The following is a 121,010-nucleotide window of genomic DNA, read 5'->3' as shown; positions in this document are numbered from 1 at the left end:
CCCCCGCTCACCGGCCCAGCCCCGGCTTCCCCTCCTACGCTTCCTCCTTCCAGTCCCTTTCACTTTCCCTCCCTCTTCTTTCCTCCCTCACTTCCTCTTGCCCGACACCCTTCTTTCCTTTATTTATTGATTCGCCGCGCACTTAGAAGGCCGCTCAGGCACTCGGAAAGAAGCCGTAAATCAAACAGGATCCCCGGTGTCATGGAAAACTCCTTCGTTCAGTACAAGCGAGTGCTGGGCAGCCTCTGTGTGCCTGGCCCTGTGCTCCGTGGGGAGCGGCGCACACGCGGCGCCTGCGTGGCCAGGAGTCAGGAGTCAGGGGTGCCCAGGGAATCTCAGGTGTAAATGCACCGTCACCTGGCCCGCAGAGTAGTAGGAGAGAAACTACAGGAAGGACAAGCATGTGGAGCTAAAGGGCAATGTCATGGGGGGGGAGGGGGAGGCCCCTGAGGCCCCCCACGGAGGCCGCTGTGAGGAAGTGGTGTTTGAGCTCAGGCCTGTGGGAGACTGATAAGCCAACAGTGCCATGGGTCACGTTCAGGGCTCCAGAGAAACTATGCATGTAGGTTCTGGGAACTCGGGAGTGGGATGGCCAGCCCACAATCCATCTGTTCGGATCCAGAATCGCCTTGTGGCTGTCCCAGCATCCACTTAGTTCCTGTCCCAGAATCCACCTCTCACACCTGTCCTACAAACCCACCCGATCCCTGACCTAAGAACTCCCCGCTACCACATCCCAGAACCCACCCTTGGTTGGGATGTCCCAAACCAACATCTACCATGCCCCGGAATCCACCTGGTCCCTGACCTAACAACTCACCTCTTCCATGTCCCAGAATCCATCTGGTCTCTTCCCCAGAGCCCACCTCTACTGTGGCTCATAATCCGCATCTACTGTGGCCCCGAACCCACCTCTACCGCGTCTTAGAATCCACTTTATCCCTGTCCTCTCTTCCCTTGTCTTTACTCCAGAGGAAGAAGAACCTTTCCCCCCTTCTCTTATTCAACTAAAATAACCAAAATGCATACATTGGAAAACCATAAAATACATCCAGATTTGTTCAACGTGTGGGTAATCAACACAGTCATCCGATTTAGAAACATTAAACAAGATGTCTCTTTTCACTGTCAGCCTCAGAGGAGTTGAACCTGGTTAGGGTAGAGAAGGCGGGAGGGCCTTTGGTTCATCTCCCCTTCAGGAAGTGGCTCGAATAGAGACTTCTCCAAAGGCGCTTACACATTCAGTCAGAGCATTCCCCTGACGGGGTTGAAAAGGAAAGCATTCTTCATAGAACCGTGTGGTCCGTTCCTGGATCAAACCATCAACAGTGCATTATGAATTAATATCGTCTGTGAATCCTGTAATTATCTTTGACCAGCACGATTACATTGCTCTGTATTTGTTAAGAGTCTTTATTTGTTCAATGACACTATTACCATTTATACATTTTGCTAACCCTGCTTGCCACTTCTGCCTGCGGGAGACACTGGGATGGGGGGGGAGTTCCCCCAGAGGAAAAGGGTATCCAGGCCTTCCAGAGGGGGCTTTTGGATGAGGACTCCGGATAAATTGTCATTGTTCTAATGAAGGAGCCACGGTAAGGGCCAAGTGAGTGTAAATTGCCTGCCTTCAGCTTGGCTGCCGCCCCGCCCTCCCCCCCCCCCCCCACCCACTCAGAGGCTGCACGAGCTATCATGATGCCGTCTCACACACTCATGGAGTCCACCCAACTCCCTCCTCTTGCAGATGGAGTCACAGGGGGTCCAGAGATCAAACATGCCTTGCTCAATGAGGTCACGGCTAGTCAGTAAGGCCATCTGTGTGTTAAATGCATGCTTGGTGCATTAAAGAAACAAGTATAGTCCCTTTAGAGAGAAATTGAGTAGTGTTTGTTAAAACAACAACAACAAGGAATGTGTACACCCTAAAACCCAACACTTTCACTACTCTATATCCATCCTGGAGAGGCTCTAGAATAGAGTACAAAATTGGGATGGTCTTCTATTATATAACCCTGTACGACTGTCTAAAAGGAGGCGCTAGATGCATATGTAATATTATAAAGCTCCTAGGGGTGCCTGACTGGCTCAGTCGGTAGAGCACTTTTTTTAAAGTTTATTAATTTATTTTTTGAGAGAGAGAGCACGAGTGGGGGGAGGGGAGAGTGAATCCTAAGCAGGCTCCACACTGTCAGCATAGAGCCCCATGTGGGGCTCGAACTCATGAACTGGGAGATCATGACCTGAGTGGAAATCGAGTTGGTGGCTTAACCGACTGAGCCACGAAGGCACCCCATAGAGCATGTGACTCTTGGTCTTCGGGCTGTGGGTTTGAGCCCCATGTTGGGTGTAGAGATTACTTAAAAAAATAAAACCTTAAAAAACATATATGTACATATATATACATACACATACACATATATACATATACGCATACATATATACACATATATATATAAATGTGTGTGTATATATATGTAGTGCTTCTAAACAACAGAGCAAAAAAAAATCCGAATTATGCTAGCAGTGTGATTTTATCTACATAATACACACACAACGTAAAACATTACTCTGTAGTTTCTGTGGACATATACATATATATATCTATATGTATATATATATACACACATATACATATTAAAAAGGCAGAAGAAAAGCACTAGAGGAACACACTAGTATGTTTTCCTTTTTAAAAGTTAAAATATTAACAATGTTGGCAAATGCGAAGATTATCCCTCAGAGGAAGCACACCAAATTCATGAGTTGTAACTTCAAGAGGAGGTCAAGGAGGAAAAAGCGTTAGGCACAGTGGACAAAAGGAACTCCAGCATCTTCTGGAATGTTGTAATTTGATTCAGTGTTTTCAAGAGGAGTTCAATGCCCCCGGAACAAAATGCAAAGAGGATAAATGAGCCACCAGGAGTACCTCTCTCCCTGATCCCACAGCCACCCGGGTGCCTTTCCTGGAAACCATCCTTAAGAGCAATTTTTCAGGCATCCTCCAGGGAAATGCTGTGCGTTTTCAAATACTACACAGAAACACTTTAATTTTTGAAAAGGAAATATTAGTATGTTATTAGTGATATAAAAATGGGCTTTTAAAAGATATTTCAAAATTACATTACAAGCTATTTTTCAGGAATGAAATAGCGCTCAACACCAGAAATATCTTTTGATGGAATTCTTCATATTAACAAGTTAAAGTAAAAGTACTGCATACAAAAACCTCTCAGTAGATGCAGAAAAAGCACTTGACAAAATTCATCATCCATTCATGATGAGAGACCCTCAGCAAAGTAGGAAGAGAAGGGAACTCTGTCAGTCTGATAAAAAGCATTCATGAGGAGCACCTGGGTGGCTCAGGTGGTTAAGCATCCCACTCTTTTTTTTTTTTTTAAAGTTTTTTTTTTTAATGTTTTTTATTTATTTCTAGGAGAGAGAGAGAGAGACAGCGTGAGCAGGGGAGGGCCAGAGAGAGAGGGAGTCACAGACTGAAACAGGCTCCAGGCTCTGAGGCAGCAGCCAGCACAGAGCCCGACGCGGGGCCCGAACCCACGAACCGCGAGATCATGACCTAAGCGAAAGTCGGACACTTAACCGACTAAGCCACCCAGGCGCCCCAAGCATCCCACTCTTGATTTCAGCTCCAGTTACTAGCTCATGGTTTGTGAGTTCGAGCCCCGCATCGGGCTCTGTGCTGTGTCAGCGTGGATCCTACTTGGGATTCTCTTTCCATCCCTCTCTGCCCCTCCCCCACTCATCCTTGCTCTCTCCCAAAGTAAATAAATAAAGTTTAAAAATATATTTTTAGGGGTGCCTGGGTGGCTCAGTCGGTTGAGCATCCGACTTCGGCTCAGGTCATGATCTCACGGTTCATGGGTTCATGCCCCATGTTGGGCTCTGTGCTGACAGCTATCTTGGAGCCTGGAGCCTGTTTTGGATTCTGTGTCGCCCTCTCTCTCTGACCCTCCCCTGCTCACACTGTCTCTCAGAAATAAATAAAAAACATTAAAAAAATAAAAAAATGTAAAATAATATTTAAAAATTTTTTAATTTCTTTAAATTTATTTCTGAGAGAGAGAGAGGAAGACACAGAATCTGAAACAGTCTCCAGGCTCCGAGCTGTCAGCACAGAGCCCAATGTGGGTCTCGAACCCACGAACCATGAGATCATGACCTGAGCTGAAGCTGGTTGCTTAACCGACTGAGCCACCCAGTCACCCCTTAAAAAATATTTTTAAAGAGCATTTGTGAAAAACTTGCAACCAATCTTATACTTGATGGTTAGAGATTATACTTGATGGTTAGAGATGGTTAGATGGTTAACGATTTCCCTCAAAGATCAGAACGAAGAAAAGGGTGTTCACTCTGGCCACTCCTATCCAACATTGCATTGGATTTTCTGCCAAGGCAATAAAGCAAGAAAAAGAAATAGGAGGCATTTGAAAGAGTTACAGAAAGAACTCTTCGTAGTTGCAACAAAGCTGTAAAGGACTCAGGAAAGAGTTTAACTAAAATGGGGAAGAGAGAACAAAAGGGAAATAAAAATATTGAGGGATACAGAATAAATCGTGAATAATGACAACGTATGCAAAGTCCATGGATGTGAAGAGACAACATCAGAGAGATGATAGACTCCCCTAATAACCTATAAAACTTAAACAATTTTTATGAAAATCCCAGTGTTCTTAGTGCAACAAGATAACGTGGTCACAAAGTGTGTATAGAAAAGCGAAGGGCCAAGAAAGCGAAAGACAAAATGAAGCTACCCAATAAAAACTGAGCAAAGAGTATAAGCAGACAAGGCACACAAGACGAAACACTAATGGCCAGTGGACCGAGGGCAAGGTGCTGTACCACCTGTCCAAGGGAATACAAAGCAAAACTCCAGAGGCTCCGTTTTGCATTCATCATGTTGCAAAACTTAAAAAGCCAATTGATGCCAGGAACTGGAGAGCCTGTTGGGCAGTAGGTGCTTTTGCACACGCTGGGGAAGTGTAAATCAGCACAACTCTGGCCAACTTTAACAAAGAGGAAGGTGCACACACACGTACACATCCATCTATGCCACTCTGCTTCCCGATATTTGTTCTAGGGCACGGATTTTCAGACTGGTGGGCTCACTGATGGTTCTAAAACAAATAAAGTAAGTCATGACCACGATTTAAGACAATGAAATAGGATGAATTACAATGGAAATTATGAGATTATTTCTTTTTTTAAAGTTTGTTTCATTTTTTAAAAATGTTTATTTTTGAAAGAAAGAGAGAGAGAGAGTGCACACTCATGCATGCATGAGCTGGGGAGGGACAGAGAAAGAGGGAGAGAGAATCCCAAGCAGGCTCTGCACTATCAGTGTGGAGCCCAATGTGGGGCTCAAACAATGAACTGTGAGATCATGACCTGAGCTGAAATCAAGAGTCAGTTACTTAACTGATTGTGCCACCCAGGTGTCCCTTAAGTTTATTTCTTATGTGTTTTTTCTCCCAGTAAACTCTATGCTCAATGTGGGGCTCGAACTCATGGCCCTGCGATCAAGAGGGTCACATGCCTCACCAAACTCACTCACTGAGCAAAATGAGACAGCAGTTGTTAGCATGAGCCAGAGCTAAACGTATCAACGTGGATGAATTTTCAAACTACAATATTGAGCTGGAAAAGCAAACTGCAGCTTGGTGCGTGAAACATACTATAAAGTGTGAACTCATGCATATAATACAGTATACTGTTGAGGGAATATTATATATGTGTATATATAATACAGAACTATATTCCATATGCAAGCTTATATACATATATATACTGGGGAAATAGATACATTAATGTGTGTTAATAATGTATTGATACTAAAATCTTGTGTGGCGATCATTAATACAAATTCAGGGTAGTGGTTATTTTGGGGGAGGGAGAGGGGAGGGGAGGAGAATGGAATTAGGGAGGGACACATCGTGATATTTTACTCCTTTATAAAAGCGAAAGGAATAAAGCAAAATGTTAAGATTTGAGAAAGGTGAGTGGCAGGGACATAAATGTGTGTCCTGTTATTCTCTATGTATGTTTGAAATATGACACATTTATACATTATAAAAGACAACTTGATGAGGTAAGATGAACTTTGGCTTTGAAAGTTTGGGTTGTGGGTTTCCAACATGACCTGAGGTATTTGAAGGTTTCCAAGAACACAGCTGTTTCCACTGTGTTCCAGCTCATTCTGAGGCTCCCAGTAGCCCCTGTAGGGCAAGTAAGAGTTGGGAAGCTTTGCTCTGGGAAACATCAGGATAAGCCTGAGTCAGGGATTGTAGGGAATAAGTTTATAGATTTAAATAGATTTATCACGTTGGATGGTGCACTTTGGCGGTTAGCATATACAATGAGAGATTCTATCTGTCCAGAAAGCAGAACCACACTTGCATGTTATCAAATGCTGAATGTGTTCCAGAACAAATCTAAATCACCTTGAGCTGACCCAATAAAGGGCCAGTAACACCTATTAGGCTTTGAACTTTAGGTCAACTTCCTGCTTACCGTGCAAATAGAAGTGAGCCCACTGCTTGTGAAGCCTGGGGAGAGCTTGCTCTGTTGGGTGGAGTAAGTGAATTAATTAAAACTTCTTCCCCAAACCGTCACTTTTTTTCTGCCACTGCCTTCCATGGGGTCACCTTGCACTTCATCTGGGTCATTGCCTATCTCTGGGGTGCTCCATTCATTCCACATTCTCTGGAAGTTTTGGAATAGCTTTGTTTGGACACAGAAGGTAGGGGTGAGAACCAAGAATCTCTGAGATGGGAAAACAGACATGAGAAGCATGGCCAGGTTCACGAGATCTTTGAGAATCAGCTCTCTACAAAACCTGGAATAGAATTCAACCCCAAAATGAATTAGATCATGTCGTGACAACATGCTTCCTGTCCCACCTCTAAGAGCCTTTCTTGGTGGTAAGAGACCACGATTATTATGTTTCCATTTTTATTTTATTTGAGAGAGAGAGAGAGAGAGAGCGCAGGGGAGAGGGACAGAGAGAGAGAAATAATCTCAAGTGGGCTCCAGGCTCAGTGCAGAGCCTGATGTGGGGCCTGATGACCATGAGCTGAAACCAAGAGTTGGGCATTCAACCAACTGAGCCACCCAGGCACCCCTAGGTTTCTATTTTTGCACCTGGGTGCAACCAGCACACCATGGTCAGGATCATCAGAATGGAAGTGGACTACAAGATAGACTTGACCATAACAATGAACGCTAACCCACATCAGCCCCAGACCAAGTGGTACAGAAATGCAATCTTCATGAAATTTCATGTGAGCTGCATTTTAGCCCAGGATCAGTCATATCATGAAGCTCCAAGGTAGAATGGAGAAACTTCCTCCCATTCTGAACCCACCTTTTCTACATTCCCCATGGAGGGGAGTTGCACTGCTTGCCCACTAGTTCTAAACTCTGTGAAGTCAACTGGGAAGGCTATTCATTTACTGAACACATAATTGTTGAACCTGTACTATGTGCTATGCTCACTGTGTATATGGAAATGATTGAGAATGGGCAGCCCATGCATTATCTTTTGTTTACTTTTGGGTTTTGTTTAATATATCTTATTGTCAAATTGGGCTTCCATACAACACCCAGTGCTCATCCCAACAGGTGCCCTCCTCAGTGCCCATCACCCATTTCCCCCTCTCCCCACCATCCACCCTCAGTTTGTTCTCTGTATTTAAGAGTCTCTTATGGTTTGCCTCCCTCCATCTCTGTTTGTAACTGTTTCTCCCCCCCACCCCCCCGCATTTCCCTTCCCTTCCCTCATGGTCTTCTGTTCAGTTTCTCAAGATCCACATATGAGTGAAAACATATGGTATGTGCACTTCTCGGACTGACTTATTTCACTCAGCATAATACCCTCCAGTTCCATCCACGTTGCTGCAAAAGGCAGCCCATACAATGAATCCAGCACAAAAAAATGTGTTCAGTGTCGCCTCCATGGGGCTTTTAAAATTGCCCACATTTAAAAAGTAGGAGACACCACCCAAAATTCTTGCTTCCCGGCTTCTCTTGAAAAATGGCAACATCTGGTCACCATGGGGCCAGATTTCTGCAAAACAGCAAATTGGCTAGTGGGTGGTTTGCTGTAGTCTCTACTCCCTATCATTCACCAACACCAGGGACAATTGTCATTCTGCATCCTGTGTGTGTGTGTGTGTGTGTGTATAAAAAAGTGAAGAAATCTTTCTCTGCTTCTGTGTGTGTGTGTGTGTGTGTGTGTATAAAAAAGTGAAGAAATCTTTCTCTGCTTCCGTGTCTCTGTCCAAAGTGGGAAAACAAAAGCCAGACCAAGAGGGCTGAATGATTTTTATTAGCCTTGGCCCCTTGCCTTGTTTATGTTACCTGACATGTTCTGTAGGCTCTCCCAGAACCCAATGATGCCAAAAAATAAAATAAATAAAAAATAAAAGGAAAATGAATGTCCGCCTCAGGGAACGTGTGGGAGTTAGATGAAACTGACAACCATGAGAATCCACCCGTACCCTGCGTGCCCCCCACCCCCGCCCCCAAGACCTGGCAGCAGGTGGAGGGAACGAAGGAAGAGTGAGTGCAAGGGGGAGGAACAAGCTTGGCAGATTTAGAAAGTGGTGAGCAGCCCGTGTGTCTGGGGCAGAGAAGGGCGAGCGTGGAGGGTGGGGGATGAGTTTGGAGAGCAGGCTCCGGCCTCTTCAGCCATGGGAAGGAGCTTGAGGTTTGTTCTAAGTGGCCTGACATGGGCTCCGCTTGACACCTAGAAGGCTCTAGAACAAGGCTTTGCTGTCAAGGAGCCTGTGTGAGTTGGGGTAGGTGAGGATGGCGGGAGCAACAGGGGAGGAGCCAGGAAGCAAGGTTAGCTTTTGCCTAAATGATTAGTATCACTCAGGTGTTCCTAAGGCAGGCAGGGGATCATTTGAGAGGGTTTTTTAATAAAGAGGGCGGGCCCAGTTTAAGGCCATCTCAAGGATGGTGCAGTACCCAGGGCTACTGAAAGGGGGCGCTGTTACCCAGTTAGGCCTGAAGGGACCAGGGAGAGAGGGGTTACCAGATTCAGGAGGTAGAGGTATTGTTTAGAGTGGTCTCTTTTCTCCTCATAAGGGACACAGTCAGCCTAGGGGGCCCCACAAAAGACAAAGCTGCGATCTCACCCCCTGCCTTTTGATCTGCTGAGCCCATACCCATGGGCCATACCCAAATGGACGACAAAGGGGAAGGAGCCCATCTGGGGGGACCACACAGGTCAGCCTCGCTAGAGGCAGGAACTGGGAGGAGAAAGCCAGGAAGCAGAACCGGAAGAGCAAAAGGAAGATACCTGGTTCACCCTCCAGGACTCGGAATAAGAAAATCGCATCCCTGCTTGGACCGGGGACCACACTCAGATGTAGTGTCTACTAACAATGGATATCATCTGACTCTTCCACCTTCCCGGCAGCATCACCTCCTGGCTTCAGGAAGCCCAGAGATCAAAGCAAGGAAAACCTTTAGGATCTGGTTTTGAAGATCAGCCATTCAGATGCAGGCTCAGAACTGGCAAGCTGAAGCAGGAGGCACCTTCGATCAGCCCGGAGTCCCTCGAGAGATGTCCCTGATCTGCTATTACCGGAATTTGCAACTCTTGTAAAAAAGCTGCTGGGGGCATGACTCACCGGGTGGATGTCCAAACCACTGCCTCCACAGCTCACCATCCTGTCCCCCGAGTCTCCTCCCTCTTTCTGCAGCTGCAACCCGAGAGGCATTTGTTCCCTCCAGGGAGAGGCCCCAGGACCTGGTGTCAGCATCCTTGGCGGGCCGGCTGCCTCCACGCACTGCAGGTAGCCAGAATTTCCTGGATTCCAGGGAGAAAGGATTATGTCTGGAAGAGACCAGATGGTCTCAGCCTCCCTGTGGTAGGTCACATTCCTAGAGGGAGGGAAGGTGAGCACCACCAAGCCACACCTGGAAGTCGCCTGGATCACTGTGACAAGCCCAGACGCAGCAAATGAATTTGGGACAGCTCCATGGCGCTAAGTCTTGTCTGCATTTCTCATTAATTAATTTGGTCCTCATGCATCTGGGAATTTGCAACAGCCTGAACCGGATGCGTTAGGATTTTGTTTATTTTTATTTTTATTTTGCAAGCTTCCTTTTGGCTTGTCTTTTTGTGTGCATTTCCCTCCCTTGCGTATACCTGTCTAAGTTGGTAATTTATCAGCCCTGCCAGATTCTATCTAGCTGATGTGGCAGTGGCGTGGGACGGTGGTCAGGTCATGATGTGATTCTTATAAACTCAACTCTCTGGTTGACACATACGCCCTACCTAGAACTGAAAGGCTGTGCACTCAAAATTCCTCTGAGTCTTTTTTTTTTTTAAATTTTTTTTATAATGTTTTATTTATTTCTAGGAGAGAGAGAGAGACAGTGTGAGCAGGGGAGGGTCAGAGAGAGAGGGAGTCACAGACTNATAGAATCAGTGGTTTAAGCCCCTTTACTCACCAGCTTGGTGCCTGAGGCAAGCTCCTAGACGTCTTTTATATGGACCATTTGTAAAATGGTTGCTTATATTAACAACCTTGGTTTATTTTGCAGTTTATTTTTTTTTAATATTTTTATTTATTTCTAGGAGAGAGAGAGAGAGACAGCGTGAGCAGGGGAGGGTCAGAGAGAGAGGGAGTCACAGACTGAAACAGGCTCCAGGCTCTGAGCTGGCAGTCAGCACAGAGCCCGACGCGGGGCTCGAACCCACGAACCGCGAGATCATGACCTAAGCGAAAGTCGGAAGCTCAACCGACTAAGCCACCCAGGTGCCCCTAAAATTCCTCTGAGTCTTTAGCTAGCAAAATTGTCATGATTTCTGTTAACCGGAGATGCACCGTCTGGAATTTTTTTTCCCTTTACAAACTCCTACCTCACTCGGTGGAAGAAAACAGGGAGCTTTAGGCTGGGATCTAGGGTTCGAATCCCAGCTCCATCCATCACTAGCCAGGTGGTCTTAGGCGTGGGTCACCCTCTGAATCTCAGTTGTCTGTCTGTTAAAATGAGCTCAATACCTCCCTCACAATATTGTAAGGATTAATGGGATAGCATAGGCAAATCACTAATACGCTGTCTGGTTTAGAGGTGCTCGCATATATTCATTTCTTCCTATCCCCGGCCTCCTTCCTCACCAAGGCATACACATTTTAACCCTTGGTATCCTAGTTCCCAACTTGAGGACCTTGCTTAACCACAAGAGGAGTTAGCACGATCATGAAGTTCACTGGGTAGCTCCCTTCCCTCAGCCATCATGCAGCCCTTATAGGTTGTCAGACAGACTGGGATGTTGGGAGTGCCATGTGGATTTGGGAGGTCGAAAATCCAGAGCAAAAAAACCTGGAAGCGCAAGGCATGGAGGGATGGAGGGTCATTGGATAGGGGGGTGCGAGAGAGCCTTGGCAGGCTAGGAGGGGATGTGAAAAGTTGTGAAAAATTGCTGAGAATGGCTGAGAAACAGCCCTAATGAGGCTGAGCATGGGGTGTTGGAGAGATCTGCCTGGCACGCAGAGGGCCTGGGTAGGTATTGGTGAAGGAATAAATTCAGAAGATAAGGAAGGAGGACTGGGCAATGGGCAAAGCAGTGGGGAGTCTCAGGGAACTTGGAAGGATTGAGTTTCTGCTGAGATGTCACTTATCAGAGAGGTCTCCCTTGACCTTGGGTGTGCAACAGCACTCTGTTGGTCCTCTTGAGACCCTCCCCCGCCTTCCCCTCCCAATGGTGCCTGGCACCAGATTACACATTTATTGTATATTGTATATTTATTCATTGTTAGTCTCCTTCACTAGGGCTATAAACTCCAGAAAGGCAGGGACTTTGTCTCTTGTTGTCTCCTGCATCTCCTAGAATGGAGCTTGGCAGGCAGCAAGACTCAGTACATATATTTGAATAAATAATTGAATATGAGAGAGTGATTCCTGGGATTGGTGGTAATGGAAGGGCTCAGGAGAAAGACTTGCGAGGGTTCTCAAACTTAGGACGCCTCATCACCACCAGGGGCAGATTCTCTGTCCCTGGTCCTGACCGGCTGAATCAGTCTTGGGGTGGAATGCGGGGGACCTGCCTTTACCAGCAGCTTGGGTGGTTCTGGTGTAGAGGTTCTGAATTCCACACTGAGAGACTCTGGCCTTGCCTTATAGAAACTGATGGATCCTTTCAACCATTCTCACTTCTGGAATGGACTTCTCCTCTTCACTTACGTCAGGATCACTTGGTAATATCCAAGTACTCGGTATGCCAGCTCATATGCAAGCACTCGATATACCAGCTCTTCACATCTCTATATATCACCTCAGTGAAGCCCGCTGAGAACGAAATGATGAAAAGTAGGAGAGAATGTTCTCCAAACTGTTCCATCCCAAGATGGCGCCCCTGTGCTCCCCAAACACTTTTGCTTGCTTGCTTGCACGCTATGAAGACGCTGAATTTTTACCTTTAGGCTTTGCTGTACTGAATAGTCTCTAGCCTCTTAATTCTAAGTGATCCTGTGGGTTTGGAGCACCAAACTGTAGAGAATAAGCTCGGGAGACAGGGGCTGCAACTTGGACTTCCCATCTTCCTTAAGGTCAGCTGTCCAAGTGATGCTTTATGAACAGTCTTAACTTACTGACCAATTAACAGCCAAGGCTGGGCACTGAGTGTGTGCTTGAAATGTGAATATGGTGATGACTGCAGTAATAGTAACAGCCTGTTGGATATGCAACCTCCATTTCCTCCTTTCAAGAAGCTCGCTGAGTTGATGTAAGGAAAGAGGAATTTTCCTATTGTTACGTAACTTCCCTTTCTCATCCCCCCCACCCTTCGGCTTGCTTTTCTGCCCCACAAACGTTAATTACCTGTCCCTAAAGGAATACATTATTGAGTCTCAAGGGCACATGCCCTCAGTATGAATGTTTAGTTGGACTTTTCAGGGAGAGCAAAGGCAGGAGGGCTGACACTTTTGCCTTTGCTGACTCACCTTACTTTTAAAGCATAAACTGGCCAGACAGATGGCTCTTGCCCTCTGAATTTGTGGAAATGTTATTTTACTCCTAGGCTCATCACTGATAATAAGGCAGTGGCAAAAAGCAAAAGTTAGAACCACCCACCCTGGCTGTTGCTGCTGCTGCTGCTGCTGGTGTGTGTATTACAGCAAAAAGTCTTATCTTTTATGAAAAAGCTTCTGACACCGCCCCCCCCCCCCCCCCCCCCCCCCAAACCAAAAACTCTTCCTGTCTTTCCGGTTTCTGTAGCTGGCCCCTGCCTCCTCTCAGAGCCTTATTCTCAATACTAGAAGCCAACATTGATTCCTTCCACCCTTGAGGGCTTGTAACATCCAGTAGACCCTACCTCCCCTGTCTCTTTCCCACTGTGTTTGCTGTCATAGCAATTCCGAGCCACACCATTCCCTAGTCCACAACCCTCACTCCCATTCATGCTACACATCACCAACAATTTGAGTTTTCTAAAGCAACTCCCCAGTTTCAAGGGCTCCCAATTTACTCATCAAAAAGATATGTAGAGTCATCAGTTTGTTGTCCATACCTTCCAAAAGCGGGCCCCAACCTACCTGGCCTAGCCTATCCCTTATACAGTGGCATTTTCCTGTGAATGGGTATTTGCTCAGGCTGCCTCTATGTCCAGGGATGCCTTCCTTCGGTGTCTTATGTCTGTAGAAACCCCATTCACTATTTTTGGCCTCATAAAGAAATCATAAATGGGGTCTTTCAGTTTAGCAAATTGTTACTGAGTGTTCCAGGCACGGTGCTGGGCATTGGAGATTACAGAAATGAGTTCAATGTCTATTAGGAGAGAGTCATGGGGGCTGTATCATTCAGTAAAGCTGATGGTTTCAACAGTGCAGATTTCTGTGGTAGGGAAGGGGGGTATCTATCTTGGGCCTGTTTTGGGGGCAGGGATGGTGGCGAGGCAGGGAAGTTGACACAGAGGACACGATATTTGGGTGGACAGGAGGGTGGGGATAAGCCAAAGGAGGAGGCTAAATGAATATCAAGGGACCTCGTCAAGAGGCCCAGCCAGTTGCTCAGTCACATGGGATATCTCTGGACAGGCAGCAGAGGAACACTGTGCCTCAGGCCAGCTCACTGAAGAAAGGAAGAGAGAGGCTCTAGATGCTTACTGGATCCAAATGTATCCCATGGGGCAAGAAATTCACACACTCTTCTAGCCCTTTTGGGAGGCTGCTAGGGAGGCCAGATCCAGGCCCTGTCATATGAGGCTCAGTCCAAGTCTAGACATGATGAGAGGAGCAGAGTCTTCAGGAGTCTGGTGCGGTCATGGACCTGGGTGGTAGACCCACAGCTCCTGCCATGGCAAGTTGAAGGGGGGTCATGCCTGACCTCAACCTCACTCCAAAAGAGGCAAGGAAGCCAGCACTGGGGCGGTGGAGGCTTTGGCTGTGGTAGTGGTGGCTGGTCTCTCCAAGATGTAGAGCTTCCATTGTGACTGATATAACCCACCCTCTATACGTATATCTTCCCATGATGGCTGGCCTCCCATACTACCCTATCAGGCTTCAATTTTTGGAAACCAAGGCTAATATACATAGGGTGGATTTGAAGAGGGCAAGAGTAAGAGCAGAGGGATTAGCTAGTAGGCGACTGCGGTAGTCTTAGCAAGAGATGATAAACATCCTAACTAGGACAGTGGTAGTGGCAATGGAGAGGAGAAAAGGAACTTAGTAAGTATTTGGAAGATAAAATGAACAAGATTTGGTGACTGACGAATCTGGGGATGCTATTAACTGAATTGCGTCCCCCCGCACAATGCGTGTTGAAGCCTTAACTCCCAACATGATGGTGTTTGGGGATGGGGCCCTCGGGAAGCATTTAGGTTTAATAAGGTCACGAGTGGGACTCTCATGATGAGATTAGTGTCCTTCTAAGAAGAGGAAGAGACACCAGGGGAGAGCTCGCTGTTTCTCCCTTCCTCTTTTTCTTTTTCTCTCTGCCATGTGAGAAGAGAGCGAGAAGGCATCCGTCTGCAAGACAGGAAGAGGGGTGTCACCAGAACCCAACTGTGCTGGCACCCTGATCTCAGAATCTTCCGGATTCCAGAACCAACAGAAAACACGTTTCTGCTGTTTAAGGCAGAATGCCATCTATGGTATTTGGTCCTGGCAGCCTGAGCTGACTGATAAGGGTGGTTGAGGGAGAACGAGGAGTCGAGGTTGCTTCCAGGGTTCTACCTCGAGTATCTGGAAGGAAAAATGCTGATTCCCACAAGTGAAGTGGAGAAGTCAGGAGTTTTCCACTAATGATTTGAACCAGGAGTCAAACCAAGAAGATAAGGGGGTACCTGGCTGGCTCAGTCTGTAGAACATGCCACTCTTGATCTCGAGGTTGTGAGTTCAAGCCCCGCTTTGGGTGTAGAGATTAGTTAAAAAATAAAATCTTCAGGGGCGCCTGGGTGGCTCGGTCGGTTAAGCGTCTGACTTCGGCTCGGGTCACAATCTCACAGTTCGTGGGTTCGAGCCCCGTGTCAGGCTTTGTGCTGACAGCTAGCTCAGAGCCTGGAGCCTGCTTCAGATTCTGTATCTCCTTCTGCTCGCGCTGTCTCTCTCTTTCTCATAGAAATAAACAAAACATTTTTTAAAAATTAAAAACATAAATAAAATCTTCAAAACAAAACAAAACAAAAAACCAAGAGGGTAAAGCCACGCTTTTCCAATGGCGCAAACAAAATTCAGAAGTCAGACTCGGAAGATGTGTTTTTATCTCATAACAGAAAAGATTTTAAATTCCAGGTTGTCTAATTATTTCTTTGAACGCACTTCTTAAAAATAAATTGAGTATCTTCTCCAGGGGGTTAAGAGACAATTTCACCTTATGGTATGCCAACCTGACAGCTGTTAAAGGCAGACATTATCTTTTGTTTCACATTTACCACCTTACAGAGTGGATTGAAAAAAATAGATATATAATCATCCGAGTTGAGAAGCTCTTTTTTAGCTCTGAGAGTGGGAGGGAGATTGGCATGCAAGAGATTCTGGGTTCATTTAGCAAGTGTATTAAGAGCCCTATTGCTGTATTGTCCTGTCAAGATTTAGGGGAACCTGGGTGGCTCAGTCGGTTAAGCGTCCAACTTAGGCTTAGGTCATGAGCCCACGGTCAGTGGGTTCCAGCCCGGCGTCGGGCTCTGTGCTGACAGCTCAGAGCCTGGAGCCTGCTTCAGATTCTGTGTCTCCCTCTCTCTTTCTGTCCCTCCCCCGCTCAGGATCTATCTCTCTGTCTCAAAAATAAATAAACATTAAAAAAAATTTTTTTTAAAAAGATTTAAACTCTGTGAACACCAAGTAGGCTTGTGGCCATAACAAAATTGTGTCTGAAGTCAGGAGCGTGCAGAGCAGTGGATATGCCTCCCCCAATATCTCCCTTGAGCTTATTCTTAAGAGGACAGATTCCAGACAGGCTGCTGGGATCTACAAATGGTGTCAAGCCATTCTTATGATCACATATCTTCCTTTGTCTTCTTTGCAAAGTTGCGCTATTGTTTCTCTTCCAAAGCAGGTCGCAGAAAAAAATACACTGCAGGCATCGTTTTGGACATCTTGACTTGAAATTTCCAGCGGCTCTAAGTGCTTTTTTTGTTTCCATGGAAACCAGCAGTGTTTTGAAGAGGCGGTGACAGGTTCAGCACATACCCGCTACCATGGGGAGCGCCCGTCAGTCTATCGGTGGGAGTCAATGGCAAAATCATCACGTTTCGAGGCTCTCTCTGACCCGGTCAGCTTGACCTTCTAAAGAGAGAGAAGCAGAATGATGGAGATGAAGTCATTCCGCCCCTCCCCCCCCTCCCCCCCCATCCGGCATTCCAGGCCTGGGTACGGTTCCGCTCTACCTCACCAAGTCACTCCCACTCACACTTGTCTTCAGCCCTCCTACTTTGAAGCCACCAGCAGAACAGGTGCGGTGGCTGCTGCCTGTGAACGTGTGATCGCAGCGCTGGGACCGGCCAGCTCGGCAAGGGGAGGTTACGTGCCCATTGGCTGGCATTTCCTTCTGTGTGGAATTCATTCCCAGGGGCCCTAGCTTTGTCTTGCTAGGGAGCTTTGGGTTGCGTTAGTTCTTTAAGAATTCATGAGTTTCACGTAATGGTGTGTGAGGGCGTGAGAGGGGCATACATTTCTCACAACCCCTGAGGTCCCGCTAGATTTTGGGAGACATTCCCAGCAGGTGTACGGCCCATCTGCGAAAGTCCAACTACGGGTGGGCTGGAGACGGGGCTGTTACTCTCACAAATGCAAATGGAGACACTTATTTCTTTGGTCTGGATTTTACCAGCCATCTGGGCAGGGAAGAAAGACCTTTGTTTGTCTTGTCATACGCTCTCATCTTAGAATCTGCAGGAGATGTCGCATGTCCTCAACGGCCCTTACCATTTCTCTGCACCTGTGTTCCTTTCCCCAGGGATTGCTCCGGACAGCCCCGTCTGTTGGCACAGGTGATGGGCCAGCAGTGTCAGGGAATTAGCACCCTCTGAGAGCGTCCCTCCCCCAGTGACTGATGGGAAGTGAAGAGCGATTACCTCTCCTCTCTCCCTGTTTGGGATGCAGAGACTAAGGTGTGTGTCCACCCTGGCTCCCAGGGGCCCCAGGTGGAAAAGAACGCCATGAAGCAAGGTACACACTTGTTCACTGCACTTTTTGCTGACTGCCTCTCGTTTCCTGCCTCATTTCCCTACTTACCTGTGGATATGTCCTGTGCGGGCTTTTGATATATTTATTTTTATCTTATTTTCCCACTTGTTTTTTCCCATTTTTTGTATTGGTGTGAAATTCACACACTAACATAAACTTGGCCATTTGAAAGTGAGCAATTCGGTGGCATTTAATACATTCACAGTGTTGTGAAATGGCTGAAGTCCAAGCTATTTTCATCTCCCCAAAAGAAAACCTCATACCCGCTAAGCAGTTACTCTTCCTCTTCCTCCCTTGGCCTCTGGAAACCACCAGTCTGCTTCCTGTCTCCATGGATTTGCCAATTCTAGATATTTCCACTGTTGGAATAATATAACATGGCATCTTTTGTGCCCGGCTTCTTTCACTCAGGCTAATGTTTTCTAGCTTCATCCACACTGTAGCCTGTGTTAACACCTCATTCCTTTTTTATGGCTGGGTAATATTCCATTCTTTGGATGTAAAAATGTATGCAGTCATTTATCTATCGGTGGACATTTGGGTTGTTTCTACTTTTTGGCTATTGTAAATAGTACTGTTATGAACATTCACATACAAGTATCTGTTTAAGTTCCTGTATTTTTTTTCAATGTTTATTCACTGTTGACAGAGAGAGGTGGGGGAGGGCTAGAGAAAGGGAGACAGAATCCAAAGCGGGCTCTGAGCTGTCAGCACAGAGCCTGATGCAGGGCTCACACTCACAAACTGTGAGATCATGACCTGAACCGAAGCTGGACACTTAACCAACTGAGCCACCCAGGTGCCTGTAAGTTCCTGTTTTTAACTCATCTGGGTGTATACCTAGAACTTGAATTACTACATCACATACTTCATTATTTACTCATTCATAGAATTGCCCAGTTGTTTCCACATTGGTTAGACGAGGCTTCCAATGTCTCCACATCCTTCCCGACACTCACTATTCCCTGGGTTTTAAAAATTGTGTCTATCCTAGCAGGACTGAAGTAGCATCTCATTAAATATCTTTTTCATGTGCTTGTTCCCACCAGCTTTTGTATTTTGAAAAATTCCAAACACACTGAAAGAATGTAAAAAGAAAAAAACCCCACAGAACACCTGCATGCCGTCCGTTCAGATTCAACACCTTTCATTTGTCTGAGTAGCTCCTGGTGGTGTCATTGAACTTGCTCTTCTGTCTTGGGAATTTTCTGCAAACTAGAAGGTTTTGTTTGTTTATTATTTTTGAGAGAGAGAGAGAGAGAGAGCAAGTGGGGAAGGGGCAAAGAAGGTGGGAGAGAGAGGATCTGAAGTGGGTTCTGTGCTGACAGCAGAGAGCCCGACGCAGGGCTTGAACTCAGGAACTGTGAGATCATGACCTGAGCTGAAGTTGGACACTCAACCGACTGAGCCACCCAGGTGCTCCTGGAAGTTTTATCTAGAGGCCTGAATAGGGTCTGGCGAAATGTGTCAACTTGGCATCTTTAATAATAACACCAGATTAGGGTATGGGCACTTACTAGGGCCCGTGGGCTCACGCACATAGTCTCGCCCAATCTCACAATGACCCTGTGCAGCGTAGGCACCAATTGTTTCTGGCCGCCTGGAGTTCACAGAGTCCACAGCCTTTCCTCCTGATTTTCCTCCCAGAAAGCAGCCCTTCCACCTGCTTAGGTGACGCTGGCCCCAGTCCTTAACCCCAGAGAGGCACCTGAGGAAGGGACTGCACCCAGAGCTGCAGCAATTGGCCAGGGCGAGGCACTTGATCCAGGTCGGGCCAGTGAGCGCCAGCCCCTGGGCTCCCTTCGCTCCTGGGAGTAGAAAGCTCCACCTCAGATTGTAGGACTCGCTGTCCTTTGACGCGCCCTAAAGAAAAGACTGCCAAGTAATTACAAAAGGGCATCATTTGTAAGCTATGCCCTGATTTCAGACACGTTCAACTGCGGAAAGAGAAAACGTCTTAGATGGCTGGCCATCTTGCCCTCCCTGGAGGACAGCCTGTCTGAGGGGTTGGCTGGGCTTCCAGAAGAGAGTTGCGGACTCTCTACGCACGGTCGCCTCTTCTCTAGCGGCCCAGAACACTCTCCAGGAGGCCGCTGGCTGGAGCTCTGGGAGCTTGTGGGACAGACCCAGCCTCCCCCAAAGACGTGCTCTATACTCGCGTACCACTTTCCTGACAGCCAGGGTCTTCCGGGTTCCCTGACTCTGCAAGGGCCGTGTGGACACCATTCCGCAGAAGAGGCAGTGAGGCAGTTCTCAGAGGCCGGTCTGGGATGGATGAGACATTCCCTTGGGGACTGAGGTGGGCCTCAGCTTCCCTTTCTAGACTGGGTTGTTATTTTCAGGGTTGCTGGGAGGATTGGACCAGATTATCCCTGCAGCAGGCACAGCGTGACGGCTGGCACTCATTCTGCCCAAGGTTATCCAGCCCTTGCTTAGATGGATGGCCTTGAACCCTGCGATCTCTGGCTGCCTTGCTGTGTTCTTAACATCCCCCCAGGATCTTTTCACAACCTTGTCCTGTTTCCCCTCTGCGCCCCTCTTGTCACTCTCTCAAGCTCACAGCTAAATTGTGACAAGAGGGATTTGTGGCAAATGGCTCAGCGGGATTAAGAGGCCTCTGCTGGGCACATCTGCTGCACTTGTTGACTCCAGAAAACAAAATTGTCACCAGCTCTTCTCCCCTGGGGGGTTACAGTGGGAGGGGAACCTGTGGGGGACCCTGAGGTCTGCCCACACGCCACCAGGGCTGTGCTTTTCATTTGAAAACACAAAGCCTAGGAAGGAGGCTTTTGTTGCAGGGGCTGCCCGTTCCCGGGTGGTACTTAGTTCTTTTTACGGGAATCTCAAAGGTCAAAAGATTTTTCTAACCCAGGTGGACGGCAGAAAAATCCAGCCTCAAGAACATGCGCTGGCGGGTTTCAAGGCAGCTCACAGTGTGAGCAGCCTGACAGCTGAGTCCCTGGGAGCGGGAGCTGGGGTGGGAGTGCTCCCGTCAGGGGTGGAGCACAGACAGAGACCACAAGAGGGACAGAGAGAGAGAGACAGAGGCAGAGGGAAACAGAGACACAGGAACAGGGAGGAGAGAGAACAAGAAAGGAGACAGAGAAACACACAGCAAGAGGCAGGGAGAGACACAGAAAGAGATCGAGAGAGAGAGAGAATCAGAAGGAGGGAGAGAGAAGACAGAAAAGCAAGGCCAAGAAAGAATAAAAAACAGAACCCAAATGAACCGGAAAGAAATTTCAGGTGGTGAGGAGAGAGACACGTGGATAATTGTGCTTAACTCCACATTGAACACAGAGTTGGGATTAAAGTATTTGTTGATTTTAAAGGGCAAGACAAGAGGGGCGCCTGGGTGGCTCAGTCAGTTAAACATCCAACTCTTGGTTTCGGCTCAGGTCATGATCTCCAGGTTCATGGGTTCGAGCTCCCCAGCTGGCAGAGTAGAGACTCCTTGGGATTCTCTCTCTCACCCTCTCTCTCTGCCCCACCCCGCTTGCGCTGTCTCTGTTCTCTCTCAAAATGAATACATAAACTTAAAAAAAATAAAGGGAAAGAAAAGAGATCTGAGAAAACAGAGGAGGAAAAAGGTGGGGGAGAATGTGAGAAGAGGCGGGGAGCGGGGAGAAAAAGGCAAAAGGAAGAGAGAAAGGAGGCAGGGAGGAAGAGGGAGGGGTCTGATTCAGGCAGCCAGGCCTGGCACACCCTGTTTCTCTCTCCTCCATTTTTCTCCTTTGCAGGCTGAGGGCCAAGTCCATGACTATTCCATGCCTTTGCAAACCCAGGGCCCTAGCGTAGTATCCAGGCTGAGTTGGAAGTTTATAGATCTGGTTCTTGGCAGCTTTCCGCCCACCAGGTTCTGCCCCAAAGTAGACCCCTCTCCTAGGCCCTCAATGCTTTTTCATAGGACGTGATTTGGGGAAGACCCTGGGGGAAACCTACAGCTGGATTTGGGCACATCATTTGTGGGGCAAAACAAAAAAACAGGTGCCTTTGTTAAAAAATTATTAAAAATGTCAGGACGGCTAAGGCAGAGTATTAAACCAAATGTGGGGGGGTCTTCCAAGCACAAGGCACTGACCCCTCTTACTTAGATACTGCACAGTGAGCCAGAGAGGTGGGACCCTAGGTCCTCTGTGATGGTGAGAGGCACTGACCATAGGTGGCGCTTCTCTGTTGATTTCATTCATTGAGCAGACATAGTAGTTATACCAGCCCCATTTTACAGATGAAGAAACTGAGGCCACTGGCCAAAGTCCCAAGGCTATTAAGTGGTAGGGCCAGGTCTGCCTGCCTTGAGCCCTTGCTGTTTACCACCGAGGCCATTCCTGTTGCTGTCCCTCTTCTAAACGGGACAGGAGACAAAAAGCAAGGCTCAGTGGGTTGGGAAGAAGCTTCTGCTTCAGGACACCTTCTAGTGAGCAGGCAGAGCAGTTGAATTGAAATAGTAAGAAGGCAGTTTCCACATAAATATAGGAGGTTTTGCGCATTGAGGGGATGGGCAGAATTAGCAGGAAACGATAAATCATGGCCACCCAGAGCAAGCCCGCCTGTGCCCCAGGGACATGGGTGAATGTTCAGCATCCGATGAGCAATTAGAGCATCAGGTGCCAGGAGTCACAGGGCTTTATAAATTTGGTTTGCTTTTTTCGAAGCAGGGCGCTAACATACCACATCAGGCTGTTCATCAGTGAGCAACTCTTGATGGGCATGTGGAATCATCTAGAACAGGGGTTCTTAGTCTGGGGCTATAGATGGGCTCTGGTACTCCTGAACTGGGATGTAGTTTTCCCTGTTGGGGCTCTCCAGAAAGAGACCTTGGGCCAAGAATTGTCCTTCCCCAGGGCACCTGGGTGGCTCAGTCGGTTGAGCAACGAGCTCCGGCTCAGGTCATGATCTCACAGGTCATGGGTTCGAGTCCCGCATCAGCCTCTGTGCTGACAACTCAGAGCCTGGAGCCTGCTTCAGATTCTGCGTCTCCCTCTCTCTCTCTGGCCCTCCCCTGTGCTCTCTCTCTTCCTCTTTTTCAAAAATAAATAAACATTAAAAAAAAGAGTTGTCTTTCCCAAAGGAAGTGAAAGTTGGGGGAAATTTCCCCAGCATTGATCCCCAACACCAACCCTCATTGGCTGAGGGCTGCTTTCAGGAATATCTCTCTGACATAGAATATTGAATTCATACCCGTGGGTCTTGAACCCTTAGGAGTGTCAGAGTTATTGCTAGAAATGGAATTGTCTGTACATCACATAAATATTGGAATTTTTAGATTTATGTAAATGTGTTGTGACTATGAAGAGATTCTTTTTTTTTTTTTTTTTTTTAAAGTAGGCTTTATGCCCAGCGTGGAGCCAAAGGAGGAGCTTAAACTCATGACCTTGATTTCAAGAACGGAGCTGAGATCAAGACTCAGATGCTTAGGGGCGTCTCAGACGTCGGTTAGGCGTCCAACTTGGGCCCAGCTCATGATCTCACAGTCCATGGGTTCGGTTTTCTTACTCTTATTTCTCATTTATATTCTTAGTCTCAGCAGCAAGGTGGCTTCTGGGCACGTCCAGGCACCCTTCCTAGCCTCCTGGGAACTCCCGGAGAGTGGGCCATCTTCCCATTGGCCCAGCCTGGCTCACCTGACCATCCCTGAGCTAATCCTGGAATCTGATTGGCCAGACTGTGGCCAGGTAGTCATAGTGTCCGAAAGCAGGGTCTTCCATCCAAGCCCAGGGACTGAGAGAGAGCCCCTCCCTTGCTGGTGTCCCAAAAGAAAACTGGGACGCGGTCACCCAGAGAAGGGAGCCTGGATTTCCATCACAACCAGCCTGTGGAGCGGCTGACGTGAGCAAAGGGCCCTCATTTTGGAAAATGTTGGGGTCGAAGCCAAAACGGACCAGTCTTCCTGAAGAGACGTACAATCGCTTGGCTCTGATATCAGCATAAAAGTCCCAGGTCTTTCATCCTAACTTGGGGAAATCCTTTTATTTTTATTTATTTAAGTAGGCTCCACGCCCCAACGTGGGGCTTGAACTCACAACCCCGAGGCCAAGAGTCGCGTGCTCCACCGACTGAGCCAGCCAGGTGCCCTCCTCCCCGCCCCCCGGTGAAATCACTGTAATTACATAAACCTCTCCGAGAATTCGAGAATTCTCCAGTAGAAAGTAATTGAAAGTCAGGAAGGAGGGACCGTAGGAGGGAGAGGGGTGGAACTGGGGAGGCAGAGTGAGGCTTTAAATATCCATTGTAAAGATGTGCAGGTAGAAGAAGTCTCCCTCCCCGGGGCGGGGTGGCGGGAGGGGGCTGGGGACTGGAGTACCCCAGGTTAGAACTTGGCTACTAAGAAGAGAGGAATTCCAGAGCCCGTGGTAAATAAAGCCTTTTGAGATAAATAAGCATGAAGGTTTTCCTACCAATTGTCCTATATTCTTTTTAGCTTTTTGTCACAACAAACTCCACTGCGGTAAACAATCTTGCACAAAAATCCTTCCCGTGGTGCCTTGTATTTCCGTGGGATAAATGGATTAAAGTGTGATGCAGCGCACGGTGGGCCATTCAGCTTTAGAAAAGTGACTTGGAGCTTTGTGGAATGACCTTCGAGATGTCTGAAAGAGATATGTCCTCTCCCTCTCTCTCTAGATAGAGATACAGATATAAATAGGGATTGAGATATATGGAGATAGATATACATAGATACGGAGATAGAGATACAAATATAGGGAGGGAGGCAGAAATACAGATAGATATATTAAGTTGGGGGGGGAGGTGGGAAGCAAGGTGGGTAATGATTTTTTTTGAGGAAAACAAAATCTCCTTTGTGTGTTTTTATGAGCAAAGGGTATGGTGTGGAAGGCTACCCTCTAAATAGTAACCTCTAAATAGTAAACGTGAATGTTTCAAGGCTGTGGACCTCAGAGGGCTTGAGAAAGGTTATTAACTTGCTTACTAGCTCCTTGTGGGGTGGGAATTGTTACAGTCTGCAAGTCCGAGTATATACATGCATATTCTTCACCTGCAACAAGGCAACAATGTTACAAGGGAAATGTATATATAGCATCTGTGAGCAACCTAGAAGAAGGCTAAACCCTACCCTTCCCTCTAACCCTGTCTTCTAGAAAGGTTGAGGAGCAAGGAAGATCCAGCAGGTTGGGGAATTGGGGAGTGAAAAGGCACACATTGCTTTTATATAAGAAGGAGGTAGAGTTGGTAGCTGAAATGCCCAGTTAAATTTGGATTTTACATAAAGAAGGAACACATTTTATTTTTATTTTAGTTTTTAAAGTTTATTTTTTTTGAGAGGGGGGAGGGGCAGAGAGAGAAGGAGAGAGAGAATTCCAAGCAGGCTCTGTGCTGTCAGTGCAGAGCCTGATGCAGAGCTCAAACTCACAAATGTGAGCAGAAACCAAAAGACAGACGCTCAACCCACTGAGCCACCCAGGCGCCCCAGGAGGAATATGTTTTAGCATAAGTATGTCCCAAATATTGTACTTTCACAGTGGTCCAGCTTGGGTCGTGGGACCGTCTATGAACTAATTATGCAATCTTTGGCCCAATGATAAGGTGCCCATAGAGTCAGAACATAATTAGACCAGAGATTCGTGTGTTTTTTTAAACTCGGAGTTTCAGATGTAACGGGGTGCCCTGCCTTTTGTGTTCTAAATGCAGTAACCCTATGCGGAAGAAAGGAAGAAAGTCAGGATAGAGGGGGTGGGTAGGGGACAGGGGACCACAGCTCTGGTACTGGGAATGTCCTGAAGTTTAGGGAGGGAGCAGAGATGAACATGCCCCTAGCAACGTGGGACCATTGGGACAGAAATGGGCAGAGAGGATTTTAAGAGGTTTTCTTGGGCTATGCCTCCCAACCAGTCCCCTTGAGAGAACGTTAGTACAATTTAGAGTCTTTTAAAATCTTTTGGGGGCACCTGGGTGGCTCAAGTCAGTTAAGCATCCGACTCTTGAGTTTGGCTCAGGTCATGATCTCATGATTCGTGAGTTCCAGCCTGGCGTTGGGCTCTGCCACTATCTGCTTGGGATTCTCTCTCTCCCTTTCTCTCTCTCTCTGTCCCTCCCCACTCAAAATAAATAGATCTAAAAATAAAATCTTCAGGGCGCCTGGGTGGCTCAGTCGGTCAAGCATCCGACTTCGGCTCAGGTCATAATCTCATGGTTTGTGGGTTTGAACCCTGCGTCAGGCTCTGTGCTGACAGCCAGCTCAGAGCCTGGAGCCTGTTTTGGATTCTGTATCTCCCTCTCCCTCTGACCCTCCCCTGCTCACATTCTCTCTCTCTCTCTCTCTTTCTGAAATAAATAAAAAACATTTAAAAAATTAAAACTAAAATAAAACCTTCTGTGGGAGAAATAGGGAGATGCTATATGAGCCCTGGCTCCAAGGCAAGCCTGTAACATACTTGGCCTGTTTTTCTTTGTTTTTGTTTTTGTTTTCTTTTTATGGCCAAGTATGAGGTTAGCAGTGATGTTAGTTTCTCTTTCTCTGGCTGGGATGAAGGGCAGCCCACTCATTTTTGAAACTGAATTCTATTATATCAGAAACCATCCATTTCACCAGGTGATTCTGTCCAAAGAAAATAAACCTTTTGAGTGAGTCAAGTGTGACTGCATCTTTACGAAGCCAGAAACCGTCGAATAAGCCATGCTGAGGCTGCCATCTGGTGGTTTAAAGAGACCCAGCATGCCGTGCACACTCGCCACACACTGAGCTTCTCTGTTAGTTGAAGGTAGTTCCTTGGCAAATGCTTGGGCGCCTACTGCATACCAACAACACTATTGCAAGCAGTGGTAACAGCATCGTTTCAGAACGGGAATTTCTCAGTTTAGTGCAAATAAAAACTTATACTCCTGGAAATGTAAAGGAGATGAAAAGTAGGTCTTTAAAACTTTGAAGCCATGGAATTCATGTTGAAACCAGTTTTTCTGTCCAATGCTGTTTTTTAGTACAGAGGATTAGTAAGTCTTGGACACAGTCATAACATGGAGAGAAAGAGAGAGAGGGAGAGAGAGAGAGAGAGAGAGAGAGAGAGAGGAAGAGGACGAAGTGGAGGAGGAGGAGGTGGAGGAAGGGTGAGAAACTTGGGAAGGGAGATTGGTAGGGCACAAGATCTGAAAAACTGGTAGAACTTTCCAGAAAATGGCATTCATGCCTTCTCTTTGTTTTTAGGTTCCACTCTGATGAACTATCTTCTCTGTTTATGCTGTTGCAGAACGTGAACAACCATCACTTACATTTCACAATTTATGGAGCTGATTTCATGAGTTACGTTGTGTGCTCGGGTCCGGTAGGATGATGTTGGAAATCTGACAGAGGCCCAGGGCTCTCTAGCCCCCCCCCCCCCATTCTCACTGTGTTGCTTTCCTTCTCCTGTGGGGCACTTCCATTGGGGCACTAGCGTCATGACTGGGTTCAAGGTGTGAGGAACGGTGTGTGTGTGTGGGGGGGGGGTTGGTGCTGTAGCCAGTATGTCTGTCTCCTTCTACCAGGAAAGCGGTATCTTAGAGCCTTCCCGGCCTCACACACACACATACGCGCGTGCACACACGTGCACATGCATGCGTGCACACACATATGCCAAGCCAACTTCTGCCAAGGCTCATTGATCAAAAGGGACCAGAGGATCGATCCTAGCAGCAAAGAAGGATGGGAAAATGGGCAACAGAATGATCCTAATTGAAACCAGCCATGACCCATTGGTTGAGGATGGGTTCACTGTGGCTCTGAACAAAATTAGGGTTCTGTTAGCAAAGAGCAGTGGAGTAGATATTGGATGGGTACGTTTTAATGTCTGACCCAACATTCTGTCATATGTAGGACAGTCAGCAACATCTCTCCCTTTTTGGATGTAGGGGTCCCATCCTGGGGCGCTCCGCAGTAGCAAGTCTCCCTTCTATCTGGGCTCCTTATCCTGAGAAGCTGTTAATCGTGGATCGAACCATAATTCAAATAAACTCCTCCCAGGTCCCTGTTCTCAGAGCGTCCGTGGGGTAAGGGAGCTGCTGTGGTCCTGGGTGCCCTGGGAGGAGCTGGCCTCCCTTCCTTCCTACCCTGGACCTCGAGCAGGAGCCACACCTCCGGGGCCCCATCTCCTCGTGTACCAGTGGTGTGGACCCGGGCGAGGGACGACCTCTCTGAGCCTCAGATACCTCGTCTGTGAGAGGAGAGTAGTAATAGTATCTTTACTCACAGGAATGAGTGGCATACTACAGTGCATCGAGTATCTAGGACATTCTTCAACTATTCTAAAAGGAAACATGTATTTAAAATGTAGAAAACAAAACAAGAGCAACTAGGGAGCAGCCAGCAAAGGCCATATACTATTATTGCTGTTTACTATTAGTATTAATTATTATTACTGAATTATCCTTCAGGGATTCCCTTGGTCAGTTCTTTATGGCTCTGCCTGTTGGCCTGGGGCGGTCTGTCCTGCCGTGTGTCTGAAGTGTCCCTCCTAGTGAGGGTGGGTTCTGATCTCAAGGGAGGCTCTGTGTCCCCACTGTTGTTCTCAACTGATAGAGCAATCAGTCCTGGGAAACAGGACCTTGGTTCTGAAGTCGCGCTGGATGCACTCTGACCTTTCTTCACCTTGCCTTTCCTTCCTGGGAATCTCCATTCCAGAACTGATTGAGTGACAGCCCTGCCCCCACCCCCAACCCCCAAGGAGCTTTTCTCCAGGGGACCTTTCAGAAGCCCACCCTCTGTTTTATAATGGAAAATGGTAACCACCCGGATGCTTCCCCATGCGCCCCCTCTCCGATGTCCCTGGGATAAACGGCACCCCCAATCCTTGAGAATTACCCAAACCTTGGATTGGATTCCCTAGGTGGCCACCAGAGGGAGCACTAAACATGGAAGTCCAGCTGGGTCTCCCGGAGGCTGGCCTTGGAGGTCTGGCCCAGCCCCGCCCCTCCCTGCAACTGCACAGCTCCAGCCACAGAGCTCCCGTCGTCCTCGCTCCACGTGCTCCCTCCGGCCCACAACTTTCCCCAGCACGCTACCCACCCTTCAGACGCCAGTGGAAAATCCCCCGCTCGCCCGCTCGCCCCAGCCATGCCGCCACCTGGCGTATCCGTGTTCGTGTATTACTCTGTGCGTTTCGTAGATTCGGGCCTGCCTTCCCCCGAGATTAGAAGATGCAGGCGGGCGAGGGCCATGTCACAGCCCCCACGGCAGCCCCAGCCCCTGGCCCGGGACTGGCCGCAGCAAAGACTGAGCCCATCGGCCGCCACAAGCCCGTCACTAGGAGCAGACGCTTGCAGAGCGCTTCTGCGCAGGCGCCGATCCGAGCCCTTCGTCTGTGGCAACTCACTGGACGCAGCGCAGCAACCCCGTCGTCGTTCTCATTTCATGGACCGGGGGGTGGGCGGGGGCGGGCAGTCACTCGCTCAAGGTTACACGGTTAACAAGCATCCATCAGAGCCTTTCAGAAGCGGGGTACGGCCGGCCAGCCCACACTGCCTCCCGCAGACAGGGGGCGCTCTCTCCCCCTCTCATCACCCACGGTGTGTCCTTGGTATGTTAATACAGTTCTCCGCAAACAGGAAAGGTCTGGCAAGTTCCAAGGGTGTCTCTAGCGCATGCAAAATGGTGGACTGGTGAATCGACTCAAATGAGGACACTTGTACTGTGAGACTACGGTAGACGGGAGCACCGTATCCATCAGATTCTAATGGAGAGTCTCCCCTGCGTGTTAAATACGACCCCTATAGTCATACCTCTCTGGGGCTTCCGTTTGCACAAACCCTCTGCCTGGGAGGCATCGGCAGTTCAACTGAACGGACGACAGACAGGGTGACTTGAGAAGAGTGACAGGAGCATCTGGAGCGCGTTTGGATCCTTAGGAGGAAGTTCTTCTGAAGGCCATGTGGGATCGCGCAGATTTCAGCCTGCAGGGACTGCCTTCTTGGGCACAGAGGGATTGCCCGCAGCTCTCCTGCCCTGCTCCCCGCCTTCGGCCTGACCCCTGAGGTCCAGGAAGGTCCTAGGGGGGATTGGCGGATGGATGCCAACTGCCTTTGTGGCTGGAGCTTCTTGGAATTCTTTTATTATTTAATTTTTTATTAAAAATTTTTTTTTAAACATTTATTTATTGTTGAGAGACAGAGAGAGACAGGGGAGGGGCAGGGGGAGAGGAGACAGAATCTGAAGCAGGCTCCAGGCTCTGAGCTGTCAGCACACAGCCCCACGGGGTTCAGACCCAGGAACGAGAGATCATGACCTGAGCCGAAGTCCGACGCTCAACAACTGAGCCACCCAGGCGCCCCAAGCTTCTTGGGATTCTTATGTGTCACCCATGCCAAATGCAGCCTTATATTTTGTTTTTATTTATTTTTTATTTGAGAGAGAGAGAGAGAGAGAGCAACTGAGCAGGGGAGAGGGGCAGAGGGAGAGAGAGAGAGAGAATCCTGAGCCGGCTCCACACTCAGCATAGAGCCTGATGTGGGGCTCGATCCTATCATGGCCTGAGCCAAAATCAAGAGTCACTCAACCGACGAAGCCACCCAGGAGCCCCAAGAGCTGATTTTTTAAATAAATCAGCAGGATTCTGACCCACTCGTGGGAGTTTGTCATCACCAGGCTCTAGATGGAGATTTGAGCCTGTTTTTCCTGATCTCTATTTCACAACCAATATAGGTACAGAACAGTTGACTTTTCCACTCTTTTTTTTTTTTTTTTTTTTTTTTTTTTTTTTTTTTTTTTTTTTTTTTTTTTTTTTTTTGGTGTTTGGTATTTTGTGGCATTTTGGGTCAGAGGAAAGACTGTCAGTGGATAGAATCTTCTTCCTTCCCTTATTCCTCACCCCTTGAATCCTCTGCTCAGTCACTGGAGAGCAAATTGAACTTGAAGGATTCAGGGAAAGCAATTTTGGACTCAGATTTTGGTCAAATTGTCTTCTTTGGGTTCCTTTAGTTTATTTCCTGCCAGGACCTTTCTACTTTATGAGTAAATATGGAAAACAAATGTGGAAGTAGCTTTGGAACTGAGTAATGTGTAGGGGCTGGAGGGGTTTTGAGATGCAAGCTGGTGAAAGCCTACATTGCCGTGAATACAATATTAGTGGAAAAGAAATGGACAGCCAATGCCATTCTCATGAGGTCTCAGGTGGAATCGAGGAACATGGAAGAAAGGTAACCATTGGGATAAAGTGCGACAGAGCTTGGCTGAACTGTGTTCTAGCACTTTATCTGAAGGTAGACCTTGGAAGCAATGAGATTGATGTTTAGCTGGGGAGATTTCAAAGGAAAGCACTGGAGGAATGGCTTGATTCTTCCCGACGTCTTACAGCAAAACGCAAAAAGAGAGAGATGGATTGAAGACTTTGTTAAGCAAAAGGGTGCAGGATTCTCAGCCTCTCCATGTTGCAAAAAATGAGAAAGCTTGACCAGAAGAGAACGGTAAAGGTATGTTGAAGAGATTTTGGGTGGGACTCAATTTAACTGGTCATCTCTGCAGAAGCCAGGAATGCAGATGGGATCATATGTGTAAAGACATTGACCATTTGAACCAAAGGGGTGACAGAAAATTGGACGGAGTGAAGGAAGAGCTGTGTTATTTCTTGGGCTCTACAGGATCTGACCACACAGCTACTCAGCTGTTAAGGTGTGCTGTTCTTCAAGGAGAGGGGACAAAGACCCTCTCACCCCTGGTCCAGGGGACAAGGCCGTTTCCCCATTGGTTTTACAGGGTGAGGCTGTGTCTTTGGTTTTTCTGCCAGAATGACCCTACCCAGGGCCTCAGGAATGAGGCCACCGCTGTAGAGAGCTGAGTGGGATGGGACTGCCCCCACTCCCTGAAGGCTTGGGGGTAATGCTACCACCCCAATGGACCCATTATGCAGATCACTGGACCAAAGAAGATTATTCTCAAACCTTAAAATCGAATGGCATTTGCTTTGCTAGGCTTTGGATTTACTTGGGATCCGTCAGTCACCCCTTTCTTCCTTCTGAATCCTTCTTTTCAGAATGGTGATGTCAATCCTATGCCTGTCTCACCATTGTATGGAAGGACAGAATTTGTTTAGTTAAAATACTTTTTTAGTGCTTATTTATTTTTGAGAGAGAGAAGAGAGACATGGTGTGAGAGAGGGAGGGGCAGGGAGAGGGAGATTCTGAAGCAGGCTCCAGGCTCTGAGCTGTCAGCACAGATCCTGATGAGGGGCTCGAACCCACGGACCAGGAGATCATGACCTGAGCCGAAGTGGGATGGTTAACCAACTGAGCCACCCAGGCGGCCCATGATTTCTTTAGTTTTATAGCTTCACTGGTAGAGGGGAATTTGCCCCAGGGTGATCCATACCTGATTTCAATATTTAGGTGAGACTTTGGGCTCTAGATTTTACAGCTGATGCTGGAATGGGTTAAGACTTTGGGGGGTGTTAGGATGGAATGAATATATTTCGACTAAGAGGATGTGAATATTGGGGAGCCAGGGGTGGAATGATGGGCTGAATTGTGTCCCGCCCCCAATAAGTATGTTCAAGTCCTAATCCCCAACGTGACTGTATTTAGGTGGTAATGAAGGATAAATGGAGTCATAAGGGTGGAGCCCTAATCTCGCAGGAGTGTGGCTTTGTAAGGAGAAGACAAAGAGAAGGTTATCTGCAGGCAAGGAGGACTCACCAGGAGCTGGATCGGCCAGCACCAGGAACTTGGACTACCAGCTCAGAACGGTGAGACATGACCCCGTGTTGTTTAAGCCTCCTGTCCCTGCTGTTTCGTCGTGACAGAGCCCGAGCTGAATATGTGTGATGCTGGCACTGTCCTGTCTTGTTCTGAACATTCCCCCGATGTTTTCTGAACCATTCCCAAGTCGGCAGCCTGTCTTGTCAATCAAAGTGTCCACAGGTGATCCCCCAATCCAATCCCCAGACACCAGACCCCCCCCCCCCCACTGCCTTGATGCCATCCTGGAGTGTTTTCGTCACAAAAACCTCATCGATTTGCCTCTTTTTCGTTTGTTTTATTAGCATCAATATATACAAAGTGGAAAATGACTTGACTTCATTATTCTAGCTTAGAAAGTTGGTTTTGCTTTTTCTTCCGTTTGGGGATAAAATGAAAATGAAAATGTCCCAGGAGAAAGCCTACCTTGGAGGGCGCTGGACAACTCCATCATCTCTGACTTCGAATGACCCCCTCCCCCATGACGACTCAAGGGCATAGGAAAGTCATACCCTTTGGATTTGCTCCAAAGAAAGGTCATTTTTTTTGCCCGAGGCTCACACTCAGCCTAAATCTACCCGTACAATGACCAAGTCACTTCCATTCCAGATGATGTAGCCACTTGGCTTCCTGCTGGGCAGTTGGGCAGTTCTCAAAGCTATTAGCCTGAGGCTCCGAAGGCTTTCCAAGGAGCTGGCTTCAAAAGGCCATATTTAAAGCATGTCTATGGAACGAAGTAAGGATGGCCCTCAAGTAGTGACCAGAATACTTAACGCTGGCTAAATAATTCTACTCCTCCCCACCTACCCCCCCCAAAAAAGCAAAAAGATGAGCTCCAAGCCAAAGGGGGTCGAGAGTATGTGCGTGTTTAAAGCACAGGGCAGCAGCTGATAGTTACAGCTTATAGGAATTAGCATGTAATATACACACCATCACATGCGTTCTTTGAAGCTCGAATCTCTGTAAACGTATTTCCCCACTGCTTTGAAAACAAAGGGTGGCTTGTAGGAAGGTCCAGTAGGTTCTCAGGTTGCTCAAGATTGTATCCTGTTCAAAAATATTGAATCCCAATGGGTTTTAACATTGATCTTATAAAAACAGACATGTGTGAGCCGAAATGAAATGCACCGTACATTTTTTGGCACTATTGTCATTTTTTTTACCTTTACATATTACAAATACACATTCAGATATTCTAAAAAGAAAAACAGACACCAACCTGTCTTCTCAACCACACTGTACATTGTCAAGCTCACACAATCCATCTTTAGGTGAAAATAAATGTTTAAAACATGGGTCTATGTGCTCTACTACTAAGACAGAACTAAGACATCGATATCCTGGGAAAAAAAAATCCACACCTTTCCTATCCCTCCAACAGCCAACAAGGATCTCATAGTTTGTCAGTCTTGATGAAAGGCAAATGTTTAGTTTCCATGTAACCATAGTATGTTCTAAAATTAAATATCATTAATAGAGTTCTTCCTTCCAGATGACCCAGAGTTAGGGTTAGAATAAGCATCAGGTAGAAATAAAAGCGTAAGATTGGATTCTGCCCTTTAAAAAACGGTTGCATTACTTGCATCATTGAACTTTCTCCAAACAGGACGTGGCTCAACTGTGGATCTGGAAGGATTCCCCTCTTGGTTTTTGTTTTGCATAAAATGGGGTGGGTTTTGGGTGGCTGGAAGGCTGAAGATCTCTCTTCCGGAGTATCAGGAATGCATACCTTAAGGAGCTTCTAAGCAGGATTCTTTTCTGGAAGAAGGAGAAAGTATTGGGCCTCAGATTCCCCCCGAGACTGACCCCTAGGTTTCTGGCCAGGAGAAGGCCTCGTCAAAGCCAACTGCCCTAGCCTGTTCCAGAGCTGCCTAGAGAAGCTACCAAAATACGGACTCCAGCCATTCTCTCAATGGCATGGCGGCTAGAAAGCTCTTTTCTGTTTGAAAACCAGCTGACATAGAACAGTTCTGGAGACTGAGGAAGGGCGCCAAAGTGGGCTCCAAAAGTATGCAGGCTGTCTTCCCCTGAGCCACCGGCCATCACTAGGGAGGAAACGGTCCCAGGGAGGCAAACCTACCTTGCACTTACTGTCACTTCCATGTAGCCTCACCCCTTGCCTTTTCTTTACACCTGTATTCAGAGGAGAATCTTCCGGAAAGCCACACACTCACTAGTCCCACTGGGTTGGAGCGAAAGGACCCAGATAAAATCTGAGGATGTGCAGGTGACGAATGAGGCATTGGGGTTTCCCTTCCCACCTGAAACTCCTCCTGTCCTTCATGGGGATCGAATTCTATGACCAGGATCCCGTCGTGGTTTTAAATCCCCTGCTCCCGTTTCTCACCCCCTCCTTGGTCAGCACACACGCCGCCGTCTAACATCTGGGCAGAGCCTCGGAGAACAGAAAGGCAGTTTCTGCTCATAGGACCCTTCTGAAATATGTGATTCCAAGTATCTTCTGACACCTTTTAGAGAAACAAGGCACACAAGTCTCCCTTAGGTTGAGGGCTCAGGCGCTGGAGTATTCCAAGAAAACAGACAGAACTCATCCCTGGGTTTCGGGACGCGGTACCTGCCCCCCGGGACACAAGCCCTTGTAACTGTGTGGGTGAGGTTCCCCATGCCTCCAAAGCCTGCAGATCTACTATCCCTGCTTGGGGGTGGCCTGCAGAACAAGGTGATGGATGGACTCTGGCACTTGCAGCATAAATAACCTTCCCTTTCACCATTGAACGACTTGTCAAAGGAAAGAACATTTTATTGACTGGATCCCTCCCTCAACGTTCCCCGTCACCCCCACGCTTCAGCAGCTTTTTCAGATCTCTCATCTACCCTGAAACATTTTTTGATTCTGCCAGCATCCAGCGAGGCCGGGGTGGCAAATGAGAGTGTTCACGTTAACCCCTCTGCCGCCTTCTGGGGGAGGGGGAGGGGGAGGGGCCGTGGCCAGACCTTGGAGAAGCAGAGAACATTGGAAGAGCGAACCCAGGATTTGGTTGAGAGTAGACCTGTTCAAGCTTGAGTCCGACCCAAGTTAATCTGCCAAGAGATACCCTTTCCAATCTAATCTGGGGGCTTGGATTTGTCCTAAAAGCACCATGGGCATGGATCCCAAAGATGCGTGAGGTTGACGCCGCTGTCGCCTGGTGTGGCTGATGGAGAAGCCCAGCCTCTGCTTTTGTCTTTTTTCCCCTCTGCCTCCACGTTGGTCATTTTTGCCGGTCCTCTACCTGCCCTCAGGCTTGAGGCTGTCACATAAATCTGCCTGCCTCCAACCACACCTATTTCAAATTTAAATATAATAAATACAGTGAAGAAAAAAAACCCCAGTAAATCTTCAATAAAGAGTCTAAAGAAAAGACGGACAAGACATTCTGCGGTTTCAGTCAAATGCCACGTGGTCTCTGGATGAATCTCTTGAGGAGGTTGTAGCTGAGTCATTATCTGTGAGTTCCCTTCTCACGTGCAGCTCGCCTTAAATGGACACCTCATACTCCCTGGTTTCCTGCAAGAGACAGAAGCAACATATCACATAAACCCTTGTGTGATGGAGCCACGGGCAGAGCGTGCCTTGATAGTCTTTTGACCCAGCAAGGAGGTGAAGAATGTGGATGGCAGAGGTGAATCACCCCGGCCAACAACTGGCCGGTCCCAGATGTGAGAGTGAGCACGGCTGCACCAGGATTACCACTCAGCGGCAACAAGCTGAAAACACCGTCCCACAGACCGGTGAGCAAATTAGCATTTGTTGCTTTGAGCAACTGAGTTTTGGAATTATTTGTTACTTGGCATTATTATAGCACTGGGTGACTGATACACTATACTAATAAGTATTAATAAGATCTAGTTTCTGGGGCGCCTGGGTGGCTTAGTCGGTTAAGCGTCCGACTTTCGCTTAGGTCATGATCTCGCGGTTCGTGGGTTCGAGCCCCGCGTCGGGCTCTGTGCTGACTGCCAGCTCAGAGCCTGGAGCCTGTTTCAGTCTGTGACTCCCTCTCTCTCTGACCCTCCCCTGCTCACGCTGTCTCTCTCTCTCTCCTAGAAATAAAAATAAAAAATATAAAAAAAAAAAAAAAGATCTAGTTTCTAAAATGCTCATTTGCAGATGAGCATTTTAGATCCTTCTTTTAGGATTTGGAAACAAGGTATATAGGATATAAAATAACATATGACCTCCTCTTACCGGTGCCGCATCTAGAATGTCTAAAACATGTGGGTAGCAACCCATTCAATTTCTCCAATATTCGTGGAGTATGTGTAATATACCCCAGGCCTCCAGGGCAGAGGAGCAGGGAGATCTAAAAAGTCGTAGACTTCGCCTCAGAAGAGGTCCCTGTCTTGTGCTTTAATGGAGGTCTATAATTCCTTCTGGGTCAACACGGATAAGCCATCATGTCTATGCTTCACAGTAGATGGGAAGGGGGGTGAGGAGACTAGGTGACTGCCATGCTCCCCACCTCTGAGAGGTCACACTCTTGCATGATCCCTTTTCCTAAAGTGTGGGCAGGACCTGTGATTTGCTTCTCACCAACAGAACACAGCAAAGGTGTTAGCATGGCGGGGCCAGGTCTCATAGCACCTTGACCAATTTTTTTCATGGTCCCTAAAAATGATGATTTGTTGTAACCAAGACATCCATTGGCATATTTGTTTGTTTGAGGCTCAACGGGAGGCGGGATAATCCAATGGTTAACGGCATCACTTTGAATTTGTATCCTGGCTCTAGGCTGTGCTTTTGGCTGTATGCAAGCTTGGCCAAATCGTTTTCGCATCTTTCTGACCCTCAGTATCCTCATTGGTCAGAGATAAATGCAGAATGTATCACAAAGAGTTTCAGGGATTCTGGGAGATCGTATATTTAAGATGCCTGGCTCGTGGTACCTATTATTATTATTATTGATCTTACTGTTGATCTCTGTCTCCTTTGCAAGACCATAAGCTCATCAATGGTTAGACCATGTCTATTTGGTTCATGACTGTGTCCTTGTCCCTGATACCCCATGCAAAGGTCTGCCACCCAAATGTGCTGGAACATTGCATATTGCCATTCAATACAGAGTGGAGTTCTACCAGATGTGGGATGTGGCCCATTGCTACCAGGCCTCTGGTGGGCTCTGACCCATCTCCACTGTCTCTCCTTGGGTGTTTTTTTGGTGCAGCCAAAAGATGGTGATTTCTTTCTGTGATCATTATGTAAAGAGCGAGCCTTCCAGGCTGGTCATTAGCACACAAAGAGAGCTGGGTTCTCCCAGCGGGCATCCCCATAGCGGTCAACGGGGCCGGGGTGTGTGTGTGTGTGTGTGTGTGTGTGTGTGTGTGTACTGGGGTGGGACCAGCGGCTGTGCCTTTCTGGCAGAGGCATTGCGAGCGAAAGGAAATGAAACCTTCAGCTTTGATGTCAGTGTGTGCGGAGCAAAGAGGGAGGCACTGGGGTGGGCGGTGGAGAAGAGAGACCAACTCACCCCTGTCTCGTAAATGGGGTTGTCAAACTCGGTTTCCACGGTGATCTGGCTGTAGGGGTGGGAGTACATCAGGGGCAGGCGGAGGCTGGAGTAATAGCGACATCTGGAGAAGAGACCACGAAAGAGAGAAATTACTTGTCCTGGAGCAGGAGACAGTCATAATTGCCCTCAACTTCTAGTCCAGTCACTGATAACTAGAGCCTCACTACCTCCCCTCACTCGGGAGGGGTAAAGCTCAATTAGTTTTTACCTGTAAGGTGGTTCAAGCTCCTGTTTCATGCAGAGCGAAAAAAGTAATAATGAGCATTTATTGAGCACCTACTAGGTACTGTGTTGCCTCAGAGCAGCCTTCTCTGACTACCTATTTAAAAGGTGGTTCTTTGGGGCACCCAAGTGGCTCAGTCGGTTAAGCGCCCCACTCTTGGTTTCGGCTCAGGCCATGATCTCGCGGTTTGTGAGATCGAGCCCCGCATTGGGCCGTGTGCTGACAGCGTGGAACCTGCTTGGGAGTCTCTCTCTCCCTCTCTTCTGCCCCTTCCTGGCACCTCCCCCTCTCAAAATAAACAAACTGGAAAAAAAAAAAGGTGGTTCTTCTATTACCACACCTTATCTCTGTCCTTCATTGTATTTCTCACAGTGTGTTATAATTTGTGTATTTCCCCTGTCCCACTACTAAACTGTGGCCTCCACTAGGGCAGAAAAAATTTATATTGGGCAGACGCCTGCCTCAGGGCCTTTGCACATATTGTTCATCTGCGTGGAATCCCCCTCTTCCAGATATTTGCACAAGCGACTCATTACTGCTTTCAAGTCCTTACTCAAATGTCATCTCTCAGTGGGGACTCTTCTTTTAAAGTGCCACCACCTCCTCTACCCCAGATCTCTTTTGTTCCCTTCCCAGCTTTCTTTTCTCCCTGCATCTAATCACCTTCCAATGTACACAGTTGACCCTTGAACAACACAGGATTGAATGGCACAAGCCCACATATATGTGGATTTTTTTGCATAAATACAGTGTGGTACTTTAAGCATTTCCTCTTCCTTATGATTTCCTCAATAACACTGTCTTTTCTCTAGCTGACTCTATTGTAAGCATACAGTATATAATACGTGTAACATATAAAACACGTGTTAATTGACTGTTTATGTTATCAGTAAGGTTTCCAGTCAATAGCAGTGAAGTGTTCAGGGAGTGGAAAGTTATACGCAAAGTTTTGAGTCACCGGGTGTCGGCGCTCTAACCCTCATTTTGTTCAAGAGCCACCTGTATTTGCTTTTCTCATATACTTGTCTATCTTTCTCCCATTAGAACCTGGGCCCCACATATCAAAGATCGCCTTCTGCTTTGTTCACGAGGATGTTGTTCCTAGAACCCCCCAACACTGCCCCGCACACAGTAGGTGATCAATAATTGTGAATTTGGATGAATTAGTGACTATTCTAGCGATGGCTGAATATCTTCCTTCCTCACTTCGGGTAAGCTCAACGATCCCCAACACCCACGACAATGTCTGGGACGTGTTAGATTTGTCACGTTGCTGAGTGAGTGAATGAATGAATGAATGAGTGACAGAGCAGATGCCAGTGTGCCTGGCAGTGTGAAAAACGTGTGTCTCTCATTTAGCTGTAGCTTTTTGAGGTCAGGGATCGTGCCCTTACCTTGAGGGGCCAGGAGGGGCCCAGTGTGACTGTCTCTGCCAGACCTGAGTTGAGTCATGTCATCGACAAGCACACAAATACCCCTGCCCCCAAACTACAGGTGGAGACGCAGTCCCCCAGTGGGCCAGTCATGGAGTGGATGGCAGTGCCCCACCCCTGCCCCAGAGCACCCTACCTGGTGATATAAATGTAGGCTCCTCCCAGCAATAAGGAGATGATGAGAACGGGAATGAAGATCGCCAGCGCCATGTTTCCCCCTTCCAGCGACGTCTCTGCTGCCGCTTCTGCTACTAAACACACAAGCCGGTGAAGCCCTGGTGCCTCACGCCCCCCGCCCACGTGGGTACCTGGCTCCCAGGTGAGCACCTGCCCTCCCAGAGCATCGCAGAGTCTCAGCCTCTGGGGGGCCATCCCCGGAGGAGAGAAGAGCAGAGCCTGGAGGAAATGGGGCTGGTTCTTTGCAACGGAGCCCAGCCCCGTCCTTGGGTGGCGTGGTCATCAGGCTGCTGACAGTTACACGCTTCTAAACCTCAGTCACACCATGCCCGTGTTGGGGGAGGGGAGGCGGCTGCGTGCAGCTGAAATCTGGCTAAAATCCAGTTCAAGGAGAGACCTGGAGAACATCTTAGATGTGCTAACTGGGAAGGCAGATTCGCTTAACATTCATGGAAAAAGGGGCGCTCCTTGCACCCAGACCGACAGGTGCCTTCCAGAGGCGCTCTACGAGACCGTCCAGGAGAGGGCGCTGTGCCGCCGCGTCCATTCTCCGTACTGCACCCCGCGAAGACGCCCCAACTGGGGAGACCCAGCTTTGATTCTCGGAGGCCGTGGCTGCCCCCCTCTCTGCCTTTCCTGGAGCCTCCCACCACCTCCCACTGGTCTGTGGGAATTGTTGGGGGCCGGGGGCATTCCCCCAGCATAGCTTGACGGGACACCCCACGTCTCTTGTCCACGCTGGCGCTCCAGGTTCTCTCTGCCATTTCTCCGCGGCCACGGCCAATGGCGCTCGGCCGTGCCCCAATCTAAAATCCATTAACCGCCCCTCTCCGGAGTCTGAAAAATCGATCCTAACACCCACGACAAATGCATGAGCCCCAAACATGACAATGGCACTCATAATCGCTGAGCCACCCAGGCCTCTGAGACATTCCATGGTTCATTGGCTGCTGAAAGGCAGCAAAGAGATGGCCTGAGAAGACACGGACGCCACAAGGTGCCCTCTCTTTCCCTGCAGAGTGACTGACACACGCTCCTCTTACAAGTGGGCCCCGGCTCTGCCTCCTCGGATCGTCACACTGTCACTCGTTGCAAGGAGCAGCTAATGACTTCGTGTAATTCGCCCAGCCCCACATTCGACATGAATTGCTTATTGTCAGAAAGCTAAGTAGCTCAGAAAATAATAATAAAGACTGCTTAATTGGCTACAACTTAAAAAAAAAAAAAAAAAAAAAGAAAGAAAGAAACCAGAATGTTTTATGTATGGGAGGGGTTGCGAGGGAAGGAACCACAAAACAAAAGCCAAAACAAAATTCTGGGTAGTTTTTACAGATGTTGGCCATGATTAAACCTCACTTGGGAATTCCTAACGGGAGGAGAATCTACCACCTGGGCACAGGGACAGGTAATTTGGGGAAGAGAAAGATCAAGGGGAAAACAGACCACAGGGTACCTCCCAGGTAGACCTTTCCCTCCCAGAGCCGGGGTTGGGAGGTTGGGGTGGGGCTGAGGTTCTCAGCCTGGAGCCTGGGGCATCACCGGATTTAATTCCCCCAAACAGCACCACGTGGGTGAGAAGTTGCACAATAGGGTTGCGACTTTCTCAGGCCATTCGGCCCCTCAGATGTTCTGTCCCCATGAACTGGTGGCAAATCCCTTTTAGGTCAGAGTTGGGACCCTAGGTTGCAAATTCGATGGTCTGGTTCTTTTACAATATGTTTTATTCTGAAATTATTTTCGGCAGTGTGAAGATGAGATTTCTGCTTTTTTCTTTTTTATTTAAGCATTTGGAGGATATGCAAGGACCTGCCCTTGTTTTAGGTTATTAGCTTGATTTATTGGATTTTTTTTCATTATGGAACTCACCTTCTAATGCGTGTTCAAAGGTGTCTTGATTAACTGAAAGGGAAATTGGAAGCATTGGTTAATGTCGAGTGAATTCATGCTGCATGGAGTGAAGGCAAAACTTTAGGGGCAAAAGCCCACGCCATGCTTTGCTGAAGGTAGTGCTAGGCTCTTCTTGATCTCAGGCCGCTGGAATTGGTGGAAATGCCTGGACACCCTCCCTTCCTAGGGTCCTGAGACAGCGGGGGATAGATATGAAAGAAACCCAGACGACAGCGGTAACAGTGAACAACTACTGAACACTCACTGTACGTCAGACATTGTGCTAAGAGCTTAATACGTGTATTTGCTCATTTAACCCTTACAACAATCTCGTTAGGCAGATGCTATCATCGTCAACACCCCCATTTTACAGATTAACAAACCGAGGTTCAGAGCAGTAAAGCAACTTTTCTGACCTCACACAGCTTCTGCATGGATGGAGGCAGGCTTTATACTCAAGACTGCTCTTCTTTCTCCAGCCTCTGCTTTTAATGACATGGTTCTGCTCTTTCATTGTTCCTTACGTCAAAGATTGATGAACAATGAGGTTCAAGGCAAAGCCCGGGATCCAGAATCCTGCCAGAGGCCTAACAGTTTTCCTGCTTTGAGATACGTGTTGATTTGAACCTTTTTGCTTTTGCTTCTACTCCATATTTATTTGGCTATTATTTATGTTCCCTGTAAAACAATTTTCATTCACTGTCACAGACTAGAACTCTCTGGAACTCATTCATTTTCCTGTATTCCTTATGCAAGTTCTCTGGAAGTTCAAGATGATGGGGACTGGCATTCCTAGGCTTTGGCAGTGAAGACATCGTGCTAGTTGAGCACAGAAATACACCCACATGGATGGGTTTCAAGGATGCAAAACCCCAGGGTGCAGGGCTTAGATAACAAGTTGGATTATAAGGGAGCGCCAGGGGAGGTCACCAAAGTCCCGGCCATACTCATGTCCTCATACTGAGACTTCCTAATCTGTGCCTTGGCCAGAGTCACTCTTTGAGTTTCGTCATTACCATGTGATGCCAACAGACTAGTTCAAAAGCCAGCTTACTAACTAACTGCAGGTATCTCTGGAATTAGGGTAACAGGAAAATGGAGAGATGGGGACAGATGCTTCCTGCCCAACTTATGAGTTGGACATCGGTACATGTGTGGGGGCGTGTGGACTCTTACTCAGTCTCGGAGCCAGAAGGAAGCCTTGAACTTGCGTCCCTTGGATGTGGTCAGTGGCCCCTGGGACACATGTTAAAACGTAGCCTCCTGGGCCCTGCTTTTCCCTTTTATTATTTCACACAAAGAGGAACCAAGTTTGGAGACGGAGGGTGGCTCGCCCAAGGGCACGCAGGTGGTCCACGGCACAGGCAGGCTGAAGCCCTGACCCTTTCACTGGCGCTCAGTCACCTCACTAACTCCAGATCACAAAGCCGTGCACCCCACATTTTTTTGGAAGAGGAAGTGACTTGTCATTTCTTTACAGAGTCACGGGGCTTCAGGGGTAGAAATGGAGGGGATAGAAAGCTGTAAGGGCCCCCCAAGATCCTTTCCTGCCAGAAACTGTTGTGCCTGAGAAAGAAAGTGGGGAGGGCAGGGGGGCCCCTCACCTGCTGGGGCTTCAAGGGCTCACCTATCTTAGAACACAGAGGTTTCAGGGATGCAACATTGAGCAACCTTTATCTTTTCTTGTGTTTGTGATCATGTGCATATTTTTGGACGGCATCTTCCCTTTGGATTGGCAACATCGGAAAAAAAAATGATAGTGTCCAATGCTGGCAAGGATGTGCAGAAACGGACCTTATCCCACATTATTAGAGGGGGAACACGAATCACTATGGTTGTGGAAAAGAACCTGGAAAAATCCACAAAAACTCAGCATCCACAGATCTTTGCCCACACCATCAATCCCAATTTGAGTACTCTGTCCTATCTGATGAGAAACGGCAGCACCCAAAGTTTCACGGGCAAGGGTATTTCTGAGCAACAGGAGACCAAACAAACCAGAAACGACGAAAGAACTAGAATATCCACCCGCAGAGGAAGGACTGGATGCATTGTGATACATCACAGTGTGGAATGACGGGCGGCAATGAAGAAGGTAAGGCAGAGCCACATTTGTTCTTTTTTTCAAACTTGATGGCTATGTGTGGTAAGTGGGGAAAAGTGAAACACAAAGTATCGTATGAAGTGTTTTTACCTGGAAACAAACATCCCCTGTCCCCTCTTTGCAGCATGTCTATTTGTGAGTCCCAGGGAACTGGGAGACAGGGCATTCAGGGGTGATTAGTACTGGCTTCCTGGGAAGAAAGTAAGGGATGGAGAAGGGAAGGGAAAAGCCGCTAATGCTTCCCTTGCAGCTGTAATTTCTTCTACCTCGTGCACGAGATACTTTTGTAGCTAATCCAAAAAGAATATAAAAAGTCCCGGGGCAGTCCAAAATGGCCCTTCTATGGGGCGCCTGGGAGGCTCAGTCGGTTAAGCATCCAGCTTCGGCTCAGGTCATGATCTCACGGTTTGTGGGTTCGAGCCCTGCATCGGGCTCTGTGCTGACTGCTCAGAGCCTGGAGCCTGCTTCCGATTCTGTGTCTCCCTCCCTCTCTGCCCCTCCCCCACTCACACTCTGTCTCTCTCTCAAAAATAAATAAACATTAAAAAATATTTTAAAAAATGGCCCTTCTATGGTATCCTTAAATAGATTTCTTAAAAACAAATCCTCTACGCAGAGCACTTACCAACGACAGCAGATTAACTCCTGTTAAGGTCCACGTAGCACTTAGAAGGTTTACAGGAAATCTTCACCTGGGGAAAACATCCCCATGTTTTAACTCTACAAAGCAGATTTCCCATGCTCTCGAAAATAAATTCAACCACAGGGCTGGATTAAGTCAACATTAGGGTAGGAATTTGGGAGGAGGAAGGCAGTTTAAGGGATTTAAGAGGAGAGAGATGGCTGTCTTTTTTTTTTTTTTTTAGTTTGTTTATTTATTTTGAGAGGGAGAGACAGAGGCAGCGGAAGTAGGGGAGGGGTAGAGAGAATCCCAAGCAGGCTCTGCACTGTCAGCACAGAGCCCGGTGCAGGGCTTGAACTCGCGAAGCTGTGCGATCGTGACCTCAGCCAAAACCAAGAACCGGATGCTGAACTGACCGAGCCCGCCAAGTGCTCCAGGAAGGTAGTTGTCTTAAATCCCCGTTGCCGATTCCTTATTTTTCTTTGCATTTCCGTAGGATCTATTGCCGTCTTGTTAAAAACGCGTGTATAAGGTGTTTGCGCTCACAGGATACGCCTCTGCCTGATTCCAGGTGAGAACACCCTGCTCTACGCCCGTGTTTCCCACACTCGTCTGATGATAAGACTCGGCCCTGATGCTAGTTACACCGGCTCCCTGGGTCCTGCCTTAGACCCAGTGAAATTAGCATCTCCCCTGCAGGGACCTGAAATCTGTTTATACTTGCACTCTATGTTTGGAAATCACTGCCTTAAATGGTTCTCAAATTTGAAGTGGATTTGAGCAACCTAGAGCTTGTTAAAATGCTTATTTTAGGGTCCTACCCCTCTGATTCTAATTTTGTAGATCTGGGGTAGATTCCAGAATTTCTTTCTCTCTCTTTTTTTTTTAAATGTTTATTTATTTTTTGAGAGGGGGAGGGGGTCAGAGAGAGAGGGAGACACAGAATCTGAGGCAGGCTCCAGGCTCTGAGCTGTCAGCACAGAGCCCAATGTGGTCTTGAACTCATGAACTGTGAGATCATGACCTGAGCCGAAGTTAGACGCTTAACTGACTAAGCCATCCAGGAATCCCCCCAGAATTTATTTCTAATAAACAGTCTGGGTGGTTCTAATGCTGAGGTGACTGGCTGGTTGGAGGCTATCAGCTTAATAGCTGTGAAGCCCATGCTGGAGCCAGCCCACTGGAGCAGAGGCAGGGAATTTCCAATCACGAGATGTGGGTTCAAATCCCAGATTTGTCTCATAACAGCTGTGTGACTTTGGGAAAGTCTCTTAACTTCTCTGAGCCTCTCCTTTTATAAAATGGGTAAGATGCCTCATTTATCTTAGTGGTACTGAGGCTTTAAATGAAGCAATTCAGAAAAAAAAATTAAAAAAACTTTAGGTAAATTTCATATAACATACAATTAACCATTTTATAGTGTACAATTTGGTGGCATTTAGCACATTTGCAATGTTGGGCAGCCAACACATCTATTTCCAGAACATTCTCATCACTCTAAAAAGGACATTTTGTACCAACTATGTACTCCTTTCTCTCCACCCAGGCCCTGAGAGCCAACACCCTGCTTCCTGTCTCTTATCGATTTACTGATTTTGGATATTTCATATAAACAGAATCATAGGATATGTGATCTTTTGCGTCTGGCTGCTTTCCCTTAGCAACACGTTTTCAGTGTCCATCTAGGCTATGGATGCATCCCTTTTCATGGCTGAGTAATATTCCATCATACAGATATGACACATTTTGCTTATCCATTCGTCAGGTGATGGACATTTGGGTTGTTTCCATCTTTTGTGAACAAGGCCACTATGAACATTCATTCACAAGTGCTGGTTTGAATACCCGTTTGCAATTACTTTGTGCAGGTACCTAGCAGTAGAAATGCTTGTTGGAAAACATTTTTAAGACTCAGTGCTGAAGTTCATCAATAAGGCATTTGGGGATCCACTGAGGTGATGGGTTCCCACATAGAAAGGTAAAACTCCACACTTCCATTCCTGTTGGGGCGAGAATTCAGAGCTTTCTGCCTGATTCTCAAAGGGGCATTGATTGCCATAAAAGGTTAAGATCTATTGGCCTCAAGAGTTGGACGGATTTAAGATATTGTTGTTAATAGCACATCTTAAAGACCCAGATAAATGGATCCAAAACTTAATTTCAATGATGCGTCTTTCACTGATGCTAAAATACATTTCGCTTTTAACCATCTCTGAGATGGGGCGCGACTTACAACCAGTGGCATGTTATTCGTTCCACTGACACCAGGTGGCGCTCACGATGCCTGTGCACCGTCCCCACCCCCATCCCCACCCCACAGTGCACCCCGCTCTGCGTTTGGAGAGTGGGTGTGACCACCCCAGAGGCAACAGGGGAGCAGTTGTGACCCTTGGCGACCAAGTGGTTGGAAAAACGGGGCGCAGGAGGTGGGCAGTGTTTAAGCCCTGTGACCAAAGAGGAGTCGAGAGCAGAATGGTTTTCCTCTGTGATAAAAATCTAAGTTCTAAAGAGCGCCTTCAGTAAGTAGAAATAAAAATGCTAAGCCAGAAGAAGGCACAGTGCCATAGTTTAATTGGCAGCAATTTTTTCCCCCTTCCTCAGCGATGCAGAAAATAATGGCAGTATCTTAGATTTAATGAAATACAGTAGCTCGGCTTTTCAGGACAGACGGAGAATCCTAAGAAGCCGGACCCGACATCAGCAGGTGCCTCTGTCCGGGGTCGGGAGTAGGTCTCTTTACCTTTACAGACGGGCAGTGGCCCGTTCCAGTGGGATGGCTGTCCCAGGATGCATCGAATGGTCACTTCGCCCATGAGCTCAAAGCCTTCGTAGCACATGAAGGTGAGGGACTCTCCCGGCAGGTAGAGCCGCTTGTACAGAATCTGGTACCCGTTTTCAGGTAAGCCGGGGTTGTCACATGCCAGGGACTCCTCCGCTGAAAAGCAAGCCCGAAGCAGCTCTGGTGAGATCATGCGAATCCCTGGGGACTCCCACTCACAGCCGGTCTGATCCGGCTTTGGCCAGCGTCTCCATTACCGTCCCTCTGCATCCACCTCATATCCAGCTCTTTCTCATTCCTCAGATCCCTCTCGCTGTCTCCCACTTCTGGGTGCATGTGACGCATGGGCACGGTCGGACGGCCGGGGCTATGGAATCTGGGTTACAATCTGGGTTCTACCATGTCCTAGCTGGGTGACCTCCAGCAAGGGCCACACCCTCTCTGAGCCTCAGTTTTCCTCATCAGTCAAATGGAAGTAAGTATAGTATCTATCTCATAGGGATGGGAAAGATTAAATAAGATAATGAGTATAAAGTGGTTAGCATGTTCTTGGCAGGTTATGGGTGCTCAGTAAATGCTGGATGGTAGTGTTGTTAAGTTATGAAATATTCCTCTCGTTCCTCACCTTACACCTTACCTGCCCACCTGGTCTGGATAAGCCTTGCCTTTCAATACTCAGGCCACATTTCTCCTCCTCCAGGAAGCCTTCCCTGATGCCCTCTACCCCAAAGAGAGTCACTAATCTTTCAGTTCTTCCTCCACCCCAGCTGTGAACATGCTGATTGTATTTAATTATTTAGTATCTGTTTCCATCACTGGAGATGAGTTCGTGAAAGCATGCTTGAAGCTCAGGGCCAGCTCTACAGTGGGACTATCATATAGGATCCTAAAGTATACAGTAGGAGCATCATAAATGACACCTGGCAGCTTATGACTTATTGGGGAGAGTTGAACCCACTCCTTATTTAACCAATTCCTGGCTCTGGACTCCATTTTTCCTGCCTGTTACATAAATGGACTGGACCAAGCCCCATCCTTAGCTGAAACGTGGCTGGGTGATGACATTCCCACACCGAGGATATACCCATACTTTGAAATAAGATCATTTGGGGCGCCTGGGTGGCTAAGTCAGTTAAACATCCTACTTTGGCTCAGGTCATGATCTCGTGGTTCGCGAGTTCGGGCCCCACGTCGGGCTCTGTGCTGACAGCTCAGAGCCTTGGAGCCTGCTTCGGATTCTGTGTCTCCTTCTCTCTCTGCCCCTCCCTGCTTGGACTCTGTCTCTCTCTCTCTCTCGAAAATGAAATAAACATTAAGAAAGAAGAAATAAAAACATCTAAGACAGGTGTTTGTATGTAGATGCTGCGGACACTTTGGGCCGGGTAGTTCTCTGTGGAGGAGCCATTCTGGCCTTTTAGGCGGCTGAGCAACACCCGACAGCTACCCATAGATACCAGGAGCGCCCCTGGCCCCTCGTCCTAACAACCGGAAACGTCTCTAGGAGCTGCGGCTGACAGATGTGTCCGGGGAGCAAGTTCACCTCCGGCCGAGAATCAGTGATTTAAGCTTTTAAACAGTTCTGGTTGCAATCCTGTTCGTTCTCAGGAATACAGTTGAGTTGGACTGACGGTACGAGACATGATCGCAGACCTACCCTCATTTCTATTTTCCTCCTCCTTTCTCCCTTCTCCTGAACTGTAGGAAAAATATGCACATTTTTGGAGCACATTTGAACAAAATGTCAAAATCAGGTTCCCTAGTGTTTTTTTTTAATAATTTTAAAATGTTTATTTTTGAGAGAGAGTGCAAGTGGGGGAAGGGCAGAGAGAGAGGGAGACACAGAAACTGAAACAGGCCCCAGGCTCCGAGCTGTCAGCACAGAGCCCGACATGGGGCTTGAACTCACGAACTGTAAGATCATGACCTGAGCTGAAGCCAGACATTCAACCAACTGAGCCACCCAGGCGCCACTGAGTGTCTGAGTCTTGATCTCAGCTCTGTTCTTGATTTCAAGGTTATGAGTTCAAGCCCCTTGTTTGACTCCATGCTTGGCATGAAGCCTCCTTTAAAAAAAAAATCTAATCATAGACACAGAGTGTGAGTGGGGGAGGGGCAGAGACAGAGGGAGACACAGAATCTGAAGCAGGCCCCAGGTTCCGAGCTGTCAGCACAGAGCCCGATACGGGGCTTGAACTCACGAACTGTGAGATCACGACCTGAGCCAAAGTTGGATACTTAATCGACTGAGCCACCCAGGTCCTTTCCCACCCCTCGTTATTTTTTTAAGTTTATTTATTTATTTTGAGAGAGAGAAGAAGGGGAGGAGCAGAGAGGGAGAGAGAGAATCCCAAGCAGGCTCCACACTGTCAGCGCAGAGCCCGATGCGGGGCTCGAACTCACAAACCGGGAGATCATGACCTGAGCTGAAACCAAGAGTCAGAGCCTTAACCAGCTGAGCGCCCAGGCGCCCCATGGATTCCCTAAGTTATTGCTGTGAGTGGTTTGCAATATACCAAGTAAGGAAGCACTGAAACTGTGTGGTAATTAGCAGGCAACGTAACTTGAGCCTTACGGGATGGCAGATGCGTTGTTGTGAGCTCCTGTGTTTATGGCTGGCAAGGTCACTCTTTCTGATGAGGACGCCCTTTGTTCAAAGTCACACCGCTGGTGAGTGGCGGGGCTGGGACGCACACATGGCACCGCCGGGCATAGGTCCTGTGCGTTTAGTGGTTCTGCGGTAGCGGAAAGGCCGGTCTTGTGCCCAGTCCCCCGGGCTCATGAACTCCTCGGAGCCACTGCTTCCCAGAGACAGGAATTCTAGACAGAGATGGGGGCAGGAGCTGGAGCCCGGCATATGGGAGCCAAGGTGAGGCCGCGGGGGTGACCACTGGTGGAAGCTAGTATTATGGCCACGCTGTGGCCACGGGGGCTCTGCCCCGGTCAGGAAATATCCACAGCTTGCATTTGCAATGTTCCGAGGGCAGAGCTGTGAAGAGAGGGCCTTCCGGGGAATCCTAAGGGCCTCCCTGGGGTGCCACGCACAAAACCCTCGCTGAGTTTGTGGGGTCCTTTACTTTCGGTGGCGTGGTCTATGTCTTCCGGACAGGAGCTCAGGTGCCAAGCACTACGTCACCAGCCAAGAAGGGAAGTTGCAACAAAAGCCTCCAGGTGCGAGAAAGACCACATCAGTTCCGCCAACAGTGACGACGACAGTCATAGTAGCAAGTACTGTCATTTGTTGAGTCTGCTGGGCCCGAGGGACGCAAAACCCCGCTGGATACGATCCTACCAAGTAAGTTACGCATTCGATTCTACGAACACGTAGAGAGATTGTGTCAATATGCTGCCGCCAAGGCTGTGATCAGTGAAACTGGAGGAGCCAGGGAGGTCACAGGAAGAGAAACATGACTGAGCCTAGGCAGTCAGGGAGGCCTTCCTGGAGGGGGTGATAGACAGACCAGTCTTTCCTCCTTCCATCTACAACATACACCAGGCTCCATGAGAATGTGGATCGTGTCTGTTTATACATTGCTGTATTTTTAGGGCCTCACACCACAGTTTCCAAACTGTGTACCGAGGCATGCCTGGGGTGCCACCAGGAACTGCACCCTATGAGATTTTTTAAAAAATTTTGAGGGGCGCCTGGGTGGCTCAGTCGGTTAAGTGTCCAACTTCAGCTCAGCTCATGTTCTCACGGTTCGTGAGTTCAAGCCCCGTGTCAGGCTCTATGCTGACAGCTTGGAGCCTGGGGTCTGCTTCAGATTCTGTCTCTCTCTCTCTCTCTTTCTCTCAAAAATAAAGATAAAACAAATAAAAAAATTTTTTTTGAGGAGACAAAGGGCTATCTCTCAGGCCTGTGGGAGCTGTTCCAACATCAGATAGAGGTACATTCTTTTTGATGAGGCCTCATTTTTGCAAAGCTGGGTTTTCTACCGTGAATACATTAAGAAGCAAAAACTATGATAAAATCGGCATGGAACGGAATGAAAGGGGCAGAGTCCAGCCTGCTGCCAAAATCTGAGAAATTCGGCAGAGCCCAAGAGGCACCCACATCTCCCTGGCTGTGATTCTAGTTATTTACGAATGCAAACCTTTTCATAGGTGTGTTACTTTTTCAAATGACTACAAAGCCGTCAGGATACAGGCTACTTATTAAGCTGTTTGGACCTAACTACTCAACAAGCGGAATTGTTAGGGATTTGGCCTACGGATATTTACCAAAAATTTCCTGAGATGGCAAGGGTACTGTGAATTGATAAAGTTTGGACGTGCTGGGTAACCTTGGGCGAGTAGCTTACCGTCTCTGGGCCTCAAAGCCCTCAGCTGCGGAAAGGGAATGATACTCCCTACCAGGCAGGGAATCATTGGAAGCATCTGAATAACCGAATGGACAACTGCCCTACCTGGTAGGGAGTATCATTCCCTTTCCGCAGCTGAGGGCTTTGAGGCCCAGAGAGGGCAAGCTACTCACCTAAGGTCACCCAGCAGAGCTGGGGGTATGCATTTGGCTGTGAATTCACCAGATATTTCCTTCTACTTTTGCTGGACCTGTCTGTTCTTAAAGGCATGCAAAGACATGGTTTTGAGTCCCAGCTGGGCCAATCCGTGGCCTTGAACAAGCCACCGTGGACAGGAGCTGTAGACAGCCAGAGCTTTTGCAACCGGCTCTGTGTGCTTCGTGAGCCTGTGGGTGGAAGACCTCTGTCAAGAGCAGAGCACCAGACGTTGCTCAGAAGCTGGGGCTCTGGAGAATGATCAGGGTAGGAAATGATGCTCTGGGGCCTGGGCTGGAGTTGGAATCCTGGGTTCGCCCCTGCCCTGCTGTGTGACCTCAGGAAAGCTGCTCATGCTCTCTGGGCCTCCTTCGCCTGCTTTGAAGCAAACACACCCATGCAGTTTTGTGAATGTTAACCGCTTCTGTGCTGCAGAAGGGCTTGGCAGAGGGCGAAGAGTCCTGTCCGGTGGGGCTGGGCCCCCCTCCCTGGTCTCGCTCCCCTGCAACAGGTTCCTCTAGGGCTTCTGGGAGCAGCGCCTGTCTCCTGACACCCAGCTGGGCTTTGACTCATTAGCCCGGGTGTCAGGGAAGCCGTCACCACTGAGATTCCAGGCTAAGGCAGCCCTGGTGGGAGGGAGGTGTGAGCATCTCAAAAACCCAGTGGCTGGGGCAGCCCAGAGGCTCTTCGGAGGCTATGCCTCATTAGTGAAGTGCCGTTTCTTTCTTTCTTTTCTCTCTCTCTCTCTCTTTTTTTAATGATATCTCCACCTTTCAGTACTTTTAAATAAGCTTTTATTTTTAGCGCCTCATCACTGGGTGTCTGCAGCTTGATGGTTCCAGCAGCCTCTGATCACCCCTTACAGGCGCCGGGAGGAAATGGAAGCCGCATTGGTTTTCTGGGCTGCTGTAGCAAAATGCACTTGACCAGGGCTGGGGTGGGAAGCGGGGGGGCGCTTTGAACAACAGAAATATATTGTCTCAGCTCTGGAGGGTGAAAGTCTGAGATTAAGGTGGCCACAGGGCCATACTCCCTCTGAAACCTGGGGGGAAGGGTCCTTCCCTGTCCCCCCCCACCCCCACCTTCCGATGTAGCTTGGCAATTCTTGGCGTTCCTGGATCGTAAGCATGGATGGTGCTCTCTCCGAGTCTCCATCTTCAATTTCCCTCTTCCTGTGAGGACGCCAGGCACTGGCCCCGATCCTAATCCTGTGGGACCTCATCTTCACTTGACTAACCTCTGCAAAGATCCTGGTTCCAAAAAAGGTCCGAGTTATGGTACTGGGACTAGCCAACATTTCCTTTCGGGAGACACAATTCTCGTAGCCTACTGTCAACTTGCCCAGAGGACTGGGGGTCGGGTGGGGGATGTGCTTGTGGGTAACGGGTTGGGGCCATAGGCTATGACTTTGCTGGGACATCCCTGCACGTGTTCGTATCCTCCCACCCACGGCGAAATAAGGGTGAGGGCAAAGCTGGTGGAAGGGACCCTGGACTCCAAGCCCCGAGTCCCAGCTCTGCTTATGCAACAGTGTTGTGACCTCCATCATGTCCCTGTGAGTCTCAGTTCCCTTTACAGACACACATACACGCACTTACATATATGTACATAGTATGTGCGTATACACGCCTATGCATTCACACGCATGTATAATCTGTTTAGCAATGTGTTTTATACGTTCGGTCAACAATAACTATTGTTATCTATTTTTCCCTCCGAGGTTTGGTCTCTTTAGTATATTTGTGCACACACACGCACACACACGTTCACAAATGCATATAATGTGCTTAGCACGATGTCTTACACAATCAATAAGTAGTAGCCATTATTATATGTAATAGGGCACCAATGTGTCTTATGTCTGAATTACTCCCCAGCTGTATAGTGTTTTGGCTCCAAGATGCCCTTAGCTCTGACATTCTAGGACTTGGACTAAAGAGGCAGATGAGGACTCTGGGTGTGAGGCCCAAGATTCCTCGTTCCAACAGAACACAGAATAACAAAGTCTCTCTTTTCTATGCAGAAGCCTTTTATGCTGATGTAGCCCTACTGGCAGCTTCTGGAACTCAAGCTGGCTGTACCCTCAATGGAGCAGATCGACACACACTCATATAAAAAAATATTAGCATGATCGGGGCGCATGGGTGGTTCAGTTGGTTAAGCGTCTGACTTCGGCTCAGGTCGTGATCTCGCAGGTCGTGAGTCCGAGCCCCACGTCGGGCTCTGCGCTGACAGCGTGGAACCTGCCTGGGATTCTCTCTCCCCTTCTCTCTCTCTGCCTCTCCCCTGCTTGCACACACGCCTGCGTGCTCTCTCTCTCTCTTTCAAAAATCAAAGATAAATAAATAAATAAACATTAAAACCATGTGGGCGACGGTTTCTCAAGTCCCCATACTGTGTGAGGCTTCCCTCCTCCTGTGTAGCCTCCTGCTTTCTCTAAGCGATGGTTCTGACCCCTGGCTGACATTGGAGCCCTAAGAGAGCTTTGCAAAACCTCACTGCTTGCACTACACCCCAGGCCGGGAGCATCAGAATCTCCAGTGAGTTTTAAAACTTCCCAGGTGAGGAGAGCCTGGGTGGCTCAGTGGGCTAAGTGTCCAACTTCAGCTCAGGTCATGATCTCACGGTTCGTGGGTTCAAGCCTCGCATCAGGCTCTGTGCTGACAGCTCAGAGCTGGGAGCCTATTTCGGATTCTGTGTCTGCCTCTCTCTCTGACCCTCCCCTGCTCACACACACGCTCTCTCTCAGAAATAAATTTAAAAAAAAAACCCATTAAAACTTCCCAGGTGATCCCACGTGCGGTCAGGCTGAGACCCCCGGCCCCGCCCTCCACCTCCCCTGCTTGGCAAGAACAGTCATTCCCCCCTTGTCAGAGTGACATCGGAAGCCTTCGGGGATTTCTTTTATGATTAAGAAACCCCAAAAATGTTCTCTTAACCCGACATTGTGTTAGTGGCTTCATACAGGCAAGGCCAAAGAGAGTTACATGCACCTGTTTCACGTCCTGTGGACGACCTGGTTTTCAGCAGAGGCAGGCAGGTCCGGGTGTGGCCCTGGCCTCCACGATTAACTGGCTGCGGAACACGGGGCAATGATTTGGCCTCTGTGAACCTCAGTATCCTCTTCTCGAAATGGAGACAAGGGTACGATGCTCACGAGGCTACTTGAGCAGAAAGGAGGTAAATGCCTCAGCACCGTGCCCCATAAATTTAGTGTAAACATTATGGTAGCCCCAGCGCCTTCAATCTTCCAGCTACGGTCGCGGGATGGTAATGATAATAAACGCTCCCGAAGGGTGGAGTGCCTCCTCCCAGCGGCCCAGCCCCCCACCACAAACACGGGGAAGCGGACCCACTCGGGCATCAAGCCAACAGACGGGACTCACAAACGCAGTGGGGCAGCCGCGACGTCCAGATGGGCGTGCCAGTCTCGCGGCTGTAGCAGGTCAGAAGAGAGCTCCCTTCCAGCACGAAGCCCGGGCTGCAGGTGTACTGGATGGTGGTGCCCACCAGGAGAACGGGGTCCGAGATCAAGCGGGTCGAGTGGTCCACCTCCCCGGGGTCGGTGCAGTACATGACTACGGATGAGATCAGACCAGGAGGGCATTAGGGCTCCGGACGATCGCAGGTTTGCCCAGAGCTACAGAAGGACGCGGAAAGCTTCCTAACTCGGCCCTGTTCGGAAGATCATGCATCTGAGCTCATCAAACATGTCTGGGGAACAGGCCAGGATGAAAAAGCCTTGAATTCAATTCCACGTATAGGAAGTAGCCCAAAGAAATATGCGCATCAGGGGCCAAACACCGATGCATGAGGTTGCACTATTATTTGTAAAGTTACAAAATGAAGGAGAGAGAGAGAGGGAGAGAGAAACAAGGCAGACCCTTTAACAGGGGAAGAGTTAAAAACAGAACAGCCATTCTATAAAACCCTGAGCAACCACCGAGGAGAGCAGACTGAGGGAGCCTTCACTGCTTTCTTTGTGGTGCTTGAATCTAACAAAACAAGCATCCATTACTTTTCAATTAAAAAATCAATGTACATAAAAGGAAGACAGTAAACCAATTAAACAAGAATGAAGTAGGACAACACGTGTGATATAAAAAGCGTCTGGATTTCTGAGTTGCAAAACAGCAGAGGCACAAGGCAGTTTGTACACAGTGATCCCCGTCCTGGCAAAATACTGGCGTGTCTGTGTACACACGATACACACGCGTATACGTGTATATACGTATACGCAACACACACGTGACTGGGACAACGCGGAGTAGACTTTTTAAAAAAAAAATTTAATGTCCTATTTACTTTTTGAGGGAGAGAGAGAGCGAGAGAGACAGCGTGAGCAGGGGAGGGTCAGAGAGAGAGGGAGACACAGAACGTGAAGCAGGCTCCAGGCTCTGAGCTGTCAGCACAGAGCCCGACGTGGGGCTCGAACCCACAAACCGTGAGATCATGCCCTGAGCCGAAGTCGGACGCTTAACCTACTGAGCCACCCAGGCGCCCCCAGAATAGACTTTTAAGAGCGGCATCAATGCTGGAGAGTGAGACCATGAGGAGGGCTCACTGCGTACACTGGAATGGTACTACTGCTTGCGTTCCATGCATGAGCGCTTGCTGCTGGCATAATGGTAAGATATGGTTACGTACATTGTTTCGTGTCAAAGCGTAGTTTAAGCAGCGACTGAATGAAAGGCAGGAACGACACAGGACTTCTCCGGGGAGACCTCACTGCTCTACGGACGTTCTGCGGCTCTCATTTCACACCAGAGAAGCCACCAGGGCAGGTTGTCGGGCCTCTGTCTTACATGCAGAGTCCTGACAGGCACCAGCATGGGACATAAACACGGACACTGGGAAGGGGCCTGGTGCAGATTCACTTGCTCTAATTTGTGCTTTTTCCTGGCAAAAATTGAGGCAGCTGAGAGTTTCCCAGAGACAGCTAGCTTAGCCTCCTCCAAGCCTTTGAAACTTATCAACGTGGGGCACCTGGTGGGGCTCAGTCGGTTAAGCTTCAGACTTCGGCTCAGGTCATGATCTCATGGCTTGTGAGTTCAAGCCCCACATCAGGCTCCGTGCTGACAGTTCAGAGCCTGGAGCCTGCTACGGATTCTCTTATTTATTCTCAAAAATAAATAAACAGTAAAAAAATTAAAAAACTCATTAACACAACATATATCATCATTATCATTTAAAACATCTAAAAATCATTATTAAAAGTTTTAAATTATTATTATTGAAAAACTTAAAACTAATTCTTCAGAAAATTTAAAAATCATGATTGTGCAAGCATTGGAAAAATCATTATTCAAAATATTTTAAAATCATTATTTTTCAGAAGTTTAAACGTCATTATTATTCAAGAATTTAAAAAATCATTGTTATTAAAAATCATTAAAACATGTATATTTAAAACATTTGATTTATCTATTAAAAAATTTAAATGTTTATTTATTTATTTAGTTTTAAAAAATGTTTATTTTTGAGAGAGAGACACAGAGCATGAGCAGGGGAGGGGCAGAGAGAGAGGGAGACACAGAATCGGAAGCAGGCTCCAGGCTCTGAGCTGTCAGCACAGAGCCTGATGTGGGGCTCAAACCCATGAATGGAGAGATCATGACCTAAGTCAGACACTTAACTGTGCCACCCAGATGCCCCTATTTATTTACTTTGTAGTGTTTATTTATTTTTGAGAGAGAAAGAGAGAGCATAAGCCAGGGAGGGGCAGAGAGAAGGGAGACAGAGGCTCCGAGGCTGGCTCTGTACTGACAGCACAGAGCCTGATATGGGGCTGGAACTCACGAACCATGAGATCATGACCTGAGCCGAAGTCGGACACTCAACCGACTGAGCCCCCCAGGTGCCCCTAAAACATCTAAAAAATGATGATGTAGATCATGTTGATGTGTCTGCATTGTGTCTCAGTGCACGTGGCACTCCTCACTGTCGGCACTACATTTTGTCGTGGAGCAAACAGATGTTTACGCAGCGGATTCTGTGGATTTCTAGCAAGTTCTTTCATGTTTCTCCCAATTATAGCTAATTTTTCTTGCTGTTGGAAGATTTCTGAAGGGGTTGCATGTAGCCCACAGCCCTTCCCCAACACCCCCTTTCTCTGCCTACACTTAATATTTCTTATCGTGCAACGAGTCACTCAAGGCAGGCTGAGCAGATCTACCAAAGCATCCCTAAGGGTCCCCAGCAGATGGCTGTAGACTGGAGGCTTACGTGGGAGGAGGTGGGAAGCAAACGGTCACTGGGAAGAGGCCGACCTCCAATATGCGTTCCCCTCTCTCACCAACTAAGGCTTCAGCGTAGAAACCAGAAGAACCTTCTTTTTCTCTGGCGTTTCGAGACCCAGATGCAACTCTGACCAGCCATGCCTGGCCCTCACTCCTGATGCCATCTTGTAGCCACACAAGACCAGTCTGAATTGGACCTGGGGGTCCCAGCTTAAAACCCCTATCGCAGCAGGTAGCTGGCTTCATCCAGACAGCATCCATCCCAGCCTGCTGGCTGGATTGGTCTTACTTTGCTACGATGGGCGTTTTAATGACCTATCTAGATACATTTCAATGTGGGTTTGCATTCCCGTTTGCCGCACTCTACACCACTCCGTACTGTCTTGCACTCAGTGTATTTCACTCATTTCCATCATCTGCCGGGCTTCCCGAGGCACCTGGGTCTGACAGCCCTGCCCAGAGCTACAGGATGACATGTGGGAGCAGTGCCAGTGAGCTGGTGGGTAGGAGGGAAGCCAGAGCCAGTAGTAAGTGATTCCGCTGCTCCATGGGAGGGAGTCACCAGCCCCTGACCTAGAGGAAGAAAACCAGAGGGCTCTTACTTTTCTCGCAAAATGGGGGGTCGCTGCTCCAGCTGAGATCCCACTGGCAGGTGAGGGTGTCGCTCCCCACGATGTCATAGCCGGGGTCACACTGGTAGGTGACTCTGGCTCCTCGCACAAGCTCCGTGTGAGAAGTGGTTTTCCAGCCATTCTGGATCTCGGGCAAGTCTGAGCAGGAGTCGTTCCTTGACACCTCTTTAAAACAAAAACACCATCCTTAGATGAGGGGGTGGGCCTTTCTGCGTGGGGTTCCCTTGACGAACCTCAGAGGAAAGGAGCAAAGAGAAGTCTCCAGGAATAAGTAACACACTTTGAGAAATCCCTTAAATTGCAAGAACCCTGCTACAGTCGGATTTTTACGGCGAGCTTTTCCCCGCGGGCCACTGAGCTTACCAAGCATTCTTTTGGTTTGACAAAGTCGGTGTAGGAGTTAGAGAAGACAGAATCCTAGCTCTGCCACTTACTAGCAATGTGATTGGGGGTGGGTGGCCACCTCTCTCTGTGTCTCAGGTCCTTCCCTTCCACAATGCCCGCCCCCACCCCATTATTCTCATTTCCTGGAAGTCACACTCTCCTGTGCTCCCTGCAACACTGAACAGGGCGGATGTGCGCGGTCAGTGGGCTAATGCAGAAATGATGCTGTGTGGCCCCCCAGCCAAGGTCATAAAAGAAGATGAGAGGTTCTCCTCTCACTCTTTGGAGAAACCAAGGGCCATGCTGTGAGGACGTTCAGGCAGCCCTCTGGAGAGCCCATGGGAGAGAATCTAAGGCCTCCTTCCAACAATGGGCATTAACTGGCTAGCCACGTGCGTGAGCCATATTGGAAATGGAGATTCCAGCCCCAATCGAGCTCTCAAATGAGTGCCACCCTGCCTGAAACCCTGAGGACAAAGTCAGGTGGTTCCCAAGTCAGAACGACCCAGCACGAACTCCTGAATTCCGGACCCACAGAACTGTAAGATAATAAATGCACATCGCTGATTTTGGAGGGTGGGGATACTTTGTTACACAGCAATGGTAGCTAACACTCACAGCCTCTTCCTAAGACTGTCCGTAAACACGTGGGTCTGACAGATTTGTGACACATATTTTTGTAACCTGGCTTAAGATAAACACTCAGCTGTTGAAATCAAAATAATTATGGGTGCATTCTTCCCGTCATGCTGCAAACCATCAGTGAACATTACCCACACTCCCCAAATACGCTACCCACAGCTCAGCACCACAGTCTTCCCCTGGAATAATCCCGTTTTCCTTCTGCAAACCCTCGTTACCGAGCCAGCAACCAAAGCCTACCATTTCTGCTCTTGCTTCCAAGGGCCCACTGCATAGATTTTTGAGAAGCGAGCTAATTATGCTGTGTAATTAATCCACAGCTCTTATGCACTTCTGGGGAAAGCAGAGGACCTTCACCATCCACAGGGAAGTCATTCTGAGAAACAAGCGATGGCTTTTCCTGGGATTGCATCATGATTTTATTCGGGGAACAGAAATCTCACGGGTGTCTGCCAGAAGAAAGGGAGAGGGAAGCGGCTCCTGGAACTGCTTCATGGGGAACAGGAGCCTCTATATTTAGGCCTTTGAAAAATCAGCCAAGCCCAGGATTTAGGACACAGCTGCAAACGTTCAAACTGTGGATGAAAGGGGAGAAACGGGGGCAGAAACTGGATATATGGCTTGCCTTGTGCCAAATGCTCGGAGGCGGAGAAAGGTTTGCTTGTCTGACTTTTCGATCTGAGCCAGCATGGCCACACGCTCCCGTGAGACCTGCCATCTCCCTTGCGGTGTTCATCACGCTCTTGATTATCAAGTCAGAGATGCCATGACTCAGATCTTGGCCCCAGTGTTTATGAGTTCGCTGGCCTTGGCTAAGTCACATAGCCTTCCTGTTCTTCGGTTATCAGACTCAAGCCCCAGAGACCCTGACTCAAGAATCTGCATGCTTACCCAGTACCTGAGATGGAGGTTCCGGCATGATCGATCCTTATGGGCCCTTAACTTTGTGAAGAATGAGAAAGCTGGCTTAGGACGTGGAGGACCTCCTTTGGGTCTGTCTGTCTCTTAGAATCTGCCTGATTCCAGTCATGTTGAAAACATCTCTGAGTTTCACGGTCCTCAATCACAGAGTTGAGATGAAGAATTATGACCCTGGGGGTGCCGCGGTGGCTCAGTCGGTTGAGCAGATCCTGCTTGGGATTCTCTCTGTCCCTCTCTCTGTCCTTCCCCTGCTCAGGTTTGCATACACACTTGCTCTCTCTCAAAATAAAAACTTAAAAAAAGAATTATGGGGGCGCCTGGGTGGCTCAGCCGGTTAAGCAGCTGACTTTGGCTCAGGTCATGATCTCAAGGTTCGTGGGTTCGAGCCCCGTGTTGGGCTCTGTGCTGACAGCTAGCTCAGAGCCTGGAGCCTGTTTCAGATTCTGTGTCTGCCTCTCTCTCTGACCCTCCCCTGCTCGCACTGTCTCTCTCTCTTAGTAATAAATAAAATGTTAAAAAAAAGAATTACGACCTTTTCTATCACTTAACGCAATGTGAAAACGAATTAATGTGCAGGATATGACACTAAGGTGAGTTTTTAAATTTTTTTAAATTTTAGAGCATGCCCAAGTAGGGGACAGGGGCAGAGGGAGAGAGAGAGATTGCAGGGCTCGATCTCACAACCAAGAGATCATGACCTGAGCTGAAATCAAGAGTCAGACGCTTACCTGACAGAGCCACCCCAGCACCCCACTAAGATGAATTTTATATGGTTTCATCAATTTATTTGCCTAAGATTTTGTGAGCACCTCCTATATGCTAGGCAGTAGGAAAACGGGGATCTGAAGTCATGGTCCCAGTCTCATGGTCAAGAGCAGCATCACGGTCCAAGTTTTGGGCAAAAGAAATACTCAAATGCACCAAATACAGGCCTCCATGCAATGGTCTTATGCTCATGGCAGACATCACTAATTGATCATCGCAATCTCTTTCTTTGTGTCAGACTGAGACCTCCCAATCCTTCTTACCACAGACTCCCAGGAATCACTGTCATTGACCTACAATATGGAGCTTATTAATTAACCTAGGATTGGAGGAATAAATAAACAAGTGACTAGTATCTCTCTGAAAAACACTGCTTACCCATATCTGCTTTCTTATTCCCTTGCTTCCATGCACTTTGGCCACAGACACCCACAAAGCACAAGAAACAGTGAGAACGGTCCTTTGCTTCTGTCTGGTCAAAGCTGAATTATGGGAGATCAGAACCATGTAAGCCCCGTGTGTTTCCATAGAAGGTTCTACCAGCAGTCTCAGCAGATTAGCCTTGGCCACATTGCAGAGGTGGGTGTTGGCCTTGAGATCAGTGTAGGGGCTTCAGAAATCTCTAGATGACCACGGTAACCCCTGACCCTTTCATGTGATCTCTCTGTGAAATGAGGATTGCATCTATGTCTGGTTAAATGCAGGATAGCAACTACTTCCACCGTGCCATAGCAGACAGCATTGGGCAATCATGTCAGTCTTCTCCCGCTGACTTCAGGCGCGGCCTCCCTGGATTCTTTCCAACATGACCTTCAACATGGATAGTCACAAGCCACTGACTGGCACCAGAATTAAATACAGCAGCCCGCTTGCTTTCCCTGTGAAACTGAGTGCGTGTTTCTTTAACAGAAATAAGAACAGAGCTGTTCTCTTCTTGCGTCACCTATATTAGCCAGGTTTCGTGTCGCTAAAACCCCACCTCATCTCTCCCACAGAAGTAGCACGTGATCCTGACATTGTTACCCAACTGCCTCCCCCCGCTTTCACTAGCCAGGGAAACAAAGGCAGGGAGAGCAGCCTACTCCTCCCTGGGTCCTGGTGCCTAGTGCAGTGCCTGCAGACTCTTGGGAACCAAACTCTCTGGAAAATGGAGATAATGCACTTGAAGATGAAATAAAATAACGTATGTAAGAGTGCCTGCCAAGTTCAAGTCGTCACACAGATCTGAAGTTTCAGCTTCAATAAATTGGAGCGCCTCCTCTTCAAGATGGCGCCAAACCGAACGTTGGCCAGACTTCCGCGTTAACCTTGAGCAGCCTTGCACGGGGTCAGATTTCCGCCACCAAGCTGAACGCAGTTTTGGAAGACTGACTCAGGCACCAGAGGGGACCAATGAGCAAAACCATGACCTCATCTTCCAACTGGGAGGCGGAGGGTGGGCAGGAGAAGAGAGGTCTAAGGAGAGAGACTGAAGCCAAGTCACCAGAAACTCTCCCTCCAAAGGCAGCTGCCTCTGAAGGACGTCGCCTGGACAGCCAGCAAGAGCTGTCCCGCTCTGCCCAGCTCCCCCACCCCCGGTAGAAAATGGAGAACCCATGGAAAGTAGCAGCAGTTACAGTCTGAAAATACTTAGCAGCACAATCAAGGGGGAAAAGGGGTCCCGAGAAACATAGAAAAGATCTCTGAGAGGTGTACACAGAGCGGGAAGGGATGACGAATGTCTCCCAGCTAGAAACAGACACAGCAAAAAAGCCAGGGATGTATTTTCACATGCATGCGGCTCTCTGAGACAGCCAGTGGTCAGGGAAGGGGCTTGTATTTTAGAGGCATGAGGTGCTACGCAGCAGACAGTTTATATTAGGATGGATGGGCAAATCTGCAAGCCAGGGGAAAGAAGGGACCGAAAACAGGGAATCTGGATCAAGCCAGAGGGTCTTTGGTGGTGGGCGTGGTAGCCGGGAGACTTGGGAGAAAGGAGGCCTCCTTTTATCCCCCTTTTCCATCTGGGAAATGTGTCCCGAAGGTGTCCGCCTCACTCCTAGGTGACCTAAGCGAGTCCTCCGATTGCTGGCTGAATCCTGCCCATTGAAACCCTCAGGGCACAACCACCCACCATCTAGGATGTCAAAAGAGGTTCGGTCTTAAGCACCCCTGGTGTCTTCCAATTTCTCTGCTGTTGCCAAGAAGATCAGGTGTGGAGAAACACTAAAAGCGGGGAGCCAGAAGATGAGCCTCAGGTGTGTGAGACACCGGGGCAGCTGTGGTCCGTCTCCTGGGACAGACAGAGGGACATGAGCAGCAGCGGAAGCTCCTGGGTGGCGGGAGGTGGAAATAGGGACAGAAAGTTCTGTTGGGTCATGTTAAATCTGAGATGCTGGTTACACATGCAGAAAGGTAGTTAGTGGGGAGCTGGGTAGATAGTTCATGGGAGAGGTCAGGGCTGGAGGTATGACTTAGGAGCCAATGGCACACAGAGAGGTATTGCTTACAACCACGGGACTGCATGCAGAGGACAGGACTCAGGATGGAGCTGGAACCCTCCTGCAGCATTGAGAGCTTGAGCACAGGAAGGTGACTTCCAGCAATGAAGAAGGGGGGGCTCACAGGTGGGGAATGAGGAGAGAAGGCTGTGGATGGAAGAAACTAAGAAGAGGGTGTTGGATGGTCGAGCGTGAACTTAGCTTGAACCTCATAGCAGGTGTCTTTTGGATTTTTCTTGCTTTGTTTTGACATGAGGGGGACAGAAAAGGTTTGGGAGCCACATTGAAGAGGAAGGAAGACACCCATTGCCTCTCTAGGTCCTACAGAACAGGAGGGGGGAGGGAAAGTGCTGTCTGCCTTGGGTGGGGCTGCAGGGGAAGAAGAGACCTTAGGAAGACCCGAGCTTCGGGTCAGGCAAGCCGGTGGAGACGGCGCTTTGAGAAGTCGCAAATATAAGAGAGTTTGCTGATGATATAAAATCCCAGCTGACTATAAAGGAAACACCATGAATCTGAAAGTCATGAGGCATTATCTACTAAGTCCTGGTACCAACCTTCTGGAGCAGCTGTCAGTTTTTCCATTTTACGGATGACAAAAAGGAGGCTCAGAGGGGCTAAGTGACTTGCCCAAGGTCACACAGCCACTGATAGCAGAACTAAAACTCAAAACCTGGTCCTTCTGACCAGAGAGTCGAGATGCTTAAAAACGACCTATATTTACTGTGCCAATCTAGTAAAAGATCCGTGTAGCACAACCCCCCACAATGACTTATCTAGAAGAAATCATCTAAATAGACACACACACACACGCACACACACACACACACACACTGATTGGAAGAGACACTTACCTATGTAGTTCATGATAAATCCTTGGCCCTTCCCGAAGATGAGGCCAGCGGGATCTGAGTGGAACTGGATGGTCAGGTCCGGCGTGGATGAGTAGAGCTTCTGGGGACCACTGTTCCCAAGGTACTGCCCCAGGATGTGAGGCATGACCTCATCGCCGTCATAGATGGTCAGGATGTCGCTGTTGCTCAGGTTCAGGCTTGGGGGTGGGACACAGACAAGAGGAGAGGTCTTGTGAAACACAATCATGGGCACACAACAAGCCTTTGACTTATTTTTTCAGGCAACGCACACGTCCCCGAGGCATCCTCTGTAGCAGGTGCCGGGCTAGGAGCCTGGGAGGAGGTAGGCACAGATCACAGACGTGACTGGGACGTGCTGATCCTTCCCACGAGCACCCAAGTGCCTGGGTCTCTCCTGCAAGAGCTCATTGCCAAGTTGAAAGCTGCATTGTCGGTAAAACTGCCTCCAGTGCTGGTAAAGCTAAGTGCTGGGCACTGGGCTACATGCTGGGGGTGTGACACAGGTCTTTCATTCTTTGATGCAGAGCAAGCTGACTGCTTGCTAATTAGAACCTGCATTTTCATGTCAGGTGAAATGATCCTTCGATTCGTCATGTAGCAAAGTCCTCAAAGTCACAGCCAGGTATCTATTATACGTAGGGGTGGGGCAGAGGGTGGATGGAGGCACCTTAGTCATGAAATATACTCAAACCTGCTATCAAAATTCATAACATGAAAGGGTGACACATTTTCAGAGACTTGAATGCAAGAAAGCACCTTGACACTAAATATCAGGACTGCGATGGACAGTTAATAATCCAGAAAGCACTTCATGTGCCAGAGGAACATGTGTTATGCTAGGTGTCCCAGATGAAATGGGTCTCTGATGGAAAGGATGCCAGGTAATTTGGTGTTGGCTGCAGACAGCTATTAACCTATGCCTCCTTCCTTCCATTCTCCTTCTTCCCTTCTCTCTCACATCTTTCTCTTTTTCTTGCGTCCCTCTCCCTAATGTCTTTGAACACCTATTAGATGCCGAGCTGCACCCAGGGGACACAAAAATCACACAGCAGTGGTATATTTATAGTAGGAAACCAGGCACTGTGGTAGCAGTTACAATCAAGGTAATTGCAAAGAGAGGAGACTGGGGGCATCCTCAAGGAAGACTGGAGGGCTATCGGGTAGATACGCTGGGGGTGGTGAGAAGGCAATGCACCAGGCAGAAGGAGCTAGGGAACGAGACTGTGGCTCCTGAAGGGATATGCCCAGTGAGTGGGCACTGCTCCCGAATGTGGGGATAGACATGGAAGGCTGGAGGGCTGGAGGAGCCAGACCCTGAAGGGCTTAAGGAGCTAAGTTTATGTGTGTGGATGCCATCTTTCTAGGGACGAAAGCAGCCAGACACTGCCTAAGGAGACGCATTCCAGGAAGTGGCCTTGAGCAAAGTTCTTGGAACTGAGGTACAGAGTGACAACAGCCCTCTCTCCTGACGGCTTCATCCAGGGCCTCTGGGCAGGGGCGGTCAAGGAGGCCGGAGGAAAGTGGAAACCACCCATGGTAGTGCTTCCAGGAGACTGAACAAAACCAACAGACACACAGGGAACGCTGTGGAAGTGTTGCTTGCAGAGGGGAGGGGGTACATTTTATTCCCTCTCACGTGCCTCAGGTAAACTTGTCCAAGGGCTGGCTTAGGGACATTCTAACTGCTCCCATACCCTCCATCAGCTTCCTTTGCCCAACTTTCCTAATAAAAGCTGTCCACTCGCTTTGCATCGTGGCTTCAGGACAGAGCCCCTCGACTCATCCCCTCTGCCAGTTTCCAGTGAAGGCTGTACAGCCTCCAGCCCCTATTGTACTGAGATTCTGGAGTTGTTACTTCCTCTTGCACACACCATAGGTGCTCAATATATGCTTTGGTACGGAAGAGCCCGTATCATTGCATACGGAGAGGCTATCATCCAGTAGAAATAATAAGCTTGATGTCAGCTCTTGACCTGCGGTAGGGAAGAGCCTCTTGACTCTAAGAACCATGAAAACATCAATCGTTCATGAAAGGGCTGGATTAGGCTGGTGTGAAACACGGTTGATCACCCATATTTGTTCCATAAGCTGACTTCACAGCCGGTCTGCTGGTGACAGTGGGTTCCAGAGAGGCTGCAACTTGGCTTTACTCTATCATTCATTTCAATGATCTAAATGCAGCAGAAGCATCTTCAGGGGTGCAAATCGCTTTCATTTCAAAACCCTAGCATCGCTCTTTGTCCTTTGTAAAGCAGCAAACAGCAGTGCGCTGGGAAGAGCATGCTGCCTTGGAGATCAGAAAGCTTTGGTGTGATTCCTGGCTCTGATACTTGCACGGAGGCCTGTGGTTTTTCTGAAGTTCCTTGTCTGTGAATCGGGTTTAGTATTTCCAGTCCATGTCATGGGCTTCCGGAGTGAGATAAGGCATGCTGAAAATCTGGGTTTAAATTCCGGATCCACTGACAGAACCTGAGCAAGTCTGGTCAAGTCATCTGAATGTTCTGTCATGTTGCTATGTCATTATGAACATCATCCTCATCATCACCACCATCATCATCATCATTATCACCATTGTGGTCACCATGATCATGCTTTCTTTAGATTGCTGTTTCTACCAGATGACATCAGATGACTTCCATCAGTGGTTCTCAACTAGGGGTAGTTTTGTCCCCCAGGAGACAGTTAGTAACGTCTAGAGATCTTGTTGTCCCAACTAGGGGGTGCCCCTGGGGAGTCAAAGACAGGGGTACCATTAAACATCCTACACTGCGCAAAACAGCCTTCTACAGCAAGGAATCATTTGGTTAAAAATGTCAATAGAGCTAAGGTTGGGGAACACTGACTCATGTGAACGCATTCTGTAAACAGTGTGCAACAGACTATTAACTGCAACTTTTATTGTCCTGAGATTCCGGCAGAGGTCCCCTGAGCTACGAATAAGCAAATAAGTTCCGAGCACTCCTACTTTTGAAAGGGCTAGTCAGTACAACTGCGTCCTCCAGAAGCAGAGCTGAGCAAAGACGAATGTCTCTTGGGGTCAGGCTGGTCTGGGAAGCCACCCCAGGCAGCACTGCTGAGGCGGTGAGGCGGGCGGCAGCAGAGGACCCAATGCATAGTCATCGACGGGAGAGTTCCACCGTGGGCGCTGGGCTCAGTCCTGCGTGAACTGTAAACGATGGCGTAGAACATACCTTGGGGGAGAGGGAACTGGGAATTCACCCTCCAACCCTGATCCCTCATTGGCTGAGGGCTGCTCTTAAGTGTACCGAACCCCCAGCACTTCTGGCCTGCCCACAAGAGACTTGCGGTAGAGAGCCATGGCAGGCACACAGCGCCAAGTGCTGAAGGACTCAGACAGGGCACCAATGGCGCTGCCATTGATGCATCCCTTCCAATCTGAGCCCCTCCCCCATCTCTAGCTTATAGAAGGTGAGCATTTACTGGGCCACTGAAGAGTCACTTGGGAGGGGGGTTAAGGGGAGAGGAGGCTCTTTAAGCCTGGCAGGGAGGGCTTCAAGGACACTCTTGGTGACTTGGCAGAGGCCTTTGGGGTTTGGGGACAGTGACTGCATTTGATGCTCACTAAGGACTCTCAGTCAGACTGGAGCTGCCTGGTCGCTTTAGGGGCAGAGCCAAGAGGGGTAAGGGGCTTTGGGAGCGAGCTCCCCATCACTGATGAGAGTAGGGAGAGGAATCCTATTTCCCGGGTCCAGATGTAGACCCTGAAGACTGGAGCCACTGTGGGTCTCCTTAAAAGTGTCCCCCATCCCGAAAGGGTGATGGGGCCCAGCAGAAAGGAAAGCCAAGAGCAAGCCAGACTCAAGAGTCGGTGCCTCATCCTGTTCCCCATGACAGAGAAAAACCCCAGCGTTCCAGATCTTCTGTGATGTGACTGCGCTGCCCGATCAGGCTCTTTCGGGAGAAGGAAGCAGTCCCCCAGGCTTCCCCGCTGCAGAATTCCCAGCCTGGAAGTTTGAAATGAATGATGTTCAGGCCTCTGTGATTAGTGGACTGAGCCACACTTGTTATGGCCAGAAGACCTATCAAAACTAAGCTTTTGCCCCAAGAAGTGCAGAAGCAACTGAGACGAAAATGCGGAATTAACAGCCGAGAGACCGGCCAGGGGACACAGCAGGGGCCTTCCGCTGAGGACCCACGTGAGACGCTGGCCGGACAGCAATCAGTCAGGATGTCCGTCTGAGAGGTGCTGGCAGGCAGGGGGCTCGAGGGGGCTGGGAGTGAGTGGAGGCAGGTCCTCCAGGGCGGATGTCCCTGGGGCAGCCCCTGTCTGCTCCAGCCCCTCCCCACTGCCAAAGGGCCAGGCTTCTCCACTCCTGTGTCTCCTTCTGCCCCTTTCTCCTCAGCCACTGTCCTTAGTTTTTCTCCATCCCCTTTCAGATGTGGGGCAGCACCTCCTTGCCCGGCCCCAGCCTCTCTCCTCGGCAGCCACACGAATCCTTCTGAAACATAAATCTGGGCCCTTCGCTGAGCAGATGAATGGGGAAGCAAAATGCCGTGTATCCGTACAACAGAGCATCGTTCAGCCACCCGTAGGAATAAAGCCTGGGTGCATGCGACATCATGGATGAACCTTAAAGACTTTCTGCTGAGTCAAAGAATCCAGTCTCGAGAGGCCGCACAGCATGCGACGCCTTTGATAAGAAATCTCCAGAATAGGTGAAGCCGTAGAGACAGAGAGCAGCTCCGGGATTGCTAGAGGCTGGGAGGAAGGGCCGGGGAGGCACGGAGACTGCTGGGTGAACAAGTACAGGGACGATGGAAAGTGCTTTAAAATTAGATGCACAGGTTGGCTGCACAACCGTGGGAATGTACCCAATGCCACTGAACTGTAGAAGCTGCCTACACCCTCCATTCTTCTTCGATATGCTGATCGCCACAGGCGAGCCTGCACCACCACACCCCTATGTTGCCTGGTAAGCCATTCCAGAGCCAGCACGTGGCCTTGACCTGCTGGGCTCTCCTCTCTACCCGGACTCTGCTGCAGGCGCATCCTGCAGCCCCTTCAGGGTCGGAGCAGCATCTGCGGGCACACTCTTCAGTGCTCCCCCTTCTGACAGCCCCTTTCACCTTCCCAGTTCCACTCTCTACCCAGCAAACAGAATCACCGTTTCATTGCCAGGGACCAGATATCTGCGTAAAGATCTCTCGAGACCCTCATTTAGCTTTCGAATAACAACAACGCTGCCTGCTGGTTATGAAGCACTCAAACCACAACCCCACACAGTAACACTTAGGATCGTCCCCATTTTACAGAGGAGGAAACCGAGGCTCACGGAAGAGTCAGACCTGGGACTCTAACCTCAATCTGCTGGATGTCAAAGCCTGAGATGTGAACCACCTTTTATACAATGTCCTGTGAAAGCCACATATTCATGTCTCCAAAAAAGTGTGACTAGCTCCAGTCTGGCATCAGAAAATTTGTGAGTAAAGCATTACAAACAAAATCTGCAAGATCTGGAAGCCCCATCACACTGCCCCCGGCACCCTGCGGTGCTGTGTTCTTATGACGTCATTGCTGACTGTCATTCCATTAGACACGTTAGTGCAACCTTTTTTTCCCCTACCAAGGTAATATTTCTTCTCTCTACAGACTCCTTGTTTTAAAAGACTGTCTCATGGGGCACCTGGGTGGCTCAGTCGGTTGAGCATCTGACTTCAGCTCAGGTCATGATCTCACAGTTCGTGAGTTCGAGCCTCGTGTTGGGCTCTGTGCTGACCGTGTGGAGCCTGCTTGGGATTCTCCCTCCCTCTCTGCCCCTTCCCTGCTCACTCTCCATCTCTCTCTCTCAAAATAAATAAATAAACATTAAAAAAATAAAAGACTGTCTCCTAAACAATTTGCATTTCTTAATGACGATGAAATCTGCTTCATTTTGTTGGCATGACTGGTGGTGGAGAATTGAGTATGTAATAAAAGCAGCATTAAACTGGTTACTTAGTCTGCATGGCTTTATTTTGGTAGATAGGAGATGGCTGTGAGGGTTTTTTGGGGCATATTTAAAAAGACACTGGGCACCTGGCTGGCTCAGTCAGTGGAGCACGTGACTCTTGATCTTGGGTTTGTGAGTTCAAGCCCCAAGTTGGGTGCAGAGATTACTTAAAAATAAAATCTTGGGGCATCTGGGTGGCTCAGTCGGTTCAGTGTCTCACTTCAGCTCAGGTCATGATCTCACGGTTTGTGGGTTCGTGCTCAGCGTCAGGCTCTGTGCTGACAGCTCAGAGCCTGGAGCCTGCTTCGGATTCTGTGTCTCCCTCTCTCTCTGCCCCTCCCCCGCTCATACTCTGTCTCTCTCTCTCTCAAAAAAAAAAAAAGAACAAATGTTAAAAATATAAAAAAGATAAAATCTTTATCTGGCAAAGAAAGAGTCTGGGAAGGATGCATAAGAAACGAGTTACTGTGATTGCATCTGGGGAGAGGATCCGAAGAGGGGTTATTTGCTGTTTTCACAGTAGGCTCTTTTGGACTTTTGGATTTTGAATCATGTGAATGTATTACCTCTTCAGAAAGGATAAAAACCTCAAGGGATCCCTATTATTGCTTTCATTAGGGTCTAGAGAGCCAAAGAGGTTAGGATAGGAATACAAATTTGATTCTGACACAGATTAGCCAACCTTTCTGTGGTGCAGTAATTCTTCTGTTGGCCAGCAGAGGGCGGTGTGCGCCTAAACATGGTAGAGGCTCCCATTCCGGGCAGCAGGTGCCCATCCTTACCTGGGCCCATCATGCGCCCGGATGTAGGGGGAAGGTGGGCGGTGAGCTTTATAACTGTTGAGCAGCTGCCGTTAATATTCTACAGAGGTCGTAGAAAGAAATGATGAGCAAGCCACCTTGCTTTTCTTTATTCCTTTTTAAACAAACAGCTGACCCTCGCTTAGAAATCGTGCCTTTAAAAGGCTTTTCCCAGTGGCATTCACAAGATGATTTTAGCTAGCAAACGTATTTGAAAATGTCTAATGGTTATGTATTTATTTAAATGTGAATTAGAAAAAAATATATAAATATACGGTCTGCACATTATTTTGCTTAGAGTAAGCCAAGTGAAAAAGGAAGCCAATTTATATGCAATTTAAGGGGTGGGTGATAAGAAGTAGCCGGTGAACGGCTGTGGAAGAAGCTACATTAAATGCACCACAATAAGGTCCAGTTTCTCAGCCTTCCTGGACTTCCGGGGGATCCATAGTTGGGCCCACAGCTCACTTCTGCTCTCTCAAACATCTTTGTACACCAGACACTTTCTTTGGAGCCCCAAGACCTGTCTTAGCCCATGCTGGTCCCTTTATCTGGAATGCCCCCTCTCACCTCTCTGCTTGACAACATTTGACGAATTCCTCAATGTCCCTCTGTGCTCCCCACCCCCTCCCGCATTTACAGCTATATGATAACTAGCCAAGCTTTTCATAAGGCTTCCTGCATGCCTGGGAGTCGTTTTTTTTTTTTTTTAATGTTTTTTTTCATTTATGAGAAAGAGACAGCATGAGCAGGGGAGGGTCAGAGAGAGAGATACAGAATCTGAAACAGGCTCCAGGCTCTGAGCTGGCTGTCAGCACAGAGCCCGACGCGGGGCTCGAACCCATGAACTGTGAGATCATGACCTGAGCCGAAGTTGGACACTTAACCGACTGAGCCACACAGGCACCCCTGCCTGGGACTCTTCCAACCACTTCACACACCATTTCATTTTATCCTTGGATGAACTCTGTAAGAACTACCATCCTCGCCCATTTCGAAGAGAGGCAAACTGAGGCACCTGGTGGGGAAGAAGCGCAAGGAGGCTCAAACAACTGATCATATAGGACAGCCAGAATCCAAATCTGTGCAGTTGAAGGCAGAACCTCTCTCAGCTCCCCTGACCCCCAAGACTGCTTAAGTTCCCTGGAGCCACACCCACTTCTCCCCCGTATCCCTGGGGCCCTGCACAGGGCTTGGCCCAGGTGAGATAAACGTCATCGACATGGATGAATTATGAATTTCTCTCCATTTTCCAGATAGGCAAACTGAGGCTTAGAAGATAGGAATGACTTTACGAAGACACTATGTTGCAACTGAGGCAGGACCTCCCTGGGACAGTAGAGATGGTGTTGAGATAAATCACAGGATTTAAATAAGGGAGGAAAATAAAGAGAGAACCAAAGCCCATAAATGCAGTTTTGGGTGCATTAACATTTTTCTTAAAAGAGCTGTTCAGAGTTCCTTTGTGTCTTTTCTCATTGGATCCCCTCACCCACATAGTGATGTCATGAGTCCCATTTTACAGAGGAGGAAACTGAGTCCAGGAAGGCCCAGGCCCCGAGGCCTCCGTGTTCCTTCATGATGCCGCACAGCCAGCACCAGACACCTCGTAGCACCGTGGAATTGCTGAGGGTCCCTTTGGCCCAGTGCTCATTTGGTTTCAATTAAATTTGATAAAATGGCAGACGGGACAAGAAACCATGTCAGCCCCAGGGAGGACACCAAAAACCAATCTTTCTGGCCCTTAAAAGGATGCCGGAATGCATAAAAATGGATGGTTCTCCTATTTCCTTGTTTGTTTCCCTTATTCCCTCTCTACCTGAGATATTCACCAGGTGCTCGTCAATGTCAGGCTCAGGCCCCAGCCCTCCGCTGGTGGGTCTCAGTCCCGCTGCCCGTGAAAGGCTCTGCGGAGATTTAAACGCTGTCGATGATGCATAGGCTGCACCCCAGACAAATCAGACCCTCAACATGTCCGGGGGTGGGCCCCGGGGTCAGCGTCCCTTAAAACTCACCAAGAGGCTGTACCAGGACCCAAGGGTGCTACTGTGCTGTGGTTACGGGGGAATGACACTCAGTCTCTGTTCTCCACTGCCTTCCCTCCTTTCTCTCTCTTCTCCCCCTCTCCACCAGTCCCCCTCTCATACCCAAAAAGAAAGAGAAGAGAGTGCTGCGCTCCACATGCCTTTCCTCGGGGGCCACCCATGGGCTGAGCTGCTTCTGACTCCCACACCCCTGGACTGAGCCGTCTCAGAACGCGGCGGGCAGAGCTTTGCCAAGGTCAATTTTGCACCCAGCGTTGTGGACTGGGGGGGGAACCCCAGCAGCTCCTGGTGGGTTTGCCTACGAAAAAGTCAGTCCTCAACCATCCTGTGATTTTGTTCAGTCTTGAGAGCACTGGTAAGAGAATGGGTTCTGGGGCGCTTAGTCGGTTAAGCGTCCGACTTTCGCTTAGGTCATGATCTCGCGGTTCGTGGGTTCGAGCCCCGCGTCGGGCTCTGTGCTGACTGCCAGCTCAGAGCCTGGAGCCTGTTTCAGTCTGTGACTCCCTCTCTCTCTGACCCTCCCCTGCTCACACTGTCTCTCTCTCTCTCTCTCCTAGAAATAAATAAATCATTAAAAAAAAATAAAAGAGAACGGGTGCTGGTTCAAACCCTACATGTGCTGATTTATCAGCTGGGTGACCCTGAGAAAGTGGCTTAATGTCTCTGAGCCTCAGTGTCCTCACCTGTAAAATAGGGATAATATTGTGGATAGCTGCGACCCACATGTGACCACGCACAGATCTGTGGTCTTTCCACAACTTCCCTGTGTGGAGATGGCCACAGCTCCTCCTCTTCCTGGATACGAGTTTCTCCAGGTTATAAAATTCGGGGCTCTCAGGCCTCCTTCATTAGGACCCGTAAGTCAGGGTGCAAGAGCTGACCTTGAGAGAGTATAATTAAGTCAGAGCATAATGAAGGGTAGATTGGGATTTGTGGTGTGTGTGTGTGTGTGTGTGTGTGTCCATGTGGTGTGTATGGTGTGTGTGTGCATGGTGTGTGTGTGTGTGCGTGTGCGTGGTGTGTGTGTGTGTGTGTGTGTGTGGTGCGCCCATGGGGTGTGTATGGTGTTTGTGGTGTGTGGTGTGTGTGCCCGTGGTGTATGTGTGGTGTGTGTGGTGCGGTGTGTGTAGGGCAAGTGTGTGGTATATGTGCTATGATGTGTGTGCATGCAAGAGAGACGTGTGTAGTGTATGTGTGTAGGGTGGTGTATGCACACACATGCACACACATGCACACGCACATGCAGGAGGGGCTGAGAGCTCTGTGTGGCTGGAGGAAGATGTTTCAGAGCTGTCCCCAGCAGGAGCTGACAGCGGCTGGCTGTGTCCCTGTCACTCCGAGTCCCCATCCTGACACACACATTGAAGGTGTCACTTGTTAAAGCCTTGGCGTGGCTCACCCGAGCTGCCGAAACACTGCCTGGAAGCCCAGGGCCGGGCGGGTGCGCGGGCTCTGCACAGGAAGCATCCTTCGGGAGAAAATGACCCGTTCAGAACCTCGAGGCCTCCCTCCTCTCCAGGGGCTTCCCCAGGTCATGGCCGTCAGAGGACCACAGACGGGCTCCGGCCCTGCGCACTGTCTGGACCGCGGCACTGACCGTGCCCCTGGCCTGCCCAGAACTCTCCAGGGAGGCTGGCTGCCATCAGGATAATGTCGGTTCCACTCCAAGAGCAGGGCTGGGAGGTGGTGCGGGCCACGAGCCAGTGTCAGGCAGCCAGGTCCGAACCTCGGCACCCTGCGTGTGGCTGGTGAGCCACCAAGCCCCTCTGAGCGTCTGTCTTCCTCTGTGACACAGGGGTGTAATTGTGTGGGCTCCTGGGTTGCTCTGAGAATTCAGTAAATTGACCGAGGTCCTGGTTACGCAGAGTCTGGCCCGTGGTAAGGGCTTGATCTGGGGGAGTCTAATGCGATACCAGCCACTCGGAGGGCCCTCAAGAAACACGCCTGCATAGTAAGTGTGTGAGGCCACCGCATGTCAGGGATTCATGAAACAAGCAGCCGCATCTCCCCAGAATGTCAAATCTAATTGGATCCGAACGCCTTGAGCTCAAAGGTGTGCGCTAGCAAGGTGATGTCAAGACAGGGAGCGGGCCCCTTCTCACAGCCACTCTTGCTTCATCACGAGGCTCGGAAGAGCGTGGAGGGGCTGAGGAACAAGAAAGGGACATGTGTTGGGGGAAGATTTACCCTGGAGCTCGTGACGTCCTGAGACCACTGACCACGACAGCCCCTTGCATGTTGCGGGAGGGGGAGTCAGGGTGGATGCCTGGGTAGTGCTTCTGGATGACCCCCCTTGGTTCCTCACTGTCACACCAAATGCCAAGCTCAGGGGCAACCAACCCTGCTGAGTGCGTGCATGCGTGTCTGGTGTTGCAGAATGGAGCTCAATGCGTGCACATGCCAGGGAAGGAATTAATTATCATTGTCATCATCATCACAGTCGCCAATTAAATTACTGAGTGTCTGGAACATACCTGGTCCTTGCCAAACGTTTCTATGAAGCGAGCACCATTATTAGCCTCATTTTAAAGATAGGAAATTGAGATTCAGGAAAGTGAAGTGACTTATCCAAGGTCACGCTGCCGATCAGTGGAAGAGCTGGGACTTGAACCCAAGACTTGTTGGCCAAAACAAGGCTTTTTTTTTTCTTCTTTCTCCTGCACGTTGGGGGCATTGTATGGAGAAGGCAACACTTCCTGAGCCTTCTAAATTCCAGAGTTCAAGTGCTAAGTACAAATCTCTTCTCCTTCACTTCCTAGCTGTGGGGTTGTAGGCAAGTTCTTCACCTTTCTGAGCCTTGGATTCCTTTGGCAAACTGGGGATGGTGAGGGCCATCTAAAAGAGCCATCGTACATAGTGGTGGCATTAGGAGTTTGGGATGGAAACCAGGAGACCCGGCTCTACCCCTCACTCTCCTCCCACCGAGGTAGCTTGAGTGCAAACGTGATTTCAAAGCTCTGCCCCTCTCTGCGTCCACGATCTTTGCAGCGAGGCTTCAAAGCACCTGCCATTGGGAGGAGTCTATTTCTCTGGCATCTTGGAACCCTGGCGAGTCACCACGCGAAGAAGCCCGAGCTAGCTGTTGGAGGATGAGAGACAGGCGGAGCTGATGACACATCCAGGGCCAACAGCCCAGACTGTCTGATGGCCACCTGACCCCTCACATATACAAAAAGACCAATCACAATCTGCAGAACCACCTACCCAACACCTAGCTGCCCAGAGGTGCGCGAGTGAGCCAGTGGAGGCCAGAAGAACTGCCTTGCTGACCTGTGGATGGTAGGAAATGATACAAGATTGCCGTTTTATGCTGCTGAGTTTGGGCTCATTTGTTATGCAGCAAGAGCTGACTGATAGAGTAATCTTGAGACAGTCTTTTCCCATCTCTGGGCCCCAGTTCTTTTCATCTGCAACAGGATGGGGTTCAGGCTCCCCGAAGTTAGCTGTAATTTCTTAGATTCCTTACAACTTTTGGCTCTGGGGAAATCCCATCTCCCTCCACTAATGGCTTGGAAGGTTTTTATTTCTACCGTGGCTATTTCTTCCATGATTTCCACTGGAGATCTGTGCTCTTGGGGTCAACGCTGCCCTTGACTATTGCCTCTTCTTTCTTGCCTGGACCTCAAACTGAATTCTTGCAGCCCAAAGCAGCTATATCCCTTTTTAAAGAACTGTAGTGCCTCTGGACAAGGTACTTAATTTTTAGGGCTTGGAATTAACTTAGCACAGAACAGGTTGGCAGTTGCTGAAGAGAAATATTCCACGGCTATCAATCATATGGGTACTGGGCTTTATTAGGTTCTTTTATTTCCTGGTTAGAGAACCATGTTGAGGCCCGCAAACAGGGAGGGATTTGGGGTTGGGCAACAGCTAGCTCGGGCTTCTTCCCGTGGTGACTTGCCAGGGTTCCAAGATGCCGTAGCAGAGTCAGAGAAGGCAGGCCGGAGCCCAGCTGAAAATTTTTTCTTCCAGAGCTGTATGTACATTTGCAAAAGATGCCGGGGAATGGGGGAGGGGGAGGGGAGACACCTCTCTGAGTCTTAGTTTCTGCTTCTGTAAGATGGGGTTAGGGAATTCTTCCTTGTGGAGTACCTCACTACTGTTTATTGTGTGGTTAAACACTGGCTTTGGCCCAGGAGACCTGAGTGTGAGGCCTGACTTGGTCCCTCCCCAGCCATGTCCTCAAGCAACTTCGTCTCTCTCTCTCTCAGCCTGTCTCCTGTCTCCTTATCTGTAAAAGGGGAGAGCCACTGTGACGTCACATAGGTTTCCTGGTAAGGCTTAGATGGTTTAGTTTGGGAAAAGCACTCAGCGACTGGCAAATAGCAAGCGCTCAATGAATGTAAGACATCTTGATGGCGTTGCCATCAAGGAAATGATGCATGCCAAGTATTTAGCATAAAATCTGGCACATAGTAAGGGGTGCAAATAGGGTCGACTGTGGTTATTTGCTTCTTTTATGTCAGAAGCTTTCCTAAGAACTACACGTTATTTAATTAACTCACACACTTATCACCTCTCTCTTTTATTCAACAGATATTTATTGAGCACTTGCTGTATGCAAAGCACTGTGGATAAAGTGAACAAAGTAACCCATTGTAAGGCCTGCCAGGGGCCACAGAGCTGTGGGGGTAACAGAGCCAGGATTTAAATGTAGCTCTTTTTATTTTTTTTGACAGAGAGAGAGAGAGAGAATGCAAACAGGGGAGAGGGGCAGAGGGAGAATGAGAGAATCTTAAGCGGGCTCTACGTTTAGCATGGAGCCTAACTCAGGGCTCGATCCCACGACCCTGGGATCATGACCTGAGCCAAAATCAAGAGTCGGGTGTTCAAACAACTGAGCCACCCAGGCACCCCTAAACGTAGCTCTTTTTGACTCTAGAAGCTTTTGTGTCTCCCCATCACATGACCTCTGTGCTCAGCATCTATAGCCTCATTTAGGTTGTTTTTCTGGTCCTAGCTCTGACTTGCTGTGCGATACTAGGCAACTTACTTCACCTCTCTGGGCCCCTCCCAGCTCTTCCATTCTATGATGGCTTCACCAATAATTCCTTAGTTTTTTAATCCTCCTTTCTATGCTTTATGGAGAGGGAGAGGGAGAGAGGGAGAGAGAGAGATAGAGGGAGATTGGTTGATTTCAGAAATCCTTAATGTTTTAAAAGGTTCGTGCTCAGCTGTGTCTTAGGTAAGCTGACAGAGCTGAGAGGTACATGACGGGTTAGGGAACAGGCATCTGGGGTATGAACAAGGCTTAGCCTGGGGGCTCCTGACTCATTTTAAGATGACACACCCTCCTTCCTGTCTCTAACACCAATAACGCAAGACAGATGGTTCTAATTAACGCTGCAATTCAGGGCATCCATTTGGTGTCTAACGGTCCCCGCTTTCACTGCTTGAGTCTCCCTGCTCACAGGGACCTCTCCTGGAGCGCCCTTCCCCCACTCCAGCTTGGCCAGTTGACACCTTTTAGGATTCTGCTTGCACGTCACCCTTTCTGTGACAAGCTGCACAGCCTCCGAGAGACGGTGCGGCATCCGGCTAACCTTGCTGCCCTCACCCCTCCGGCCACAGCCCTTAGTCTGCACGTCGCCAGGTTGTCTACCTATGGCACCACTTCTCTTCTTGAACATCTGAGATTCCGGAGGCTACGGGTGGTCCCCCCAAAGCTTGTTCAAGCCCATAAGTGTGGAGGCTGTGGTGTGTGTGTGAACATTGGCTCAGTCCTTTGTTAGCTGTGTGACCCGAGAATGCCACTTAACAAGCTCTCTGTCATTTGCAAGTCCGAGACATGGTGACAATAATATCTTATAAAGATTCCTGGTAATCACAGTCTCTGTTGATGAAGTGCCAGCTTCGTGCCAGACCCCATGCGACACGCTTTGCATACATTATCTCTAATGTAGGTAATTTCCCCTCCGTAATTATCTCCCCCCCCCGCCCCGTGGCTCTAATTTATGCCAATATTATCACTACATAATAACGCGCATGCTCTCTGTGGCTCATGGGTAAAAAATGTGCAGCTCCGGGTTGGCACATAGTAGGTCCTTTGTAGATGGTGACACACCAGAGCCGATATCCGAATGCCCACGGCATCCACAGACCCGCCCGGCGGGTGACAGGGAAAAACGTCCTCCCTTGCCTGCCACACGTGCTTTACATCCTTGTGACTCAGCGAACGTCGCCCAGCACCTACTACGGGCCACCTACCCCGCTCAGTCAACAGTGCAAACTCCCTCCCCCTTACCAAGGCGATAAATAACAATTGCAAACGCTTAGGCGGTGTGAGGGGCCCTGAGGACAGAATTATTTTTACTATCAAACCCAAATTGGTTTACTAAAACTGTCAGCGGAAACCAAGCAAGATAAATTAAACCCAGCAGCTCTCGGGCCTCACGTAACCCTCACTGGCGAGATGCTATTTTCACTCCCTCTGTGGGAGGAGGGAGGTGCCAGGTCCGGATGCCACGCCGCCGAGCGTGTGCCAGAGTTCGCCGGGGAGAGCCCGAGGCTGCCCACCGGCCCGCTCGGCTCCTCTCTGCAGAGCCTCAATCCCGTTAACGGCTTAAAGCCCTTCCCCTGCTGTCCAGTCTGGGCGAGTGCAGGCTTCCTAAGGCGGCCTTCAAGGCTCCGCCTCATTCCACTGCCGCCTCTCCTGCGTCACTGAGCTCCAGATGACAGGGCTTCCTCTGGCTCCTTTTTGGCATGGGTGAGGATCCCAGCCTCTGGGGACCCGACAAGCAGAGTCTGCATTCCACTCTACCAGTTCCCAGCTGTGTGACCAGAGTCGCTCTTCACCTGTCCAGCCCTCAGCTTACCCATCTGTAAAATGGGGGCGATAACAGAGCCCAAGGCACATCCTTGCTTTGAAGGTGCCTGTGATGTGAAAGCCCGAGATGCACGTAGGGTTCATCATATATTCAATATAAGAGAGCATCAAAGAGAGGGGCGTGCTTTCTTGCCTCTGGACATTAGCATATGCTGTTCCTTTGGGCTTAGACACAGTTCCCCACCCCCATCTTTCCCCAGCTTCTGTCTGTCCTTCAGGTTTCAGTATGGACCAGGATTTCTCTGCGTCAGTCCCAGTGACACTCTGGGTTGACGAATCCTTCGTGGCGGGTCCGTCCTGTGCACTGTGGGGCGCTGGGCAGTATCTCTGACCTCTCCCCCCTGGACGCCAGAGAAAGAGGCTGCTTTGTCAGGGAACCTTTTCCTTCCTGTCGTCTACCAGGCTCACCCCCTTCACCCCGGGCCTCGGGGGTCCCTGGACTTTCTCTTGTCTGCGCCATGTCAGGGTAGGGCTGCCCTGTTTTCGCTCACCACCAGGGCCCAGCCTCAATGCCCCGTTCATAGTGGGTGCTCAATAAATGCACAGAGAACCGAACGGAACTTGCTCAGGGATGAAAATGACAACATGTCCCGTCAAACTGGACTGGACTGATTTTGATGTCACTTCAAGTCCTCAGGCCCTGGGATGATGCTGGCTGCAGGCCCCATGGAGGCATGGAGGCTGCCCCGTGGTCTCACCTCCACCCTCACCTCAGCTTAGCATCGGATTACCCAGAAGGGCTATGGCCTCCCCTTCCCTCCTCCTACCTGACTTGGCCCTCAAATTCTACCAGTGGAATTGGCCATCACTGGGTTGGGGGCCTCATGCTAGATTCTTCTTCTAAGTCTCTGATGGCAAATCCTTTAATACTATAACCCTATGTGACCTCTTGGGGGTCTTTCCCTTACTGTTATTTTACGTGATAATTTTTTAAGTTTCTTTCTTTATTTTTTGAGAGAGAAAGAGACAGCACAAGTGGGAGATGGATTGAGACAAGGAGGGAGAGAAAGAATCCTAATCAGGCCCCACGCTATCAGCGCCGAGTCCGATGCGGGGCTTGAACTCATAAAACCGGAGATTGTGACCCGAGCTGACACCAAGAGTCAGATGCTCATGTGATAATTTTTAACCAAATCTTATTTCATAACATTGCTGGTCACGTAATAAGTGTGGGCTTACTGACAAAGGGAGGCCATATCTCCATGGTCTTTCCATATTGTTTTGAACCTTCCCTCCCTTCTTGTGCATTAGAGGCAGATGGACATGAATTTGGGATTAAAATTTTGGCTTTGAAGCTTCAGGGCTGAATGACCATGAGAAGCTGTCTTTATCCCATTGACTTTTATTCATTGAGCATCTACTATGGGGCCAGACATTGATCTACACACTGGGGTTACATTAGGGAATCAGACAGAAAAAGTCCCTCTGTTCTCATGGCTGTGACATTCTAGATGGAGGAGATGAAATGCTTCAACTATGACAATGTGTGATGCACTGGGTGGATCTAAGTGCCACCCACTTAGAAAAGTGGAGCAAAGTAAGAGTATCAGGAGTGACAGAGATGTCAATTTAAGGGCACCTGGGTGGCTCAGTTGGTTGAGCGTCCAACTTGGGCTTATGTCATGATTTCATGGCTCATGAGTTCAAGCACTGTGTCAGGCAGGCTCTGTGCTGACAGCTCAGAGTCTACGGCCTGACTCAGATTCTGTGCCTTCTCTCTCTCTGCCCCTCCCCTGCTTGCGCTCGGTCTCTCTCTCTCAAAAATAAACTAAAAAATTAAAAAAAAAAGAATGACAGAGATGATCAGGGTGTGTTTGTGAGCAGAGGCCTACAAGAAGGTAGGGAGTGAGCTATGCAGGATATTCAGGGCAGAGCATCCTGGGGTGGGTATGGGAGAGAAGAGACAGTCAGTGCAAAGGCTCTGGGGTATGTTTGCAGAAGAACAAGGAAGGCAGTGTGGCCAAATGGAGAGAACAAGGAGCGGAAAGAAATGAAGCAGGAGACGTGGCCAGGGCTAGATTACATGGGCCTTTTGTAAGAACTTTGGCTTTTATTCTAGATAAAATGTAGAGCTACTGTAGACTTCTGAGCAGAGCACGATGTGACCTGCCTTAGGTTTTAACAGGGTCGCTCAAGGTAGTGGGTTACAAATAGCCCCAAAGGGGACAAAAGCAGGAACAGAGAGACCGGTGAGGATGTCTCTGGAAGAATCCTGGCATGAGAACATGGACCATGGGGTGTGTGTCGCAGGTCCTTGAACTCTGGGCATATTCTGATTCTCAAGTAGAATCAACAGGATGTAATGAGGACTCAGGTACAAGGTGTGAGAGAGAGAGAAGAACCCAAGTCACAGTGAGCGTGGGGGAGTGGCAGCTCGTACTGGCCCATGTGAATCAACTGTTAAGCATCAGGCACCTAGAGAGCCCGTTGGCACTGTATTAGTAGTAGAAATGGGCCACGATGGGGGTATTTACACCACGGAGATTGGCAAACGCTGTACATTAGAGTAGGGTGCTCCTCCCCACCCCACTGCAAAGAAGCCAGTTGATGGACTCCCACCCATTCCACTGGTCTAGGAAAATCCTAAGTCCTTTTGGCCTTAGCAGCTCGCAGTAGAATGGATGGTTCCTTCCCGAGATGGGAAGATGGGGTGAGACAGGTTTGGGGAAGGGGAATCAGGAGTTTAACTCTGGGGTACCCTTCATTCAGGAGGCTTCTCAGACACCCAACCGAAGAGGTCAAAAAGCAGGGAATAGGAATTAAGCAGAATGGTGGCACCGCCCCGAAAGAAGTACTCTGGGGAGGCCGCAAATTTATGTCTGTGAAGAAATTCACCAATAGGATGGATGTGGGGGGGATGGGGGATGGGCATGGAGGAGGGCACTTGTGGGGATGAGCACTGGGTGTCATGTGGAAACTAATTTGACAATAAACTATTTGTAAAAAAAAAACAAAAAAAATAAATTCACCAATAGGAAGTGCTCAGGGATGGGAATCGCCATCTTCCTCACTGCAGCGGGGAAGAACCATCTAGACCAAGGCTTACAAACTCTTGTAAAGTGGGCCCCTCACATCTGGGTCTAGCTAGTAGATACTGTTTTGGGGGGTGGTGGTGGAGGGGAAGGGCCATTATTCTAAAAACTAGAATTTAAATGATTTTAGGTGGGGACGTACTATCTCCTCCATTAAGACCCTTCCCCTCTTTTTTTTTTTTAATTTTTTAAATGATTTTTATTTATTTCTAGGAGAGAGAGAGAGACAGCGTGAGCAGGGGAGGGTCAGAGAGAGAGGGAGTCACAGACTGAAACAGGCTCCAGGCTCTGAGCTGGCAGTCAGCACAGAGCCCGACGCGGGGCTTGAACCCACGAACCGTGAGATCATGACCCAAGCAAAAGTCGGACGTTTAACCGACTAAGCCACCCAGGCGCCCCAGACACTTCCCCTCTTTATCATCCTACACTGGCCTCACTTCCCAGGAACAGAAATTACTTGCCTGGCCCTGCAGGAATTTGAGTCCGTATTCTCCTGGTTCAAGGCAACCCATCGGTTTGCAGAGAAGGAATGTGAGGCCCAGAGAGGGGTGGTGATGGGTCCAGGGTTGCTCAGGAAAGCCTGCCAGGGCACGGAGGAGGAAAACGGGGCTCTTCCTTCCTGGCTAACAGTGCTATCTGGGGCCGCCAGGCTGATCAGAAGAAAGAAAGTCTGCCCCCCCACCAGGGGTCCCTTCCTGATGCTAATGCCGGAGGTGGCCCGGCTTTGAGGAGTCATTTCTGCTTTAACTGCACGGGTCCCTGGATCGACCACCCCACTGTGCGCTTTGCGGTGGAAATAAAACTCCATTTGGCGACAAGCCGAAGGTTAATTGAATATTTGATGCCTAGAGCGAGTGACAGCAAGGGCTCCCGTTTTCCTGTTTCCTCATCCAGGCCTGTGACACTGAGGGGAGATGGGGGCCACTCTTGGCAAAGCAAAACTGCCCATCTCAGGGGTGCACTGCGAGGAGAAGTCTGCTGAGCCCAGCAGAATGGGGGGCACAGACCATTTCTGGGGGGGCGGGGCGGAGAGGACCTTCCGCAAGAGAAGCCAGGATGCCGGGAGTTGGGTTCTCCTTCTCAGGGCTGAAGACTGAGGTGGTTTGCTGGTAACTTCTGGTGGGGGTGGGGGGGAGGCTGCAAGCTAGTACTACATCTCCACATTTACCATGAGGGCAGTAGGGAGCCACAGAAGGCTTCCCAGAGGCAACAGCTTTAGAATAGCGTTTTCTATTTGAAACTTCAGCTAAAAAGACCCCAGGCCTCCCTTGGACCCTTTTTTCCCATAACCCCTACCTATTTTATTTTATACTATTTTATGTTTAATGTTTGTTCATTTTTGAGAGACACAGAGTGCAAACAGGGGACGGGGAGAGAGAGAGAGAAGGAGAGAAAGAATCCCAAGCAGGCTCCCAGCGCAGAGCCCGATGTGGGGCTTGAACTCATAAACCCTGAGCTCGTGACCTGAGCTAAAATCAAGAGTCAGACGCTTAACTGACTGAGCCACCCAGGCGCCCCTCCATAAGCCACCACTACCTAATATCCATGCTCTAGACACATTAAACTTCTCTCGAGTCCCTAAGTGCACCTTCCCTCTCATCTTCAGGCTTTGGACATACTGTTCTCACTGTCTGGGCCACTCTTCCTTTCCCCTCATCATCTACCTTCTTTTTTATCCCAGCTCGGAAGTTGCTTCCTCCTGGAAGCCCTCCTTAATTTCACTCAGGCCTCCTCAGCGGCCTGTCCTCCCTATCATTACTCTCACAGTGCCACATGTGGTTTCGCATCTGTCTCACCCAACAGCAGAGAATGTTTGCTCACAACTGTACCTCCAGGCCCTAGCTTACTGCTTGCACACAGTAGGTGCACACATAGGTCCCCCCCACCCCCGCCCAGAGTTGATGGAGACCATCCAAGCTGCTCTCCTCCGATGTAAACTCTACTGCCCAAGGGGCAGCTGCCAGAGCCCTTCCAGAGCCTACAACCGGGCCTGGCTCGTGGCAGACACTCAAGAATGCTGTCTTGAGTGAGTGAGCACTTTATACCAGACCCTGGAAGCCAGAGAGGTGGGGATGGGAGTGAGAGATGGCAGGGATGGGCGAGGGATGCTCACGAGCGCTGCCTCCAGCAGGCACGGAACACTGATGTCCAAGGCCCTCCTGACAGATGAGAGAAGCCAAAGCCAGGGAGCAGCCCAAAGTCAAACCTCTGGGGAGACAAGGGGCTGGGATTCTGACCCAGGGCGGCCCGGCCCGAAGTCCACACGGGGTAACTGTGTGAGGTCTGTGCACCTTTGATTCAACTGGAATAGAAGGTCCTGGGGCAGCCTCTGAGGGACAGCCTCAAAAGACGGCCACTCAGATTTTTGCAAACGACTTCCCCTTTGTCAGGCTCCTCTGCACAGCACGGCAGCCCTGAGTCATGCTTCCCAGCTGACTGGGTCCCGACCTCAGGCTTGAGGGGAGCGCTGACCCCCTGAGGCCCCGGCTGCCTCCAGAAAGGCTCCTCAGAGCCTGGCATTCCCCGCCTCCCCTGCTCTCCGCTGTCCGAGCCACGGTGCCTGGGTCTGCCGGGAAGCCCTTTCTTCTGCTACTCCAGACACTACCATCTGTTTCTGTCTGCTTCTCCCCATCCCTGGGGAGTTCAGGAGGGGGAAAGTTCTGGATGGAGCTTCTAATAGGCACCCCCCACGAAGTACAGTACACAGCCACACAGTCAGGTAATTCTCCATTCATTACAGTGAGTCTTCATTCAGCAGCGATCTACTGAGCACCTATTATGTGTCAGGCTCGGTGCTAGACCTCGGAGCAGAGATAAGTCAGAGCAAAGCCCTCACTACAAGGGCCTTCTGTTCTAGGTGAGAGAGACAGATAGGAAAATGAACTGCTACAATATGCAAAGTACCTGTCATACCTCCCCCCTCCTCCTCCTGACTACGCAGGCTGTTCACAGGTTTTTTGTTTTGTTTTGTTTTGTTTTTTGCCACGGGGTCTTTGCATATTCTGTTCCTTTCAGATATGTGTATTTCAACTCACCTGTTAGTTCTGAGCTTTAGTATCAGATCAGATCCTCAGGGAAGGCTTTTCTGACCTTCCCCTTTATATCAAATCCCCATATAGAATCTCATAGCACCTTTCATTTATCCTTACATTGCTCACCAAAGTTACGATATGTGATTATTGGTGCATTTCCTCATTTCATGCCTGCTTCCTTAGTGGACTGAGTGTCTGGAGGCTAGGGACTCTGTGCGTTTATGATGTCGTTTCTCTTACCACTGGGACCCCAGTTCTTTGCCCAGCCCCTGACACATAGTAGATGCTTCATTAGTCATGGCCAAAAGAACAATGCAGGGGTACTTTCTCCCCCAGTCTGGCTGGACTGGAGGCCCACCCATCATAAACACTCACAACTGGATATCTAAGAAGATCCGTTTCTCTTCCCCGACGTGAATCTTCCAGATACAATCTTCACCTTCCACGTATGGCTCTGGCCAGTTGGGGGACAGCACCACGCCAGCCACGGCAGAGAGCTCCCCGCCACACACAGCTGCAGGAGACAGAGACAGAGACACACACGCTTGATTCGTGAGGAAGCTGGTACTGTGGCAGTTGAGCGCGTGGGCTATGGAGTCAGATGGTCATGGCTCCCTGTTCACCGTGAACAGGTGCGTGAGCCTCAGTCCGTCTGTGCGTGTGCGGGATGATTAAGTGTGGGCTGGCTGCCTCCTTCAGTTCAGGGCTGGTGGAGGCGGGGGTTCAGGGCGCAATAGCCCTTTCAGGACCAAGGACAGAGCTCCACGTTCTGGAAGACTCCCTACAGCCCTATTCCTGTGCAGAGTGAGTAGGGGTAAGGGGTGCCTCCTTCCATTCAGGCAGACCTGGGTTCGAATCTTGCCTCTGCCACCGACAGACTCCGTGACCAGGCACGCGCTGTTTCAGAGTTTCCATCCCTTCCTTCATACAGCCGCGTAACCCCAGTGCTGACCCCACTGGGTTATCCCGAGGCTCAGTCCAGCTCCTGGGCGTCAAATGCCGCAGGCACCCGGCACAAGGTAAGAACGCAATAATTCTTAGCCAAGGTTACCAGACATGTGGCTGTGCCTGGCGCCTGGCTCTTTAAATTCCACTCTGTTTACCGCTTTGGAAAGTTCTCAATGTGGCAGAGGCCAAAGCACCAATAAATTCCGCTCTGTTAAACCTGCACATTTAATACAGGGATCAATCCCTCACCACGATGGAGCTGTGATTTCATGCCAACCGCCATCCAGGCTGCGACTGCCAGGAGCAAGGGCTCTCTCTCTTACACCACATGCTGCACATGTATCCAGACTTGAGGCGGCTCCGTGGCCTTGCATTTGGGGAAAGAGCCAGGGCAAAACACCAGGAGCTCATGTAGATGAGGGTTCAACCCAGCCAACACTGTCCAGAGGGGCTCAGAGCACAGGTCTCTGAGAACAAAGAGACCTGAGTTCCATTTCTACCTCTACCAGTTACCCTCTATTCTTTATGGCTTTGAGTTCTTCGTTTGTAAATGGGGTCAGTAACACTATGTGCCTCACAGGACTGTAGTGAGGATTAAATGAGAAAATGCAACCCTTGGCAACTATTATCAGTAGCATCATCATTATTAATTGAACTCAGGGCTGCCATGTGTGATTGGGTGTGTTGTGCACTGCACAGCAAGGGGGTACAGAGGAGCTGAAATCCATGCAGAGACCTCTTCACTAAGCTATGCACTATGGGGTCTGTGCTTGGAGGAAGGGGCACCTTCAAAAATTTATCAATTTTGGAATTTTCTCAGGGACAAGCAGCAAATCTGACCCAAAGGATGGTGGGCTCCAGGAAAGGGTTCTAATGCTAAAATTGGCATGTAAATTGGTGACATGCCACCAATTTAGAAGTCTGAACCGGGGCCTTGACCTTTTCACCTGAGGGCTCAGGTCCCTGAGGCACCTGGGGAGGAGGACAGTGGGACCACTCACCTCTGCACAGGGGCTCTGTGTCATTCCAGTATGGGTCCCGCACATTGATGCACTCGATAGTGGCCGGGCCCTGCTCCAGAGAGTGTCCAGGATCGCAGGTGAACTCCACGGTGGTTCCGATGTTATAGGTTGGGTCGGATGTGGTGAAATTCCCATTCTGAATGTAGGGCTCATAACAGTGGCCTTTCTCAAAGGCTAGGGTGGGGATACAAAAGAGGCAGATGAGGCAGGGGCTCCTCAGAGTGCTGGGTCTCAGAGGATGGGTCCCCTCATGCTGTTTACACAAGATCCAAGGAAAAATGGGCACTGAACCCCACCTTCCAATTCCAGCCGACCTGCTGACTTGCCTTGGACCATTCACTTCTCTTTTTGGGACCTCATTACTTTCATCTCTAAAATGGGAATGCAAACCTCTGTCCTCTCAATCGTGTGGACTCTGCCTTTGAAAGTCAAAAGTTCAGTCTGGCTGCTGGGTCTCCCTCACCCTTGGTAGGTCAGATTTCTAGCTCCCAGGACCCAGCCTGACTCTGCCATGCTCCCCCAACTTGCACACCATCACCGGGATGGGGGGCGGCCCTGGGGATGCTCACCCTCAAACCGGATGTTGAAGGCGGAGGCTGCCCGTGGCTGGTCGGACATGAACTCAATGCGGATGCTGTTGCCCTCACTCAGCAGACCCTCAAAGGGGACGCTCTCGGCTTGGAGGGAGTCGTAGAGAAGAGCTGACTTGTTGATCAGGCCACTGTGGACCCTCATCCTGGCAGCAGGGGGAAGGACAGGAAGGTCACTGACACACAGCAGCTGCAGGAGGCGTGTGCTGTTAGCACGGCCTCTGGAGCCTCACCCCCAGACCCAGATCCCGACTTTGACCCTGACTCGCCCAGTCGAGCGGCTCCGCCTTGGGGAACCTGTTTCCTTTCCTGTAGGCTGCTTGTTCTGGACTCACAGATGGATTCTGACGTTATAGGAGAAGTGATGTGTGTGATGTAATGAACCAGACTAATTAACTGATACTAATTATTATCACTAATTAAGAAGTAGAGACTAATGCTCTGAAAGAATGGTAGTCAGACAACCAGAGTCTCAACTCTGTGACTTCCAAGCTGTGTGACTTTGGACAGGGACACTTCACAGCTCTGAGCCTCTGTTTCTTCATCTGTAAAGTGGGTGCAATCACACCTGCCTACCTCAGAGTGTGGACATTAGAGGCCATGTGTGTAATGTGCCCAGGACAGAGTAGGTCCACGAGTCAAATTTATTAAGCATTTGACCCCTAACAGGCTCTGTCTTTCACTCTGATTTCCTAAGAGCCAGGAGTCCTGATTCTCACATCCCAATTTCCCACCAATTGGGTTGACATAACTCTCAGCACATCTTGGGCCTCGGTTTCCACAGTTGGGAAAGGCGGGATCGTAACTCCTCTCCCACCTATCTTACATGAGGGCATTGAGAATCTGACAGGATCAAGTGCCCTGAAAAATAAAATGTGTTAGACAAAATGTTGGCATTCGTTTTTACTGTTATTAAAACCATTTGATACTTGGCTTCTTGCTAGTCCTGGTATCTTTAAAGAAATTACGCAAAAATACAGAAGGAAATAGTATACAAATTAGATAAATTTCTTTTATGGAGTCATAAAGAGGCACTTTAAATCTTTTGGGTTTTTTTTTTTTTACTGTGACTCATAAAAAGGGTTTATTTTATGTCACCCAGGTGAATTTCTAATGTTACCAAAACGCATGAATGTTGAAGCCACCGTTTGCTCATTTTGCCACATGTCCACTGTGGCTGCGATGAGGAGGGGGCGGGCTTCCTGCCCCCAGTCTCTGAGAATCAGTCGGCTCAACCGGCCCACAGGGTGGCAAAGCCAGGAGTTAGTGTCCCGGACTGTTCCCCGTGCAATGACAGATGGGGGTGGGGGTGGGTAAGCACCTCAGCTCTCTGGCCTTTCCAAAAGGACCATGCTGAGGCATGCTCCGTACGGTTTTGCAGAGGCCCCACAGACAGAGCCCCTGTGGCCCCTGCAGACACCTGCTCATTAACACGCCCTGTGTTCCTGCCCTGCCCTGCCCGCTGCCCTGTGCCTCTACTGGTGCTTTCCAGGATTCACTCCCAAATGAGCTACTTCCCCACACAGCCTTGTCCCCATGTCTGCTTCCAAGGGAGTGCGACCTAAGACAGCAAGTCTAAGCAGCTCAGCTCCTGGTTTTCTGGAACATTCAAGAATATTCTAGCATAAAATCATCGAATATTAAAGTTCCAAGATTCTGGATTCCGTGCCTATCACTTAGAGTCTACAGGCGTGCTCTTCTGTAACTTCTCCCGAGTTCATTCACGTGTACAAGCATGGTTTTTCCACATCGATTTCCTTTCCAACTGGAAGCCAAGTTCTGCTACTTCTTTCCTGTTCTCCACAGAGCCTAGTACGTTACTGGGCACAGAGCAGGTACTCAGTGAAAACTCCCTCCCTGTTAACTGCAAGAGGACATGCCGGAGAAGGACTGGGTCAGTGCAGCCCTGGGGATCTGGATTCCATTCCTGCCTCTTCCCCTTCCCTGCTGCGTGACCTGGGGTGAGTCCCTTTCCCTCTCCATGCCAGAGCTTCCCGACCTGTGAAAGGAGATCGAAGCTGATGGTGTCTAACATCCTTGCCAGCCTCCCCAGCCTTTCCTCTCTCCACCTCCACCAGCCACTTCACGACTCCAGATCGCTAGCCACGCTCTGACACTCTGGGAAAGAATGAGGCTACCAGGGACCCTCAGAGGCTTACCTGTCCTTCTCATGCAATGATAGTCTCTCAAAATGCAGATGCAGCTTCTGACCCTCCGGAGCTTCGATTGTCCACACGCAGAACTGGCTTCCATTGGTGTTTCCAGGGTAGCTTGGGGAGAGGACGCGGCCGATGGTGGCGTTGTGCACGGCCCCTCCGCAAGGGGCTGGGGGCAGAAAATGGGGGTGGGTGGTCATTAGAGGACAGAGAGAGAGAGAGAGAGAGAGAGAGAGAGAGAGATCCCCACCCCTAGCCCTTAGCAGAAGGAAACAGGATGGGGACAGGGACACACTGTCAAAGTCCTCTGCCCTTGGATGAGGTTCGTCCAGTTTGACAGGAGACCTCATTCCACCCCCTTGGTGTCAGATGGCAGGGACCAACTGTGATTTACGGGGTCCTCCATGGTGCTGGCTGTGCCCTGATTCTTCCTGATAAGATGGTAACCAAGTACACAAATAGGCAGTTCATGAAAGAAGAAATATACTTTTAGTATTTAGTGGGCACTAAAAATGCAGCTTCACCCTAATAAAAGAGAGGCAAGTCCAGATTATATTGTTTTCATCCGCCTGATTGGTCAGACACAAAGCAGACATCACTGGCCAGTGGTACAGGTGGTGCGAAAGGGGGCCTCTCATTCATCACTGGTTAGGATGCAAATGGCTCTGACCTTTCAGGAGAGCCATTTGGAGAAAAATCCAGAAAGTATGTTCCCAAACTGACCAACTCATTAAAGTTCTGGGAGTTTGTGCTAAAGAGGAAACTGAGAGATTTTCCCCAAGATTTATGAATGAGGGTGTTCACTTCTGAAGTATTTCTAAGAGTGAAAGACAAAAAACAAAATGCATGTCCACTCACAGCCATTTAGGGAAATAACTGCATTCCATTCACGTTATTAAAAAATTATATACTTAAAGAATGCTCGAGAATACAGAAAAATGCTCTCTAAATTTTAAGTGGGAAGAAAAACAAGTTACAAAATGGTCTGCCATATCTATTTCAATGAGCTATTTGCAAGAACCTATTGAGACCATAAATATAAAAGTGATTTGCTTCTATCTTGACACTTTTGAATTTCTTGGCTTCTTTTTTTTTTTTTTTTTTACCACAACCTATATTACTTTTATCATAAAAATCGAATAAAGAACTATTTAAAAAGCGATTTGTGCACCAGAGGGAGATGCCCAAATGCGAGGAAATAGTCTGATTCTTATTTTTAGGAGATACTTGGGTCTCATTAAGTGTTTGTTGAGTGGGTGCATGACTAATAAGGACTTGCAGAGGGAGAGAAAGGTAGATCACTTTCTGCTCTGCTCTGGTTTCTGCTGATACACAGCAAAGACATTGCCAAGAAGTCCCCTCCTTCTTTCAGCACCACGGACGACAGATGTGTGGTGTGTGTGTGTGTGTGTGTGTGTGTGTGTCTTTCTCCTAACTACCCCTTCTGTCCTAAAGTGGGGGTTTAAACCCGGCTGTGCCACTTAACTGCTGTGGATCTAGAGAGTCCTGAACCTCGAGTTCACTATAAAATGGTGGTAAGAATTCCAGCCCGCTTATAGGATTGGGGTGAGAAATCAGTGAAACGACACATAATAAGGGGCTTGGCACCATTCCTGGCACAGAGTAGGTACTCAAAACACAGCCAGCATTGTTGTCCTATGGCTCAGGGGCTGAGGAGATGGAGGACACTGTCCCCGGTGGGGGCCCTGGCCATCTGTCCGCCCCAAGCTGCTGCCCGTCTGCTGCCTCTCTGCTCCCGTTCCTTGCCTTATTAAGCCAACTGATGGCTCTGTTTGGCCTCAATTTACCAGCCGTGGCTCCCCATCCATCTTTCTTAGCACAAAATGAGGCTTAATTCCTCTCTGATTTCACACATAGATAAAAATTAACGCGCGAGAGGCCCTGAGACCAACTGCCCTATGGTTTGGATTTTTTCCTTCCGTTAGAAAGAAGAGAAGACAAATTCCAAAGGGCCTTGGGGGAACAATATTGCAGCAATCAAAGCTCAGAATTTGTCATCAGGTCTCGTTTGGTTTTTGGATTCCACTGACTCTGAATGCCTGGCGAGAGGGAATAGCTTATTATTATTCCCAGGATTCTCTTTGTCTATGGCTCATGCCCTGGCACACAGTAGGTGCTCAGTTATTTATTACAGGCAACCTCCGCTGTCCTGACCACCATCGGAACTTTTGAGACTCTATCAGGGTTTCGCTCTCTTGAGAGCTGAGGATGGTCGAGCCCATGACTGCGGGTGCAGAGACAGTGTGGCGAAACCCAGGGCATTTGCATCTGTCATGTGCACATGACTCACACAAGGGCAGGTTACAGTGTAGATTTGGATCTAGGCGGTGCCTTGGGGGGCCCGGGACGAAGCATCTGTAATAAGCTTGCTGGTCTGCAGATTACGTTTTGAGAAACATGGCTCAGGAGAGAAAGGTTCTGGACTCATTTCAGTTTCTATCTGGTGACTTTAGGGTAAGTGACTTCACCTCCATGAGCCTCTGTTAGTTCATCTATAAAATGGAGGTGATAGTTCTCATCATGTAGGATTGCTGTGAACATGTGCAGCATCCCTGGCTGTTTCTCAGTAGCTACCCACTTGGTTCAAAAGGTGGCTTGCAGGCACACTAAAACACAGCAACAAAATAAAAAAATAGACAAATCACACTCTGTCAAGATGAAAAGGTTCTCTGCATCAAAGAACACTATCAAGAAGTGAAAACAACACACGGAGTGGGAGAAGATATTGATTGCAAATCATATACCTGATCTAATATCCAGATCTAATATCCAGATCTAATATCCAGAATATACAAAGTGCTGTTACAACTCAACAATAAAAAGACAAGTAACAAAACAAACAAACAAACAAAACAACAACAACAGGCAAATGACCTGAAGAGATACTTCACTTAGAAGATCTACAAATAGGGGTGCTTGGGGGGGCTCAGTCATTTGAATTCTGACTCTTGATTTTAGCTCAGGTCATGATCCCAGGATGGTGGAACTGGGCCCTGCTCATTCTCTCTCTCTTTCTCTCAAAACAAATAAATAAGCATTTAAAAAAGAGAAGATATACACATGGCCAAGAAGCATATTGGAAAGCGGCTCGATATCATTAGCCATCAGGAAAATGCACATTGAAACCACGATGAGATAGCTTCACACCCACGAGGACAGCTAGAAGCGTAAAAAGAAAATGGGTAAAATAATAAGTGCTGGGGAGGATGTGGAGAGATCGGTACTCTCACACATGCTGGTGGGAAAGTCAACTCCTCAAAAAGGTAAACACAGAATTCCCCTATGATCCAGTGATGCCACTCCTGGGTATCGACCCAAAAGAAATGAAAACATATGTCCTCCAGGGCACCTGGATGGCTCAGACGGTCAAGTGTCTGACTCGAGTCATGATCTTGCACTTCATGAGTTCAAGCCCTCTGTCGGCTTGACACAAGCCTGCGCTGTCAGCGCAGAGCCCGCTTGGGATTCTCTCTCTCCCTCTCCCCATGCCCCTCCACCCACTCTCTTTCAAAAAAAAATAAATAAACATTTTAAAATGAAAGGAAAATATGCTTGTCCAAAAACATATACATAAAAACTTGTCCACACATGTTTGCAGCGGCATTATTTGTAATCACCACAAAGTGGGAAAGACTCAGACTTCTACCAGTCAATAAATACACAGAATGGGGCACAGCCACGCAATGGCATATTACACAGCCCCACAGAAAAGAATCAAGTGCTAACCATGCTACGACGTGGGTGAGCCTTGAAAACATGATCCTGAGTGAAAGAAGCCAGTTGCAAAAGATCACATATATTGTCTGATTCCATTCATGCGAAATGTCCAGAACAGGCAGATTTGTAGACACAGAAAGCGTGTTGGTGGCTGCCAAGGGTGGGAGGGGGAGGGGAGAATGGAAAATGAGTCCAGATGGCTGCAAGGTTTCCTTCTGGGGGTGACGAAGGCCATCCGGAACTACACAGCGGTAAGGGTCGCATGACATTGTAGATGTGCTGAATGTTACTAATGGTACGTTTGAGGTTATGTGTATTTTCTCTCCCACAAACGAGAGATTTAAATGGCACTGGTCATCTCTCTTGGGAGCAGCCTCTTTCCCCGGGGCTGAACGCCTATTCCGAAGGTCGGTCTAATGCACTGGGGTGGGTCCCTCCTCTGAGTGGGCTATGGGAGCCCAGGCTGCCGAGGCTAGCATGTACCTGAACAGATGGGCTCCCGGCTGCTCCAGTGAGGCTTGGAGGCATTGATGCAAGTCAGCGTCTTGGGCCCTTGGAGCTCATAACCCAGGTGGCAGTAGAAGTGGGCCACCCCGCCCGAATGCAGGTCCATCACTGTGACGTCCCCATAGTCGGGTCGGCGAGGGAAACTGCAGCTCAGCATGAAGGCTGGGGAGGAACGCGAAGCCAGACAGTCAGCTCTCCGGGAGGGGGTGGGGAGGAGATGGAGAATGTGACCCACATCCCGGAAGCCCATTGGTGTCGAGGAGAAGAGAGGAGGCCCCTGGGGGACCCCGGATCGCCAGAGGGGGTCTTCTTGTGACTCCCGTGGATGCTGAGACCACCAGATTGGCACTTTTCCTAGGCTCCAAGGTCCTCGCTCTGCCCCACCCCCACCAGAGAGCACAGGTCTGGGGTGAAAAATGAGTTCCTGCACACCATCCAGGTGGACACAGAATGGCCACGTGCTCGGGCAGAGGAGGGGAGGGATGACCCAGGTAGAGTAGTCCTACCAGCACGAACATCTTCCGTGTTTGTGAAACACGCAGGGTCCCGGCCCCGATCTAGAATGAGCAGCCCTTCAGGAACTGCCAAAGGATATGACAGCTTGGAAATAGCTGTCCTTGCACTTACAGGGTCGGGCTCTGGAGGAGACCAGTGTGAGTTTATGTTCTTCCTCCTTCCCTTAGGAACTCTGTGACTTGGAGAAAGGGACACCGTGACCTGAACTTGGCTCTCCTCATCTTTCTAGGCGAGTTCACCACGGTCCCTACCTAACGGGTCCTCATAAGGGTTAGACAGGAAACGTGGAGGAAGAGCCTCCTTGACCCAATGTGTAGCTGGGAGTGGCAGAAGGTTCTATGTGGCCATGCTGAGCTCCCCGAGCTTCCTAAGATGATGTGAGTCTCGCCTAGCTCCTCCCTAGGCTGTGGTCTGAGCACCCCTGCTGCATAAGGTATCGGTAACCCCGGAACTTCTTTGGGAAGATTCCATCCAGCTCGAGGGCCCCATGAGCTATTGCCCCCCAGCCTGTGATGAAGAAAGACAACAGGGGGTAGCCGCAATGCTGGGAAGCGGCGAGGAAACAGAGGCCCTCGTGCACTCCTCCACCTCTTTCTGAAACATCCAAGGGAAAAGTTCAAAGGGAACTGTCTTTCCAGGTGTTTGGTCAATTTGACGTCACCGTGAATGGTGCCCGATACCCGGATGTGTGAGCGGAGACTCTACTTTCCGAGCAGGTATCTGGGAAGCACCCAGTGGGAGCTTGTGGCTGAGGGAAGTAATCTGAGGTCATGGGCGGGGCTCAGGAGGTGGGGGAATGGGATCGGAGGGAGGGAGAGAGCCAGAAGGAAGGGAGAATGGAGGGGGGGATGGAAAGGAAGAAAGAAAAGAGCAAAAAAAGAGGGAGGGAAAGAGAAGGAAGGAGGAAGGAAGAGAGAAGATGAGGATGAACAGAAAGCAGGAGAGGAGTCTCAGAAACAGGCAAAAAGGAAAGGAAGAAACATTGTCACAGAAAAGAGAGAGCAGGACCCCCCTGCCCCCCTGGGCGTTGAGGCTCTTTACCAGAAGCCCATGGACTTCCACGGGATTCATTTATCAAATGAATTCAGGAGCCAGGAGCCTGAAGGGGAAAAAAGTGGCTTGCTTGTTTTCATTCACCTTTACCGAACCGTGGTGCCTTCCTCAATTGCGAATGTAGGCGACAAACTGACATATTTGTAGAACTTGTGATTTCGTCACCAAGAGAAATCGCAGATATTTTCATATCATAACAGATATCTTGACATATCTCTTATGTTCCTCAGTACTTGGAAATGATCAGAACTGCCAAGGGAGGTTATTATCTAATGTGGTAGCAAAGAAGCACGCAGATTATGATATCACAGATGAAAACAATATTCTGACAGCTGTCATTCAAGATGACTGGCTTCCTGTTTTTAATCGTGTAGCTTTTGTTTTGTGCTTTTATTTGTTTTTCTTTATTTTATTTGTTTTCACTGTGTGCTTTTCAAAACGTTATTCTGAGAGGGGGCCCAGAGGTTTTACTGAACTGCCAGAGGGATCCCGGGCACAAAAGGTTTGGGAATTCCTGGCCCTAGAGGGAAACTGAGGCAAACGGTTATAGCCCGTCAGCCTTGCCGTGAGCTTACCCTGGTAGTGCAGTTGGAAGGTCCCGAGGAAATCGTCCTGGAAGGTCCGGAAGTACACAGAGACGGTGTTGGTGGGGCTTCGGATGACCTGTCCCTCTACCAGGAGACTCTGGTTGGCCAGGATGGTCAGGGTGGGACCCTCCACCCCGCGGATGGACAGCAGCTCTCCATCAGACAAGTTCACGCTCTTCACCTGGGCACAGGCAGGGCCAAGAGAGAAAGTCACTACCAATGCAGCGCCCCCAACCGACCCCACAGCCGACACCAGCTCCGCAGCCCTCAGCCAGGGCCTAGTCAAGGGAGGCCCCAAGCCCCGGGCCTGGAAACATCTAGGCTCCCCGCATCTCCCCGAGGGCTGGTGGACCAGAGTAAACCCAGGCTGCAGGAGCGAGGCACTGCAGAGATCTGGAAGTCTCCATGGAGGAGTCCTATGAGGGAGGCTCCTGCAGGCCGGCAGTGGAGGGAAGTTTTCCTGGAGATGGTGGGGGGCGGTGCAGAGGGCGAGGGCTTGATCAGCCTGTGCCTGAAGCCCAACCTCCAGGGAGACAGAATCGGGCATGCCATCTGAACGTAAGCTCCCCACAAAGGCAGGCATTCTTCCCCATTTGCTCAGCATCCCCAGGGCCTGGAATAGTGCTTGGCACATAGCAGGTGCTCGATAAATATTTACATAGATCGAATTCATTCTTCTCCTTTCTGCACGAACTGGTAAGTGCGGGAGTAAGGGGCTCGTTTCCAGGGCATTTTCAGGGCCACTCTCTTATGCTATAAGATGATGGCTCTAACCCCAGAACTTCTACAAGGAACTGCATACTTGATTTTCTAAGCCTGCTCTCCAGGCTTGGAGGAGAAAGAAGGGGGATAATTTAATTGTGCACACAGACACTGTATGAAGGGGGAGTAGGGGTAGGTGAGCTCTTTAGTCAGCTCCTATTGCCCATTCTGGATTTTTAGGCCTCTCCTTTATGCTGGGATCCCAACCCCTCTGTCCCTCGTCTAAACAGGGCAGACCTCACCCCGTCTCTTTTAGATCACACACCTTATTCTTTTTTCTTCTTTGATGAACTCCTACTCGTTCGCCAAAGCCCCACTAAAATTGCCCTTCTCTTTGAGACCTTCCCTGACTGCCAAGGAGCCTTGCCCATCCCTCTTCTGTGATTCTACAACATCCACGATAAACACCCACTAGAGACCTTTTCAAATGACACCCTAATGTCCTTTAAGTGTGTCTGTGTCAACCACAAAACGTACTCCTTAAGGCAGGTACTGGATCAGTTTGCATACCACCGTATCCCTCAGGGCAAACAGCTGTGACAGGTACACAGTAGGTGCTCAGTGAAGGCATTCTGTGCCTGGTAAAGAGCTCTGTCCAGCGTTAGACACAGGGTGGAAGCGGAGAGCCCACTGAATACCAGGTGCAGATGGACGGCAAGTTTCCTCTGGCTCCTTTTAATTCCATGAACATTTATTAAGTACCTACTATGTGCCTCACACTGTGCTAAGCTCTGGGGGCCAAGATGACAGGTTCCGCTCCTGAGGGGCTTACTTTCCGTCCTTCCCATGCTAGTCAGAACCCCCTCCCCCCTCTAAAGCAAAGCTCTGATAAGGTCACAACCAACCCAAACTCCAAACAAGCTCTAAAACTTTCGGTGGCTCCTTATTGTCCATTAGAAAAAGGTACATATCGGGACCTCTCTGGCCTCAATGGCTCTGTCACCACGTGGGACCAGCTCTCTTTTCCAACGACACCCCCCTCCTCTCCTGTGGACAGTTCCCCACTCCCAGGCACCCCTGCTTGTTCCATTTTTTAAAAGGGGCTTCTAAAGATGGAGGGGGTGGGTGTCATTTGAGGGCAGACCGGGAACTAGGGTCAGGATAGCTGGTAACATGCACTGAGCTAGGCTCTGGCTGACTGCTCCCTGGGCCCTGTCATAGTTCTATTGCCCTGAAAGTCTATGCAGCAGTAACATTACCATCTCTAGTTTACTGATGGGGAGACTGAGGTTCAGAGAGGTAAAGTCCCTTGTCCAAAGTCACACAGCTTTCACTGGTAGGGCGGGGACTTAAGTCAAGATGTTGGAGCACTATGCCACTTTGCTTTTCCATTTTTAGTTTATAGGCAAACGTTTACCAATCAAATGAACCAGGTGGGGCGTGTGTGTGTGTGTGTGTGTGTGTGTGTGTGTGTGTGTTCGGGAGGGGTAGCAGAGGAGTCTCCTTCTTGGTATCATGCCTCACAATTAATCGACATGTCCCCCTCTTCTGCGTATGCCAAACTATTTCAGCTGTGCACTGAGTTGGGAACTCCTATTCATTCCACAAAACCCAGCTCAAGTTGCCTTCGTTAGGGCAAATTGGGAACCAAACTGGCTGTGAGGACAACAGTAAGCCTGAGGCGGACAACCTTCTAGAGACTTCCTGCTGGAAAAGGCAGGCACCGCAGGGCGCCTCTCTGCGGATACCTGGAGCTCCACGCCGTAGCCAGTGTAGACCGTCACGTTGTACGTACACTCCAGGAAGCTGTTGAGGGGCAGTGGGGGATAGTCACTGGAGTCGATGTACCCTTCAGGCTCGGAGAAGCTCACGCTGCAGGGGGCTGGAGGAAGGACTTAAGTTAGGACACAGAGGACAGCTCAGACGGCTACGGGGTGACGCCGGCCTCTGACACCCGCCTTCTCCTGTCCCCACTCCTCCCACTGCCGGTAATTCGCCTTCAGTCCCAGCAGCAACATGGTAAGAAAGCGATGGCTAACCAAGAACGATTATTTCCTACATCCCCCCGGGCACCCTTGTAACCAGCCTACAGGGCCGACCCCATTCATCCTTGTGGAGCCGTATATTTCATCCCCCTTTTATTTATCTTTTTTTTTTTAGAATTTTAAAAATATTTTTATTTATTTCTAGGAGAGACAGAGACAGCGTGAGCAGGAGAGGGTCAGAGAGAGAGGGAGTCACAGACTGAAACAGGCTCCAGGCTCTGAGCTGGCAGTCAGCACAGAGCCCGACGCGGGGTTGGAACCCACGAACCTCGAGATCATGACCTAAGCAAAAGTCGGACGCTTAACCGACTAAGCCACCCAGGCACCCCTATTTATCTATTTTTTAAATGTTTACTTATTTTAGAGAGAGGAAGAGGGTGCGCACGTGCGTGTATGTGTGTGTGTGCACGCGCATGCACGAGATTGGGGGAGGGGGAGAGAGGGGAAGCTTGGGAATCTGGAGCAGGTTCTGTGCTGTCAGCGCAGAGCCTGATGCCGGGCTCGATCCCAGGGACCGTGACATCAAGAGGCGGCCGCACAGCGGGCTGAGCCACCCAGGCTCCCTTCACTCCCATTTTCGAGATGCATACACCAACGCCCAGAGGCGGTGGGGGCAGTGTCTGGGCCACGCTCACACAGGGAGCAGGATTCAAACCCAGAGCTCACACTTTTTAAGGAGAGCCACAGTGCATTTGTCCAAAACCCATGTGTGATTGACAGTTGGCGTCTGTCTTCTCTGCTTGAAGACAGAAAAGAAGACAGAAGTACGACTGGAACATGGAAATGCCTTTCATCAAGTCTGGAGAAGGACCCGGAAGGGTCGAAGTGGAAGCACTCTGAAAAGGCTAGGCCTTCTGGGCAGGCTAAAGGGGTCTGTTGCAACCTAAAAAGGGGGTGAATCCTGCTCTTTCGCCATGTGGCCTCGGGCAAGTTGTTTGATGTCTCTGAGTCTCAGCTGTCTCGTCTTTAAAATGGGGATAGTAATTCTGAGCCACGGGGTCAAGCCACTCAGTAGGTGGCAACTGATGCCGGGGCCTGGACCTCCCCCCCTTCACCCCTCCCCCACCCCCGTCTGCACACAGTGAGTGCCTGGTGGATGCCGCAGGAGGCCTGGAGGGGCTGGGGGCTGCCTACCCGGGGCCTGCTCAGTCGTGATGACCGTGGTGGTGATGATGGTGGACGTCGTGGTCTCCTGGCTCTCCTCAGAGGCTGACCCGGTCAGCTCGTTCTCGCCTTTGTCCGTCAAGGTCATGGGACTAGCGTCCTCAGGGGGCGCCTCGTGGGGGTCATCAGGCACGGAGGGCTCCCCAGGGTCCGGCTTCTGGGGGAGCGTGTGGGCCACGTAGGGCTGCGAGGTGAAGGGGGAGATCTGCAGGGGCGCGGGCGTCGTGGGGGCCGCACCCGCCTTGCGGTCTGGCCACAGCGGCTCGGGGGCTGCAGGCTCGGGGTCCCCCGGTGGGCGGGGCTTCTCGGTGGCGGCGGAGAGGAGCCCCGGGCCGGAGGGTGCCGGCTGGGACAGAGCCCTCTGCGCGGCTGCCGCGGACGCGGACGTGGCCTTGGGCCGCAGCTGTTTCCTGGCCGAGGTCACCTGCTTGAGAGAAGGCAGCCTCTTCCCGGAGGGGAGGGCGCGCTTGGCGGCGGCCTCCTCGGGCAGCACGGTGGACAGAGCGGCGGAGGGGGCCGTCCCGTCCAGCCCCGGCTCGCTGAGATCGTCCCCTGCCTGCGCTGGATTCGGAGGGGCCGGCGTCACTCTCTCTTCGTGGCTCTCTCTGCTCATACTGCTGCTCCCGAGTGCTCCCGAGGGCAGAAGGGAGGCACCAGAAGGGCCAGCGTCTGCTTCCTGGGGCACATCTGGGGGAGAGGAGAAAAGATACCTGTTAGCTTGGGGCCGGGGATGGGGTTAGGTCCTCCACCTCCTGAGTTGGGGGCCTAAGGTGGCGCCCAAAGCTTGCCAGGTCCCCCTACAGATGGGGGCTGTCTTCTTCCCTCTGTGGGACCCTCCCTCTTCCTCTCTCCCCTGCTCCCTTCTTCTCTTCCTTTTGCTGACTATGTAGGCTTAGAATTGATCCTGCCAGGCCCGAGCTAAGCATTAGGGTTACAGAAACCAAGGGCAGGAGTCTCACGCATTAGTTGTATCCGTACTGGGAGGGGTCACGGGAAAGGAGCAATGATCACATTAGATGTGATAGATGCTTAGAAAGACGAAAGCTTGGCATGCTAACAGGGCAGAGAGAACAGGCCTCTAACTCAGTCTGTGGGGCAGGACCACCATACACAGTTGGGCAGGTTGTTCACTGTACAAGGGCATGCCACGAAGGATGAGTGGGGGTTGTAACAAGCCCATGCCACACTCTTTTCTCCAAGCTGTGTGCCTTGGCTCAAGGCTATATTGCACTGGGATTGGGGGGGGGGGCACTTTTTTCTTTTACTAAATAATTAAAACTTGACCTTGTGAGACACAGAAAGATTTGAAGATTCTGAATCACCAGACAGGCTCAGAACAGAGGGATGCAGGAAGCCTGTGGCGGCCTGGCAGAGGGCAGCACAAAAGAGGATTTGATGGGGGGCAGAGGGTGATCGGAGAGAAAGGTGGAGAGGTGGGGTGGCCGGGGCCAGGCCTTGGTGGGCACTGCATGCCCTGCTGGTAACTTTTGGGGATTCATTTTTGCCTTGAATGTGAAAACACTTAGTAACTGTAAACACAGCAGCTGGTGGGCGCTTCACGTCTGAAATCACCTGCACCTCCTTGAGACCCACTTCTGTCCCTTGTGACCTGGAACATGGCTCTCACCTCTCTGGGCCTCAGTGTCCTCAGCCTTGAAATGGGGCTAATGCTCCCTATGGCCCAGGGCTGTCCTTGTTCACACACAGGCACGAATGGACGAATGGGTGCCTCACGCAGGCGGTTCCTGGCATGTGCCAGCCGCTGTCCCTGTCTTTACTATTGTCATCATGACTGCGCCCTTCAGAGGAAACTGGAGCGGTCAGAACATCCCTGATGATGATCTCGAGATAGAGAGGAATTACACTCCGGGACAGAAGCCCCGGGACTCATAGCTGTCCTTGTCAATTTTCTGCAGACAGACACTCACTCAGCCACAGTCTCTGAGCCCTAAAGCATTGTCATCTAAATTTATTTCCGCACAGCCTTTGGAAAGGCTCATTTACTTTCATGGAGTCGGTGGCAGCGGCTTCATCTATATCGACGGCAACAGTTTGCAACTGGCATCAACAAATGTTCTGTTGTGTAACATTGATTACCAGCCGGCGGGCATTCCGGGTGCGCTGGGGCAGGGACTGGCCTGGGGAACCGGAGGACAGGGTGTGCGGGGGACCGAGAGCAGACCAAGGTCACTCAGGGGCCGAGCAGGTTTCCTGGTCCAAGTGGGAAGAAGCATTGAGGCTTCAGAGTTAGACCCAGGTTCGAGTACTGCCTTCAATGGTCCCCAGCTTAACGCGAGCCTGGACAAATCCAATAAGCTTTTTTTGCATAAAAGAGCTACCCTGGCTCCTCGTAGGATTAGATCAGACGAGGATCTGCTTGAGAGCTATGCTTTTCGTGTTCGCTGTTGCTTTTGTTACATGATTGGTGCAGACCATCTCTGTAGACTGTGCAATGAGAAAGAAGGGAAGGGGCAGAGAGAGAGGAGGGTGGGGGGTCAGGACGCCTGGCTCCTGAGCGCTGGCTGTGGTTCGATGCGCAGAGCTTGGCTGCAGCCCGAGGGTGGGGGGCGGGGGGCGTCCAGAGGGTGCTGCTTTCTTGCCTGCTACTCCCTAGCGTCACTGTGTGGCTTTCCCTGTCTCTTCCGTCTTCTCTGTCCAAATCAAATGGGCGGCCAGGCCAGGTCACACTAGTTGGGTCTTCTAGCCCTGACTCTGTTGATCAGGTAATTGGCAATTATTCTTAGAGTTAATCTTTCTAGAAAGGACACAGTGGATGCTTCGATCCTGACACTGGCTTGTGACTTTTCCTGGGTCCTGTGGCTACATTTGTTTCTGCCAGTCCTGTCACAGAAAATGTCCCCTTGATCATAAGTGAGGGGGGTGAGGGAGGAGAGGAGGAGGTGACAAAAGACACAAAGCCCATCAGTGTGCTTCGGGCATAATAACAGTGACATTTATAACGGTTTATTATTTATTATTTTGTAAAGTATTTATTTATTTTTGAGAGAGAATGGGAGAGGGACGGAGAGAGAGGGAGACAGAGGATCTGAGGCAGGCTCTGTCCGGACAGCGGCAAGCCCCATGTGGGGCTCAAGCTCATGAACCATGAGATCATGACCTCAGCCGAAGTCTTAGAGCCCGAAGTCTCCGTCTCTTATCTAACTGAGCCACCCAGGCCTCAATAACATTTTATTTTTGATTGCTTTGTTGAGTTCTGAATATAGGCCAGGCATGTGCTAAATGCTTTTTACCTATTGCCTCATTTTGTTCTTTCTCCACCTTATTAGGGACAAATTATTCCTTTTGTACGGATGAGCAAAGTGAGGCTGTGGGACACTAGGTTAACTTTGTAGGGTTGTGCGGCAAAGCTGGGTTTCAAAGCTCGGTTTTCCTGATGCTGAAGACGGTGCTAGCAGCTCACTTAAGGAATTATGGGGTAGGACAGGGTGCCTGGGTGGCTCAGTTGGTTAAGCGTCCGACTCTTGATCTCGGCTCAGGTCATTATCTCACGGTTCATGAGTTCAAGCCCCGTGTCAGGCTCCACACTGTCAGTGCAGAGCCTGCTTGGGATTCTCTCTCTCCCTCTCTCTCTCTTTCAAAATAAGTGAACTTTAAAAAAATTTTAAAAATAGAATTATGGGGTATTTTTATCTCTGACTTTCTCTCCTCCTCAGCTTGAAGTGGGCTTCCCCTCCCAAGACCACCCCCCAATTCTCAATTTTTTTGCTTCCCTGCTGGGTGGGCTATAGTGTTTTTCAAATCTCCCAAATGATGCCCTTCACTGCTCAATGTGTTCCTCCTTAAAATATGCATTTGTTGGAGCGCCTGGGTGGCTCAGTCAGTTGAGCGTCCGACTTCAGCTCAGGTCATGATCTCAGGGTTCGTGGGTTTGAGCCCCACATCATGCTTTTTGCTGACGGCTCAGAGACTGGAGCCTGTTTCAGATTCTGTCTCCCTCTCTCCCTGACCCTCCCCTGCTCACGCTGTCTCTCTCTCTCAGAAATTAAAAAAATTCATCTATTAATAAATTAATAATAAAAATGATTTCAGACATTGCCAAATGTCCCGCAAGTGGGGGCAAGACTGCCTCTGGGCCATGACCACCGACACTGGCCTCACACTGAGAAGGACCCCCGCCCATTCCTGGGGCTGATCAGCTTTGTTGTGCAGGTATCAGTGACTTTTCGGGTAGAGGAGGTCTTAGCCTAATCGCTGCTTTATAGATAAAGAAGCTGAATTGAGTGAGGGCTGAGTTTCCTTCTCCTACTCACATCTGCCTGCTCGCTCATTCATTCATTCATTCATTCACTGATACAGTCAGCGGGCACCGAGTACGTGCCTGCCCTGGGCCAGTGCTGGCCTTGAATAGCAGACGCCTGAGTGCTTACAGCCAGGGAGGACCCAGCCCACCCGGCTCACTCAGTCCGCAGCAACGAGGAGCCTCAGCTAGATGCGGGGCACCGATCCCGCTTGGACTTTGAGCAGACTTCCTGGGACAGAAAGGGCAGAGGTGGGCTTGCAGGCACTGGGGGTCCATCTATTACCTCAATAGCGACCCCATAACTGCGTGCGCACCTGACAATACTGATATTCAGATGGCGATTTACACGTCACAAAGCACAGTCCCAGCTGTAATCTCAATCGCCCCTGTTAACCATCCTGTCAGATTGGTGTTCTCTCTTTCCCATTTTATACGTTAAAAAAAAAAAAATCAGGGGACCTGGGTGGCTCAGTCGGTTAAGTGTCCGACTTTAGCTCAGGTCATGATCTCACGGTTCGTGGGTTCGAGCCCCACGTCGGGCTCTGTGCTGACAGCTCAGAGCCTGGAGCCTGTTTCACATTCTGTGTCTCCCTCTCTCTCTGCCCCTCCCCTGCTTGCACTCTGTCTCTGTCTCTCAACAGTAAATTAATGTTAAAATAATAATAATAATAGAAAGAAAGAAAAGCTGCGTTAGCACATAGGGGGATGCGGGGGTGGTGTCAGAATTGCCAGGTTCAGCCCAGCGCTCACTGTCCTCGAGACCCTGGACACTCACTTCCCTTCTCTGGCCTCACTGTTCTTGGCTGTGAAGTGGGATTATACCAGGCTTCTCTCTTCATGCTGCTGGAGAGCAAGATGAAATCGTGGTGTAAAGCCCAGCGCCTACGGAGCAGCCTGACAGGCCCCGGGAGTGCTTCTGTCACTTTCTATCTGAACACCCTCAGAGTTATTATATTGTATATATTGCCCTGTCACTTACTAAGAAATGCATTGTGAAATCATCCAGTTACGCAAACAGAGTGAAAGACTAAGGGAACAAATACCCAAGTAGATACACCTTTAGCTGAAGAAACAGAATTCAACAGTAAGTCCAAGTCCCTGTCTGCCCTCCCACCATATTCTCCTTCTTCTCCACAACCTGTCATGAACTTGGCCTTCAGAATTTCCATTTATTTATTTTTTTATTTTTTAATGTTTTATTTATTTTTGAGAGAGAGAGAGAGAGGCAGTGTGAGCAGGGGAGGGTCAGAAAGAGAGGGAGACACAAAATCCGAAGCTGAGCTGTCAGCACAGAGCCCGACGTGGGGTTCAAACTCATGAGCTGTGAGATCAAGACCTGAGCCTAAGTCGGACGCCCAACCGACAGAGCCCCCCACGTGCTCCCAGAATTGCCATTTATCATGTGCAGTCTTGTTATGTTACTATTATTTATTGTGTGGAAATATTTATTACACATCAGTTTCTCTGCACAGTATGTGGCATGTTTGAAAACGATATAAATGCAGTTAAGCCACATGAATCCTTTGACAACTTGCTCTTTTTTTCCACTTTTGTTTCTTGCTCAATGCCTTGGGAGGGTCATCGGTGTGGATAAGTGTAGTTTTGATGGATCCGTTGCACTAGTATTCCAGCTTCTCACTTAACATCTATCATGGTTCATTTTTCATGTCCGCACCTACATGATCACTTCATACTTTTTATGGCTCCATTAAAACATTTGTTATTATTTTTTTTAAGTTGTCTCTATGCCCAATGTGGGGCTTAAACTCACTTCCTTGAGATCAAGAGTTGCATACTCCACTGACTGAGCCAGCCGGGCACCTCTAAACATGCATGTTATTGAACAAAGCTCTTACCAATTAATATTTAGGTTGTTGCCATTCTCTGCCTCCTCCTCCCAAATGACACTGCAGTAAATACATCTCTTTGGTGAACATGTTCAGCTAATTCTTCAGGAGAGACCAAAAGTTGCATTGATCAACCCAAAGATGGATGTATTTAAAGTTTTGATCGACACTGAGAAAGTACCTTCCAGAATAGCATGAGCCTCTTACCCCGCTGCTAACTCTACCCAAGAGCTAGGCCAACTCCCTAGCTTGGCCACTGTCTCACTTTTAGGGACTTTCAATGAGACCTCCCAAGTTCAAACGTGGGGCAGCTGGGCCCAGGCACGGTGTACTGCTAAAGCACCCCCAGGTGGTGTGAGGTGCTCTCTGGCTTTCCCTAGTTGTTCCTGAAGCTGCACCCAATGTCTGACCCACACTTTCTTTCCCCCGCCTCACCACACCTCTACTCAAGGGCATCCACGAAGCCCACTGTAGGGTGGCTTGCTGGTCTACCTCACAGCGGCCGGAGTTTAGGTCACTGATCAGGCCAGTGACTGGTGGCCACTGAGGGCTGAACTGCGTGGTCTTGTCCCAGAGCAGAGGGGTACCTATGGTCATGACCCGCAGAGATGGTTCAAAGCATTCACAATACAAAGTCCTGTTGGAGGTGGCAAAAGTCTTCAGATGATTTACCTGTCCATTGACGGGCGCAGGTGACACGATTGCAGAAGCCCACAGGGGAATACACGCAGGCCTCAAAGGAGTAAGACGAAGTCACTGGTGACTAACACGGAGCGTGCAGCATTGCAAGGTGTGCCCCTCAACTAGCCCACTTCGGGGCATTTATCCCACCCACAGGTGTCTGCCCACGTCCGAAATGACGTCCGCACAAGGTGACGCGATGCAGGGCTGTGTGTAGTTGCAAAAGACGTGAAGACTAATCAGCTATCTGTGGGTAAGGTTCAGTCAGTTATGGGACACGCAGACGGAGTGCCGGGCAGCAGTGGGAGGAGGGCAGGGAAGCTCTCTGCGGCTGGAAGGCGAGAGGTGGCCAGTTTCTGTTATAATAAAGAGCAACGTGTGCAGAGTTTGGCGCCTTTTGTGTGAAAATGGGGAGAGAAAAGAAGGCTTCATGTGTTTGCCTTTGCTAATGTGTGCATAAGGAAACTTCGAGAGGCCCAAGAAACAAACTGTGCTGGTGACAGGGGAGCTGGGGCATTGGAAACAGGATGGGGCGTGAGGGTGGGAAGGAGAATTCTCACGATACACGTTTCCACAGACGACATATATGTAGGTGTGTGTATGCATGTGGGTGTAGGGGCGCTGGAAGGGATCACTTTTTACTGTGTGTCATTTTATACACTTTGATTGATTTGCAAAGTGCATGCTATTTTTATGGCAATAATAAATAGTTCATGATAGTGGCGCCTGGGTGGCTCAGTCAGTTGAGTGTCCGACTCTTGATTTCAGCTCAGATCATGATCTCACGGTTCGTGAGACCGAGCCCCGTGTGGGATTCTCTCTCTCCCTTTCTCTGCCCCTTCCCCATTCATGCTCTCTCTCTAAGATAAATAAAAACATTTAAAAATTTTTTTGAAAAAATATTTCACAATAATGATGATGATGATGATCCCCAGATTCCGAGAAGCAGCCCCAGCCTTTCTCGGGGTTTCTAACTGCCCTCAAACTTCCACAGGGGTGGGGGAACCGGCTCCTCTTGAGCGGGGAGTCCCCAGGGAACGTAAGCCGCATGGTCTCCATCCCTCCTGTGCATCCCACGGAAATGAGGGGCTGGCCATCTGAGCCGAGGTATTGGGGGCGTCTCTGACACCTGCTGCATCTTATTTCCAGGGCGGAGCTGCTGGACTGAAAAGCTGGGGGCGGGGTCCCCTTTCTAACTCTCCAGAGGGCTCTACTTGCCTAATGTGTGCCTGGGAACTCCCAGTCAAAGTCACTTGGGGGAGGACAGAGTGTAGGCATCCAGCTGTGGTCTGCAACCGGCTTCACCAGTGATAAAGCTGGTCCCATCTGGCTCCCCGTGTCTATTTGCCAGTTGGTTTAAATCGGAGGTTAGAATTGCCTCCCCTCCCCCCCACCCCGTCTCGTCCCATCCCTACCTCCTGCTGACTAATTAGAGTTTAGCGTCTTAGAAGAACTTTCTAATGGATCTCACTGTCTTGTTTATCTCACTCAGGTGAAGCACAGGTAACCTGGACTTCATCTAGCACGTCCTGTGTCTCTAGGGAGTAGTGCCTTTGTGGTTATATCATCCTGGGGTCCCTGGTGGTCTCCCACCTTTGGCACAACAGATGGGAGCCTTCCTGCAGAGGCTGGCCATCAGCCACAGCAGCTTTCCCGCCGCATCTCCAAAACTCATTCCCCAATCAGGACTTGTACCAGATGGGGCCTTGGAAATGCTAAAATGATCAGATTTTTTAAAATGTTTTTTAAATTTATTTCTAGGGGAGAGAGAGAGACAGAGTGAGCAGGGGAGGGTCAGAGAGAGAGGGAGTGACAGACTCTGAAACAGGCTCCAGGCTCTGAGCTGGCAGTCAGCACAGAGCCCGACGTGGGGCTCGAACCCACGAACCACGAGATCATGACCTAAGCGAAAGTCGGACGCTTAACCGACTAAGCCACCCAGGTGCCCCTCAAATGATCAGATTTTGTGTGTGTGTTTTTAATTAATGTATGTATGTATGTTTGTTTGTTTATTTTGTGTGAGAGAGAGAGAGAGAGCATGAGCATGGGATGGGCAGAGAGAGAGGGAGACACAGAATCTGAAGTAGCTCCAGGCTCCAAGCTGTTAGCACAGAGCCTGATGCGGGGCTTGAACTCACAAACCATGAGATCATGATCACAGATCGCAAGATCATGACCTGAGCTGAAGTTGGGAGCTCAACCGACTGACCCACCGAGGCACCCCTTGTACTTTTAAGACGTAGAAATCAGATAATAAAATCTCTGCCTAAAACCCACCAATAGCTTCCCAGCACTCTGAGAATAATATCACACCTCCTTTCAATGAACTACAAAACCTTTTGGATTCTGGCCTTGGACCTCCTTCTCCAACACCACCTGTTACCATTGCCCCCCTCAAAGGACAGTATGACTACACATCACTTTTTTCTTTCTGTTCCTTAAACATCCCAAACTCATTCTGTGTCTCAGGGCCTTTGCACATGCTATTCCCTGTGCTTCAAATTCTCTTGTGTGATATCTTTGCCTGGCTGGCTCCTTCTGGTCACTCAGGTCTCAGCTCATCTTCTCCGAGACCTGCCCCCCACCGCCGCCCTTATCACTTTCTATCTTATTCTCTTCAGAGTGCTCACTGCAAAGTGAACTACTCCTGATGATGTTTCCTTGTTCATTGTCTCCACATTATGGTCCACACCCGAGCAGTGGGAATGAAGAGGTTGGGACAGGCAGTGCATCCTTCATTTTTGGATTCTTGCAGTGCCCTCAAGGCAGGCAGTGACTATTGGGGCCTGGGGGACAAGGAGAAAAGAGGCCTTGGGGGCATTTAGCAAGCACTTAGGAGCTGATGATGTTTCCTTCAAATCCATACATTGTAGGATTCTAGAATTCTGTGCCTGGGTGGTCAGGAACAGGGCGCAGACATTATTATTTTTTTTTTGAAATAAGTTGTTTTTCTTTTTAAAATTTTTTATGTTTTTAATTTATTTTTGAGAGAGAGAGAGAGAGAGAGAGAGCAGGGAAGGGTCAGAGAGGGAGACACAGAATCTGAAGCAGGCTCCAGGCTCTGAGCTGTCACCACAAAGCCCGAAGCGTGGCTCGAACCCACGAACTGTGAGATCATGACCTGAGCCGAGGTCGGACGCTTTACCGACTGAGCCACCCAGGCGCCCCAGGGCACAGACATTATTAACAGAAGATGAAGATGCAATTTCCTCCTCAGGAGAAATATGGACAGATTCCTATTCCTGTCTTCCTTCCCCAGCACATGAGTTAACCGGCAGTGAAATGGGTGGCAGGAAAGAGGGAGGCGGGTGGGGTCACTGACTGACTGTCTGTGATTCAACCCCTTTCCCTGGATCCCCTGTTCCGTTACAAGGGCACAGGAAAAGCCCAAGACGCCCAGAAGACGGTGACGGGAAAGGAAATTGCGGCCCCCAAGTGCAGCCTTACTGCATTCTCCTCCTGGTGGTTTACCCTCCATGACGGGGGAGGTGGGGAGAATCCTCTCAATATGAGATCAGCCAGAGCCAGGAGACCATCTAGGGACTGTCTCCATGAGGCCCAGACACCCATCATTCTGAGAAGAAATCCTCAAAGGTGATTATACGGGGGTGTCGTGTTGTCGCAGATAGAGCTCGGAAAAGGTCCAAGGCCGGCCAGACCCCACAGGCAATGGAGGCACCAGGGTTGAATGGGGAGTTGGATGAGCTCAGTTATTCATTTTTACGATGCACCGAAGAACCCCAGTCCCACCATGAGACAAGTAAAGACGGCAAGTTGTATCTTAAAAAGACATTTTTAGATATCTTTTTATTCCCAAAGCCGTGGTTCTGAAAAGCTGCTTCTCTCTCAGACTTTGCTTCATAACGGCAGTGCATTCCATCTGCCCTGGCCAGAGGGATCTTTCCAAACCACAGTCCCCCCCTTCCAGTGGTCACCCCCGTATCTGTCCTTCGTCCCTTGACTCATAACACCACCGAAGGGGTAAGTTACAGCGTTAACCACACCGACATACTCGTCTGGTTTCTTTCTTGTCTTCCCTGCTGGAAGTAAGCTTCCCGAGGAGAGGGATCACGTCCGCCTTATTCATTGCTGCCTTCTTAGGACCTATCCCGTGGTCATGGACCTGACACACCATAGGCCCTTCACGAATATCTATCTCATCAACCACATATATGCCTGCAGGACTAGTTGAGAACAGACTCGGTGTGTTAGAGAAATCCCCTTAAGAGGGACTGTCGAGGCGGCGCCTGGGTGGCTCAGTTGGTTAAGTGACCGACCTTGGCTCAGGTCATGATCTCGAGGTTCATGAGTTTGAGTCCTTCGCTGGGCTCTGTGCTGACAGCTCAGAGCCTGGAGTCTGCTTTGGATTCTTTCTCTCTCTCAAAAATAAATAAACATATAAAAAAATTTAAAAAATGAGACTATGGACTAGTGGACTACGTCACCGGCTATCATAAAAGCGAATGTGTGGTACATTTAATCCTAGAAAAACATGCTTTGGTTCAGGTGCACACACACACCTCGCTGCTCTAATTACAAAACACGACCCCATCATGGTGCAGAGAGCGCGAGGGCAGCCCAGCCCCCTGAACCCCGGGCATGATCTGCTTCAGCAACGGGAGGGCAAGCAGAAGCCCAGCTGGTGAGTTTGCCTATCGCGGTCTGTATTTTTCTGGTGCTGCCTACTGTGCCACGGCTGTGTGGATGGAGAAGATTTTGATGCAGCACCCGCATCACCCAGAGAGCACACCGAACTGCATATGGTGCTGACACCCTGAGTTTGCTGCAGAGCCCCGGGGACCCCGCAGAGGACTTGCAGCAGATGTTAAAGGGGTGCGCTGGTACCCCTTGACTATTAGAGTAATTATCCAATAATTGTCCTCTGCTGGTTTCTAGCCCCTGAAGGGGCCTCCTTGGCAATGCGTGTTGGGTTCAGAAAGCCTTGAAAAGTCTTTTCTGTCCAGTTACCTCCCATCAAAGCCTGCGGTGGGCGATGCATGCATTTCCCCTGTGAATGAATGAACCCGGATAGCGTGGGCAGAGGGGCGCCATGCTGCCTTTGTATCTTCGACAATCTGATTAACTGTGGCTGACACGAGTGCCAACTGATTAGCATTTAAACGCTTCTTTCCCTTCCCACCCCAAACCCCGCCCCCCAAACTCCATTCACATCTCATGGCCCAGCTTCGTGATTTCTTGCTGGTGGTAGCGTAGCCGAGAGGGGGAGAGAAATACTACAGTGTGAGTTATTTGCATACGGGAAAATCTGGGAGTCCCTCCAGGAGGGCTGAGAGAAGAGGCAGGAGACAACTGGGGAGGAGCCCCGTGGTAGGAAATCTATCTCGAGTCAAACCTGTATAGCCGCACAAATATAATACTTAGGAATGAATCCAGATGGCCCACAAGTGAGTTTAAAGACACCAGGAGTAAGTCTGCGACGTCTCTTCACCTGTTTGCTCAGAATCACAGACAAGAAGAGAGACCAGATCACACCCCGGGCGCTTACCCGGACGTGCTCCAGAGGCGGAGACGGAAAACCTACACTCGGGCCCTGGTTTTGCCACCAAATTGCTACGTGACCTTGAGAAAATTCCATCTCTCAGAGCCTCGGTTTCTGGCTTCGTAAAATAAGGGCAGCGACCTTTGCCTGGTCCACCTTAAAGAGACAAAAGTTGGGGAGACTGGGGGGGCAGCTGTGTGTGGGACTGAGTTCTAAGACGCTTAACTCAGTTTTACGGCTTTGAGGCTCATTTTGTTTCTTTTAAGAAAAAGAAAGCTCTGGATTAGGAAGGTTAGGATTCCTCACTGACTCACTCTATGCCCTTTGGTTCAAAGTGTGCTTTCATCTCTGGGTCTCTTAGCCTGTATAACAGAATAATTTCCTCAAATAAAACTTTAAGTGGAATGACAATCTATAATCGGGCAGTGAAAGGATCAACTCAGCAGGTCTGGAGCATCCACACCCTGCACATTGGAAAGTTTGGCCCTTGTCTCTGCCCCTGGGAGGGAACTTCAAAACCCTTGGAATTATCCCGTCTGACAGGAGGGTATTTACTTGTGAGGGCGTTGTGCCCTGCTGGTACTCTGTGCTAACAGCTTGACTTATGACTGAGGACCTTGCACTTGGCATCAGTTTGAACTCAAGGGGAACTGGAGACTAACGTCAGCCACCTGGGTTGTGCCTGTGTGATCAGCTCCCAGTGAAAACCCGGACCGCAAATCTCAGGTGAGCTTTCCCGGGCATCCACATCCCATGGACTCACACAGCCCCTCACTCTGGAAGTGGGCGCAGTTCGCCTGAGTCCATCGGGCGGGGACAATGGGTATTTGTGCCGGGCCTCTCTCGGACCTGCTCCAACCGTACAGCCTCTTCCCTTTGCTGATTTTAGTCCCTTTGCTGATTTTAGTCCGGGTCCTTTCACTGTACTAGACCAGACGCCTGGGTGTGACGACGGCTTTTCTGAGTTCCGTGAGTCCCTCTAGCGAATTATTCAATGTGCTGGTAGCCTTAGGGAGCACTGAACCCCCATCATCAGTCCCAAATGGGACCGTATGGTTCGAATGAGGACTGGTGGCAGGGGTGTGAGAGCCGCCCTCTGAGGCTTTCCCGTCCCTGAATCACCTTCGATGAGGATGGCGGTGCTGGGGGCTAATGGTGACTGATATCTACCGCATGCCGGCTCTCATGCGGGTTGTTTCATTTCCTCAACAACCTTGGGAGGGGGGTTGATCCTATTTAATATTTACAATCGCAACTCATTCATTCATCCACCGCCTCCTGCAGTCACTCAGCGAACACTCACTGAGAAGCCCCTGGCGGCCAGGCACGGTGCTAAGCAACACAGAAGGAGATATAAAACCCCCATTTTACAGATGTGACGCTTAGGCTCAAGGAACTTTGGTCGCCTGTCCAAAGCCACACAGCTAGTCGCTGGTGGGGCTGGCCGTGGAACATAGCTTGTCAGGCACCGGGCGAGATGGCCTCTCACATCCCTTCTGGGTCTGATGTCTAATGGGCACGTGCTTCTATGGGACCATTAGTCTTCAGGGAGCCGTGGCTGAGAATTCTGGGCTCAGGGATAGAATGGTTTCTGCTTACCCTCACTCCTCCTCTGCTCCCTCGGGTGATCTTGTCCACGCCAGGCCATACCTCCCACCTTCCAGGCCAGCGTAAGAGGGACTTGGGCACCAAACAGGAGAAGCCATTTCATTCTACTGCACCCCGCCCCACCCGCCCATCGGGTCTCATTCCATCCCGGCGCATCGCATGGTACCAGGCACTGGTCACGTGCAGCTTTGGGAAGATGCAAGGATGCACAGCACATCATCTGTACCCGCAGCCTCCGCGGATCAAGGTTCTCCACCAGCAGTGTGTCCCAGGGGACTGGCTGACACCAGGGAACGCTGAGCCTCGGGCTCCTCCATTCCTTAACTCCTGGTCTTTGATGCCCGCCCCTGAGCCTTGCCAGCCTCTGCCCAGAGCCTAACGAGCTCTCGCAGCCACCAGGAACATGGCACTGGGCCCGAGTGCATGGTGCGTGGGCCCGAGGCCGATGGGCAGATGGTGGGTGAGGGGTGCGGGGGAGGCGCTGGAGGGGGCGGACTTGACGGTCCTCAGAGTGGCCATTGTGGGCCCCCCGACCCGGCAGAGGCTACACAGAGCGCCCCAGTGTTCTGGCACCCACCTGGCCCCCTTCACGGGCACGGTGCCCACACGTACTGGCACTGGTCTGTCTCCCCAGGGTGGGGGAGTGGGGGGGCGGGAAGAGGTCTTTTATTCCCGCAGCAGCCAGCTCTGCCAAGGCTGGATGGGCACACATCGGGCTTGACACACAGAGAAAGAGACAGACGCAGAGAGATGAAGCCGGAGGACAGTAATCTCCCTCACAAGCGCAGCCTCAGCTGTTGTGAGCTCACAACACTACGGGTAATTTTTCAATAATAACAACCGCGGCTGCTTTGAACCAATGATGTGCTAAGTTCTTTACACATGCCGTCTCATTTGCTCAGAAATACCCCATGATGCTTGTCTCCCCATTTCACAGATGGGAAAACTGAGGCTCTAGAGAGGGAACTCCACTCGCCCAACAACATATCGGGAGAGGGTGGTAGAGCTGGGATTCAAACCCGGTCTGTCTGACATATGAGTCCCTTAACGTCTCGCTGTACTGCATTTCAGGTGTTGTTCAACCTCTTTTTCATTCTTTTTTTTTTTTTATGTTTATTTTTGAGAGAGAGCGAGAGCGAGAGAGAGAGAGAGAGCACATGCACGCGTGTGCAAGAGGGGGAGGGGCAGAGAGAGGGGGACAGAGAATCAAAATGGACTCAGACTCTCTCTCTCTCTTTCTCTCAGCAGAGAGCCCAACACGGGGCTCAAACTCATGAACAGCGAGATCAGGACTTGAACCGAAGTCAGACACTCAACCTACTGACCCGCCCGGGTATCCCTGTTCAACACATTCTAAATACACGATCCTATTTAATATTTACAATCGCAACTCATTCATTCATCCGCCGCCTCCTGCAGTCACTCAGCGAACACTCGCTGAGAAGCCCCTGGCGGCCAGGCACGGTGCTAAGCAACACAGAAGGAGATATAAACAGTCTCTGTTCTCAGACGGGGTGGAAACGAGAGGGAAGAGAGTGAACTGCAGAGCTCCCCCTCCCCCATTCACCTCCAAGGCACCCACACCTTGTCTGATGCTGTGGGCCGAGGAGAAAGGGGGCACCCTAGGGTGGTTTGTCCTTTATCCCTGCCTGGACAGTCTTGAGTATTCTACTTGGTCTGGCTAAGTGATGAGGCCCTTGGGTGAAAAGTCGGGTCCCTGTGCAATCCCCAAAGTGAGAAATGCCACGTAGATGCTATCAAGAGTCTCTTGGTCCCAAGCATACCCTTTAATGCCTCAGAAGCTTTTACTGAAGTATCATATGTGGATAGGAAAGTTCGCCCAATTGCTCAGTGCACAGCTTGACGAACTTTCTCAGATGGGTCGCAACTGTATAATAACCAACTGGATCACTTAGCAAAGCACTGTGGTACGTGTTCTCTCTTCCGGCCTATTATAAATAGGACAACTGTGAACATCGTATTACATGGTGTTCTGGGTTTTTTTTTGTTTTTTTTTTTCTGTTTTTGGGTGCACACATATACCTACTTCTGTTGGGTATATTCCCAGCAGAGTATTGGCTGCACAGTGTAGCATGTTCATCGTCAGTAGGCACTGCCAGAGATTTCGTACAGATCTTCCAATTCGGAGATAAATCTATCCAGCTGCTTTCCGACAATGCAGTAACTAGGAGACTGACAGAAACCTAATGCTGTTTATATAAATACTAGTAATAATTACTATTTTTACCGCCATTCTGTTGTTCCTAGCCTGCAAGGATTTGGGAATGAAGGCACGTGCTAAACAGCAAATGAATGGTTTGGATAAAAACCTGAACCAAGGGGGTGCGGGGCGGCGGGGGGTGGGGGGCGCCTGGGTGGCTCAGTCGGTTGGGCGTTCAACTTCAGCTCAGGTCATGACCTCACGGGTTGTGAGTTCGGGCCCCGCGTTGGGCTCAGCACAGAGCCCACTTCAGATCTTCTGTCTCCCTCGCACTCTGCCCTTCCGCCCCCTCCCTCAAAACGAAACAAAAACAAAAACGCAAAGACTCTGAATGAAGGGAGCATCCAAAGAGTCCAATCAGACACTATTCCAATACAGTTTCCGTTTTTTCCAAGGGTCGGCCGGCTGCATTTCGGCCTCCTGTCGGCATCTGGACCGTTAGGACACCTCACTGCATCCTTGAATGGGGATTGCTTCCTGCGGCTCCCTCTTTAACTGAGTATGAAATGAATCCAGGGGCGGGGCTGGCCTGTAATGAGGTTTCAGGGTGGCCTGTCCCCAGAGAGAGCATGCAGGAAGGCGGGAGAGGGGCACAGAACTGCAGACACGGAGGGGCTGCAGGCATCCAGGAGACCTCAGCCAGGGCTTTTGCCATGAGAGCCGGCCTCAGGCAACCAGGCTCTCAGCTGGAGGCCACGCATGTCCCCTGGGGACCCCCTCTTGGGTGAAGATGAGCTGTAGGAGCAAGCCGAAGCTAAAACCGGGCAACTCTGCCCTGGTCCAGAATTTAAATCTCCAAGAGGTCTCACTGTGCACCTTTGCTCTGTGGAGCACTGGGGGTTGATCCACAGCTTCTTCTCAGCAAACATTCCCTCTTTTTGGCCACCGTGTCTTTGCTGGGGCCGTGTCTTCCATGAGCAGTCCGCTCCCTGCCACGCGGATGCACATACATGTCACACCAGGAACCTCCGTCAGCGCTGCACCGCGCATCATCCGATGTCATCCCTCTGCGTCAAGTCCCGTGTTTGTGTCCATTTGATGGATAGGGAAACTGAGGTTCAGAAACATGAAATTATTACCCCAGAGCTTCTGAAAGCAGGTCTGGCATATGCCCAGGTCTGTGGGACTCTAGGGCAGACAACTTTAACCACTACTTGGTCCTCTGACACCTTCCCCTCTGCTCTTCTTCCTGAGAACATTCTTTTCCTTCTCAGATGGCTCCCCTTCCCTCTTTGCCTGGGCCTCCCCCTGCATGACACAGGAATGACAACGCATTGGCCACAGCTGGAACGACACTGGTGGGCGAGATAATACAATATTGATCGTCCCGTGGTCGACTCTCTTCCTTGTAGTGAGTGGAAGCGAGATTAATGCAAGGCCCTGGCGGAGAGCAAACAGCGTCTGTAAGGCGGCCTCTGTGACAGGAGGGATAACATGCTTTATTAGCCTTATGACAAGACAATGTTTTACCATAATTTTTGATCAGAGACTGGGCGATGTTAGCATCAAAATACATTTGGGAAGCAGTCACGCTATGTACAAGTGGGAGATGAAAAATACAGTCAGTGCCGGGGGCTGGCAGATCAGAGGCTGGGGTCAACCTCAGCTTTCCAAGGAGACAGAGAAAATTCCAGGAACACTCAGACCTCCAAGATATGGGGACAGAATTCCAGGGCTGACCTTGGGACAACGTCGGCAGCACCTGCCACGCCCCCAGGTTTATGCATGCATGTAAGTTCCCATCCTCTCCCAGAAAGCCTTGGGCACTGCCTTCCCCCAGACCAGGGTTTCTTAAAAGCCCACTTATAGCAGAATCTTCCAGACTGACTTTTTAAATGGATCCCCGGGCTTCATCCAGGACCCAGTCAATTAGAATTTGAGGAGGTGGGACCAAGGAGTCCACACTTTTACCACGTACCCCAGATGAGTCCCATGCCCATTGGTGTTGGAGGACCATTTTGTTAGGGAGCTCTGAGCACGGACAGAATCACGTTGCATAATGTCCTCGCCACCGGGTCAGTACATTCAAAAGCTGCTCTGAGCTGCGTTATAACTACTCGTGCTGTATATTTTTATAGTACTTTATCACGTACCCTGAGCAGTTAATTCTAGTGCCCCATTTAATAAGAGACCAAACAAACAAACTTGTGGAAGAGAAAGAAAAATCGCCCTTCCCATTGTATAGATGAGAAAACCAAGGCTGGGCACAGGTGGTGAAGGATCATGCTGGAGACCTCATATGGAGCAAGCAGAGCAGCGAACACCAATTCTCAAGCCTTCCTCAAATTCATCCTGGGCTCCCAGACTCTCCCTAGGCGAAGGGTTCTCAACTGGGGGTGAGTTTGCCCCACCAGAGGACATTTAGCAATGTCTGGAGATGTTTTGCTGTCCCGACTAAGCTGGGGATGGAGTGCTACTCGCATCTAATGGGTGGAGGCCAGGGATGCTGCTTAGCACCCAAAATGCACAGGATAGCCCCGATCACAGACACCCATTTAGCCTAAATGTCAGACTCCATGCCACCAGATTTTATTCTATACACACTGGGATATTTCTGGGGGAGTTCTAAGCACAGGAGTTATATGATCAGATGAAGGCTTTGGATCTTTCTAGATGCGGACTGTTAAGAAGACAAAAGAGATGCTGGGAGACCCATTTAGGAAGCTAATTGAGTTGTAGTGTGACCTTGGCTGGGCTGTCCCTCACCCCTGCAGATCCTCAGTTTCCCCTCAGGTGGGGCAGGGTTGGAGAAATTCCACTAAACAGGATTCCTCCTATCGCTTTAAAACTGTTCTATGATCTAATTCTGTCTAATCTTCTGTTAATGTTGGGTGACCTCCTTTGGAAGGCGAGACAAGATCTGAGAGGCTGGCCGTCTGAAAGTCATTGTGCATTTTGGCCGATCCATCTTCCTGCCTCATCAGCCAGATTTGCTCCACGTTAAAAAGGAACTCCCAAGGCAGAGAATGCTTTGGAAGGAAATTGGATTGGAATTTAATTGATGGCCCGGGCGATATGCCACAGCTATTAAATTACCCTGAAAAGCCAACCCATTGTTCTATGCAGAAGCAACATGGCTTTGTTTGGATAATGTCGTGTGTGTGAATTCAGTTTCTTCCCCCCAGGAGTAGACGCATCACTTTGATACCAGGGGGCCAGATGCATGCCAGTCCCCATGATGGCCTTCATGCACATCCTGGCTGGAAAGGTCTCAAATTCACCAGAGCCTCCAAATCTAACTATGCCTCTCAATCCTTCTGACCACCCTCCTTGCAGTCCTAGTGATGCTCCCTTTAATCTGACCATAGCACCTCTGGCCTTAAAACCTCTCCGTGGATCTCTATCATCTATGCTGGCAATCTCCAAATTCACCACTTTGGAGGCTACTGAGAACTATGCCACAAAAAAGAAGTTCGGAGATACTTTCTCCTCTTGGGCAATTACAATGCTCACCTTTGTGGTAAAGGCTCTGACAAGTCCTATAGCAAAAAAAAAAGTCCCATAGAAACTATGTCCAGCCAGGTTAAAACCGTATCTCCCAAATCATCTGCATGTGAACTTCCCTCTCACTATCCTATTCACGCACATCTCTCTTATTTATGTCATGTAAAATAGGCCTCCCCAGAGCTCCAGTCTGGGAAACAGTGACCTGTACATGGAAGTACAAAGTCTTTGGGTCGTCATTCAAGGCTCTCCACAGAAAGGTCTG

General features: G+C 49.6%; 1 protein-coding gene and 1 long non-coding RNA gene across 6 annotated transcripts; one reads left to right on the top strand and one right to left on the bottom strand.

Moving 5' to 3' along the window:
* The first annotated feature begins 16,862 nt into the window (after nt 1-16,862).
* LOC120227156 lies at nt 16,863-17,589 on the top strand. Its single transcript, XR_005527195.1, has 2 exons — nt 16,863-16,921; nt 17,425-17,589. It is a non-coding gene; the product is annotated as an uncharacterized LOC120227156 (long non-coding RNA).
* Nucleotides 17,590-32,601: 15,012 nt separating this feature from the next.
* SEZ6L (seizure related 6 homolog like) lies at nt 32,602-101,858 on the bottom strand. 5 transcript variants are annotated; one of them, XM_039225009.1, is made up of 16 exons: nt 101,154-101,858; nt 99,723-99,856; nt 97,261-97,453; nt 95,093-95,278; nt 90,875-91,040; nt 88,695-88,861; nt 88,105-88,299; nt 86,531-86,669; nt 64,449-64,645; nt 58,376-58,570; nt 54,921-55,112; nt 47,003-47,197; nt 41,516-41,548; nt 39,609-39,723; nt 37,775-37,877; nt 32,602-35,817 (listed from the first exon to the last, which is right to left on the bottom strand). In XM_039225009.1, exons 1-16 carry the CDS (start codon nt 101,794-101,796, stop codon nt 35,788-35,790), a joined length of 2,883 nt encoding a protein of 960 aa, XP_039080940.1. In that variant the 5' UTR covers nt 101,797-101,858; the 3' UTR covers nt 32,602-35,787. The 5 variants fall into 5 exon arrangements, with proteins under 5 accessions (XP_039080940.1, XP_039080946.1, XP_039080953.1 ...); XM_039225015.1 differs by having other exon boundaries at nt 39,609-39,720; XM_039225022.1 differs by having other exon boundaries at nt 39,609-39,717.
* Nucleotides 101,859-121,010: the final 19,152 nt, after the last annotated feature.

Source organism: Hyaena hyaena, unplaced genomic scaffold, assembly GCF_003009895.1.
Source record: "Hyaena hyaena isolate Hyena2069 unplaced genomic scaffold, ASM300989v1 scaffold_19, whole genome shotgun sequence".
Taxonomy (NCBI): domain Eukaryota; kingdom Metazoa; phylum Chordata; class Mammalia; order Carnivora; family Hyaenidae; genus Hyaena; species Hyaena hyaena.
The sequence above is the reverse complement of the archived record's forward strand: the minus strand, read 5'-3'. Positions and strand labels throughout refer to the sequence as shown.

Bases quoted from the DNA above. Each gene is read 5' to 3' on its own strand.
- SEZ6L (XM_039225009.1), bottom strand. From the start codon at position 101,796: ATGAGCAGAGAGAGCCACGAAGAGAGAGTGACGCCGGCCCCTCCGAAT. The intron at 95,279-97,260 runs GTAAGCTCACGG...GTTCCTCCCCAG, and splicing joins CTTCCAACTGCACTACCAGG to CCTTCATGCTGAGCTGCAGT. The intron at 86,670-88,104 runs GTGAGTGGTCCC...TGTCTCCTGCAG, and splicing joins CACAGAGCCCCTGTGCAGAG to CTGTGTGTGGCGGGGAGCTC.